The sequence below is a fragment of the Tachyglossus aculeatus genome, chromosome Y4, assembly GCF_015852505.1.
Source record: "Tachyglossus aculeatus isolate mTacAcu1 chromosome Y4, mTacAcu1.pri, whole genome shotgun sequence".
Taxonomy (NCBI): domain Eukaryota; kingdom Metazoa; phylum Chordata; class Mammalia; order Monotremata; family Tachyglossidae; genus Tachyglossus; species Tachyglossus aculeatus.
This window is the reverse complement of record NC_052096.1, coordinates 4,827,182-4,968,078: the sequence shown is the minus strand read 5'-3', so window position 1 is coordinate 4,968,078 and position 140,897 is coordinate 4,827,182. Positions and strand designations below refer to the sequence as shown.

Here is a 140,897-nt window from a genome sequence, read left to right as displayed (position 1 = left end):
GATGGGTGAGAATGAGGTAACACACACTCACACACATACACTCTCTCTCTCTCTCTTTCTCTCTCTCTCTCTTTCTCTCTCTCTCTCTCTCTCTCTCTCTCTCTCTCTCTCTCTCTCTCTCTCTCTCCCCCACCCCGTGTCTCTTTCTGTCTCTGCCCCACTGCTCTCCCCTACCTTCATTCATTCATTCATTCATTCAGTCGTATTTATTGAGCGCTTACTGTGTGCAGAGCACTGGACTAAGCACTTGGGAAGTACAACTTGGCAACCTGTAGAGACGGTCCCTACCCAACCACGGGCTCACAGTCTAGAAGGGGGAGACGGACAACAAAACCAAACATGTGGACAGGTGTCAAGTCGTCAGAATAAATAGAAGTAAAGCTAGACGCACATCATTGACAAAATAGAGTAGGGAATATGTACAAGTAGAATAAACAGAGTAATAAATCTGTACAAACATATATACAGGTGCTGTGGGGAGGGGAAGGAGGTAGGGCGGGGGGGGTGGGGAGGGGGAGAGGAAAAGGGGGGCTCAGTGTGGGAAGGCCTCCTGGAGGAGGTGAGCTCTCAGTAGGGCTTTGAGGGGAGGAAGAGAGCTAGCTTGGTGGATGTGTGGAGGGAGGGCATTCCGGGCCAGGGGAGGGATGTCGGCCACAGGTCGACGGCGGGATGGGTGAGAACGAGGTAACACACTCACACACATACACTCTCTCTCTCTCTCTCTCTCTCTCTATCTCTCCCCACCCCGTGTCTCTTTCTGTCTCTGCCCCACTGCTCTCCCCCACCTTCATTCATTCATTCATTCTATCCTATTTATTGAGCGCTTACTGTGTGCAGAGCACTGGAAGTACAAGTTGGCAACCTGTAGAGACGGTCCCTACCCACCAACGGGCTCACAGTCTAGAAGGGGGAGACGGACAACAAAACCAAACATGTGGACAGGTGTCAAGTCATCAGAATAAATAGAAGGAAAGCTAGATGCACATCATTGACAAAATAGAGTAGTAAATATGTACAAGTAAAACAAATACAGTAATAAATCTGTACAAACATATATAAATATTACTCTATTTATTTTACTTATACCGATCTATTCTATTTATTTTATTTTGTTAATATGTTTGGTTTTGTTCTCTGTCTCCACCTTCTAGACTGTGAGCCCACTGTTGGGTAGGGACTGTCTCTATATGTTGCCAACTTGTACTTCCCAAGTGCTTAGTACAGTGCTCTGCACACAGTAAGCGCTCAATAAATACGATTGATTGATTGATTGATTGAGGGGAAGGAGGTAGGGTGGGGGGGTGGGGAGGGGAAGAGGAAAAAGGGGGCTCAGTGTGGGAAGGCCTCCTGGAGGAGGTGGGCTCTCAGTAGGGCTTTGAGGGGAGGAAGAGAGCTAGCTTGGCGGATGTGCGGAGGGAGGGCATTCCGGGCCAGGGGGAGGACGTGGGCCGGGGGTCGACAGTGGGACGGGCGAGAATGAGGCACAGTGAGGAGGTTAGCAGCGGCAGAGGAGTGGAGGGTGCGGGCTGGGCTGGAGAAGGAGAGAAAGGAGGTGAGGTAGGAGGGGGCGAGGGGATGGGCAGCCTGGAAGCCGAGAGTGAGGCTTCATCATTCTTCATGCTTCATTCTAACCCTCACCCCTCTGACCACCCCACAGGGTCTCCTTGAGGCAGAGTGGAGGCTATTCTCTGAGACCCAAACAGTAATAATAAATGCGGTACTATACTAAGCACTGGAGTGGCTACAAGCAAATCAGGTGGGACCCAGCCCATCCCACATGGGGCTCACAGTCTCAATCTCCATTTTACAGATGAGGGAACTGAGGCCCAGAGAAGTGAAGTGACTTGCCCAAAGTCACACAGCTGACAAATGGCAGAGCAGGGATTAGAACCCATGACATCTGACTCCCAAGCCCGTGACCTTTCCACTGAGCTAAGCCCGTGCTCTATCCGCTAGACCACACTGCTTCCCACTCTAACAGAGGCCCTGCCTCCCCCAGCCCCCTCAAACCGCCTATGTCCTTTGTCCGACTTGGGAGGAAGTCGGGGTGAAGCTATAGAAAATTCTATCGCGGCCTAGTCCCCGACTTTGGCGTGTCACACTGATTAGCTGGCGAATGACTACCGGTCTCCTCCCCTGAGCTGGCATTCGTGACAAAATCAGGGCCACCACCTTGGGGGTCAAAGGTTGGGAATCTCAGGGTCAGTTCCAATAGTGGGAGGGAATGACCGTGCGTCAGAGGCATCAGTGAGTGACTGGGAGTCAGTCAGTCAGTCGTATTTATTGAATGCTTCCTGTCTGCAGAGCACCATACTAGGTGCTTGGGAGAGTACAATATAACAATATAACTGACGCATTCCCTGCCAACAGCAAACTTACAGTTTAGAGGGGGAGACAGACATTAATAGAAACAAATAAATGACAGGTAGGGACGTAAGTGCTGTGGGGCTGGGAGGGGGAATGAAGAAAGGGAGCAAGTCAAGGCCATGCCGAAGGGAGAGGGAGAAGAGGAAAGGAGGGCTTAGTCAGGGAAGGCTTCTTCCCTGCCAACTTGTACTTCCCAAGCGCTTAGTACAGTGCTCTGCACACAGTAAGCGCTTAATAAATACGATTGATTGATTGATTGATTGATTCCGGGCCAGGGGGAGGACGTGGGCCGGGGGTCGATAGTGGGCAGGCGAGAATGAGGCACAGTGAGGAGGTTAGCGGCAGCGGAGCGGAGGGTGCGGGCTGGACTGGAGAAGGAGAGAGAGGGAGGAGGAGATGGGCCTTCAGTAAGGCTTTGAAGGCAGGGAGAGTGACTGTCCGTGAGATATAAGGAGGGAGGGCATTCCAGGCCAGAGGCAGGACACGGGTGAGAGGTTGGCGGTGAGATAGATGAGATGGAGGGACAACGAGAAGGGTGGCATTAGAGGGGCGAAGCATGCGGGCTGGCTTGGAGTAGGAGAGTAGAGAAGAACGGTAAGAGGGGACAAGGGGATTGATGGCCATGGGAACCCAGACCGCCCTTCCTTCCGTCACCCCCGGCCCCCTCCCTCTGGTCAGTCCCGGGACCCAGGGCCTCTCCTAGAGTGTAAAACATCCCATCCCTCACCCCACCTCCCCACAACCCAGCTTGGCACCTCCTGAGATACCCCACCCGCAGACCAAGGTCCCCGATGCCCTCGTTGACTTCCGCCCCCACCCTGGCCCCTGAGAGCTGGGTGCCAGAGCCCCGGGGTTCAGGTCAGGTCTGGGTGGGGTGTCTCTGGAGGTTGTCACATCAAGGGAGGGGTGCTCTGAACAGAGGGGGAGGGAAATCTTTCCTAGAGGCTGTGATGTGTTGGAGGTGGGGGTGCTCATAAACGGGCCCTTTGAGCCCTGGGTGGATGAGAGGAGACCGAGGGGGAGGCCAAAGGGTAGAGTGAGAGGATTTAAAAATGCTCACCGGGTTGCCCTCCGCCTCTCCGATCGCATCTGGCCAGGGGCCTCCAAGAAGCGCTCTCCCTCTCCAGCCCCCCCGTCCCTCATGGCTGCCCCAGCCTGGGCTTTGACCCTGCAGTTGCTGCTACTGGGGGCTGCTGAGGGCCAGGGATATCAGCCCGCTCCTCTCCGGTGAGCTTGTGGGAGGGTGAGGAGGAAGAGGAGGAGGCCGGGAGAGGCTCAGCGAGGAGGGGGCCGAGGGCTGGGGGTGGGCAGGCTAAGTTGGAGATGGATGGACAGGGTCCGGTGGGGAGGGGCTGGACAGCGGGTGGACTGAGTTGGGGATGACTGGAATTCCTCGGGAGATTTATTGAATTTATTTATTTCTATTGACATCTGTCTCCTGCCTCTAGATCGTAAGCTCACTGTGGACAGGGGATGTGTCTGTTTTATTGTCTTCTCCGGAGCACTTAGTACAGTGCTTTGCACACAGTAAGCGCTCGATAAATATGCCAATGAATGAATGAAATGATCGGCGTTCAGGACCCTCGAGAAAGGGCTGGGGGTAGAAAGACCCCCCCACCCTCACCTCCAGCCCTGTGGACACAAGGAGTGCACGGGATTCCAGACGCTGTCCTGGATAATAATAATAATAATGGTATTTGTTAAGCACTTACTATGTGCCAAGCACTGGTCTGAGCTCTGGGGTATTCATTCATTCATTCATTCAATCGTATTTATTGAGCGCTTACTGTGTGCAGAGCACTGGACTAAGCGCTTGGGAAGTACAATTTGGCAACATATAGAGACGGTCCCTACCCAACAGTGGGCTCACAGTCTAGAAGGGGGAGACAGAGAACAAAACAAAACATATTAACAGAATAAGATAAATAGAATAAATATGTACAAGTAAAATAAATAAGTAAATAGAGTAATAAATACGTACAAACATATATATATGTACTGTGGGGAAGGGAAGGAGGTAAGGACAGGGGGAGGAGGGGGAGAGATACAGGGGTAGATACAAGGTAATCAGGTTGCCCCACGTAGGGCTCACAGTCTTAATTCCCTTTTTACAGATGAGGGAACTGAGGCCCAGAGAAGTGAAGTGGCTTGTCCAAGGCCACACAGCAGATAAGTGGCGGAGCCGGGATTAGAACCCACAACCTCTGACTCCCAAGCCTGTGCTCTTTCCACTGAGCCACACGGCTTCTCACACCACGATGATGCTTCTCATCATCCCTGGCTCGGAGGGAGCAGTCTATACCCAAACCAGCCAACCCCGAAGGAAGGGCATCCCAAGCTTCTGCTGCCCCAGCCCCGTTCCCAAGGCCATCAGCCCCCCTTCTCTTCTGAGGGGACAGCCCTCGCACCAGAGAGCAGGATGGCCTAGGGGAAAGAGCCCGTGCTTGGGAGCTTGGCGACCTGGGTTCGAATCCCCACTCTGCCGCTTGCCCCGTATATAATAATAACAATAATAATGGCATTTATTAAGCACTTACTATGTACAAAGCACTGTTCTAAGTGCTGGAGAGTTTACAAGGTGATCGGGTTGTCCCACGTGGGGCTCACAGTCTTAATCCCCATTTTACAGATGAGGGAACTGAGGCACAGAGAAGTTAAGTGACCTGCCCAAAGTCACACAGCTGACAAGTGGCAGAGGTGGGATTTGAACCGATGACCTCTGACTCCAAAGCCGGTGCTCTTTCCACTGAGCCACACAGCTTATCCTAAAAAGCACTGTTCTAAGTGCTGGGGGGGATACTAGGTGATCAGGTTGTCCCACGTGGGGCTCACAGTCTTAATCCCCATTTTAGAGATGAGGGAACTGCTTGTACATATTTATTACTCTATTTATTTATTTTATTTTACTTGTACATATCTATTCTATTTATTTTATTTTGTTAGTATATTTGGTTTTGTTCTCTGTCTCCCCCTTTTAGACTGTGAGCCCACTGTTGGGTAGGGACTGTCTCTATATGTTGCCAACTTGTACTTCCCAAGCGCTTAGTACAGTGCTCTGCACACAGTAAGCGCTCAATAAATACGATTGATGATGATGATGATGAAGTGACTTGCCCAAGGTCACACAGCTGACAAGTGGCGGAGCTGGGATTCGAACCCATGACCTCTGGCTCCCAAGCCCGGGCTCTTTCCACTGAGCCACGCTGCTTCCCTGTATGTATGGCCTTGGTCAAATCATTTCACTTTTCTGTCCCTGTATCCTCATTCGTAAAATCGGGGTTCAATTCCTGTTGTCCCTCCCACTCAGACTGTAAGCCTCTGTGGAATATGGATTGGGTCCAAACGGCTTATATTGTAGCTACCCTTGTGCTTGATCTTGAGAAGCTGCTGTGGCTCAGTGGAGTCAGAGGTCATGGGTTCAAATCCCATCTCTGCCAACTGTCAGCTCTGTGACTTTGGGTAAGTCACTTAACTTCTCTGTGCCTCAGTTACCTCATCTGTAAAATGGGGATTAAAATTGTGAGCCCCCCGTGGGACAACCTGATCACCTTGTAACCTCCCCAGCGCTTAGAACAGTGCTTTGCACATAGTAAGCGCTTAACAAATACCAACATTATTATTATCTATAATAAGCATTTAACAAGTTCTTCTTCTCCTTTCTCTTCTTCCACCTTCTTCCTCTTTTCTTCTTCCTCCTTTCTCCTACTTCCTCTTTTTCCTTTCTCCTCCTCCTCTTTCTTTTTCTTTTTCTTCTTCTTCTACTTCTGAATAGAAGTAGCGTGGCTCCGGGGAAAGAGCCCAGGCTTGGGAGTCAGAGGTCATGGGTTCTAAACCCAGCTCCGCTGCTTGTCAGCTGGGTGACTTTGGGCAAGTCACTTCACTTCTCTGTACCTCAGTTCCCTCATCTGTAAAATGGGGATTGAGACTGTGAGCCCCACGTGGGACAACCTGATCACCTTGTATCCCCCCCAGCGCTTAGAACAGTGCTTCGCACATAGTAAGCGCTTAACAAATGTCATCATTATTTATTATTATTAAAGGAGAAACCAGATCTTCTCTCCTCCCGGTTACGTTTCTCAACTCGTGGCAACGTGAGGAACAGTCAGCAAAATCGGGGGGAAGTGTTTCTGGAGGGCCAGTAGGTTGTCAGGTCCTTGAGGGCTAATTCCATTGTACTCTCCCAAGCGCTTAGTACAGTGCACTACACCCAGAAGGTGGAGCTCAATAAATACCACTGCACTGATTCGGAAGGGGGTGTGCCTAGCTGTGGTCTGAGCCCTTGATAATCCTGACTTCTCTCCCAACTTCCGATCTTAATCCCCACAGGGGAGAGAAGCCCCCGGACGGGAACTTCGGAACTCACTACTCGGTGGGCAGATGTAAGTTAAACCAGGGGCCGTCTTCCCCGATTCCACCCCCGTGACCCCCAGAGCCCCTCAATCTGCTCCTCTCCCAGCCCCACAGCACTTATGTCCAGATCTGTCTTATATTTATTTCTATTAATGTCTGTCTTCCCCTTTAGGCTGTAAGATCGCTGTGGGCAGGGAATTATTGTTCTATTGGACTCTCCCAAGCTCTCAGTACCATGTTCTGCACACAACAAGTGCTCAGTAAATACTGTTGCCTGACTGACTGACGGACTGACTGACTCTCCTCTGCTCCCCCCGACCCAACACCCAACTCCTGGCTCTCCCCACCATCCCTACTCCAGTCGGAGGACCTAATTATCCTGCAGTTCCGCATTGAGACTTCTCTCCCTCCACCCTCTCCCGGAGCCAGATTTCCCCGCTCCCCCATCCGTGACGGTGGCTCTCACCCCCAGCCCCTGTTCGGCTCTGGACCTGTTGGCCCCCTTGGCCCAACCGAGAGCTGAAGGAGGAAGCTGAGAGGCTGCCATTTTGGCTTTAGGTCCCACTGGGGGAAATGAGACCAATTTGGGTCACTCTAGTTCCGAAGGCCTCCGGGGGTTGGGAGTCCAGGTCAATTGGGACCCCTCCGTTCAGGCCCCGGCTGTTTCCGGCCTTCAGACTCCACCGGAACCGTGACACGGCCCTCTGAGGGGAATGCAGATTTGTCTAGCCCCCCACTTGCCCACACCTAGGTCTGACCCTTGGATCTGATGACTTTGGGGGCAAAAACCCCGCAGGCCACAGGCACAGGGAGGGAACTGGTCATCCCACAGTTTATCCGTTCACCCGGTCCACCTTGCCGGACAATGTCCTCACCCCTATCCCCCTGCCCCGCTTTCTTTGCTCTTTGACCCTTCGCCACCCCGCTAATCCTTTATCATCTTTGTTCCCCTCCCCAGCCACGCTTGCGAAGTGCGATTTTGAGGATGACGTCGACCCCCTCTGTGGCTGGACCCAAATGCCCGGAGACAATGGGAATTGGAGTCGGGCAAGCGGTCACACCCCTACTGAGAGCACCGGTCCCCCTGGGGGCTACCCCGATGGAGGTGAGGGACCCAGAGGGCTGGGAAGTCTGGGTCCGGGGAGCGGGGCCGGAGGATCAGGGTACTGTGGGAAGGATACTGGGGTTTTGGATGGGGATTAGGGAAGCAGTGGGCTGGGAGGTGTCCGTTGTGTCGTCCTATTGTACTCTCCCAAATGCTGAGAATAGTGTGCATCAGAAGAGTGCAATAAATACCACTGATTGATTGACTTAGTCTGGGCTCTAGGACAGGAATTGAGTTGGGAGGAGAAGAGCCCAGAGGAGAGGGAGGGAGGGAAAATGATGTGGTGTCTCGGTGACTCTGCCCACTCTCTGCAATTTATTTTAACGTCCGCCTCACCCACTAGATTCTAAGCTCTAGGAGGGCAGAGCTCATGTTTTCCTACTCTTTTGGAGTCTCCCGAGAGGTTGGGACAGTGCTCTGCACACAGTAAGCACTCGGCAAATACCAGACATTCAATGGCTACTATGAGCAGGGTCCTGCCCTAAACATTTGGGAGAGGACGATTGATAGATTAATTGCTTGACCTCCCACCCTTTCAATATCTTATTGAAGGCCCATCTCCTCCGAGAGGCCTTCCCTGACTAAGCCCCCCTTTCCTCTTCTCCCACTCCTCCTGCATCACCCCGACTCGCTCCCTGTATTCGTCCCCCCTCCCTACCCCACAGCATTTATGTCCGTAGCCGTCATTTATTTATTTCTGTTGCCGTCCGTCTCCACCTCTAGACTTTAAACTCGTTGCGGGCAGGTGACTTTTATATGGTTATATTGTCCTCTCCCAAGCGCTTAGTATGTGCTCTGCACACAATAAGCGTTCAATAAATATGATTGATTTATTGACTGGATGCCGTGAGTTTTCACTCTGCCATCATGCTGGCCCCCGGAGCTAACGTCAGAAAGGCAAAATGTCCTCAATCCCTTGTTTTCTCTCTCTCTCTCTCCATTCCCACCCTAGAGGGATACTACTTGTACATGGAAGGCGGTGAGTTCTCCAAAGGAGGGGTGACTCGACTGCTAAGTCCCCCGCTCTCGGAGTCCGGCCCAGTGTGCGTGGAGTTTGCTTACCACATGTTTGGACTGCTTCATTCGTCCCCGGGCTACCAGCTCAACCTTCTCCTGAAGGGGTCCGGCAGCGGCCCCCCGACTCTTCTGTGGAACCGTACGGCCTCCCAGAGCCCTTCCTGGCTCCGGGCTGCCGTCACGGTCACCCCTGCGTACCCCCGTCCTTTGGAGGTGAGATGCCTGGGCGTCCACGGATTCCTGTCCGGATGCCTGTGGGAATGGGGGGGCAACTTGTCATCGGAGCTCGGAGGAGAGCGGAGGCAGGGGAATGGGTGGGACTGCTTGGGCCTCCGAAGGGAGAGGTAGGCGGAGGGGAGATTGGAGATTTGGAGAGGGCAGGATGACTGACCTCTCCAACCCCTTCCTTCTTTCTAGCTGATTTTTGAGGCGGTGAGAGGAAATACCCCCTATTTGGATATCGCCCTGGACTCTGTATCCATCCGTTCCGGATCCTGTGAGGGTAAATAATATTCCCCGACCTTTTTTTTCCTATCCTTCTCCCGACCCCCCGATTCCCCGGGATCCACTCATTCGGCTAGTAATCACAATTGTGATATTTGTTTAACGCTTACTATGGGCTGAGCCCAGCAGAGGTGAATGGACTAGGATGCTTCGGTTTACACCTTTCCATTCTGGGTCCCGGTGTGGCATGGCTCTAAGCTTCATCGGCGCACGCAAACTCTCCTGGCACGATAAGGTGTCGATTCATAGATTACGCACACCAGAACGACTTTATGACAGAAGACAGGACGTTCTGAAGGGGGTGTGTCCATGGAGTAGCATGGGTCGGAAATGACTCGACGGCATTTGAAGAAGAATGTGCTGAGCCCTGGGATAGATACGAGACGATCGGATGAGTCACAGTTCCTAACCCACATGGGACTCCCAACCTCAGCGGAAGGGAACTGTATTCCCAAGAGTCCCTGCTTTATTATTAGTATTAATAACAATTACAAAATATGATTATATATCACTTAATGCATAATTTAATTATATATTATATGATATTATTATATAAAATAATAATAAGAAGAAAAATAGTACTTATTAAGTGCTTTTTGTGTGTCCTGGCTTGGGAGTCAGAGGTCATGGGTTCCAATCCTGGCTCCGCCACTTGTCAGCTGTGTGACTTTGGGCAAGTCACTTCACTTCCTGGGCCTCAGTTCTCTCATCTGTAAAAGGGGGATTAAAACTGGGAGCCCCACGTGGGACAACCTGATCACCTTGTAACCCCCCCCCCCAGCACTTAGAGCAGTGCTTTGTACATAGTAAGCGCTTAACAAATACCATCATTATTATTGTGTGTCAAGAACTGTTCTAAGCACTGGGTAGATACAAGATAATTGGGTTGGACACAGTCCCTGTCCCATGGGGGCTCACAGTCCTATTCCTCATTTTACAGATAATAATAATAGTAATAATGGCATTTATTAAGCACTTACTATGTGCAAAGCACTGTTCTAAGTGCTGGGAAGGTTAAGAGGTGATCAGGTTGTCCCAAGGGGGGCTCACAATCTTCATCCCCATTTTCCAGATGATGGAACTGAGGCCCAGAAAAGTGAAGTGCCTTGCCCAAAGTCACACAGCTGACAATTGGAGGAGCCGGGATTTGAACCCATGACCTCTGACTTGAAGTAACTGAGGCCAGAGAAATGAAGTGACTTGCCCAAGGTCACCCAGCAGGCATGTGGCAGAGCCAGGATTAGAAAACAGAACCTCCGACTCTCTGGCCTGTGTTCTTTCCTCGATGCCACGCTGCTTCTCACAGTTTCAATCTCAACTAATGCGTCTTCTTGTTCCTCCCAGACGACCCCAAATCGGCAAACCCCCTGAGGTTGGGGGACTCCGATTTATCACCGCGGGTCCGACCGAGCCCCTTCCGCAGTGCCAATAAGATCGCAGGGGCCGAAAGATCAGCCAGATGGATGAAATCAGAGGGGTGATGCAGTCTAAGGGGGGCAGCCCAGGAACTAATCATCATCATCATCATCAATCGTATTTATTGAGCGTTTACTGTGTGCAGAGCACTGTACTAAGCGCTTGGGAAGTACAATTTGGCAACATATAGAGACAGTCCCTACCTAATAGTGGGCTCACAGTCTAAAAGGGGGAGACAGAGAACAAAACCAAACATACTAACAAAATAAAATAAATAGAATAGATATGTACAAGTAAAATAAATAGATAAATAGAGTAATAAATATGTACAAACATATATACATATATATAACTAATGAGCTTATTCCTTCCCTCAGCCTGTTCTTTCAGCTCCTGTGACTTCGACTCCCAGGGCGATCTGTGTGGCTGGAGCCGAATTGCCGAATTCCCGGGCCCCAACTGGAAACAGCGGACAGGATCGGTGGCAGGGGGGCCTGCAGACGATTTCTCCAAACCCGGCAGTGAGTGACGCTCTCCACCCCCACTCGTGTCAATACTCACACCCACCGTTTCGTTCGCCTTTCTTTTTTCCTTTTGCTTCCTATTAGTGACTTTACCTGTCTCCATTCATCCATTCATTCAACCATGTTTATTGAGTGCTCACTGTGTGCGGAGCACTGTACTGAGTGCTTGGAAGAGTACAATGCAACAATAAACAGACACATTGCCTGCCCATAACGAGCTTACGGTCTCCTTTCCCCCTTTAGATGGTAAGCACTTTGGGGCAAGGACAGGGTCTGTGCCTCCTTTTCTCGGCCACCACAACCCTACGCTGAGAAGCAGCGTGGCATAATGGCTAGATCATGGGCCCGGGAGTCAGAAAGTCATGGGTTCTAATCCCGGCTCCGCCCCTTGTGTGCTGTGTGGCCTTGGGCTAGTCACTTTGCTTCTCTGTTCCTCAGTTCCCTCATCTGTAAAATGGGGATGAAGACTGGGAGCCCCCCGTGGGACAACCTGATCACCTTGTAACCTCCCCAGTGCTTAGAACAGTGCTTTGCACATAGTAAGCACTTAATAAATGCCATCATTATTATTAGTAGTAGTCACTTCACTTCTGAATGCCATCATCACTACTATTATTATTAGTCACTTCACTTCTCTGTTCCTCAGTTACCTCATCCGTAAAATGGGGATTAAGACCGTGAGCCCCATGAGGGACAGGGTCTGTGTCCGATCCAAATTGCTTGGATCCACTCCAGCGCTTAGTACAGTGCCCGGCACATAGTAAGCACTCAACAAATACCACAATTATTATTATTATTACTATTATTATTGCTGAGCTGCAGCAACCCACAAGCCTAATAGGGGGAGGGACTAAATCTTCCAACGGCAACTGCTCTTCGTTCCCTTCTCCATCATCATCATCATCATCAATCGTATTTATTGAGCGCTTACTATGTGCAGAGCACTGTACTAAGCGCTTGGGAAGTACAAATTGGCAACACATAGAGACAGTCCCTACCCAACAGCGGGCTCACAGTCTAAAAGGGGGAGACGGAGAACAAAACCAAACATACCAACAAAATAAAATAAATAGGATAGATATGTACAAGTAAAATAAATAAATAAATAAATAGAGTAATAAATATGTACAACCGTAAGAAAAGAAAAGGTCATTTCTCCTGTCTTTTGGGGTCTTGATACCCGTGGCCATTTCTCTCCTGGGTTAGTTTCGTCTTTCCCGTCTTCCGAACTGTCACCATTCCCACCTGCTCTCGTCATCTCTATTTTCTTGCCACCACTCTCTTTTCTTTCACTCTATCCCCTTTCCCACTCCAAACAATCAAAGGTTTGTACTGAGCGCTTACACATAATAAACACTTCACAAATTATTATTAGTAGCAATAATAATAACGTCAGACACAGTCTCTGTCCCACGTGGGCTTCACCTGCCACTCCGTTTCCCTTTGTCTCTTACAGACGGCTACTACATGCTCCTAGACCCTGAGAATGCATCACCTGGAGCACAGGCCTACCTAATGAGCCCCCTGACCCAGACTGGCAACTGTCTGACCCTCTCCTTCCACTACTTCCTCCACGACTCCTCCCCTGGTGCCGCCCTGCACGTCTACGCCATAGCCCCAGGTAAGTCTTATCTCGGGGTGTTATGTTCACTTAATAATAATAATGATAACGAAGATGACGGTTTTTGTTAAGCGCTTACTATGTGCCAGGCACCGTACTATGTATACAAGTAAATTGGGTTGGAGAAAGCCCCTGTCCCACAAGGGGCTCACAGTCTCAATCCCCATTTTACAGATGAGGGAACTGAGGCACAATGAAGTGAAGTGACTTGCCCAAGGTCACACACCAGACAAGTGGCCCGGCCCACCCCAAGGCCAGAAATCCGGAGCGGTCTTAGATCTCATCTATTTTGCCGCCAACCTCTTGCCCGCATCCTCCCTCTGGCCAGCCACTCCCTCCCATTTCATATCCAAAAGTCTACCGCTTTCCCCACTTTCAAAAAATTGCATCCTAAAATTGCCTCACACTGGGGAGCAGTGTGGCCCAGTGGAAAGAGCAAGGGCCTGGGGATCAGAGGTCACGGGTTCAAATGCCGGCTCCGCCAATTGTCAGCTGTGTGACTTTGGGCAAGTCACTTCACTTCTCTGGGCCTCAGTCACCTCATCTGTAAAATGAGGATGAAGACTGTGAGCCCCCCGTGGGACAACCTGATAACCTTGTAACCTCCCCAGCGCTTAGAACAGTGCTTTGCACATAGTAAGCACTTAATAAATGCCATCATTATTATTATTATATAATCCCTCGTTCTGACTGTATCCTCCTTGTCCTCCATTGCAGGGGACTTCTCTGGACCAGTGCTCTTCTCGGGGCAGCAGGGTTCTCGCTGGCAGCCTGCCAACGTCAATTACACGGGCAATGGAGATGTCCAGGTATGAGGGGAGTGAAATTGTGGGGGGGCTGGAAGGGCAGCACCTTTGGTTACCAGGGGATATTCAATTAATCGTATTTTCTGAGCGCTTACAGTGTGCAGAGCACTGGACTACGTGCTTGGAAAGTACAATTCAGCAACAGATAGAAACAATCCCTACCCAACAACGGGCTCATAGTCTAGAAGGGGATATCTGTAGGTCCAAACAGGATAGGGGGTAGAGCCCGGGCCTGGACCCGGGTTCTCATCCTGGCTCCCCACTTTGCTGTGTGACCTTGGACAAGTCACTTCACTTCACTGGGCCTCAGTTACCTCGTCTGTAAAATGGAGATTCACACTGTGAGCCCCATGTGGGGCAGGGACTGTGTCTAACCTGACTGTATCTACCCCTGGCTCATAGTAAACGCTTAATAAATACCGTTAAAAAAAAAAAAAGAATAGAAAAGGAGTGCAAATAGAACACGGACCAGGGTTCGAATCCCATGCCGCCACTTTCCTGCTGGGAGACCTTGGGCAAGTCACTTACCTCCTTTGTGCCTCAGGCACCCCATCTGGAAAATTAAGATGAAATACCCGGTCCCCCTCCTTCTGTGACTGTGAGCCCCATGTAGGGCCGGACCGTGTTTGACCTGCTCATCTTGTGTCTATCCTACTGCTTAAAACAGTGGTTGTCGCACAGTAAGCGCTTAACCAATACCAAAATTAGTATTATTATTATTATTTTGAGAGGAGAGGAACAGGACTTTGGGACGGGAATGGTACTGCTGAGGGTTTGGGTCTGGGGAGATATTTCTTTGAGAAGAATAAGGAATCCATTCTCATCCCGCTTCCCCAATTTCTGTTTCTCAGTTTGTCCTACAAGGTGTGTTTGGCGAGACCCCTGGGCCAGCTGTGGCTGTGGACGCTGTGCGCGTCACCCCCTGTGGAGGTGAGCCCAAGGTTCCCCTACTTGAGGATCGATCCGTCAATCGGTGGCATTTATTGAGCGCTTACTGTGTGCAGAGCACTGTACTAAGTGCTTGGGAAAGGACGATACAATAGAGTTGGTCGATGTGATTCCTGCCCACAAGCGTGGCTCAATGGCTCAACGGAAAGAGCACGTGCTTGGGAGTCAGAAGTCACGGGTTCAAATCCCATCTCTGCCAATTGCCAGCTGCGTGACCTAGGGCAAGTCACTTCCCTTCTCTGTGCCTCAGTTCCCTCATCTGTAAAGTGGGGATTAAGACTGTGAGCCCCACATGGGACAACCTGATCACCTTGTATCCTCCCCAGCGCTTAGAACAGTGCTCTGCACATAGTAAGTGCTTAACAAATGCCATCATTATTATTATTATAAGGAGCCTACAGTCTAGTATTAATTGGTATTAATGGTATTTGCTAAGCGCTTACTATGTGGCAGGCGCTGTACTACGTGCTTGGGTGGATACAAGCAAATCGGGTTGGACACAGTCCCTGTCCCACATGGGGCTCAGAATCTCCAACCCCGTTTTACAAATGAGGCAACTGAGACACAGAGAAGTTAAGTGACTTGCCCAAAGTCACACAGTAGACAAGTGGCGAAGCCGGGATCAGAAGGACCTGAGTTTTAATCCCGGCTCTGCCACTTGCTTGCTGTATGACCTTTGGGCAAACCTCTTCACTTCTCTGGGCCTCAGTTCCCTCATCTGTAAAATGGGGATGAAGACTGTGAGCCCCAAGTGGGGCGGGGACTATGTCTAACCCGATTATCTCATATCTATCCCAGTCCTTAGAGCAGCACCTGACCCATAGTAAGCACTAACAAATACCACCATTATTCACTCATTCAATCCTATTTATTGAGCGCTTGCTGTGTGCAGAGCGCTGTACTAATCGCTTGGAAAGCACCATTTGGCGACAGAGACAATCCCTACCGAACAAGGGGCTCACAGTCTAGAGGGAATAATAATATATTAATAACAACCATAACAATAACAATAACAATAATTTCCCCCTTTTAGACTGTGAGCCCACTGTTGGGTAGGGACTGTCTCTATATGCTGCCAACTTGTACTTCCCAAGCGCTTAGTCCAGTACTCTGCACACAGTAAGCGCTCAATAAATATGATTGATTGATAACAACAATATATCATTGTATAGTATAATAATTATTATTAATAATAACAAATACTATTATTAGTAGTGGTAGTAATTACAGTGCTCGGTTCACCCTAAGCGCTTAATCAATCCCACTGATTGATTGATTGGTCCTGCTCAGGTCTTCCCTCAGAAATCTACCAGCATTGTGACTTTGAGGACAACACTCGGCCTTTCTGCGACTGGTCCCAGTCTTCGGGAGATAACGGAGACTGGATCCGGACCAGCGGACCCACCGCGTCTGCGGGCACCGGCCCGGAGGGAGGCTATCCCGACGGAGGTGAGACGGGTCCCCGGACCACGGATGATCCGGGATGTCGACGAGGTCCCCGAGCCCAGCTTTCCGTTACCAGGTTCTCTGAGGCACCTCTTCTTGCTGCCATGTTGGGTCTTCCTCCTTATTTTGAGGGAGGAATATTCAATCAATCTAATTCAATTAGATTAATCTAATCTAATTCAATTAATTCAGTTAATTTGATATTCAATTAATCGTATTTATTGAGCACTCTATTTACTTTACTTGTACATATCTATTCTATTTATTTCATTTTGTGAATATGTTTGGTTTTGTTGTCTGTCTCCCCCTTCTAGACTGTGAGCCCGCTGTTGAGGAGGGACTGTCTCTAGATGTTGCCCACTTGTACTTCCCAAGCGCTTAGTACTGTGCTCTGCACACAGTAAACGCTCAATAAATACGATTGAATGATTGATTCAAAGCCCTACTGAGAGCTCACCTCCTCCAGGAGGCCTTCCCAGACTGACCCATCCCCAGACTTCTCCATCCACCCATCTTACCTCCTTCCCTTCCCCACAGCACCTGTATATATGTTTGTACATACTTATTACTCTATTTATTTATTTATTTTACTTGTACATATCTATTCTATTTATTTTATTTTCTTAGTATGTTTGGTTTTGTTCTCTGTCTCCCCCCTTTTAGACTGTGAGCCCACTGTTGGGTAGGGACTGTCTCTATATGTTGCCCACTTGTACTTTCCAAGCGTTTAGTACAGTGCTCTGCACACAGTAAGCGCTCAATAAATACGATTGATTGATTGATTGATTGGTAGACTGTAAGTTCATCCCTCTAGACGGAAAGCTTGCTGTGGACAGGGAATGTGTCTGTTTATTGTAGTATTGTACTCTCCCAAGCGCTTAGGACAGTGCTCTGCACACAGTAAGCGCTCAGTACGTACGACTGAATGAATCAATGTCCTGGGCTGGCGTTGTTGGTCACGAGGGTAGGCTGAAGGCAGAGGATGTGCCCACTGTGACTGTGAGCCCACTGTTGGGTAGGGACCGTCTCTATATGTTGCCAACTTGTACTTCCCGAGCGCTTAGTACAGTGCTCTGCACACAGTAGGCATTCAATAAATACGATTGATTGATTGATGCGGAAACTGTCAGTGGCCCAAGGTCACACAGCTAACAATGGGTAGAGCGGGGATTAGAACCCAGGTCTTCTTTCATTCATTCATTCATTCAATCATATTTATTGAGCGCTTACTGTGTGCAGAGCACTGTACTAAGTGCTTGGGAAGTACAAGTTGGCAACATATAGAGACGGTCCCTACCCAACAGTGGGCTCACAGTCTAGAAGGGGGAGACAGAGAACAAAACAAAACATATTAACAAAATAAAATAAGTAAAATAAATATGTACAAGTAAAACAAATAAATAGAGTAATAAATACATATAAACATATATACATATATACAGGTGCTGTGGGGAAGGGAAGGAGGTAAGGACAGGGGGAGGAGGGGGTGGGAATTAAACCCTACTCGTGTTCCTCGTGGGGCTCTCACAACCTAAAATTGTGGAGCTCAGTGAGGAGACAGGGAACAGAGTTTGTCGAGGAGAACAGAAGAGGGAAAATGAAGATGATGGTCAAATCAATGTCAGGAACTGGGAGAATATGGACAACTCGGATATCTGCCCCCACAGAAAATCCAGAAATACAGCATTCCCTATTAATAATAATAAGAATAAGAATAATAATTTTGGTATTTGCTAAGTGCTTACAATGTGCCAACACTGTTCTAAGCGCTGGGGGAGATACAAGGAAATCAGATTGTCCCACATGAGGCTCACAGATGAAGTAACTGAGGCACAGAGAAGTTACGTGACTTGTCCAAAGTCACACAGCTGATAAGTGGTGGAGCTGGGATTAAAACCCATGACCTCTGACTCCCAAGCCCGTGCTCTTTCTGCTGAGCCACACTGCTTCTCAGTTGCACGTGACTTAGTGGAAAAAGCCCAGGCTTGGGAGTCAGAGGTCATGGGTTCTAATTCCGGCTCCGCCACTTGTCAGCTGGGTGACTTTGTTCAAGTCACTTCACTTCTCCAGGCCTCGGTTCCCTCATCTGTAAAATGGGGATGAAGCCTGTGAGCCCCAAGTGGGACACCCTGATTACCTTGTATCTACTCCAGTGCTTCGAACAGTGCTTTGCACATAGTAAACACTTTAAAAATGCGATCATTATTATTATTATTATTATTATTATTATTATTAACAACTGTGAGCCCCAAGTGGGACACCCTGATTACCTTGTATCTACTCCAGCGCTTCAAACAGTGCTTTGCACATAGTAAGCACTTTATAAATGCGATCATTATTATTATTATTATTATTAGCAACTGTGAGCCCCAAGTGGGACACCCTGATTACCTTGTATCTACTCCAGCGCTTCGAACAGTGCTTTGCACATAGTAAACACTTTACAAATGCGATCATTATTATTTTTATTATTATTATTATTAGCAACTGTGAGCCCCAAGTGGGACACCCTGATTACCTTGTATCTACTCCAGCGCTTAGAACAGTGCTTTGCACATAGTAAACACTTTACAAATGCGATCATTAATATTATTATTATTATTAGCAACTGTGAGCCCCCTCTGATGTGGGATGGGGACTGTGTCCGACCTGATAATCCTCTATCTACTCTGGTGCATAGCAATAATAATATTATATATAATATAATATATTTTATTCTATTATTACATTATTCTCTCCCCACCTTCAAAGGCTTATTGAAGGCGCCCCTCCTTCAGGAGGGCTTCCTGACTAAGCCCTCATTTGGACTTCTCCCACTCTCTTCTGCGTCACCTTCCCTCTTGGATTTGCTCCCTTTAGTTCACCGCTCCCTCAGCCCCACAGCGCTTATGTCCATATTCGTAATCTATTTATTTATATTAATGTGCCTCGCCCTCTAGTCGTGGGCAGGGAATTCCGTTATATTGTACTCTTCCAAGTGCTTTAGTACAATGCTCTGTACGGAGTCAGTGCTCAATAAATACAACTGATTAATTGGCGGATTGAATAATAATCATAATTGTTTTGAGCTGCGTACAGGGCTCTGGACTGAGCACTTGGGAGAGTACAATATAACATTCATTCATTCATTCAATCGTATTTATTGAATGCTAACTCTGTGTTAAACTTTGGAAGAGTACAATATAATGGAGTTGCTAGACATATTCCCTCCCCACAATCAGTATTATTATTATTATTAATAGAAGCAGCATGGCTCAGAGAAGCAGCGTGGCTCAGTGGAAAGAGCACGGGCTCTGGAGTCAGAGGTCATGGGTTCAAATCCCGGCTTTGCCAATTGTCAGCTGTGTGACTTTGGGCAAGTCACTTCACTTCTCTGGGCCTCAGTTCCCTCATCTGTAAAATGGGGATTAAAACTGTGAGCCCCCGTGGGACAACCTGATCACCTTGTAGCCTCCCCAGCGCTTAGAACAGTGCTTTGCACATAGTAAGCGCATAACAAATACCATCATTATTGTGTGAGCCCACTTTCTAGACTGTGAGCCCACTGTTGGGTAGGGACCGTCTCTGTATGTTGCCAACTTGTACTTCCCAAGTGCTTAGTACAGTGCTCTGCGCACAGTAAGCGCTCAATAAATACGATTGAATGAATTATTAATTACAGTGGTATTTCTTACACGCTTAGTATGTGCTGAGCACTGTACTAAGAGCTGGGATAGATAATCAGGTTGGACCCAAGTCTCTGCCCCTCACAGGGCTTCCAGTCTAAATAGGAGGCGGAAACAGGTAGATAGTAGTCTACTATTATTATTATTATTCCTTTATGGACATCGTAACCATCCCCAGGCATATCTCTGCTCCCTTCCCTCTAGGTATTTTACTGTTATAATTATCATTATTATCATTATTATTCCTTTGTGGGCATCTTAACCATCCCCAGGAATATCTCTGCTCCCTTCCCTCTAGGTACTTTACTGCTATAATTATTATTATTATTATCATTATTATTCCTTTATGGGCATCTTAACCATCCCCAGGAATACCTCTGCTTGCAATTCCTGACATCCATGTTCAATCTCCGGTTTTACCGGAGGAAACGAGAGGGATCAATTTATACATCAGCGGATAGCTGTGTCTCAATCTAAATGATTCCTAGATCAATTGATTCAGCACTTAATGGGAGGAATAGATTCCTGATCGTCCGGGTGAGTTAAGACGACGAGAAATGTGCTTCGGACAGCACTTATGTCCGTATCTTTATTCTCTAATTGCTTCCTCCTTCCTGTAATTTATTTTAGTGTCTTCCTTCTATCCTTGAGGAAAGTATCCTTGAGGGCAGGGATCCTCCTACGCTAGACAGGAGTATCCTTGAGGGCAGGGATCATGGCTAGTAACTCTAGTGTGCTGTTTCAGTTTAACACAGCGTCCTGCACAATCAATCTGGTCGATCGATTGAATGATAAGAGCAGACTCATCTCTTGGCAGCGTCAAGGAGGTGTGTGGTAGAGCAGATAGGAGGAATAAATCTGTCAGAAAAGGCGTAGCAGAAAGAATATAGGCCTGGGTGGTGGGAAAACTGATCTCTAATCCTGGCTCCGCCGCACTCCTGCTGTGTGACCTTGGGCAAGTCACATAACTTCTCTGGGCCTTGGGTTTCTCCTCCTTCAAAAGGGGATGCAGCGTGGCTCAGTGGAAAGAGCATGGGCTTTGGAGTCAGAGGTCATGGGTTCAAATCCCAGCTCCGCCAATTGTCAGCTGTGTGACTTTGGGCAAGTCACTTCACTTCTCTGGGCCTCAGTTCCCTCATTTGTAAAATGGGGATTAAGACTGTGAGCCCCATGTGGGACAACCTGGTCACCTTGTATCCCCCCAGCACTTAGAACAGTTCTATGCATATAGTAAGTGCTTAATAAATGCCATTATTATTGTTATTATTATTATTCTCTGTGCCTCAGTTCCCTCATTTGTAAAATGGGGATTAAGACTGTGAGCCCCATGTGGGACAAGCTGATCACCTTGTATCCCCCCAGTGCTTAGAACAGTGCTTTGCACATAGTAAGCGCTTAATAAATGTCATTATTATTATTATTATTATTCTCTGTGCCTCAGTTCCCTCATCTGTAAAATGGGGATTAAGACTGTGAGCCCCATGTGGGACAACCTGATCACCTTGTATCCCCCCAGTGCTTAGAACAGTGCTTTGCACATAGTAAGTGCTTAATAAATGCCAGTATTATTATTATTATTATTCTCTGTGCCTCAGTTCCCTCATCTGTAAAATGGGGATTAAGACTGTGAGTCCCATGTGGGACAACCTGATCACCTTGTATCCCCCCAGTGCTTAGAACAGTGCTTTGCACATGGTACGGGCTTAATAAATGCCATTATTATTATTATTATTATTATTCTCTGTGCCTCAGTTCCCTCATCCGTAAAATGGGGATTAAGACTGTGAGCCCCACGTGGGACAATCTGATCACCTTGCATCCCCCCAGCGCTTAGAACAGTGCTTTGCACATAGTAAGCGCTTAACAAGTACCATCATTATTATTATTATTCCCCATGGTTCCTCCTGCTTAGACGGGGAGCCCCATTAGGGACCGGGACTGTATTCCCACCCGATGATCTTTTATCTAACCCGGCGCTTAGCACAGTGCTTGGCACATAGTAGAGGCGAAACAAATACCCCCAAAGGGCAGCATAGACAGAGTTGAACATTCATTCCATTGTATTTATTGAGCGCTTACTGTATGCAGAGCACTGTACTAAGCGCTTGGGAGGTACAAGTTGGCAGCATATAGAGCAGGGAGTGACCGTGTGAGGCGGCAAGTTTAGCTGAGCTAATAAAAATAGTTAAGGACAACTGCGCTAGATGTGATGTGCTTTCTGTGTGGCGAACTCTGTCCTACGCTCTGGGGGAGATACAAGATCATCAGTGCTTAGAACAGTGCTCAGCGCTTAGAACAGTGCTTTACACATAGTAAGCGTTTAATAAATGCCATTAAAAAAAAAAAGTCAGGCACAGTCCCTGTCCCACATGGTGCTCCCAGCCTAATGAAGAGGTAGAACAGGTACCTCATCATCATTTTCCAGTTGAGGAAACTGAGGCCCAGAGAAGCGAAGCAACTTTTGCTCAAAGTCGCCTGGCAGGCTGGTGGTGGAGCTGAGAGTAATAATAAGAATAATAATAATAATGGCATTTATTAAGCACTTAGTGTGTGCAAAGCACTGTTCTAAGCGCTGGGGAGGTTCCAAGGTGATCAGGTTGTCCCACGGGGGGCTCACAGTCTTAATCCCCATTTTACAGATGAGGTAACTGAGGCACAGAGAAGTGAAGTGACTTGCCCAAAGTCACACGGCTGACAATTGGCAGAGCTGGGATTCCAACCCATGACCTCTGACTCCAAAGCCCGGGTTCTTTCAACTAATAATGGTCCTTGTTAAGCGCTTAATATGTGCCAAGCACTGTTCTAAGCACTAGGATAGATACAAGTAAATCAGGTTGGACACAGTCCCTGGCCCACATGAGGCTCACATTTTTAATCCCCATTTTACAGATGAGGTAACAGGCCCAGAGACGTGAAGTGACTTGCCCAAAGTCACACAGCAGACATGTGGCAGAGCTGGGATTAGAAGCCAGGCTTCCCGACTCTCAGGCCTGGGCCCCTTTCCTCTCAACCAGCTCGCTTCTCTAGCAAGAAGCCCCCATTCCACAGCATAGTGGATACAGCATGGACCCGGGAATCAGAAGGTCATGGGTTCTAATGCCGCCTCCATCACTTGTCTGCTGTGTGGCCTTGGGCAAGTCACTTCTCTTCGCCTCAGTTACCTCATCTGTAAAATGGGGATTGAGACTGTGAGCCCCGCGTGGGACGGGGATCGGGTCCAACCCAATTTTCTTGTATCCACCCCAGCGCTCAGTACGGTGCCGGGCACATAACAAGCACTTCCCAGATAGCACCATTATTATAATTATTGTTCTCCCTTCTCCCCAGAGGGTCACTACATCTACATGGAAGCAGGCAACTTCTCCAAGGAGGGGCAGCTCGTCCGGCTGGAAAGCCGCCCCATCTGCACGCAGGGGGCCATCTGCGTGGGCTTCGCCTACCACATGTACGGGATTGGCGAGAGAGCCCAGCTCCGTCTCCTGCTGCAGAGCTCAGCCGGGGACCCCCCGACCCCCCTCTGGAACCGCTCCGGCATCCAAAGCACTGCCTGGCTCTATGCCAACATCACCGTCCCCTCTGGATACCCCCAGCCCATGCAGGTATGCAAGTCGGGGGGCACGGGACCTGAGAAGCACATGGGTATCGAGGGTGGGGTGGGAGAGCTGGATCTCTGAGGGGACAGGCACTGGCCGGGCAGGAGGTCTGAGGAGGCACGGAGACCCGGGACAGTGGACCCAGCCCCTAGGGCTGGGTGTGTGACCTTGGCTAAGTCACTTCACTTCTCTGGGCCTCATCTGTAAAATGGGGTTTAAGAGTGATCCCCATGTGGGACAGAGACTGTGTCCATCCTCATCAACTTGGACCTATCCCGGTGCTTAGAACAGTGTTTGGCACATAGTAAGCTCTTAGCAGATACCATTATTATTATTATTATTAGACTGTAAGCTCACTGAGGGCAGGGAATTGTTTATTGTTCTATTGGACTCTATTAAGTGCTTAGTATGGCATTCTACACACTGTCAGTGCTCAATAAACATGAAGGAAGGAAGGAAGGAAGGGAGGGAGGGAGGGAGGGAGGAAGGAAGGAAGGAAGGAAGGAAGGAAGGAAGGAAGGAAGGAAGGAAGGAAGGAAGAGAGAGAGAAAGAGAGAGAGAGAGAGAAAGAAAGAGAAAGAAAGAAATAAATAAATAAAGAAAGAAAGAAATAAAAATAAAGAAAGAAAGAAAGAAAGAAAGGAAGGAAGGAAGGAAGGAAGGAAGAAAGAAAGAAAGAGAAAGAAAGAAAGAAAGAAAGAAAGAAAGAAAGAAAAAGAGAAAGAGAGAAAGAGAGAAAGAGAGAAAGAGAGAAAGAAAGAAGAAGGAAAGAAAGGAAAGAAAGAAAGAAAGAAAGAAAGAAAGAAAGGAAAGAAAGAAAGAAAGAAAGAAAGAAAGAAAGAAAGAAAGAAAGAAAGAAAGAAAGAAAAAAGAAAGAAAGAAAGAAAGAAAGAAAGAAAGAAAGAAAAAGAAAAAGAAAAAGAGAAAGAAAGCAGGACAGCGAAGAACCCGAAGCTTGAGGAACCCAATCCAGGGAGAGTGTCACCCGGCGGGTGGGAGTCATCGTTCATCCCTTCCCTTTCCTCCTCCTAGCTCTTGCTGGAGGGTGTGAGGGGCAGCACCCCGTTGATGGACATCGCTGTGGATTCCATCTCCGTCCAGCCGGGACCCTGCCTAGGTACGCTGGAGTCTGAGCCCCTGGGATGCTCCCGGTGAGGGAGGCCACCCTCTGGGCCCATTGCCTCACGCCACCCACCATCTGTCTCTACTTCTTTTCCTGTCTTTTCCCCCTTCTCTCCCCCTTCTCCCCACTCCTCTCTCCTCTCTCTTCTTCTCTCCCTACTCACCTCTTCTCTCTCCTCTCTCCATCCCCCTTTCTTTTTCTTTCCTTTCTCTCCCCACTCCCCCTTCTTTCCCTTCTCCTTTCTCCCTCCCCCTTTTCTCTCCCTTCTTTCCCCACTCTCTTTTTCTCTCCTCTCCCTACTCCCCCTTCTCTCTCCTCTCTTACTCCCCCTCTCTTTTTCTCATCCTTCTTTCTCCACTCTCCTCTTCTCTTTCCTCTCTCTTTCTCTCCCTTCTTTCCCCACTCCCCTCCTCTCTCTCCCCCCATCTTTTTCTTTCCCTTCACTCCCCACAACACTCTTCTCTTTCCCCTCCTTTCTCCCTCCCCTTTTTCTCTCCCTTCTTTCCCCCCTCTCCTCCTCTCTCCCTTCTCTCCCTACTCCCCTCTTCTCTCTCCCTGCCCCTTCTCTTTTTCTCTCCCTTCTTTCTCCGCTACCTTCTTCTCTCCTCTCTCGCTCCCCACTTTTCCTCTCCCTTTCCCCGCTCTCTTCTTTTCTCTCTTCTCTCGCTCCCCCATCTCTTTTTCTCTCTCTTCTCTTCCCACTCTTCTCTTTCCCCTCTCCTCTCTCCCTCTCCCTCTCTTTTTCTCTCCCTCCTCCCCTCTTCTCTCTCCTCCTCCTCTCTCCTTCCCCCTTCTCCTTTTCTTTCCCTTTTCTCCCCAATCCGCTCCTTGCTCTCCCTCTCCTTTCTCCCTCCCTCTCTTCCCCATCTCTCTCCACTATCTCTCCCCGCTATCTCTGCTTCTCTTCCTTTCTCTGCCCTCTCCCCAATCATCTCCTTGCTCTCCCTCTCCCATCTCCCTTCCTCTCGCCCCTCTCTGCCTCTCCACCAACTCCGTCTCTCTCCTCACTATCTCTGCCTCTCTCCCTTTCTCTCCCCATCTTTTCTCTCCCTTCTCTCCCCAATCACCTCCCCGCTCTCCCTCTCCCGTCTCCACTCCCCTCTCTCTCTCCTCTCCACTTCTTTCCCACCCTCTCCCGGTTTCCGTTCCCCACCACCTCCCACCTTAGAATGCCTTCTGAAGTGTGACTTTGACACCGTGGACGACCTGTGTGGCTGGATCGCCAGCCCCTCACCCAGTGGGGCCGAGTGGATACAGTGGTCCGGACCTACGCAGGAGCCCGGAGTGGGGCCGGAGGATGACTTCTCCAAACCAGGCTGTGAGTGACATCTCCCCTCACCCCCTCCCACCCCCCCCCCATCCCCTCCTATCATTCCAGGACAATCCCACACCCTGCCCATCTAACCCCACAGCCCACAGTTTCTTGGAGGGAATGAATTTTAGGTAGACAATTTGGTGGGCGAGACATTTTATGCCTGGAGGCAAGTTTGACACCCAAACCCGAGGTGCTGTTGGGCTCAACCCGTTCTGCTCCCAGCCCCTCCGGAATGACCAAACCATCCGATTCATGTCCTGGCTTCCTGCAGAGGCCTCAGAAGCGGCTCTGAACTTGCCCTGCAGGGACTTCTCCCTCCCTCCTGCATCACTGTGCCCTTAAGAGTCTGTATAATAATAATAATGATGGCATTAATTAAGCGCTTACTATGTGTGAAACACTGTTCTAAGCTGTATCCCCCTTGAATCCTCACCCCACGACACTTATGAACTTATCCTTCTACTCAAGTGCTTAGTACAGTGCTTTGTGCACAGTAAGCGATCAATAAATACGATCAAATGAATGAATGGACGAACTCTGTAGCTTGCCCCGGACCTGTCTTTTAATGTCTGTCTTCCGGGCTAGATTGTCAGCTCCTCGAGGGCAGCCAGCGTGCCTACCAACTCTAGTGGATCCTCCCAAGCGCTTAGTACAGTGTTCTGCCCACAGGGAGTGCTCAGTAAATACCATCCATGGATTGGTGTGGTTCAAGCATGAGGGCAGTGCTTTGAGCAGTCTGCTATGGCTTCCAAGCTAGGTCCAAAGCAATTTCCTCACAGGCCCCTCTGTAGTTGAACTTCCCGGAGTGTTGATGGGGGCAGGCTGGATTTGATCGCAGTAGATTGGTCGGGGGAGAATGTCGTCCTTAATGGTCTGCTGCAGAGAAGTCTTACCATTCTGTTCTGTATGGTTGCTGCATTATCACCTAATAATAATAAGAATAATTGTGGTATTTGTTAAGCCCTTACTATGTGCCAGGCACTGTACTAAGCTTTGGGGTGGGGAGCCAGGGGGATATAAACAGATCAAGTTGGACACAGTCCCTCTCCCACAATGGGCTCACGGTCTTAATCCCCATTTTACAGATGAGGTAACTGAGGCCCAGAGAAGCAAAGTGACTTGACTAAGGTCACACAGCAGACGAGTGGCAGAACAGGGATTAGAACCCATGACCTTCTGACTCCCATAGCCACTAGGCTATGCTAGCCATCTCCCTCCCCTGGGGCTAATAATAATAATTGGGGTATTTGTTCAGCACTTACTACGTGTCCAGTACTGGGGTAGATGCAAGCTAAGTCCTTGTCCCTCAAGGGGCTTGCCGTCTAAGGGGGAATGAGAACAGGGACTGAATCCCCATTTTACAGATGAGGAACCCAAGGTCCAAAGGAGGGACGCGACTTGCCCAAGGTCATACCAGCTGGCAAGTGGCGGGGCCAGGATTAGAATCCAAGTCCTCTGGCTCTCAAGCCCCCAGGCCCCAGGCTCTTTCAACTAGGCCCCATTGCTGCTGCTCCTCCTAATGCTACCACGTCTGAGCTTCACCCAACCGACTTTTCTCCGGCCTCCCCTCCCATCAGTGGGCTACTTCATGCTCCTGGATACTTTGGATGCCAAACCTGGAGAGAAAGCCACGTTGCTGAGCCCTTCAGTTTCATCTTCCAGTTGCCTGAGCCTCTCTTTCCACTACATCTTCCGTGGCAAGTCACCCGGCTCTGCAATGCATGTCTACGCTGGAGCCTCCGGTAATAATAATAATAATAATAATAATAATAATAATAATAGGATGTGTTAAGCACTGAGGGGAGATCCAAGTTAATCAGATGAGACTCAGTCCCGGTCCCACATGGAACGCACAGTCTGACAGGGAGGGATTTTTAATAATAATAATAATGGGATGTGTTAAGCACTGAGGGAAGATCCAAGTTAATCAGATGAGACTCAGCCCCGGTCCCACATGGAACACACAGTCTGACGGGGAGGGAGAACCGGCGCTGAATCCCCATTTTCCAGATGAGGCAACTGAGGGGCAGAGAAGGGAAGTGACCCGCCCAAGGTCACACAGCAGGAAAGCAGTGGAGCTGGATTAGAACCTGGGTCTCGGGAAGCCCGGGCTCTTGCTCTTTCCCCTTGGCCAAGCTGGGAGACGCAGTGGCAGGTGAGGGGTTAGAAAGCAGTCAGATGGCTCAGCCCACCTTAGAACTGAGGCCTCTATTTTAGTGACACCCCTAATGAGATACGGGCTGGGGGACAGGTCTAGTTGGGGGAGCCTGAGGGTGGAGTACAGTGCTCTGCACACAGTAAGCGCTCAATAAATATGATTGAATGAATGGATGGCATTTAATCAGTCAATCAATCAATCACTACCATTGATTGATTGAAGTTGTTGCTTGAAGAGGGAGAGAAGCAAGGGTGAGAGGTTCTGGGAGGAGAGGAACAGGACTTGGGGGTGATGTGGGGACAGGAAGAGGGACTGGGGGGTACTGGGGATAGGGGAGCAGGGTTTAGGAGTACGGTGGGGAAGGCATCAGAAATACTGGGCAGTGAGAGGGGCCGGAGGAGGGGGTGGAAAGGAGCGATGCGGGCAAGAAGAGGGTCTATTATCCATTTCCCTCCCTGCAGGCGCTGCTCTGGGATCGCCCTTGCTCACCCTGGCTCCCAGCACTCGGGTGGAGTGGACGGCCATCACTGTCAACTATGAGGGCAGCGGGGACATCCAGGTGAGGAGACTGCGGCCTCCTTCCCACTCCCCTAGATGAGAAGGGTCCTGCCCTCAAGTCCTGCCTCTGGCCTGGAATGCCCTCCTTCTTCAAATAATAAAAATGGCATTGATTAAGCGCTTACTATGTGCAAATCTGACAATCACTCTCCCCCCACTTCAAAGCCTTATTGAAGGCCCATCTCCTCCAAGAGGCCTTCCCTGACTAAGCCCTCCTTTCCTCTTCTCCCACTCCTTTCTGCATCACCCCGATTTGCTCCCTTTATTGAACCCCCCCTTCTCAGCCCACACCACTTATGTCCACCTCCGTCATTTATTTATTTCTATTAATGTCTGTCTGCCCCTCTAGACCATAAATTCGTTGTGGGCAGGGAACGTGTCTGTAATAGTGTTATATTGTACTCTCCCAAGTGTTTAGTACAATGCTCTACACTGTAAGCACTCAATAAGTACAATTGACTGACTGAATCCTGGTGGGAATTGGGTGATAAGAATCACGCTAATTGGGGTATCCATTAAGCGCTTACACTGTGCCAAGCACTGTGTGGAGCACTGGGGTTGAGACAAGATCATCAGGTTGGATTCAGTCCCTGTCCCACGTGAGATTCTCAGTCTAATAATAGTAATAATTATTGTGGTATATGTTACGTACTTATTATGCACCAAACACTGTACTAAACACTGGGGTAGAGACAAGATCATCAGGACGGACGTGGGTTCTGTCTCACATGGGATTCCAAGTCTAAGAAATAATAGTAATAATTATCATGGTATTTGTTAAGCGCTCACTTTGTGTCGAACACTGTACTAAGCGCTGGGGTAGAGACAAGATCATCAGGACGGACGTGGGTTCTGTCTCACATGGGATTCCAGTCTAAGAAATAATAGTAATAATTATCATGGTATTTGTTAAGCGCTCACTTTGTGTCGAACACTGTACTAAGCGCTGGGGTAGAGACAAGATCATCAGGACAGACGTGGGTTCTGTCTCACATGGGATTCCAGTCTAAGAAATAATAGTAATAATTATCATGGTATTTGTTAAGCACTCACTTTGTGCCGAACACTGTACTAAGCGCTGGGGTAGAGACAAGATCATCGGGACGGACGTGGGTTCTGCCTCACATGGGATTCCAAGTCTAAGAAATAATAGTAATAATTATCGTGGTTTTTGTTAAGCGCTCACTTTGTGCCAAACACTGTACTAAGCACTGGGGTAGAGACAAGATCATCAGGACGGACATGGGTTCTGTCTCACATGGGATTCCAAGTCTAAGAAATAATAGTAATAATTATCATGGTTTTTGTTAAGCACTCACTTTGTGCCAAACACTGTACTAAGCACTGGGGTAGAGACAAGATCATCAGAACGGACGTGGGTTCTGTCTCACATGGGATTCCAGTCTAAGAAATAATAGTAATAATTATCATAGTATTTGTTAAGCGCTCACTTCGTGCCAAACACTGTACTAAGCGCTGGGGTAGAGACAAGATCATCAGGACAAACATAGTTCCTGTCCCACATGGGACTCCAAGTCTGAGAAATAATAGCAATAATTATCATAGTGTTTGTTAAGTGCTCGCTCTGTGCCAAACACTGTACTAAGCGCTGGGGTAGAGACAGGATCATCAGGAGGGGTAAAGTCCCTGTCCCATTCCCATTCCCATTTCAAGTAGGGGTCCCTCTCTGTGGGATTGGGCATTGTGGGAAGGGAACGGGGATATGGGGGTGGGACAGATTGGGGAAAAAAATCTCTTCTCCTGAGGGGTGACTCTGACATCCCTCTCTCCCTATAGTTTGTCCTGGAAGGGGTGTTTGGGAATCCACCGGAGCCGTCTATAGCTGTCGATCAAGTCTGCGTGATTGGCTGTCAGGGTGAGTCTGAGACTTTATTATTAATAATGATAATTATGCTATTTGTTAAGCGGCCACTACCTGTTGAGTAGCTACTACTTGTCAACCACCGTCCTAAGGGTAGATATGAGTTAATCAGGTCGGACACAATCCCTGTCCCCCATGGGGCTAGCAGTTTATGTAAGAGGGAGAACCGGTATTGAATCCTATTTTACAGCTGAGGAAACGGAGGCACAGAGAGGGAAGTGACTTGCTCAAGATCGCACAGCAGGCGAGCAGCAGAGACAGGATTAGAACCCAGGTCTTCTGATTCCCAGGCCTGGGCTCTTTGCACTTGCTCTCAGGGGGACCCGCTGAAGGGTCAGCCGAGGGCAGACGGGGGAAATGGAAATGCTGTGATTCCCTTTCACTCTCCACTTCCTCCTGCTCCAGATGCTGAAAAATCTCCCTTAATTTCGAGGACTTGGTTGTAGCTCGGGTTCTTCTCCGCAACTGTGCCAACTCATGTCCCAGAGAGGACATGGATTAGTAATAATTGTGGCATTTATTAAGTGCATACTGATCTTCTAGACAGTGAGCCCACTGTTGGGTAGGGACTGTCTCTATATATTGCCAACTTGTACTTCCCAAGCACTTAGTACAGTGCTCTACACACAGTAAGTGCTCAATAAATATGATTGAATGAATGAATACTGGGTGCCAGCCACTATACTGAGTGCTTGGCAGATATACGTAGTCAGGTTGGACACAGTTCCTGTCCTCCATAAGGCTCACGGCTGTGGGAGAAAAAGTTTTTCAACCCCACTGCCTAGTGGAAAGAGCTCGAGTCTGGGAATCAGGGAACCTGGGTTCAAACCTAGGCTTTGTGGCTCATGATGATAAGAGGGAGGGTAAACTGAGGCCTGGAAGGGCAGGATATCGCATCCGGCCTGACCTGGCCTGATTCTTCCCCTGGCCTGGGCCGAAACTGCTTCAGCCTGAGCCGGCCGAGGTGCTGCTGTGAGGTGGTGTTTTGGGGTTTTTTTTTATGCATTTGTTAAGCACTTACTATGTGCAAAGCACTGTTCTAAGCGCTGTTGGAAACTACTCCTTGGAGGTGCCCCCCGTGGATGGCTCGGGGTGCTAAGGAGGGAGGACGAGGGTGCCCTGAGGTTGGCCTGGGTCCAGCTTGGTCCCGCTTTGTGCTAGCCCGACTCCATCCTGAGGCTCAGGATCTACAGCCATAATGGATGCCATGGAGATTTAGCAAGCCGTCCCTGAGGGAATCTGACCTTTGGGGTTTTCTTGGTCTGCAGAAACCGGGCCCGCCACCAAGCCTCCCAGCACCACCGCCCCCACAGCTAAGCCCCCCGGACCCCCGGACCCCTCCAGGCCCCCCGGCCCCACAGACTCTTCAACCAAGCCCACCGGTCCCACGGACCCCTCGGCCAAGCCACCTGGCCCCACGGACCCCACCAGGCCAACCAGGCCCCCTGGCCCCACGGACCCTTCAACCAAGCCCACCGGCCCCACAGACCCCTCAGCCAAGCCCCCCGGCCCCACGGATCCCACGTCCAAGCCCCCCGGCCCAACGGACCCCACCAGGCCAACCAGGCCCCCCGGCCCCACAGACCCTTCAACCAAACCCCCTGGCCCTACGGACCCTTCAACCAAGCCTCCTGGCCCCACGGACCCCACCTCCAGCCCCCCCGGCCCAACGGACCCCACCAGGCCAACTGGGGCCCCTGGCTCCACGGACCCTTCAACCAAGCCCCCCGGCCCTACGAACCCTTCAACCAAGCCTCCCGGCCTGACAGACCTCACGTCCAGGACCCCCGGCCCAACGGACCCCACCAGGCCAACCAGGCCCCCCCGGCCCCACGGACTCTTCAACCAAGCCCCCCGGCCCTACGGACCCCTCGGCCAAGCCCCCCGGCCCCACGGACCCCACGTCCAGGCCCCCCGGCCCAACAGACCCCACGAGGCCAACCGGGCCCCCTGGCCCCACGGACCCTTCAGCCAAGCCCCCCAGCCCCACAGACCCCACATCCAGGCCTCCCGGCCCCACGGACCCCACCAGGCCCACCGCCCCCACAGACCCTTCAACCAAGCCCCCCGGCCCTACGGACACCACAGCCAAGCCTCCCGGCACCAGCACCCCTACAATCAAGCCTCCCGGCCCCACAGACCCCACATCTAGGCCCCCCGGCCCCACGGATCCCACCAGGCCCACGAGCCCTACAGACCCTTCAACCAAACCCCCTGGCCCTACAGACCCCACCAGGCCCACTGCCCCCACAGACCCGTCAACCAAACCTTCTGGCCCCATGGGCCCCACGTCCAGGCCCCCCGGTCCCACGGATCCCACCAGGCCCACCAGCCCCACAGACCCTTCAACCAAGCCCCCTGGCCCTACGGACCCCACCAGGCCCACCGCCCCCACAGACCCGTCAACCAAACCTTCCAGCCCCACGGGCCCCACGTCCAGGCCCCCCGGTCCCACGGATCCCACCAGGCCCACTGGCCCCACAGACCCTTCAACCAAGCCCCCTGGCCCTACGGGCCCCACAGCCAAGCCTCCCGGCATCACCAGCCCCACAACCAAGCCCCCTGGCCCCACAGACCCCACATCCAGGCCGCCCGGCCCCACGGATCCCACCAGGCCCACTGGCCCCACAGACCCTTCAACCAAGCCCCCCGGCCCTACGGACCCCACGTCCAAGCCCACCGGCCCCACAGGCCCCACAGCCAACCCTCCTGGCACCAACACCCCCACAACCAAGCCCCCTGGCCCCACAGATCCCACCAGGCCAACCAGCCCCACGGACCCTTCAACCAAGCCCACCGGCCCCACGGACCCCACAGCCAACCCTCCCGGCATGACCACCTCTACGCCTAAGCCCTCTGGCCCCACGGACCCCACAGCCAAGACCCCCACTCCCACGGACCCCACACCTGGTGCGACGACTTCACAAACTCCCACGGCCAACACCACTACCAGCCCCACCACGCCAGCCCCAGGTATGGGGGCAGAGAGGGGTGGACAGGGGCCGACAGAAGGAGCCTGGGACGAGGCTGAGGGGAAGGAGTGTGGGCAGACTGCCGAGGTGGGTGGGGATGTGGAGGCGAGGAAGGAGTTGAAGTCAGGGGCGAGGGAAGGAATGCCCTTGGAGAGGAACCGAGATGGGGTTGGGAAGAGACGGCGCCCTGACTGCCTTCTGGGGTGGGGATGTCCCAGGATCGTGCCTCCCGAACTCTCACTACGATCTGTGCGTCTCGAGCTGCCCCCCGACGTGTGAGGACCGCAGCCCCAACTGCCAGGTCCCCTGCCAGCCCGGCTGCGCCTGCGACCCCGGCTATGTGGTCAGCGGCTCCCGCTGCGTCAACGTCTCCTCCTGCGGCTGCTCCCACCAAGGACAATACTATAAGGTGACCAACCATGGGGCCTGGGAGGGTGGCAGGGGGAGGGAAGGAACCTGGGTCTTCCGCTGGGCAGAAACGGGCCTGACTGTCGACGTCCCCAGCCTGGGGAGGTGATCTTCTCGGAGAAGTGCGACGAAATGTGCCAGTGCCTGGGAGACAACCGGACCCAGTGTTCCCCCACTGCCTGCCGGCCTGGAGAGGTCTGCGTCAGCCAGAGCACGGGAGTCCAGGGATGCTTCCCTGAAGGTCAGCGGGCCGGACCCTGGGAAGAACGGGAGGTGGGGAGAGGACCTGGCTGGAGGGGAGGTTTGGTCCGGCCAAGCCGGAGTCCAGGGTCCCCGAGCGGGCAGCATGGGGGACGAGGGGGGCAGGAAGAGACAGAGACCAGAGGAGAACTGTTTGTTGTTGAATTGTACACTCCCATGCGCTTAGTACGGTACTCTCCCACACACTTAGTACAGTATTTTGGAGAAGCAGCGTGGCTCAGTGGTAAGAGCACGGGCTTTGGGGCCAGAGGTCATGGGTTTGAAATCCGGCTCCGCCACGTCTGCTGTGTAACCTTGGGCAAGTCACTTAACTTCTCTGAGCCTCAGTTACCTCATCTGTAAAATGGGGATTGACCGTGAGCCCCACGTGGGACAACCTGATCGCCTTGTATCCCCCAGCGCTTAGAACAGTGCTTTGCACATAGTAAGCACTTAACAAATGCCATTATTATTATTATTATTATTTTCCCTAGTGCTTAGTACAGTGCTTTGCAGGCAGTAAGCGCTCAATAAATTTGATTGATGATGAGGATGATGATGATGAAAGCTTGGGGGAGTCCAACAGAGAGTAGACCTGATCCCTGCCTTCAAGAAGCTTATAGTCGGTCAGCCAATCATATTTATTGAGCTCTTACTGTGTGAAGAGCACTGTACTAAGCGCTTGGGAGAGTATAATGTAACAATAAACAGACTCATTCCCTACCCCCAGTGAGCTTATAGTCCAGCAGACAGATGCAGGGGTCCCGGGGTAGGAAGCGGGCACGGAGGAAAAGGAAGCCCTAGTCCTGGCATCTCGAGCCGGACTGGGGGTCCCGATGCCTGGGTCCGTCTTCCCCTGATCCAGAGTCGGGCACCTGCGTGGCCACGGGCGATCCCCACTTCACCACCTTCGACAAGAGGAAGTTCAACTTCATGGGCAACTGTAGCTACGTCCTGGCGGCCACCTGCAACGCCACGGGCCCCGGCCCGGCCTTCCGCGTGGTCGCCGACCTGGAGCATCGTTATGGCAACCAGCGGGTCTCCTACGTCTGCGCGCTGCACGTGGACCTGCTGTCGTTTCGTGTCTCCTTGCTGCGGAACCGGGTGGTCCAGGTGAGGTGGGGGCACTGGGTCTCGGGCCCCAGGACAGAGCAATGATGGGCGAGGGTGGGTGCGTGGGGCAGAGGGGCAGGATTGGGGCACGTGAGGGGGTGGCAGATATGTGCCAGGGTGCTAAGGGATGGGGCGGGGGGACGGTGGTTCTGGGAGTGATGGGGAAGATCCTGGTGGGCAAGGGGCAGAGTGGTCACAGTGAGGTGGCCGGGCACGAGACGGGGGGAATGATGGTCCCCGGGGCGCTGGGATGGGGTCTGGGGCAGAGCCCGGTTACGAATGAGGTGGTCGGACGTGAGAGGCCCCGGCTGTGACTGGTCTTTCCCCGTCCCAGGTGAACAACTCCACAGTGACCCCTCCGAGCAGCCTCGGGTCCGGAGTGACCGTATCCGTGTCCGGCCGCTTCATCGTGGTGGCCTCCGGCTCTGACCTGGAGGTCCGCTACGACGGGGAGCACCACGCCGACGTCCGCGTGGCCCGCAGGTCAGTGAAGAAGTCAGCCAGTCAATCGTATTTATTGAGCACTTACAGTGTGCAGAGCACTGGACTAAGCATTCGGGTGAGCACAACAGAATAAGCAGGCACATTCCCTGCCCACAACGAGCTTGCAGTCTAGAGGGGAAGAGGGTGGATGCCCGTGTGGGTGTTGGGGGGAGCCTGGTGACCGGGCCCGGGGTGGGGGACCCCAAGGTCAATCATGTCACTCTCTCCCCACCTCCTGCCGCCACCCCCGTAGGTACCGCGACCAGACGTGCGGCCTCTGTGGAGACTTCGACGGAGACGGCACCGACGACTTGCAGTTCCCCAACGGGACCCTGGCCCCCGGCCCCGGCCCCTTTGGAGACAGCTGGGCCACTGACAGCAAGTGAGAAATCCCACCCCCGGGACCCCTTCCCTGCAGCGTGGCTTAGTGGATAGAACCCGGGCCTGGGAATCAGAAGGACCTGGGTTCTAATCTCGGCTCCACCACGTGTCTGCTGGGTGACCTTGGGCAAGTGACTTCACTTCTCTGTGCCTGTTCCCTCATCTGTAACATGGGGATTAAGAGTATGAGCTCTTTGTGGGACAGCGACTGTGTCTGATCTGATAACTTGTTTCTATCCCAGCGCGTAGAACAGAGCATGGCATAGTAAGTGCTCAACAAGTACCATAATTATTCATTATTATTGTCTCTCGGCTGTCTTCCATGGAGCCCCCAGGCCTTCCCAGTCCCCACTCTTACCCCTCCTGTCATCTCCTCTGCCAGTCCGGCCCCTGCATTCTTGCCTCTCACTGCCCACGGTCCAGCCCACCTCCCCAGCTCTGTGTGCCAGGTTTCTCTCCCCGGCTGTCGTTTGCTCTTGCTCTGCTCCCCTCCATGCGTGCCTCCAGCGTTCAAGCTCTGCCCTCCCCGGTGGGCCTTGGGGTTCACCGTCCCCCCTCTCTCCCACCAGCTGCAGCTCCCCAGTCTCGCCCCCTGCTCGGCCTTGCCCCGAGGAGGAAGTGGAGAGCTACGAGGGCCCCACGTTCTGTGGCATCTTCACCAGCCCCCAGGGACCCTTCGCCACCTGCCACCCCCGCATCAACCCCACCGTGAGCCGCGGGGACCTCAGCAGCCCTGGAGGACCGGGGAGCCGAGGGGTGGGAGGGATGGAGGGGCCGGGCCTAGGAGGGTGAGCGAGTCAGGGGGTGACCCCAAGGTCACTTACTTCTGAAGGGACAAGAAAACTGATGGGGGGTGGAATTGGAAGGGAAGGGAAAGGGAGGGCAGGAAGGAGACATCGAGGCGAAAGGAAGGAGCACAGGAAGAGGGGACAAAGGGAAGGAAGGAGAGAGAAAAGGGAAAGGACGGAGGGATTGAGGTGGGGAGGAAAGAAGACAGTGCCAGCAATCATGTCTACCACCTACTGTAGTGCACTCTCACAATAATAATAATGGCATTTATTAAGTGCTTGCTATGTGCCAGGCACTGTTCTAAGCACTGGGGAGGTTACAAGGTGATCAGGTTGTCCCCCGTGGGGCTCACAGTCTTAATCCCCATTTGACTGATGAGGCAACTGAGGCCCCGAGAAGTTAAGTGATTTGCCCAAAGTCACACAGCTGACAAGTGGCAGAGCCGAGATTTGAACCCATGACCTCTAATAATAATAATAATAATAATAGTGGCATTTGTTAAGCACTTACTATGTGCAAAGCACTGTTCTTAGCACTGGGGAGGATACAAGGTGATCAGGTTGTCCCACAGGGGGCTTACAGTCTTAATCCCCATTTTACAGATGAGGTAACTGAGGCCCAGAGAAGTGAAGTGACTTGCCCAAAGTCACACAGCTGACAATTGGCAGAGCTGGGATTCGAACCCATAAACTCTGACTCCAAAGCCCGGGCTCTTTCCACTGAGCCACGCTAAGAGTTTAGTATTGTGCTCTGCACACAGTAAGCACTCAATAAAGATCATTGATTGATGGATTGATTAGAGGGGCAAGGGAGGAGGCTGGGAAAAACCCAAGAGACTCCGGCCCAGTCATGGAACGTAGTGGCTGTGGAGAAAATCTATCAGTTGATCGATCGTTATCATTTATTGAACAATGAATGTCTGCAATGCCCTGTATGAGAGCCTGGAGTGCAATAGGATAGTTGGTAGATACGATTCCTGCCCCGGAGGAGCTTATAGTCTGGTGGGGGAGACAGACATTGAAGTACAGGCGGGGGAAGTAAGTCGGAATGGCTACAGCGGAATCAGGGTTGGAGGGAGGACATCACGGGAGGCCAAATCTAGAGAGTGGGAGGGATTTGGGGAGCAGGCCAGGCGGTGAGAAGAACATGAAGGAAGACTGGAGGGAATCCAGGGGATTAGAGATCGGGGAGAAACGGGGCAGGGAGGGACCAGGAGGGGAATCGGGGTCGGGCGGTGGTGCCTCTCGGGAGAGGAGCGAAGCAGGTCCCTGGAGGGGGCCGGGTCTGAGGCCCGGATGGTTCTGAGCCTCCCCAACCTCCTCCCTGCCAGACTTTCGCCAAGGACTGCGTCTATGACCTGTGCGAGACGGACGGAGACCCCGGCCAGCTGTGCCGCTCCCTGGAGGCCTACGCCGCTGCGTGCCAGGCCGCGGGGATCCTCCTCGGGCCCTGGAGGAACCAGACTCGCTGCCGTGAGCGTCCGCTGCCCCCTGCTCCCCGCCCCCCGAGCCTCTCTTCTTGCCCAGCCTCTGTGCAGTCCCAACCCCCGAGCCTCCTGAACCCCAGGCAGATTCATTCCCCTCCACCCCGACGCCGGCCCCATTTCTGGCCCACGATGCCGGCCCTCAGCCCAGCCCCGTTGTCTCACGCCAGTCTGCCGCCTGCATCCCCAAACCTGGTTCTATCTTTCTCTCTCTCTGCACAGCCCTCGTTTGCCCCTTGAACAGTCACTATGAAACCTGTGGTACTCGCTGCCCAGGCTCCTGTGCCACCCACGAGGCCCCATCCTGCCCGGGGGGCTGTGTGGAGGGCTGCCAGTGTGACCCCGGCTTCCTGCTGAGCGGGACAACCTGTGTAACCCAGGCCGAGTGCGGTTGCACTGTTGATGGGAAGTACTACAAAGTGAGTGGGGCAGTGGAGTGGACTCAAGGCTGGGGGCCACCGGGGGTCCTGCAGTGCCCATGAGGGTGGGGCTCCACCCGGGGGACCTCACCGATGGTTGGGATGGTTCAGAAGGGAATGAAGCTGGATGTCGAGGAGGATTTGTTTCTGGGGGTGCAGGGAAAAAAGGGGATCTCCTTCCTTGGATATCTCTCCGGGCTTGGCCACGAAAAGGGCCGGCTGGCCCTCAGGAAGAGTGGGGGATGGGTTGGCACTAGAGGTCCATAACCCATCTGTCCTCCCGCCAGCCCCAGGAAGAGTGGTACGGACCGGGCTGCAAGGAGAAGTGCCACTGCCTGGGTGAGAACCGCACGGAGTGTCAGGAATGGCAGTGTGGGCCGCAGGAAGTCTGCCAGCTCCAGGACGGGCACTATGGCTGCCACGCCAGCGGTAAGGCTGCCGACTCCACCCCTGCCCGCTTCCCATGGTGACGGTCAGCGCAGGGTTGTTCATCTGGCCACTGGCAGATGACAATCCAGGGACAGAGAGCCCGGACCGAGGAGAGGGCCTGAGATCCCCGGCCACAGATGGGGCCTTCCCTCCCCAGCTGGATGCCGGCATTTCTGACCCCCGGCCTGGGGCCGAAGCCCAGGGTGGAGTCTGGAGTCGGGGGTGACCTCCCAATCCCTTCCCGCAGGCTCAGCCTCCTGCTCCATCTCCGGAGACCCCCACTACCTCTCCTTTGATGGCCGACGATTCAGCTACATGGGGACGTGTACCTACACCCTGACTCAGCCCTGCAACGACTCCTCGGGTACAGGGACTGGAGAGTCGGGGGGAGCCGGGTAGCGGCGAGACGGGGGACAGCCATGGAAGGGTCGGGGGCTAGGGCAGGGATGGGGATGATGTGGAACGACCCCAGAATTAGGGCTGGGAGTCAGGGGGTCAGCGGTGGTTGGTCCCAATGGAGGGGAAGGGCAGGGTGATGCCATCTCCGTCTCCCCCGCCTGTCCCGTCGGCCCAGATCCGAAGTTCAGCGTGGCCGCCAAGAACGAGGAGCGGGGCCAGCGGGGCGTCTCCTACCTTAGCCAGGTCTATGTGAGGGTCCCGGGAGCCAACGTGACCCTCCTCAAGAGCCGACGGACCCTGGTGAGGCCCTGCCCTGGGCTCCGGGAAACCCTGTGCCCTCACTGGAGATAGCGGGGGGTTGGGGAGGGCAGCCTCCTCGGGGGGGGGGAAAGGTGTGTGCCAAATCCCTTCTTTTGGGCCCATTCCTCCCTTTGGGCCTGAGAGGCTGCCCTCTCCCCCACCCCCATCTCTGGCTTCCCAGGGATTTGTCTTGCTGTTTCCTTTCCTCCGCATCATGCCCTCCACCCAAAACAGTCTGGCTGGAGATATTTAGTCATTGGTAGTGTGCATTGCACTGTACTAAATACAACCTTCTAGACTGTAAACCCGTTGTTGGGTAGGGACCGTCTCTATATGTTGCCAACTTGTACTTCCCAAGCGCTCAGTACAGTGCTCTCCACACAGTCAGCGCTCAATAAATACAACTGAATGAATTGAATGAATGAACCTCACCTGCCTCCCTGATGGTGACGGCCCTGAGGGCCCTTTAAGGGGCATGTGTCTCTGTCTCCCAGGTGACCGTCCCTGTCTCTGTGTGTCTCTGACAGGTTGATGGGCAGCGGGTGACCCTCCCGTCCGAGCCTGCCAGGGGCGTCTCCGTGGCCCAGAGCGGTCGCTTCGTGGAGCTGCGGACGGCCTTTGGGCTGCGGGTCCGCTGGGACGGGAACCACCAGCTGGACGTGACCGTGCCCAGGTGCGGGACTGGGGCGGCCCCGCCACCTCCGCTCACCCTCTCCTGAACCCTGCGGCCCCCTGCCCCTGGTCCCCCCAGAGCCAAGACCCCCAGATGGTCTGCCCCACCTCTGCTCCGCCGTCCCTCGCTGCCCCCTTTCCCGTCCACCCCCTGCCCCTGCAGGCTCACCTCCCGTTCATTCAGTAGTTGAGTGCTTACAATGTGCAGAGCACTATACTAAGCACTTGAGCACTGTACCAAGCGCTTAACTCTGTACTATTATTTATTCTATTCTATTTTGTTAATGATGCGCATCTAGCTTTACTTCTATTTATTCTGATGACTTGACACCTGTCCACATGTTTTGTTTTGTTGTCCGTCTCTCCCTTCTGGACTGTGAGCCCGTTGTTGGGTAGGGACTGTCTCTATATGTTGCCGACTTGTACTTCCCAAGTGCTTAGTACAGTGCTCTGCACACAGTAAGCGCTCACTAAATGCGATTGAATGAATGAATGAATGAATACTAAGAGCTACCCTCACCTGTCTGGTGACCCCTTGGCGGTCCATTGACCTTTCCCCTCTCCGTGTCTCCCTCCACCTCCCCCATCCACAGCTCCCTCTCAGGCCAGCTGTGCGGACTGTGTGGCGACTACGACGGGGACCGCGACAACGACAACCGGAAGCCGGACGGCAGCGCGGCCGTGGACGAGGACGACTTCGGGGACAGCTGGCAGACCACGGGGGACCAGGATGAGGAGTGAGTGAGAGCGGCCCTGTGGGGATCCAGGAGCCTCTAGCCCTTCTCCCCGGCAGCCTCCTTCTCCCTGGCCCCATCAGGACCCGGGAGACCTGCCTCCCAATCCGATTCTCCTCCGCCCCATCGCCGGCTTTCCCAGGGACCTCTAGCAGGGACAGCAGGCAGCAGAATTCATTCAATCGTATTTATTGAGCGCTTACTGTGTGCAGAGCACTGTACTAAGCGCTTGGGAAGAACAAGTTGGCAACATATAGAGACGGACCCTACCACAGAAGGGCACAGGGGGGTGGAGCGGGCAGAATCCTTCAGAGAGATGACAGTGGGGTAGGTACACAATCTTTTAATTCCAGAGTCCTGGGGCCTTCTAGACTCCCGCTCTGTTTTGGGCAGAACAAATTACTCAACAGTGACCTCGGGCAGCAGTGGGGAGATTCTCTTTCCCCTCCCTGGCTCCGGACCAGGCTGGCTCCAGTGGAGCAGGAAAATGGGAGAGGGTGAGGGGGCAGAATCCCAGCAGAATCCCAGGACTGGTAGCCCTGCGGAGGGTGGGCTTCAAGCCCATCGTGCCTGGTCCCAGCCCTGGGAGGGACCCTATCAGTTGGGGCAGGTCTCTTCCCCTCATCTGCTGCTTCGTGGTCCTGGTCCTCTTATATCTGGAATTCTTCCTACCCCCCGGCACTCTGAGGTCCAAGGAACCGGCCTGAGCCCCCCTGCTTGTCCCGGGGCTCTTGGGCCATCTAGGGACATCAGGAGCCTTCTCACAGGCCTCGGTCTGGCCATCGGGCCTAGGGAATGGCAAGCCGTAGTGGGGTTTGGTCAAGTGGGGGCCTCTGCTCCCGCACCCCGGGCAGGCGGCTTCGGGCGAGCTCATCGTGGGCAGCGAGAAAGGGCGGTGGGCGGGGAGGGTGGAGACACATTCCACCTTGGGTACCGAGCTCCGGACAGGCGGTCAGACCCTCCCTCCCTGCCTCAACCCCAGGTGTCGGCCCAACCAGACGGTGCCCCCGACCTGCGACCCGGCCCTGCAGGAGAGCCTGAAGGGACCAGAGTACTGCGGGCGGCTCACCGACCCCAAAGGAGCCTTCAGGTACCAGTCTTCTGGGTTCTGGGCTTTCCCATGAGTGGAGCCCAATCAATCAATTAATCAATCGTATTTATTGAGCACTTACTGTGTGCACAGCACTGTACTAAGCACTTGGGAAGTACAAGTTGGCAACATATAGAGACAGTCCCTGCCCAGCAGTGGGCTCACAGTCTAGAAGACTAGAAGCCCAGAGACTCCATCCCTCCCTTCAACTCTTAATCCTTCCGGACCACTCGCTCCCTTCTTTCACGCCCCCCGAAGCGGAGCCAGAGGCCCCTCGTGGTGCCCCCCGGCCTCGGATTTCTGAGCCTGTTTCTCCCCGCAGCGCTTGCCTGCCTCACCTCAACGCCTCCTTCTTCTTTGAGAACTGCGTGTTCGACATGTGCAGCTACCAGGGGCTGCACAAGACGCTGTGCGACCACCTGGCCGCCCTGACCGAGGCCTGCCAGGCCGCCGGGCTTCCCGTGGAGCCCTGGAGGGGACCCCAGTTCTGCCGTGAGTGACCCCTCCCCTCGGCTTGCCGCACCCACCCCGGACGGGTAGCACAGCGTTTGACACAGAGTAGGCACCCAATAAATCCTAGGTTTATCGTTGTTGTTGTTAATAATGAGAGACAGGCCTTGTCCCCTATGAACTTGGCCGCTCAGAGAACAGAGAGAGACAGACACAGAGCCGTCTCCAGGCTCGGGGTGTCCATGCTTCTCGAGGAGGAGGAGGAAGGGCAGACAGAGTGTAGGGAGGTAGGACCCACTGACGGACATCGGCCAGAGCAGGAGACCCGTGGTTCCCGGTGATGATAATAATAATAATAATAATGATGATGGCATTTGTTAAGCGCTTACTATGTGCCACGCACTGTTCTAAGCACTGGGGGGATGCAAGCTAATCAGGTTGTCCCTCATGGGGCTCACAGTCTTAATCTCCATTTTACAGATGAGGGAACTGAGGCACAGAGAAGTGAAATGATTTGCCCAAAGTCACACAGCTGACAAGTGGCAGAGCCAGGATTAGAACCCATGACCTCTGACTCCCGAGCCCGGGCTCTTTCCACTGAGCCAGGCTGCTTCTCTAGTGATGTCACCTGCCCCCTACGTAAGGCTCCCTCTATAATAATAATCATAATAATCATAATGGCATTTATTAAGCACTTACTGTGTGCAAAGCATTCATTCATTCAGTCGTATTTATTGAGCGCTTACTGTGTGCAGAGCACTGGACTAAGCGCTTGGGAAGTACAAGTTGGCAACATATAGAGACGGTCCCTACCCAACAGTGGGCTCACAGTCTAGAAGGGGGAGACAGATAACAAAACAAGACATAGTAACAAAATAAAATAAATAGAAAAGCACTGGGGAGGTTACAAGGTGATCAGGTTGTCCCACGGGGGGCTCACAGTCTTAATCCCCTTTTTACAGATGAGGTAACTGAGGCACAGATACACTTGCCCAAAGTCACACAGCTGACAATTGGCAGAGCCAGGAGTTGAACCTATAAACTCTGACTCCAAAGCCTGGGCTCTTTCCACTGAGCCACGCTGCTTCTCTCTCTGCCTCCACTCCCACCCCCATCCCACACTAATCCATGCCCCTCCGCCATCCTCGCCCCCACTCACCATCCCTCTGTCCCACAGCCCTGTCCTGCCCCGCGGGCAGCCACTACGCCCTGTGTGCCGATCCCTGCCCGGCCACGTGCCACCGGGGCTTCTCGCCACCATCCTGCCCCTCCCGCTGCACCGAGGGCTGCGAGTGCGACCCCGGCTTCGTCCTCAGTGGCTCCCGCTGCGTTCCCACTGCTCAGTGTGGCTGCCTGGACCCCTCCGGAGCCTACCACGAGGTAAGGCGGGGAGGTCTGAGGAACCCAAGGGGACATGGGGACATGGGGATGGGGGATCTAGGGGAGATCCGGGCTGAGCGGGAGGTGGGAAGAGACCCGGGGCAGGTGGGTGAACGGAGCCCGGGGCAGCCCAGAATTGGCCAGGTTGGGGTCGGTGGCCAAAGGGGCAGGTGAGGGAATGGATGGGGTCTGGGGGTTGGAGAAGGGTTTGGGACAGAGAAAAGAGTCTGAGGGAGCATAGAAAGGTCCAGGAGATGGAGAAGGGTCTGGGGAATGAAGAAGGGTCCAGAGAAATGGGGAATGGTCCAGAAGAAAAGATGAAGGTGAGGGGAGCGGAGGTGCGATGATTTCTGGCTCTCAGAACCTCCAGTCAGGGGTGAGCATGCTCCCCATGGGCCTTGGTCCCCAACCGGTCCCGCTTTACCGACACCCTCCGGGCCCCCCCAGGCCGGAGAGCAGTGGTTTGGACCGGACTGCCGGGAGCGGTGCGTCTGCGAGGGGCTGGACAACATCCGCTGTGAGCCCGGAGGCTGCGGGGCCCAGGAGAGCTGCGGCCTGCAGGACGGCGTGCTCGGTTGCCACCCGCAGGGTGAGCCGGGGCCGGGGGCTCCCATCCACTTTCATTCATTCATTCAATCGTGTTTATTGAGCGCTTACTGTGTGCAGAGCACTGGACTAAGCGCTTGGGAAGTACAAGTTGGCTACATATAGAGGCGGTTCCTATGAGAGGGCTCACGGTCTAGAAGGGGGAGACAGACCACAAAACGCTTAAGCGCTTAGTACAGTGCTCTGCACATAGTAAGCGCTCAATAAATACGATTGATGAAAACAAAACGTATTGACCAAATAAGATAAATAGAATAAATGTGGACAAGTAAAATAAATAGAGTAATAAATATGTACAAACGTATATACATATATACAGGTGCTGTGGGGAGGGGAAGGAGGTAAGGCTGGGGGGATGGGGATCCACATCCCGGGGCATTTCCCCCTGAGCCAGTGGCCACGGAGTCAGGGGAGCACAGGCAGTCGATCACCAAACACGGGGGAAGGGGCCCAGTGTGACACCCTGGGATGGCAGCGAGGGCAGTAGGACTAGGCCCTGCTGACCTCCAGCTCCTCCGCCCCCCAGGCTCGGCCATCTGCAGCGCCTCGGGTGACCCCCACTACCTGACATTTGATCAAGCCCTGCACCACTTCATGGGCACGTGTACCTACACGCTGGTCCAGCCCTGCGGTGGCCCCGATGGGCGCGAGAACTTCACGGTCACCGCGTCTAACGAGCGGCGCGGCGGCAACGCCCGCGTCTCCTACGTCCGGGCCGTCCACGTCCACGTCTTCGGCCTCAGCGTCTCCCTGCTCAAGAGCCGCCGGGTCACGGTGAGTGCCTCTCCTCAACGGAACCCCAAAACTCGTGGGCCCCTCCAACCCTCGGGCCTTCTTCCTCCCAACCCCACCTCCGGCATTCCCACTCCCAGCCCCTGCTCTCTCATCCCTTGGCCTTCCCCCGACCCACGTCGCTCCTCTCTGTTTCTGCCAGCCCAGTTGGGTCCCCTTGGCTCCTGGTTCTGTCCCTCTCCCAACATCCAAACTCCCCCCACATTCCGAGGCCACTCACGTCTCCCCCCGCCTCCATCCTCCAGCTGGACGGGCTCCGGGTGGAACTGCCGCTGTCGGCTGCAGAGGGCCGGCTGTCCGTGGGGCTCAGCGGCTCCTTCGTCCTCCTGCGCACCGACTTCGGGCTGCGGGTCCGCTACGACGGGACCCACTTTGTGGACGTCAAGGTGCCCTCCTCCTACTCCGGCCAGCTATGCGGCCTGTGCGGTGAGTGACCGTCCCCATCGGACCCGCCACAGCATCTCTGCCTCACCCGCTGTCCCCAAAGGCCACCAAGGGTCCCTCTCCCCATATCCCGCTCCCCCCATCCTCCGGGCCTACTCGGGATGGATAAGCATCGCTGGACAGTTGTCCCAGTGCCCAGTTGTCAGAGTGGCCCTGCATGCGGGCAGGTTACCGGGGCAGGGTTGGCGTGGAGTCTGGGGCTACTCCCATGGTGGGGAAGAATGTTGCAGGAGAGGTATCCGGCCGCCCCGCTCTGACCTTCCGGTGTCCCCCTCCTCGCAGGCAACTACAACAGCAACAGCTCTGATGACAACCTGCTCCCAGACGGGACCCCCGCCGACAACTCCACCCAACTTGGGGAGGGCTGGTTGGTGCCCGACCCCAGCGATCCTCAGTACGTCATGGCTCGATCTGTCCCTCCTCTGACCTCCTCGCCCCTCGGATGATGCCCCAGCCCCTGTTGGGCCTCGTACTGGCAAGATGCCTCCCGGAAAGGGGACTTCCTAGCCTCCTCTGTGTCCTCCTTGTTGTTGAGCACTACCCTGGGCTTCAGCTGCCCTGGGGGGCTTGGGGCTGTGAGGGGAGAGAGAGAAAAAAGTGAAAGGGAGGCTGAAGCCAGGCCCGGATCCCCTTCCCCTTCATCCCTGCACAGATGCTCCCCGAGCGGTGGCGAACCCCCCAACTGTCCTGATGACGACCAGGCCGACCGGTGGAAGGCCAACTGTGCCATCCTGAAGGACCCCAACGGTGAGCGTGTGTGTACACACGCACCCACAAAGCCCCTTCCCATCCTCCCCTATGGCCCCATCATTCCCCGCCCCCAAGCCGGGCCATGGGGTGGGGGCCGGGAAATGAGTCCCCCTTGCCTGGCCCTCAAACTCGCCGCTCATCTTGATAATAATAATAGTAATAATGGCATTTATTAAGCGCCTACTATGTGCAAAGCACTGTTCTAAGTGCTGGGGAGGTTACCAGATGATCAAGTTGTCCCACATGGGGCTCACAGTCTTCATCCCCATTTTACAGATGAGGTCACTGAGGCCCGGAGAAGTGAAGTGACTTGCCCAAAGTCACACAGCTGACAATTGGCAGAGCCGGGATTCGAACCCATGACCTCTGACTCCAAAGCCCGGGCTCTTTCCACCGAGCCACGCTGCTTCTCTTGATCGTGACTCTGCCCTCCGTTTCCCCACAGGCCCCTTCGCCAATTGCCACGGACTGGTCCCCGTGAACGGCAGCCTGACCAGCTGCGTGTACGACCAGTGCGGGACGAAGGGAGACACCCCCACACTCTGCCAATCCCTGCAGGCCTACGCCGCGCTCTGTGCCCAGGCCGGGGTGCCCCTTGCCTGGAGGAACCAGACTTTCTGCCGTGAGTGGACCCTCTGTGCCCGCTGATCCCGCCAGAGCTTCGGCCTTGTCCTGCACACCTTTCCCCAGCCTTTCCTTGCCCTGCCGTGCCCTCCTTCCACATGGGGCCTCCCGTCCTCCTCCTAAGCTCGGCTCTACTCGTCCTCAGTCTGCTCTCCGTCTCCTTGCCCGCGCTCACTCGCTCTCAGGCCATCTTTGGCCCCCCATCTCCCTGTTCCCGGAGCTGGCATCTTTCCGCCCACGCCTGCTCTCCCCACTCGGCCCAGCACCCAAATCCCCCTCTAACCACTGCCCAGCTCCCATCCGCTGCCCACGCCACATGTCCTTCCCACCACCCTCGCTTCCACCACCTCACGGCATCTCCGTCCGCAGCTCTGAACTGCCCGTCCGGCAGCCGCTACAGCCACTGCACCAGCCCCTGCCCGGCCAGCTGCCCCGGCCTGACGTCCCCCGGGGACTGCCCCTCCGGCCTGCCCTGCTCCGAGGGCTGTGAGTGCGAACCGGACCACGTGCTGAGCGGTGATGCCTGCGTCCCCCTGAGTCGCTGTGGCTGTTCCGACCCTGACGGCGGCTACCATGCAGTGAGCGCGGGGCCGGATGCTGGGGGTTCATTCATCCATTCAATCGTTCAATCATATTTATTGAGCGCTTACAGTGTGCAGAGCACTGTACTAAGCGCTTGGGAAGTACAAGTCGGCAACGGATAGAGACAATCCCTACCCAACAATGGGCTCACAGTCTAGAAGGGGGAGACAGAGAACAAAACAAAACAAGTAGACAGGCATCACTAGCATCCAAATGGTCAGTCAGAGATGGGAATTTCGGCCTCTACTTTGGATTCTTCAAACAAACACAAAGGACCACTGCAAACACCAACTCCAGCTCCTTTCCTTGACAGCCTTCTCAAGTGGTGTGCCCAAAGAGTTTCCAGTTAATGATAATAACAGCATTTATTAAGCAGTTACTATGTGCAAAGCACTGTTCTAAGCGCTGGGGAGGTTACAAGGTGATCAGGTTGTCCCACAGGGGGCTCACAGTCTTTATCCCCGTTTTGCAGATGAGGGAACTGAGGCCCGGAGAAGTGAAGTGACTTGTCCAAAGTCACACAGCTGGCAATTGGCAGAGCTGGGATTTGAACCCATGACCTCTGACTCCAAAGCCCGGGCTCTTTCCACTGAGCCACGCTGCTTCTCTAGTTTCCAGCCATTCAAAACTTCTTCCACTTTTGAAATAAACCGTTCCCACTTGGAGGTGGGTCGGGCTGGAGGGGGAGGCTCTTACACTCCGAGCACCCCTATGGGTGTCCCGGGGATTGGGTGGTGTGGGTGGGTGGCTCTCCGTCATGGGGGCGAGTGGGCCAAGGATGTGAGGGAGAGGAGTCCATCACCGGCACCCTGCCCCGCGGTCCCTGCAGGTGGGCGACAGTTGGTATACAAACAGCAACTGCTCCGAGCTCTGCTCCTGCTCCGGTCCCAACGCCGTGACCTGCTGGGCCTCCAGCTGCAGCCCAACCCAGGTCTGCCGGCCTCAGGACGGGCTCGTCGGCTGCCACGACAGTGGTAAGAGTCTCCCTAGGGTGCCCCGACCCTCCCCAGTCCGGCCCACCTCCCCCTAATCCAGGCACCGGGACCTCAGTTATCATCATCAATCGTATTTATTGAGCGCTTACTGTGTGCAGAGCACTGTACTAAGCGCTTGGGAAGTACAAATTGGCAACATACAGAGACAGTCCCTACCCAACAGTGGGCTCACAGTCTAAAAGGGGGAGACAGAGAACAAAACCAAACATACTAACAAAATAAAATAAATAGAATAGATATGTACAAGTAAAATAAATAAATAAATAAATAGAGTAATAAATATGTACAAACATATATACATATATACAGGTGCTGTGGGGAAAATATGTAAAAACATATGCATATCATCATCATCATCATCAATTGTATTTATTGAGCGCTTACTATGTGCAGAGCACTGTACTAAGCACTTGGGAAGTACAAATTGGCAACATATAGAGAGTCCCTACCCAACAGTGGGCTCACAGTCTAAAAGGGGGAGACAGAGAACAAAACCAAACATACTAACAAAATAAAATAAATAGAATAGATATGTACAAGTAAAATAAATAAATAAATAAATAGAGTAATTAATATGTAAAAACATATGTACATATGTACAGGTGCTGTGGGGAAGGGAAGGAGGTAGGATGGGGGGGATGGAGAGGGGGACGAGGGGGAGAGGAAGGAAGGGACTCAGTCTGGGAAGGCCTCCTGGAGGAGGTGAGCTCTCAGTAGGGCCTTGCCTCGCCCCCTCCTACCTCACCTCCCTTCTCTCCTTCTACAGCCCAGCCTGATATTATTATCTCAGACACAGTCCCTGTCCCCCCCTGGAGCTCTGAGTCTACAGGAAAGGGAGAGCGCTTGTCTGCTGTGTGGCCCCGGGCAAGTCATTTAACTTCTCTGTGCCTCAGTTGTCTCATCTGTAAAATAATAATAATAATGATGGCATTTATTAAGCACTTACTATGTGTTCTAAGCACTGGGGAGGTTACAAGGTGATCGGGTTGTCCCACGGGGGGGCTCCCAGTCTTCATCCCCACTTTACAGACGAGGTAATTGAGGCCCAGAGAAGTGAAGTGACTTGCCCAAAGTCACAAAGCTGACAAGTGGCGGAGCCGGGATTTGAACCCATGACCTCTGACTTCAAAGCCCGTGCTGTTTCCACTGAGCCACACTGCTTCTTCGATGGATTTTCAGACTGTGGAATAGGGACTGGGTTCAGCCCGGTTATCTTGTATCCATCCCAGTGCTTAGTGCAGTGCCTGGCACATAGCACTTAAGAAATACCATAATAATACAGTTTGAATCCCACTTTACAGATGAGGAAAACGAGACCCAGAGAAGTGAAATAACTTATCTGAGGCCACACAGTGGGTGAGTGACAGAGCTGGGATGAGAACCCAGGTCCCGTGTGAGTCCTAGGCCCCAGGGTCTTTTAATAATAGCATTTATTAAGCACTTACTATGTGCAAAGCGCTGTTCTAAGTGCTGAGGAGGTTACAAGCTGATCAGGTTGTCCCACGTGGGGCTCACAGCCTGAATCCCCATTTTCCAGATGAGGGAACTGAGGCCCAGAGAAGTGAAGTGAGTTGCCCAAAGTCACACAGCTAACAAGTGGATTTGAACCCATGACCTCTGACTCCAAAGGCCGAGCCCTTTCCACTGAGCCACACCCTTCTGTGTCTCTTCCCTCACCCCTGCCCCATCTTCCCCTTCCCATTGGGCCCATACTCACTCAGTCCTCTCTCCCCCAACTAGGCATCGCCATGTGCCACGTCTCCGGGGATCCCCACTACCTGAGCTTCGACGGCACGTACCACACCTTCATGGGCACCTGCACCTACACACTGGTGTCTCTGTGCCAGCCGGGCCCGGGACTGGTGCCCTTCAATGTCTCAGCCAAGAACGAGGAGCGCGGGGGCCAGGCCCAGGCCTCCTACCTCCGAATGGTCTATGTGGACGTCTACGGCGCCCGGATCACCCTGCAGAAGGGCCGGCGGGTCATGGTGAGCACCATGGGTCCGGCTGGGAGGGTCTCCTCTCAGGCCTCCCCCTTTTCCAGTCTAAGCTTCACTCCCCGACCCAGATCATTTTTCCAAAGAAGCATTCTGCCCTCAGCTCCTCGCTCCTCAGAAATCTCTGGTGGTTGCCCGTCCGCCTCCATATTCATTCATTCAATCGTATTTATTGAGCGCTTACTGTGTGCAGAGCACTGTATAAGCGCTCGGGAAGTACAAGTTTGCAACATATTGAGACGGTCCCTACCCAACAGCGGGCTCACAGTCTAGAATCAAACAGAAACCCCTTGCCGTCAGCTTCGAGATACTCAATCAGGTCTTCCCCTCCTAATTTACCTTGCTGATCTCCTATTACAACCCATCTGCATGGGCTGCCCGTCTAAATAATAATAATGATAATAATAATGGCATTTGTTAAGCGCTTACTATGTGCAGAGCACTGTTCTAAGTGCTGGGGAGGTTACAACGTGATCAGGTTGTCCCACGTGGGGCTCACAGTCTTAATCCCCATTTTACAGATGAGGGAACTGAACGGCTCACTGAACATCGATTTTGTTTATATCGGTGCTGACGCCATGCCCACGCCCTCCCTGTGACGGGGAACTCCCTACCCCTCCAAATCCATCAGACCACCCCTCTCCCCATCTTCAAAGCTTTACTCAAATCACATCTCCTCCAGGAAGTCTTCCTTGACTAACCTCGCCTCTCCCCTCCCTCCCTCTGAGTCTGCTATGCACTTGAACCCCCTTCACCCTTTGACATTCACCCCACTCCAGCCCCACATCACTTACGTCCTTTCCACTTGGCCGCCTCCCCTCCCTTTATTTATTTTACTAGGGGCTTTCTGTCTGTTAGATTATAAACTCCTCAAGGGCAGGGATCACATCCCCCAACTCTATTCAGTCAGCCAGTCAGTCAACCGTATTTATCAAGCACTTTATCGTGTGCAGGGCACTGTACTAAGCGCTTCAGAGTGTCCACTATAACAATATAACAGACACATTCCCTGCCCACAATGAGCTTACAGTCCAGAGGGCAGGGTAGATATTAATAATAATAATGACATTTATTAAGCCCTTACTATATGCAAAGCACTGTTCTAAGCGCTGGGGAGGTTACAAGGTAATCAGGTTGTCCCACAGGGGGCTCACAGTCTTAATCCCCATTTTACAGATGAGGCAACTGAGGCACAGAGAAGTGAAGTGACTTGCCCCAAGTCACACAGCTGACAATTGGCGGAGCCGGGATTTGAACCCATGAACTCTGACTCCAAAGCCCGGGCTCTTTCCACTGAGCCACGCTGATAACCAGACTCCACCAGCTGGGAGGGGGCCAGGTGCCTCAGGGGGCGGTGCTCGATTGTATGGCGGTCGCTTAGTACAGTGTTCTGTCTCCAGTAAGCGCTCAGTAAACACCATCGATGGATCGAGCAGCGTGGCAGGGTTGTTGCGGACAGGACTTGTCGCTCTTTATTGCCGCATGTACTTAGGTGTCAGGATGGCCGAGTGGTCTAAGGCGCCAGACTCAAGTTAATACTTCCCTTAGTTGGGGCTTCTGGTCTCCGAATGGAGCGGTGGGTTCGAATCCCACTTCTGACACTTCCCAGCGCTTAGAACAGTGCTTTGCACATAGTAAGCGCTTAATAAATGCCATCATTATTATTATTATCATTATTACTTTCCCACGCGCTTAGTACAGTGCTCTGCACGCAGTAAGTGCTTAGTAAGCCCGCTGTTGGGTAGGGACCGTCTCTACATGTTGCCAACTTGTACTTCCCAAGCGCTTAGTCCAGTGCTCTGCACACAGTAAGCGCTCAATAAATACAATTGAATGAATGAATCCAATTGAATGGATAAAACAGAGGTGGGAAGAGAAGGCTTTGCCATCTGTTAAGGTGGGGGTGGAATTGGAAGGAGATCAGGAGATGATGGGTCTCTTCCCCTTCTTCCGCCTCCCCCGACTCTCCCCTGCCCACCCACCCCCCCAAGATCAATGAGGAGCAGGTGCGTCCGCCACTGGTCGACCCCGTGCCGGGCGTCACCATCACCACCGGTGGCATCTACGTGGTGCTCGCCACCGACTTTGGGCTCCTCGTCAAGTTCGACGGGAACCACCACCTGGAGATTCAGATCCCCGGAGGTTACTTCAACAGGGCAAGTGGCGGCGGAATTGGGCTACCGGGGGTGGGGGCTGCGGGGGTGGCGGGCAAATGGGGCTGATGGGGAGAGGAATCTCACCCTGAGGAGGAAGAGGAGGAGCATTCCCCAGGAGCTGAGCCCTCCTGAGTCCCTTTCCTGCCCCCTCTGCATCCAGGTCTGCGGCATGTGCGGGAACTTCAACAACCGGACAGACGACGAGCTGATGACGCCCCAGGGGACCCAGGCCCGGAACGACACGGAATTTGGAAACAGCTGGATGGCGGAAGGAGATTCGGATCCGGGGTAACCGGCCCACTGAGCCGGGGATGGGGTTCTGACTGCCTTTCGAGCCCGGGCGGGAAATAGGGGTGGGGGTGAGCTCTGAGGGACCAGGAGGTCGAAGGGGGTAGGGACAGGTCAGTGAGGCCTAATAATAATTATTCAATCGTATTTGTTGACGATGACGGCATTTGTTAAGCGCTTACTATGTGCAAAGCACTGTTCTAAGCACTGGGGGGATACGAGGTGATTAAGTTGTCCCATGTGGGGCTCACAGTCTCAATCCCCGTTTTACAGATGAGGTCACTGAGGCTCGGAGAAGTTAAGTGACTTGCCCAAGGTCACACAACAGACATGTGGCAGAGCCGGGATTCGAACCCATGACCCCTGACTCCAAAGCCCGTGTTCTTTCCACTGAGCCACGCTGCCTCTCTTTGTGGAGCGCTTACTGTGTGCAGAGCACTGTGCTAAGCGCTTGGGAAGTACAAGTCGGCAACATGTAAAGATGGCCCCCACCCAACAACGGGCTCACGGTCTAGAAGGGGGAGACAGACGACAAAACAAAACATGGAGACAGGTGTCAAAGTCGTCAAAACAAATAGAATTTAATCTATATTTAATCGCTTACTATGTGTCAACTATTGTTCTAAGCACTGGGGTAGACAGAACATAATCAGGTCAGACAAATATGTGGCCCAGTAGATAGAGCCTAAGCTTGGGAGTCAGAAGGACCTGGGTTCTAATCCTGACTCCGCCACGTCTGCTGTTCATTCAATCGTATTTATTGAGCGCTTGCTGTGTGCAGAGCACTGTACTAAGCGCTTGGGAAGTACAAGTTGGCAACATATAGAGACGGTCCCTACCCAACAGCGGGCTCACAGACCTTGGGCAAGTCACTTAATTTCTCTGTGCCTCAGTTCCCTCATCTGTAAAATGGGGATGACGACTGTGAGCCCCCTGTGGGATAGGGACTGTATCCAACCTGATTAACTTGTTTCTACCCCAGTGCATAGAACAGTGCTTGGCACATAGTAAGCACTTAACAAATACAATAATAATACCCAGGGTGCCAGGGCGGCCCAGGGACAGGGTAGATCGTCATCAATCGTATTTATTGAGCGCTTACTGTGTGCAGAGCACTGTACTAAGCGCTTGGGAAGTAGATCTGTAACTGGTCCTCCCTGGGGGCCAGGTGGTGGAGGGGGGCGAGAGGGGCCTCTGGCCCGACCCCAGGCCCTGGAGGGGAGTCTGGCAGAGCTGGGGGGCCGGGCCCCGGGGGGGTTCCCCATTTCTTAGAAGGCTAGGGTGTGGTTTCCGTCGATTGAGGATCTCCTTCTAGACCGCAGCCTCGTTGTGGAGAGGGAATGTGTCTGTCCATTGTTGTGTTGCCCTCTCCCAAGTTTGAGAAGCAGTGTGGCTCAGTGGAAAGAGCACAGGCTTTGGAGTCAGAGGTCATGGGTTCGAATCCCGGCTCCGCCAATTGTCAGCTGTGTGACTTCGGGCAAGTCACTTCTCTGCGCCTCAGTTACCTCATCTGTAAAATGGGGATTAAGACTGGGAGCCTCACGTGGGACAACCTGATCTCCTGTAACCTCCCCAGTGCTTAGAACAGTGCTTTGCACATAGTAAGCACTTAATAAACTCCATCATTTTCTTTTAGACTGTGAGCCCGCTGTTGGGTAGGGACTGTCTCTATATGTGGCCAGCTTGTACTTCCTAAGCACTTAGTACAGTGCTCTGCACACAGTAAGCGCTCAATAAATACGATTGATTGACTGGTTTAGCCCAGTGCTCTGCACACAGTAAGCGCTCAATAAATACAATGGAATGAACGAATCTCCCCTCCTCTGCCCACAGGTGCCAGCCAGATACTCGAGAGGACTTGAACGGGAGCTGCGGAGCAGCGGAGAAGGCGGAGGCGGCGGCTCGGTGCCAGGCGGCCCTTGGGGGCCCCGCTTTCTCGGCCTGCGCGGGCCTGGTGCCCGTGGAGCCCTTCCTCCGCGGCTGCGCCTTCGACCTGTGCGAGTTCGGGGGCTTGGGCAGCCTGCTGTGCGACACCCTCCAGGCCTACGCCGCGGCCTGTACGAGCCAGGGCCTGCGCCCACCCCTCTCCTGGAGGAACGAGACCTTCTGCCGTGAGTCGCCCCGTCCCCTCTTCCCCTGGCTCGGCCGCCCCAGCCTGGCCCCGGGACCCGGGGACCCCCTTCCCTGCCCCCCCAAAACCTCGAACTGGCACTACAAGGGCCCGTGCCCGGCCCTGCCCCAGCTTGGTGAAACAACTCACATCTCACCCGACCTCCTCCCCCATCCCGGGCACCCCCCGGGCTCAGCCGCCCCCTCAGCCACTGTGCAGGACGGGCATTCGAGGAGGCCTGATCCCACTGCCCAATTAACCCCTCCCTCAGACACGCGGCCCTTTTGAGCCCTGGGCCCCCTCCAGTACGCGACTGGTTTCCCCCCACTCCCTGGAAATCGACCAGTCAGGCAGTCGATCATACATTCATTCACTGAATCGTATCTATTGAGCGCTTACCGTTTTCAGAGCAATGTAATAATAATGGTATTTGTTAAGCCCTTACTATGTGCCAAGCACTGAGGTAGATGCAAGGGTCATCAGGTTGTCCCACATGGGGCTCGCAGCTTTAATCCCCATTTTACAGATGAGGTAACCGAGGCCCAGAGAAGTGATTTGCCAAGGTCCCACAGTAGACGAGTGGCAGAGCCGGGATTAGAACCCACATCCTCTGACTCCCAAGCCTGTGCTCTACTAAGCACTTGGGAGAGTACGATATAATAATAAACAGACACATTCCCTGCCCACAATGATCTTACAGTCTAGAGTCTCCCCCTTTTAGACTGTGAGCCCACTGTAGGGTAAGGGCTGTCTCTATATGTTGCCAATTTGTACTTCCCAAGCGCTTAGTACAGTGCTCTGCACGCAGTAAGCGCTCAATAAATACGATTGATGATGATGATGATAGAGTCAGCGTGGCATAGCAGCTAAAACCCGGGCCTGGGACTCAGAAGGTCATGGGTTCTAATCCCGGCTCCGCCACTTATCAGTTGTATGACTTTGGGCCAGTCACTTCATTTCTCGGGGCCTCAGTTCCCTCATCTGGAAAATGGGGATTGAGATTGTGGGCCTTCATTCATTCAATTGTATTTATTGAGCGCTTACTGTTTGCAGAGCACTGTACTAAGTGCTTGGGAAGTACAAGTTGGCAACATATAGAGATGGTCCCTACCCAACAGTGGGCTCACAGTCTAGAAGGGGCCTGTGTCCAACCTGATCGGCTTGTATCCTCCCCAGCACTTAGTACAGTGCCTGGCAAGCAGCGTGGCTCAGTGCAAAGAGCCCAGGCTTTGGAGTCAGAGACCACGGGTTCAAATCTAGGCTCTGCCAACTGTCAGCTGTGTGACTTTGGGCAAGTCACTTGACTTCTCTGGGCCTCAGTTACCTCATCTGTAAAATGGGGATTAAGATTGTGAGCCCCCCATGGGACAACCTGATCACCCTGTAACCTCCCCAGCGCTTAGAACAGTGCTTTGCACATAGTAAGCGCTTAATAAATGCCATTATTATTATTATTCTCTGGGCCTCTGTTCCCTTATCTGTAAAATGGGGATTAAGATTGTGAGGCCCCCATGGGACAACCTGATCACCCTGTAACCTCCCCAGCGCTTAGAACAGTGCTTTGCATATAGTAAGCGCTTAATAAATGCCATTATTATTATTATTCTCTGGGCCTCAGTTCCCTTATCTGTAAAATGGGGATTAGGATTGTGAGCCCCCCATGGGACAACCTGATCACCCTGGAACCTCCCCAGCGCTTAGAACAGTGCTTTGCACATAGTAAGAGCTTAATAAATGCCATTATTATTATTATTCTCTGGACCTCAGTTCCCTTATCTGTAAAATGGGGATTAAGACTGTGAGCCCCCCATGGGACAACCTGATCACCCTGGAACCTCTCCAGCGCTTAGAACAGTGCTTTGCACATAGTAAGAGCTTAATAAATGCCATTATTATTATTATTCTCTGGACCTCAGTTCCCTTATCTGTAAAATGGGGATTAAGACTGTGAGCCCCCCATGGGACAACCTGATCACCCTGGAACCTCTCCAGCGCTTAGAACAGTGCTTTGCACATAGTAAGCGCTTAATAAATGCCATTATTATTATTATTATTCTCTGGGCCTCAGTTCCCTTATCTGTAAAATGGGGATTAAGACTGTGAGCCCCCCATGGGACAACCTGATCACCCTGTAACCTCCCCAGCGCTTAGAACAGTGCTTTGCATATAGTAAGCGCTTAATAAATGCCATTATTATTATTATACTCTGGGCCTCAGTTCCCTTATCTGTAAAATGGGGATTAAGATTGTGAGCCCCCCATGGGACAACCTGATCACCCTGTAACCTCCCCAGCGCTTCGAACAGTGCTTTGCACATAGTAAGCGCTTAATAAACGCCATTATTATTATTATTATTCTCTGGGCCTCAGTTCCCTTATCTGTAAAATGGGGATTAAGACTGCGAGCCTGCCATGGGACAACCTGATCACCCTGTAACCTCCCCAGTGCTTAGAACAGTGCTTTGCACATAGTAAGTGCTTAATAAATGCCATTATTATCATTATTCTCTGGGCCTCAGTTCCCTTATCTGTAAAATGGGGATTAAGATTGTGAGCCCCCCCATGGGACAACCTGATCACCCTGGAACCTCCCCAGCGCTTAGAACAGTGCTTTGCACATAGTAAGCGCTTAATAAACGCCATTATTATTATTATTCTCTGGGCCTCAGTACCCTTATCTGTAAAATGGGGATTAAGATTGTGAGCCCCCCATGGGACAACCTGATCACCCTGGAACCTCCCCAGCACTTAGAACAGCGCTTTGCACATAGTAAGCACTTAATAAATGCCATTATTATTATTATTCTCTGGGCCTCAGTACCCTTATCTGTAAAATGGGGATTAAGATTGTGAGCCCCCCATGGGACAACCTGATCACCCTGGAACCTCCCCAGCGCTTAGAACAGCGCTTTGCACATAGTAAGCGCTTAATAAATGCCATCATTATTATTATTATTCTCTGGGCCTCAGTTCCCTTATCTGTAAAATGGGGATTAAGATTGTGAGCCCCCCATGGGACAACCTGATCACCCTGTAACCTCCCCAGCGCTTAGAACAGTGCTTTGCACATAGTAAGCGCTTAATAAATGCCATTATTATTATTATTCTCTGGGCCTCAGTTCCCTTATCTGTAAAATGGGGATTAAGACTGTGAGCCCCCCATGGGACAACCTGATCACCCTGGAACCTCCCCAGCGCTTAGAACAGTGCTTTGCACATAGTAAGCGCTTAATAAATGCCATTATTATTATTATTCTCTGGGCCTCAGTTCCCTTATCTGTAAAATGGGGGTTAAGATTGTGAGCCCCCCATGGGACAACCTGATCACCCTGTAACCTCCCCAGCGCTTCGAACAGCGCTTTGCACATAGTAAGCGCTTAATAAATGCCATTATTATTATTATTCACTGGGCCTCAGTTCCCTTATCTGTCAAATGGGGATGAAGATTGTGAGCCCCCCATGGGACAACCTGATCACCCTGTAACCTCCCCAGCACTTAGAACAGTGCTTTGCACATAGTAAGCGCTTAATAAATGCCATTATTATTATTATTCTCTGGGCCTCAGTTCCCTTATCTGACAAATGGGGATGAAGATGGTGAGCCCCCCTCCGTAGAACCACCTGATCTTTGTAACCTCTCCAGTGCTTAGAGTGGTGCTTTGCATATAGTAAGCGCTTACTAAATGCTATTTTTTACGCTATTATCATTATGATTAGAGTCAGTCAGTCCGTCTCACTGTTCCCCTCCCCTCTCTGCTCTGCAGCGCTGCTCTGCCCGGCCAACAGCAGCTACACGCCCTGTGCCCCCACCTGCCCCCCAACCTGCCTGGACCTGGGGGGCTCCTGCGGGGGAAGCAGGGTGGGCTCGCTGGCCTCCTGCTCCGAGGGCTGCGTCTGCGACCCGGGCTTCGTGCTCAGCGAGGACCAGTGCGTGCCCATGACCCAGTGTGGCTGTGTTGATGCCCAGGGCAGATACCATGGGGTGAGGCTTCTGGACTGGGGGGAGTCGGGCCGACGCTCAGCTCCCTGAGCATCCCTCAGCTCCCTTACTATGTGCAAAGCACTGTTCTAAGCGCTGGGGAGGGGGTCACCCCGACTCGATAAGGCCAGCCGGTGTGGGGCCGCGGTGTGGCTCAGCGGAAAGAGCCCGGGCTTTGGAGTCAGAGGTCACGCGTTCAAATCCCGGCTCCTCCACTTGTCAGCCGTGTGACTTTGGGCAAGTCGCTTAACTTCCCTGGGCCTCAGTTTCCTCATCTGTCAAATGGGGATGAAGACTGTGAGCCCTCCCCGGTGGGACAACCTGATCACCTTGTAACCTCCCCAGCGCTTAGAACAGTGCTTTGCACATAGTAAGCGCTTAATAAATGCCATCATTATTATTATTACCTCGCATCCTCCCCAGCACTTACAGCAGTGCTTTGCACATAGTAAGTGCTTAATAAATGCCATCATTATTATTATTACCTCGCATCCTCCCCAGCTCTTAGAGCAGTGCTTTGCACATCGTAAGCGCTTAATAAATGCCATCATTATTATTATTACCTTGTATCTCCCCCAGCGCTTAGAACAGTGCTTGGCTCTTAGTAAGCGCTTAACAAATACCATCATTATGGTTACTTATTATTATTACCCACTAACCTGAGGGGAGGATGGCCAGCTCGGGTGCGGCCCGCTGTGCCAACGTCAGGCCTATCCTGGGGGAACAGAGTGATCTTCTCGACTGTGAGCCCACTCTTCTAGACTGTGAGCCCACTGTTGGGTTGCCAGCTTGTATTTCCCAAGCGCTTAGTACAGTGCTCTGCACACAGGAAGCGCTCAATAAATACGATTGATTGATTGATTGATCTTGGGGGGCTCTGGAAGCCTGTGAGTGGGTGGGAGACGGGGCAGTCCGGATGGGCCTTGGAGCGGCAGGGGTTGGGGGTCTCCGGGACCCGTCCAGGGCACCTCTGCCGCCATCCTCGTACCCACTCGTCTCCTTTCCTTCCCACTTCTTGCAGGAGGGGGACTGGTGGCTACTGGGTGGCTGCCAACAGCTCTGCACCTGCACGAGCGGCTCCGTGAGCTGCCAGCCTCTCAGCTGCCCCTCCGGGTCCCAGTGCCAACTGGGCCCGAGCGGCCCCGTCTGCAGGCCCGTCTGTGAGTCGTGGGCGACGGGCAGGGATCACGGGAACGGGGGGATGGCGTTGGTGGCCGGAGTCTGGGCCGTTGGGGACCGAGATCGGGTGGCGGGGCCGGGGCGCAAGAAGGAGGAAGGAGACAGAGATTGGAGGGGCGGGGGAGGAATCAATCAGTCAGTGGTGTTTATTAAGTAATAATAATAATAATAATATTAATAATAGTAGAAGTAATAATAGTAGTAGTAGTAATAATAATAGTAGTAGTAATTATAATAATACTACTAATAATTTTAGACTGTGAGCCCACTTGTTAGACTGTGAGCCCACTGTTGGGTAAGGACTGTCTCTATATGTTAGAGAAGCAGCGTGGCTCAGTGGAAAGAGCCCGGGCTTTGGAGTCAGAGGTCATGGGTTTGAATCCCGGCTCCACCACAAGTCTGCTGTGTGACCCTGGGCAAGTCACTTCACTTCTCTGAGCCTCAGTGCCCTCATCTGTAAAAATGGGGATTAAGGCTGGGAGCCCCACATGGGACAACTTGATCACATTGTATCCCCCCCAGCGCTTAGAACAGTGCTTTGCACATAGTAAGCGCTTAACAAATGCCACAATTATTATTATTATATGTTGCCAACTTGTACTTCCCAAGCGCTTAGTGCAGTGCTCTGCACACAGTAAGCGCTCAATAAAGACGATTGATGATGATAATGATAATAATTATGGTATCGGTTAAGCACTTACAATGAGAAGAGAAACAGCGTGGCTCAGTGGAAAGAGCGTGGGCTTTGGAGTCACTTGTACTTCCCAAGCGCTACTTGTACTTCCCAAGCGCTTAGTACAGTGTTCTGCACGCAGTAAGCGCTCAATAAATATGATTGATTGATTGATTGATTGAGTCAGAAGTCACGGGTTCAAATCCCGGCTCCGCCACTTGTCAGCTGTGTGACTTTGGGCAAGTCACTTCATCATCATCATCAAGCGTATTTATTGAGCGCTTACTATGTGCAGAGCACTGTACTAAGCGCTTGGGAAGTACAAATTGACAACATATAGAGACAGTCCCTACCCAACAGTGGGCTCGCAGTCTAAAAGGGGGAGACAGAGAACAAAACCAAACATACTAACAAAATAAAATAAATAGAATAGATATGTACAAGTAAAATAAAAAATAAATAGAGCACTTCTCTGGGCCTCAGTTCCCTCATCTGTTAAATGGGGATGAAGACTGGGAGCCCCCCATGGGACCCCCTGATCACCTTGTAACCTCCCCAGCGCTTAGAACAGTGCTTTGCACTTAGTAAGCACTTAATAAATGCCATCATCATCATTATTATTATTAAAAGAGGTACTCACGAGGCGCCATCTCTCTCCCCCCACTCCCAACCGCCCCCCGCCATTTTGGACCCCAGCCACCGACCGGTGCTCCATCTCCGGAGACCCCCACTACCGCACCTTCGACGGCTTCAGCCACCACTTCCAGGGCCGCCAGACGTACACGCTGACGCAGACGGTGGACGGCCTGCCCCGCGGGCTGGAACCGCTCGTCGTCGAAGGCCGCAACAAGAGGCGCCTGGCCTGGAATCGCGTCTCCTTCCTCCACGAGCTGGCCGTGGCCGTCCACGGCTACAGCATCCAGCTCCTGCCTGGACGCAAGCTTGTGGTCAGTGTCCTCGGGCCGGGTGGAGGTGGGAGGTGAGGGGGGACCCCTGATTATTGTCCTACTGTCGTCATTCATTCGTTCATTCAATAGCATTTATTGAGCGCTTACTGTGTGCAGAGCACTGGACTAAGCGCTTGGGAAGTACAAGTTGGCAACATACAGAGACAGCCCCTACCCAACAGCGGGCTCACAGTCTAGAATAGGGAGACAGAGAACAAAACAAAACATATTAACAAAATAAAATGAGGTTCGTTGTGGGCAGGGAACGTGACTGATTATTGTTCTATTATACTCTCCCAAGTGCTTAATACAGTGCTCTGCACTGTGTGTAAGCGCTCAATAAATACCACTGAATGAATGAAGGAGAGACCCCTCCCTGAGAGGTCAGCCGGTCCTCTCCTAAGCGCTTAATACAGTGCTCTGCACACACTAAGCGTTCAGTAAATACCACTGAATAAATGAAGAAGAGACCCCTCCCTGAGAGATCAGCTGGTCCTCTCCCAAGCGCTTAATACAGTGCTCTGCACACATTAAGCGCTCAGTAAATACCACTGAATAAATGAAGGAGAGACCCCTCCCAGAGAGGTCAGCTGGTCCTCTCCCAAGTGCTTAATACAGTGCTCTGCACACACTAAGCACTCAGTAAATACCACTGAATGAATGAAGGAGAGACCCCTCCATGAGAGCTCAGCTGGTCCTCTCCCAAGCGCTTAATACAGTGCTCTGCACACATTAAGCACTCAGTAAATACCACTGAATAAATGAAGGAGAGACCCCTCCCAGAGAGGTCAGCTGGTCCTCTCCCAAGTGCTTAATACAGTGCTCTGCACACACTAAGCGCTCAGTAAATACCACTGAATGAATGAAGGAGAGACCCCTTCCTGAGAGGTCAGCTGGTCCTCTCCCAAGCGCTTAATACAGTGCACACACACTAAGAGCTCAGTAAATACCACTGAATGAATGAAGGAGAGACCCCTCCCTGAGAGGTCAGCTGGTCCTCTCCCAAGCGCTTAATACAGTGCTCTGCACTCACTAAGCGCTCAGTAAATACTGCTGAATAAATGAAGGAGAGACCCCTCCCTGAGAGGTCAGCTGGTCCTCTCCCAAGATCTTAATACAGTGCTCTGCACACACTAAGCGCTCAGTAAATACCACTAAATAAATGAAGGAGAGACCCCTCCCTGAGAGGTCAGCTGGTCCTCTCCCAAGATCTTAATACAGTGCTCTGCACACACTAAGCGCTCAGTAAATACCACTAAATAAATGAAGGAGAGACCCCTCCCTGAGAGGTCAGCTGGTCCTCTCCCAAGATCTTAATACAGTGCTCTGCACACACTAAGCGCTCAGTAAATACCACTAAATAAATGAAGGAGAGACCCCTCCCTGAGAGGTCAGCTGGTCCTCTCCCAAGTGCTTAATACAGTGCACACACACTAAGCGCTCAGTAAATACCACTGAATGAATGAAGGAGAGACCCCTTCCTGAGAGGTCAGCTGGTCCTCTCCCAAGTGCTTAATACAGTGCACACACACTAAGCGCTCAGTAAATACCACTGAATGAATGGAGAGACCCCTCCCTGAGAGGTCAGCTGGTCCTCTCCTAAGCGCTTAATACAGTGCTCTGCACACACTAAGCGCTCAGTAAGTACCACTGAATGAATGGAGAGACCCCTCCCTGAGAGGTCAACTTGTCCAGCTTCCTGTCTCCGGGCCTGTCTCCCCTTCCCCGCCTCCCACCCCCAGGTGAACGGGGAGAAGGTGACACCCCCATTCCGGCCTCACGACCACCTGCACATCTACCTGCGAGCCCGGCGCCTCTACTTAGAGACCGACTTCGGGCTGGCGGTCAGCTTCGACGGCCAGGACAGCGCAGGTGCCGTCCGGAGCAGGAGGGACGGGGCGGGGGGCAGGGGCGGCCAGGGCGAGCGGGGTGGCGGGGTCGTCAGGGGACCGAAGGGAGAGAGCTAGAGAGGGTGGAGGAGGCTATACTGTGCTCTCCCAAGCGAGGAGAAGCAGTGTGGCTCAGTGAAAAGCGCCTGGGCTTTGGAGTTAGAGGTCATGGGTTCAAATCCCAGCCCTGCCAACCGTCAGCTGTGTGACTTTAGGCAAGTCACTTCACGTCTCTGGGCCTCAGTTACCTCATCTGTAAAATGAGGATTAAAACTGTGAGCACCCCCCAACCCCCCGGGTCAACCTGATCACCTTGTAACCTCCCCAGCAGTGCTTTGCACATAGTAAGCGCTTAACAAATACCATCATTATTATTATTACGGTGCTCAGCACTCAATAAATATGACTGACATTAAAGGACACTGGGGAGAAGAAGAGGCAGGAATCGTCTGGGGCCTCGGTGGGGGTGGATTTCCCAGGAGCTCTGGGCTGAAGGATCCAGAGATCCTGGAGTCACTGACCTTCCGCCCCTCCCCACCCCTCGGTCTTCCCCTGCCGCCCTTCCCAGTGATCACCCTGCCCAGCACCTATCGCTCCCTGGTCCGCGGCCTGTGTGGGAATTTCGACGGGGACCGGAAAAATGAGTATATGCTGCCCAGCGGCTCACTGACCCGTTCCCTCAACACCTTTGGCAACAGCTGGGAGGTCAAGGACAACAAGGCGGCCCTCACCTCCTCCCGGGCTGGGGCTCGGCGGCAGCCCAGGTGAGGCAGACGTGGAAATGAGTCAGGGGGTGGACTGGGGGCCGTGGGGCCTGAAGCTTGGGGCTCCTTGGGCTTTTGGTGTCAGAGAGCTGGGGAGAGGAAGAACCAGAGACTTCTCTCTACCTCCTACCTCCTAGCTGGCTGCAGGGCTCTGGCCCCCTTAGACTGACAACTACCTGAGGGCAGGGCCTGCTTCGCCTTCCTCTGTCATCTACCATACTGCCACCGACAGCTGCAGGCTGATTCTCTTTCCTTCCGTCTTTTCCTCTTTCCATCCTTCTCTTTCCTCCTCTTTTCCTCTTTCCATCCTCTTTCCCTCTCTCTTTTCCTCTTTCTATCCTCTTTCCCTCTCTCTTTTCCTCTTTCTATCCTCTTCCCCCTTATCCTCTTTCCATCCTCTTTCCCTCTCTCCTTTCCTCTTTCTATCCCTCTCTTCCTCCTCTTTTCCTCTTTCCATCCTCTTTCCCTCTCTTTTCCTCTTTCTATCCTTCTCTTCCCCTTTATCCTCTTTCCATCCTCTTTCCCTCTCTCTTTTCCTCTTTCTACACTTCTCTTCCCCCTTATCCTCTTTCCCTCCTCTTTCCCTCTCTTTTCTTCTTTCTATCCTTCTCTTCCCCCTCTTTTCCTCTTTCCATCCTTTTTCCCTCTCTTTACCTTTCTATCCTTCTCTTCCCCCTCTTTTCCTCTTTCCATCCTCTTTCCCTCTTTTCCTCTTTCTATCCTTCTCTTTTCCCCTCTTTTCCTCTTTCCATCCTTCTCTTTCCCTCTCTCTTCCTTTTTCCAACCTTCTCTTTCTCTCTCTTTTCCTCTTTCTACCCTTCTCTCTCCCTCTCCCTTTTCCTCTCTTTCTCCCCTTTCTCTTTCCCTCCCTCCTGTCCTCTAGCCATCCTTTCCCTTTCTCTTCTTCTCTTTTCCTGTCTCTTCCTTCCTCTTTTCCTCTTCCTCTCCCTCTTTTCTCCTCTCTCTCTCTCTCGCTCTCTTCTTCCCCTCACACCTATTTCTGCTGCCTCTCACCAACCCCATTAAGTCGCTACGGGAGGGCCAGCCAGTGTCCAGTTTAAAGCAAATCCCCCCCTCCCCGTGGCTGACAGGCAGATGGGGCCCCCCCCCCTCGCCTCCCCCACCCTCTGACCTCTGCCTCTGTGCCCCCTCCTCACCTGGGTCTCTCCCTCCACTTTCCCACCCCCAGGGCCGCATCCGAGGAGGAGGACGGAGAGAGCGACTCTGGCTTCGACTTGTCCGGGTGTACGGAGGAGCAGCTGCGGGTCATCAACGGCAGCCAGCACTGTGGGGCCATTTCCGACCCCCACGGCCCCTTCACCCCCTGTCACAGCCTGGTCGACCCCCAATCCTTCCAGAAGTATGAGCAGGCACTAAGGGGGAGTGAGGGTGGAGCGGGGACGGCGGTGGGGGTCTCCTCCCAGAACTCTTTCCAGCCCACCAGCTTGATTGCATCATGACCATCATGGGTTCTGATCCCAGCTCCTCCACTTGTCTGCTTTGTGGACTTGGGCAAGAAACTTAATTTCTCTGTGCCTCAGTTGCCTCATCTGTAAAATGGGGATTAAGAGACTGTGAGCCCCATGTGGGCCAGGGATTGTGTCCAACCCTATTTTCTTGTAACCACCCCAGCACTTAGAATGGTATGTGGCAGGTAGTAAGCGCTGAAGAAATGCCACAGTTATTATTTTTATCATAACTGTACCAATAATAACTGTGGTATATGTTAAGCCCAGATTAGGTGCCCAGCCCTATGCTAAACACTGGGGGAGGTCCAGGATACTCAAGCCGACATGAAGCTCACAGTCTATAGGGGAGGAGTACAGGTATTGAAAGCCCATTGAAAGCCCATTAGAGAAGCAGCGTGGATCAGTGGAAAAGAGCCTGGGCTTTGGAGTCAGAGGTCACGGGTTCAAATCCTGGCTCCTCCAGTTGTCAGCTGGGTGACTTAGGGCAAGTCACTTCACTTCTCTGTGCCTCAGTTCCCTCATCTGTAAAATGGGGATGAAGACTGTGAGCCCCCCGTGGGACAACCTGATCACCTTGTAACCTCCCCAGTGCTTAGAACGGTGCTTTGCACATAGTAAGCACTTAATAAGTGCCATTATTATTATTAATTTGACAGAAGAGGAAACTGAGGCCCAGAGAAGTGAAGCGGCTTGCCCAGGGTTCCACATCAGGCAGGTGGTGGAGCCAGAGCTAGAACCCAGGTCTTCTGACACCCAGCCTTTTTTTTTTTACAGTATTTATTAAGCATTTACTATGTTCCAGGCACTGTACTAAGCGTTGGGGTAGATACACTCTAAGCATGTGGGACACAGTCCATGTGCCCCATGGGTCTCAGAGTCTTCATCCCCTTCCTTTCCTTCATTCATTCAATCGTATTTACTGAGTGCTTACTGTGTGCAGAGCACTGTACCAAGCGCTTGGGAAGTCCAAGTTGGCAACATATAGAGACGGTCCCTACCCAACAGTGGGCTCAGATGAGGTAACTGAGGCCCAGAGAGATGAAGCAGCTTTCCCAAGTTCGCCCAGCACTGGAATTAGAACCCAGGTCCTCCTACCTCGCAGGCCCCCGGGTCCTCCTGATTTTCTCTCTCTGTCTCTCCCTCACCCCGATCCCTCCTGCTGCAGTGACTGTCTGTTTGACCTCTGTGCGATCCAGAGTCAGACCGAGGCCCCAGAGCTGCGTTGTCAGAGCTTCACCGTCTACGTAGCCGCCTGCCAAGAGCAGGGAGTCCCACTTCTGGGCTGGAGACGGAGCCTGAACTGCGGTGAGACCCCGGCCACTCTCCCTCGCTCCCCCGGACCACCCCCGGACTGCCCCAAACATCCTCCGATCAATCCATCCATCCATCCGTTCAATCCATCCATCCATCCCTCCGTCATCTCTACTGAGCGCTTACCATACGCAGGATAAACCCATCAGTGATATTTATTGAGAGCTTACTATGTGCAGAGCACTGGCTGTTGATGATGATGATGATGATGGTATTTGTTAAACGCTTACTATGTGTCAAGCACTGTTCTAAGCGCTGGGTATTCATTCAATCAATCAATCAATCAATCAATCATATTTATTGAGCGCTTACTGTGTGTAGAGCATTGTACTAAGCGCTTGGGAAGTACAAGTTGGCAACGTCTAGAGACAGTCCCTACCCAACAGTGGGCTCACAGTCTAGAAGGGGGAGACAGAGAACAAAACCAAACATATTAACAAAATAAAATAAATACATTCATTCAGTTGTATTTACTGAGTGCTAACTGTGTGCAGAGCACTGGACTAAGCGCTTGATGATGATGATGATGGTGTTTGTTATGCGCTTACGATGTATCAAGCACTGTTCTAAGCCCTGGGTATTCATTCAGTCATTCAGTTGTATTTACTGAGCGCTAACTGTGTGCAGAGCACTGGACTAAGCGCTTGATGATGATGGTGGTGTTTGTTATGCGCTTACCATGTGTCAAGCACTGTTCTAAGCGCTGGGTATTCATTCATTCATTCAGTTGTATTTACTGAGCACTAACTGTGTGCAGAGCACTGGCTGTTGATGATGATGATGATATTTGTTAAGCACTTACTATGTGTCAAGCACTGTTCTAAGCGCTGGGTATTCATTCATTCAGTCCACCAATGGGCTCACAGTCTAGAAGGGGGAGACAGAGAACAAAACAAAATATATTAACAAAATAAAATAAATAGAACGTGGGGCTCAGGGTCTAAGGGGGAGGGAGGACAGGTATTGAAGTCCCAATTTCCAGGTGAGGAAAGTGAGGCACGGAGCAGTTAAGTGACTTGTCCAAGGCCTCACCACCTCAATTCTGTCCCCCTGCCTCTAACCGTGTACATCACTGTCGGCAGGGAAAGTGTCTTTTCTATTCTGTATTCTATTTATATTCTAATAGAGAAGCAGCGTGGTGAAGTGGATACAGCACAGGCTTGGGAGTCGGAAGGTCATGGGTTCTAATCCCACCTCTGTCACGTGTCTGCTCTGTGGCCTTGAGCAAGTCACTTGACTTCTCTGGGCCTCAGTTACCTCACCTGTAAAATGGGGACTGAGCCCGTGAGCCCCACATGAGACAGGGACGGTATCCGACCCGATTTGCTACTATCCACCCCAGCGCTTAGTACAGTGCCTGGCACATAGTAGGCGCTTAACAAATACCACAATTATTATCGTTCTATAGTACTCTCCCAAGCATTTAGTACAGTGCTCTGCACGCAGTAAGCACTCAGTAAATACAATTGACTGACTGACTGTGAGTGTGTGTGTATGTGTGGGTGGGTGGGTGACTTTGACTTTAATAATAATAATAATAATGGCATTTATTAAGCACTTACTATGTGCAAAGCACTGTTCTAAGCGCTGGGAACAGTGCCCGCCCTGTCCCCTCCACTCGCCTTTTCTGGTTATTGTCTGTCTCCCCCTTCTAGACTGTGAGCCCACTGTTGGGTAGGGACCGTCTCTACATGTTTCCAACTTGTACTTCCCAAGCGCTTAGTACAGTGCTCTGCACACAGTAAGCGCTCAATAAATATGACTGAAAGAACTGCCTGATGTGGAAGGAGTAGACAATCACATCTTGTTTTAGTCACATTTCCACCCCTCCAGGACAACCTTAGTGTGGGTCTTCATAATAATAATAATAATAATGTTGGTATTTGTTAAGTGCCTACTATGTGCCAAGCACTGTTCTAAGCACTGGGGTAGATACAAGGTAATCAGGTTGTCCCACGAGGGGCTCACAGTCTTCATCCCCATTTTACTGATGAGGGGACTGAGGCACAGAGAAGTGAAGTGACTTGCCCAAAGTCACACAGCTGACAATTGGCGGAGCTGGGATTTGAACCCATGACTTCTGACTCCAAAGCCCGGGCTCTTTCCGCTGAGCCACGCTGCTTCCCTGTGATGATTCTTCTTCACGATTTGGTCAAACCCTCTCTTGCATCCTCCTTTCAGGCTCCTCTGCCTGGAGGCATTTTGACCCTTGTTCCGCCCTGCCCTACAGGACCCAGGGTGGCAGAATATGCTGGAAAGGATTATCTTTCAGGTGTGAATCCGAGTGCCCAAAGTCACACAGCTGACAATTGGCGGAGCCGGGATTTGAACCCATGGCCTCTGATTCCAAAGCCCGGGCTCTTCCCACTGAGCCACGCTGCTTCTCTAAGGCTTCTCTTGGCTGGTCCACCCCACAGAAATGTCCTGCCCAGCTAACACCGTGTACCAGGGCTGCATGACCCCGTGTTCGTCCAGCTGCGCGGAGCTGGCGGCCCCCGTGGAGTGCGCGGGGCCCTGCGAGGAGGGCTGCGCCAGCCTCCCGGGCCACGTCTACAGCGGCCTGGACAGCCTGCCCCTGCGGAGCTGCGGCTGCACACGTGGCGCCCGCTACTATGAGGTGAGGCCGGGGTGGGCCGGGAGCCCCGAGGTTGGGGGGGACCCCAAGGCGTCGAGGCCCTGACCCCTTCCTTGCATCCTCCTAGCTGGGGGAGACCTCCGTGAGCCAGGACTGCTCCGAGCGCTGCAGCTGCATCGGCTCCGGCACCCTGCACTGTCAGCCCATGAGCTGCGAGCCCGGGAAGATCTGCGCCCTGGCCAACCACACCTGGGGATGCTTCCAAAGTGAGCCTTATCTCCTTCCCCTCCCCACAGCATCTGTATATATACATATATACAGATGCATATATACAGATACAGATACATACATATATATATACATATATATGCTCATATATACATATATACATGTATGTATATATACATACATATATGCATATGTATACATATATACTTGTATACATATATACTTTCCCACCCTGGGGTGGAGGTGGACACAAGCAGCATGAGCTGGGAGGCTCCATTAGCCTCAGGACCGACGGAGACTACAATTTCCATGATCCTCTGGAATCTGTTGCTATATATACAAGTATATATATATTTGTACGTGTTTAGTACTCTATTTTATTTGTACATATTTATTCTGTTTATTTTATTCTGTTATAATATGCTTTGTTTCGCTGCCCAGATTGTCTTTGTCCAGAAACGCTCTGGGCATGTTACTCCCCTCCTCAAAAATCTCTAGTGGCTACCAATCAGTCTGCACATCAGGCAGAAACTCTTCACCCTGGGCTTCAAGGCTGTCCATCCCCTCGCCCCCTCCTACCTCACCTCCCTTCTCTCCTTCTCCAACCCAGCCCGCACCCTCTGCTCCTCCGCCGCTAATCTCCTCACCGTTAGGCCTCGTTCTCGCCTGTCCCGCCATCGACCCCCGGCCCCCGTCCTCCCCGGGGCCTGGAATGGCCTCCCTCTGCCCATCCGCCAAGCTAGCTCTCTTCCTCCCTTCAAGGCCCTACTGAGAGCTCATCTCCTCCAGGAGGCCATCCCAGATTGAGCCCCTCTCTTCCTCTCCCCCTCGTCCCCCTCTCCATCCCCCATCTTACCTCCTTCCCTTCCCCACAGCACCTGTATATATGTATATATGTTTGTACATATTTATTACTCTATTTATTTATTTATTTATTTTGCTTGTACCTATCTATTCTATTTATTTTATTTTGTTAGTATGTTTGGTTTTGTTCTCTGTCTCCCCCTTCTAGACTGTGAGCCCACTGTTGGGTAGGGACTGTCTCTATATGTTGCCAGCTTGTACTTCCCAAGCGCTTAGTACAGTGCTCTGTACACAGTAAGAGCTCAATAAATACGATTGATTGATTGATTGATTGTCTGTCTCCCCCTTCTAGACTGTGAGCCCACTGTTGGGTAGGGACCATCTCTATATGTTGCCAACTTGTATTTCCCAAGCGCTTAGCACGGTGCTCTGCACACAGTAAGCGCTCAATAAATACGATTGAATGAATGAATGAATGAATTAGCTGGCTGGCCCACTCTCCGCCAACCCCTCAGGAGACAGGACTACCCCCTCCACCAGCCCCCGACTCAGCAGTCGCACCCCCCACTGGCCCCCGAATCAGTGGCGTCCAAGCCAGTAGGCCCACCCCTCTACCCCCGCCACAGTGCCACAGTGGCGTCCCGGCCCCCCAACACCGACCCACCATCAGGGAGAGAGAGGCCCAGACTGGTCCAACTCCAGCCACCGGTAGACTGGGAGAAACAGAGTCTCAGAGGATGCCTCCTTTTCTCCCTGAGCTCTCCCTCCACGCCAGCTCTACACCTCAGGTAGAAGCAGCCAACTTGTTGCCAACTTGTACTTCCCAAGCGCTTAAAACAGTGCTCTGCACACAGTAAGCGCTCAATAAATACGATCGATGATGATGATGATGAAGCAGCTTGGCTCAGGGAAAAGAGCCCGGGCTTTGGAGTCAGAAGTCATGGGTTCAAAGCCCGACTCTGCCAGTTGTCAGCTGGGTGACTTTGGGCAAGTCATTTCACTTCTCTGAGCCTCAGTTACCTCATCTGTAAACTGTGAGCCCCCCATGGCACAACCTGTTCACTTTGTAACCTCCCCAGCGCTTAGAACTGTGCTTTGCATATAGTAAGCGCTTAATAAATGCCATCATTATTATTATTATTAAGGCCGCAGTGAGCTCCCGCCCCAGGGAACCTCCTTCCAGGGACCCTCGGCCACCGACTGAGGTCGGCCCCCTGGTTGCCCTCCGTCGGCCCTCTGCTCAGGCCCCCTCTTCTCCACAGAGGGCCCCTGCCTCCAGAACCCGTGTCGGAACGATGGGCAATGCCAGGAGAAAGGTGGTGACAACTTCATCTGCGAATGCGAGCCCGGCTACGGTGGGCCCCTCTGCAGTGAGCTTCGCGATGACCCCAGCTCCACCGAATCTGGTAAGAGAAAGCTCCCGTCCTCCCATAACCCCCTCCACCCCTTCTTCCTAGTGCCCCCTCCCAGATGAACCACATCCCCCATGAGCTCTTAGGGTGAGGGAGCAACAGATTCCAGAGGATCATGGAAATTGTAGTCTCGATCGGTCCTGAGGCTAATGGAGCCTCCCAGCTCATGCTGCTTGTGTCCACCTCCACCCCAGGGTGGGAAAGAGGAGAAGAGGAAACCTTCTTTTATATCCTCTCGTTGCTCTGGTCTTCTCACAAACCGCTGAGCCAATTCTGCCTCCATCAGGACGGGCAGCCATCCCTGAAGCCGATGTTCTCTCTAAGCAGGGAAGGAGCTTGGGGGCAGCTGGGGTGGGATGGAAGGGACAGGGAATTCCCGCTCAAGGCTTGTCTCCGCTCTCCCTTCCAGAAGAAGAGAACCACCTCCTGGCCATCCTGTTAGGCGTTCTGATCCCCGTGGCCGTGATTGTGCTCATCGTGAGCGGAGTCTTGATCTACCGGAGGCGGAAGAAGTGAGAGCGGGCTTGGGGCGGAGGGTCGGGGGAAGGTGGGAATTTCTGGATGGGGCAGGGGACAGGGACGGCGGTGGGAGGCTGCAGTCGGGGCCAGGGGAAGAGGACGGCTGGAAGTCTGGGACCGCGTCGGAGACCGGAGAGGGGGAGAGGGGATGGGATGCGGAGAAGGGGGTGGGCGTGGGAGGTCAGTGAGAGATCTTGGGGAGGCAGGGGAATGGGGATTTGGGGAACGGAGGAGAAGCCCAGATAGAGGCACCCTTGAACTTCTCCATGTGTTCTCCTCCCCGCAGCCTGGGAAAACATAGGGTGAACGAAGAAATTATCCTGCCAAGTGAAGGTGAGGAGCAGGAGGAGTCAAATGCATGGGTCCCCGGGGGTTGGGGGGTGTAGGGGGCTGAGGACTAGGGTCCTCAGGGGTGCGGGGGCCCGAAAGCCAGGAACGGGGAATAGGGCCCCCATGTTCTGAGAGCCACCTCTCACTCCCCCACCTCCATTCCACTCTCCCATCAGATTTAATCCACGAGGGCACCGTGAAGATCACCAAGTTCTAAATTGGCTCCCAATGAACCGGGAGGCCCGGCTCCTCCCATCCTTCAGACATCACTTGCCCCTCCACCATCCCCATCTCCACAGCCACGGTCCCCTCCAAGGGACCGAGGTAGTCCTCATCCTGCTGAATGTCCCCTGTTGTCCTCTCTGCACACAGTAAGCAGTCAATAAATGCCACTGATTGATTAAATGAAGGCTGGGCCTCAGCTGGACACTTGCGTCCCCGAGGTGGGAAAGAGCGAGTCGAAATGCTTTGGATGTTGTGCCCTGGGGAACCCTGCTCGGTGGGCTAGGAGCGAGTGGGGATCTGGGGTGGGGAGGCCGGATTGTGGCAAGGGGGCCGGTGGGATTTGGGGGGAAGCCACCGGTGCTAAGCATCCCCCGGAGACGGAGCCTCAGTCCGGCCCACCCGCTTCACCCCACTGATGCCAGCCTACTCACTGTGTCCCCTCTATCTGTCAACTCTTCATTCATACCCTCCCTCCCCTTTAATACCCAACAGACCCCTCAGGCCTCCCCCCTTTTATAGCCCTCCTCAAGAATGGCATAGCAGACAGAGCCCAGGCCTCGGAGTCAGAAGGTCATGAGTTCTAATCCCGGCTCCGCCACCTGTCTGCTGTGTGACCTCGGCAAGTCACTTCACTTCTCCGAAGCCTCAGTTACCTCATCTGTAAAACGGGGATTGAGATTGTGAGCCCCACATGGGACAGGGACTGGGTCCAAATTGATTTGCTTCTATCCACCCCAGCGCTTAGTTCAGTGCTACCACAGTAAACGCTTAACCAATACCACAATTAATATTATTGTTATTATTAAAATCCCATCTCCTCCAAGAAACCTTCCCTGGCTAACCTCTCATCTCCCCTCCCTATTCTTCCCCGCATCGTGTCACATATACCCTTGGATTCACACCCCCTAAAACACTTTTTAAATCCTCTCTCCAGCCTCACAGTCCTTACATCCAAGTCCTTATATTCTGTTACTTCCCCTCCCTGTAATAATGCAGTGCTCTGCACAGTAAGCGCTCAATAAATACGATTGAATGAATTTATTTTATGTCTGCCTCCCCAACTAAATTGTAAGCTTGTAGGCAAGGATTTGTCTGCTTACTTTCCTGCAGTCTCCCAAGCACTTACTACAGACAACTGGCAGAAGGGCAGTGTCACCAACTGTATTGTCCTCTCCCAAGCGCTTAGTACAGTGCTCTGCACACCATCAGTGCTCAATAGATACCATTAATTGACCGACTTGGGGAACAGAACGGAGCCGTGGTGAGGGCCGAGGCCTAAAGAGAAGCAGCGTGGCTCGATGGAAAGAGCACAGGCTTGGGAGTCGGAGGTCGTGGATTCATATCCCGGCTCTGCCAATTGTCAGCTGTGTGACCTTGGGCAAGTCACTTAGCTTCTCCGTGCCTCAGTTCCCTCATCTGCAAAAGGGGAATGAAGACTGTGAGCCCCCCGTGGGACAACCTAATGACCTTGTATCCTCCCCAGCGCTTAGAGCAGTGCTTTGCACATAGTAAGCGCTTAACAAATGCCATCGTTATTATTATTATTACAGTACTCTGCCCGCTGACTGAGATTCTTCCACATCTCTGAGGAACTCCCCAAATTCAGACCTGTAACTGGAGGTGGGGAGGGGAAGGAGGAAGAAAAGGGACCCCAGGGCCTAGGCTGGTGTTATCTCCCCTGCTCCCACCCCTCCTCATCTGGTCGTCTCTGACGTCTCATCTTCAGCCCAAACAATCTCTGACAGAGTTGACCCGCCTCCTCATCCCCATCACTTCACACGGCAAGAGACAAACAGGAGACAAAGATGATTAGAAGCAGCGGGGCCTAGTGGAAAGAGCACGGCCTTGGGAGTCAGAAGACCTGGGTTCTAATCCAGCCTCAGGCTCTGTCAATTGCTTGTGTGTGATCTCGGGCAAGGCATTTCTCTGGACCTCAGTTGCTTCGACTGTAAAATGGGGATTCAATGACTGTCCTCACTCCTGTTCAGACTGTGAGCCCCGTGGGGGACGGGGACCTTGTCCAAACTGATTAACTTGTATCTATCCCAGCACTTAGAACAGTGCTTGACACATAGTAAGCACTTAACAAATACCTTAATAACAATAATACTGATAATGAGAGACAATTAGAAGCAGGTAAGAGAGAGAGAGGCTGAGAGACAATGAACTGAGTCTCTTACTTGGGGAGATACAATTTGGATTTCCTCTCACTGCAATGCTTCCTCTTCCCCTATAATAATAATAATAATTGTGACATTCATTAAGTGCTGACTATGTGCCAGGCACTGTACTAAGCACAGGGGTAGGTGTTAGCTTTGTGACCTTGGGCAAGTCACTTCACTTCTCTGTGCCTCAGTTACCTCATCTGTAAAATGGCGATTAAGACTGTGAGCCCCACGTGGGACAACCTGATTACCTTGTATCCCCCCCCCAGTGCTTAGAACAGTGCTTTGCACATAGTAAGTGCTTAACAAATGCCATCAAAGCAGCGTGGCTCAGTGGAAAAGCCCGGGCTTTGGAGTCGGAGGTCATGGGTTCAAATCCCGGCTCCACCACTTGTCAGCTGTGTGACTTTGGGCAAGTCGCTTCACTTCTCTGGGCCTCAGTTCCCTCATCTGTAAAATGGGGATTAAGACTGTGAGCCCCCCGTGGGACAACCTGATCACCTTGTATCCCCCCAGCGCTTAGAACAGTAAGCACTTAATAAATGCCATCAATATTATTATTATTATTATTATCACCAAAGTCACACAGCTGACAAGTGGCAGAGCCGGGATTAGAACCCATGACCTCTGGCTCCCAAGCCCGTACTCTTTCCACCAAGCCACGCTTAGTATGTGCCAGCAGTGTGGGGATAGATACAAGCACATCAGGTTGGACACAGCCCCTGTCCCACGTGGGACTCAAAATCCCCATTGTCCAACTGAGGGACCTGAGGCCCAGAGAAGTGACGCGACTTCCCCCAGGTCACACAGCAGACAAGTGGCGGAGCCGGGATTAGAACCCACATCCTTCCGACCTCCAGGCCCGGGCTCCATCCACTAGGCCTCTGGACTGTGACGCCCTTGTGGGACAGGGACCGTCTAACCCGATCTTCTTACATCTGCCCCGGCGCTTAGCACGGCGCTTAGTACAGGGAGCTGGGGGAAGGAGGGTGGGGGTTCTTGGGTGCAGAAAGGGGTCTCACAGGGCAGGAGGGAACCGAAAATTTGGGGTGTCCGCAAAGATGTTGATGTGCCACCAGGAGACGTCCCGAGGGAGGAGCTGGGTGGCGGGGCCCAGAGTTTCCAATTCCATGCCAGGATCTCAAAACCCTCCCCTCCAAGCCCCCCGCCCCCCAACAAGGCTCCTCCCTGACTTTTCTGAGGAGGGTGGAGAGGCAGACACCCAGATGGACTCCTGCCCCCTCCTCCCACCCCCCAATCTCCCCAGGGGCTGGGAGAACCGGCCTGGGCGGCCTCCTCAATGGGGAATTGTCCTCCCAGCCCAGTGCCACACGTGGGGGAAGAGGAGGGGGAGCCCCCAGCCTGCCACCCTTCCCCCACAGCCAGGCCAGACCCCCATCCTGGCCCCCAGCTCCCCCTTGGCTGTCAACATCTGGAGCACATCTGTCTCCCCTTTACTGACCCACCCCCTGCCTTCCCAACTCCCTCTCCAGCCCTGGCCGCCCCCCTCCCAAACCAGGTCTGCAGGGAGAGGGGGAGGGGGACGGGAAAGATGGGGTGAGGCGGGAGAGGGGAGGGGGGCAGGGAGAAGGGCGGCCCCACCCCGGAGATGCCTTGGGCTGTTGGCAGCGCCAGCCGGAGCCGTTAGGAACAGAACAGCTGCCTCCACATGACTCATCCCTATCCCCCTCTTCTCTCCCTCTTCCCCCCCATCACACCCCGAGGGAACCAGGAACACCCACCCCCTTCCCCTGAGCACCCCCCGAATCCCCTGGGGACTCAGGTGTCCTCTTCCCCAGTTCCTCCTCTCTCACCAGCCAGGCTTCCAGTCTGTTTCTTCTGGCTTTTTATTTATACAAAAACAAATTCTTTATAACTTAAGGACCTTTCCCCCCACCGACCCACAGGGCTGGGCTGGGCTGGGCTGGGGTCCTCACTCCCTGGATCTCCCCCCAGCCCTAAAATCAAAGCTGGGGGGGGGGGGGTTTCCATGGCTGGGGGTGGTCCCCAACTGGGGGTCGGGGGGAGATGAACAGGCCTGTGGCAGATGGGTTTCGAAGGGTCCAGGTAGCCCGGATCCCTCCAGTTTCAACGGTATTAGGGGGTCATGGGGAGTGTGTTCCCCCTGACCCGGGAGAGACCCAAGCGAGAGGCAGAAGAAGACATTTTTAAAAAAGCAAAAAAAAAGCCTTCAATATGAAGGTGGCAGATACCAAGGAAAAAGGAAGTCAGAAGGGGTGGAGGGAGGGGGAACGTGGCTGGGTACACACAGTGACAACAATGTTGCTTCCCGGGAGCTTGTGACATCATTTCTTCCCCGTGTGACACCATGTTTGGTTCCCCATAACCTCTCAGGGCAGTGACCACAAAGAGCACCCTCCCCAAACACACCTGCACCCCTTTGTGATTTCTTTGGTTTGTGACCCCAAGGAGAGGGAGGAGAGGGAAAAAGTGGGGGGGTAGCAGGGTGAGAGGGGACCCCAAGAAAGAGGCCCAGCCCCGCTCCCCGCCCTCAAGGGTGGGTAGGGGGCCTTTTCCCGGTCCCTTGGTCTTCCCCAAACCCCCACCCCAATCCTCCATGTCCCCCCAAAGCTGAGGGAAGGTAGGAGTCTACCCACAGTCTCCCCCAACTGGGGTTCTTCCCCCAGACCCCCACGGTTCCATGAGTTCAAAGTGCAATCCCGCGCTTGGGTCCTCCCCAGCCCCTCCTCCGGGCAGGGTCCTGGGCTGACAGGAGGGGCGAGGCTGGGGGGCGACGGGTCAGTACTGCGGAGCCGGGGTCCCCGGCCCGGACGCCGACCCTCCGGGCTTGGCCTGTGTCTTCATGTGCTGGACGCTCGTCAGAATCTTCTTCTGGTGTCCAGCCAGGGTCACCCCGATCCGGAGCAGGTCCCTGAGAGGGGAAGGAGAAGGAGGTAATAATAATAATAATAATAATAATGGCATTTATTAAACACTTACTATGCGCCAAGCACTGTTCTAAGCTCTGGGGAGGTTACAAGGTGATCTATTTATTTTATTTTGTTAATATGTTTGGTTTTGTTCTCTGTCTCCCCCTTCTAGACTGTGAGCCCACTGTTGGGTAGGGACGGTCTCTATATGTTGCCAACTTGGACTTCCCAAGCGCTTAGTACAGTGCTCTGCACACAGTAAGCAATTCAATAAATACGATTGATTGATTGATCAGGTTGTCCCACGGGGGTCTCACAGTCTTCCTCCCCATTTTACAGATGAGGTGACTGAGGCCCAGAGAAGTGAAGTAACTTGCCCAAAGTCACACAGGTGACAGTTGGCGGAGCCGGGATTTGAACCATGACCTCTGACTCCAGAGCCCGGGCTCTTACCACTGAGTACAGAAAGGGGGTCAGCCCCTTGCCCCGGCCACAAACTCTTGCCCTCTCCCTGTCTCTGTCTCTCTTTGTCTCTAACAAGTGGCTCAGCCTCTTTTTATGGTTTTCACAAAGGGGTCTCCCCACATTCTGGTTACGGCTCTCAAACTCTTTCCCTGTGCCCCTTTCCCACTTGGGGCCACCAGCCAATCAACCAGCACCGGGCTCATCGATTTCACTAATCGTCGAGTAAATCTCCACTCGGCTGGTCAGAGGAGCTGGGGGCAGCGCCAGTCGCGGAGGGACCAGAGGAAGATGAGGAGCGTGGAGATGGGGGTGTCAAGCCTTGCCCCTCGGGCTCACCAGGAGACATAGATGGTGAGAGAAACGGACCCAAGGTGAGACAGAGGCAGAGAGCCTTCAAGGGAGTAGGAAACAAGAGGCAGAGACACAGAATCTGAAGGGAAAGAGAGATGCCCAGAGAGAGACTGAGGGGGAAGGAGACATAAGGAGACAGAGAGACCAAGAGAAACTCTGAGGGGAAAGGGGGAGAGGAGAAAGAGAGACATAAAGAGACAGAGAGATTAAGAGAGACTCTGAAGGAAAAGAGAGAAAATGAGAGAAAGAGAATCTGAGGGAGACTGAAGGGGGAATAGAGACATAAAGAGACAGAGAGGCCAAGAAAGACTGAGGGAAAAGAGAAACAAAGAGATCGAGCCTGAGGGGAAAGAGACAGAGACCCAAAGAGAGACTGAAGGTGGGAAATAGAGACATAGAGAGAGACCCAGGGAGACTCTGAGGGGAGAGAGACTGGGGGGAAAAGAGGCAGAGAGATGCAGAGAGAGTCCGAGGAGAAGGATTCAGAGACCCAGACCCACTGAAGGTGGGAAATGGAGACATAAAAAGACAGAGAGACCCAAGGAGACTCTGAGGGGAGAGAGACCGGGGGGAAAAGAGGCAGAGAGATGCAGAGAGAGTCTGAGAGAAGGATTCAGAGACCCAGACCCACTGAAGGTGGGAAATAGAGACATATAGAGACAGAGAGACCCAGGGAGACTCTGAGGGGAGAGAGACTGGGGGGAAATGAGACAGATAGATGCAGAAAGAGTCTGAGGAGAAGGATTCAGAGACTCAGAGAGAAACTTGTTGTGAGGGTGGGGGGGGTGGGGGGAGAAGGGGGTTCAGACTTGAAGAGACAGAGACCTAGAGAGATGCTTAGGAGAAAGAGACAGAGACACAAAGGGATTGGAGGATAGAGATATAGTCAGAGACGCAGAGACTCAGTGAAGGTATGGGGGCAAGATAGGTAAACAGCGAGGAAAAAAAAATGAACCAGAGCAGAATCAAGATAGAGAGGAATAAATAGCTACAGCCAGGCCGAGAGGAGGAAGTGGGAAGAATGATTGTGGAAAGGGCATAAAGGCAGGAGAGGAAGTGAAAGAAAGGAAAAAAGAGGAAAGGGAAATGGGGGCAGGAAGGGGAATGAGTGTGGAGAGTCAGGAAGAGAAGTGATTACGGAGAAGAGGGCGGGGTGGGGAGTCAGGGAAACAGGGGGGTGGCGGGGTGGGGGTGGGGGGGGGGAGGGAAGTAAGGACCAGGCAGGGGAGAGAAAGAGAAAAGGCTGGGGAAAGCAGAGAGAAGAGAGGGAGGAAAAAGAGTCTGTGGAAAAGGAGGATGAGAAAAGTGAGGAAAAGAGAGAAGAGGGAGAAAGAGAGGGAAAGGCAATGCCATTGTACAAGTCTGGGCACATAATGTTTTAGGTATTGGTGCTAAATTTCTTCCAAAGAGCACGGTAAATATTAGTGGGCAAGGGAAGGGACTTGCCGAGAGGGGGAAAGGGAATGGAGAAAGACAGGAAGCAGGAGAGAAGGAAAATGGGAAAAAGATGATTTGTGGGTCAGAGATCCAGAGATGGGTGGGAACTATGGCCCGTGTAGCCCGAGCCCCCGACCACAACTCCAGGGGTATAATTTATTTATTTCTACTAATGTTTGTCTCCTGCTCTAGACTGTAAACTCGTGGGCGGTGAATGTGTCTGTTCATTGTTCTACTGTGCTCTCCCAAATACTTAGTACAGTAATAATAATAATAATAATGGCATTTGTTAAGCGCTTACTATGTGCAGAGCACTGTTCTAAGCACTGGGGAGGTTACAAGTGATCAGGTTGTCCCACGTGGGGCTCAGAGTCTTAATCCCCATTTTACAGATGAGGGAACTGAGGCACAGAGAAGTTAAGTGACAGTACTCTGCACACAGTAAGTGCTCAATAAATACAATTGGCAGACTGACTGACTAGACTATAAGCTCATTGTGGGCAGGAAATGTGTCTGTTAACTGTTCTATTGTTCTCCCCCAAGCGCTTAATACGGTGATGATGACGATGATAATGATGGTATTTGTTATGCGCTTACTCTGTGCCCAGCACTGTTCTAAGAGCTGGGGTAGATACAAGGTGATCAGGTTGTCCCACGTGGGGCTCACAGTCTCAATCCTCAATCAATCGTACTTATTGAGCGCTTACTGTGTGCAGAGCACTGTACTAAGCGCTTAAATCCTCATTTTACAGATGAGATTACTGAGGCGCAGAGAAGTGAAGCGACTCACCCAAAGTCACACAGCTGATAAGTGGCGAAGCCGGGATTAGAACCCACGACCTGTGGTTCTTTCCACTACGCCACTCTGGTCCCACAGTGCTCTGCACACAGTGAGTGCTCAATAAATACAATTGACTGACTAGACTGTAAGCTCGTTGTGGGCAGGGAGTGTGTCTGTTTACTGTTCTATTGTCCTCTCCCAAGGGCTTAGGACAGTGCTTTGCACCCAGTAAGCGCTCAATAAATACGATTGCATGAATGAGTGAGTGAAGGCCCTACTGAGAGCTCAAGGCCCTACTGAGAGCTCACCTCCTCCAGGAGGCCTTCCCAGACTGAGCCCCTTCCTTCCTCTCCCCCTCGCCCCCTCTCCATCCCCCCCATCTTACCTCCTTCCCTTCCCCACAGCACCTGTATATATGTATATATGTTTGTACATATTTGTTACTCTATTTATTTATTTTACTTGTACATATCTATTCTATTTATTTTATTTTGTTATTATGTTTGTTTTTGTTCTCTGTCTCCCCCTTTTAGACTGTGAGCCCACTGTTTGGTAGGGACTGTCTCTATATGTTGCCAACTTGTACTTCCCAAGCGCTTAGTACAGTGCTCTGCACACAGTAAGCGCTCAATAAATACGATTGATGATGATGATGATGAATGAATGAATGAGCATTGAGGGTGCAGGTCAGCGGGGTTCAGTCTGGGTTCCCCCCCAACCCTCAGCGTAGGGTTGGCCGGGTCTCCCGCAGCTCCAGTTTCCCTCCCGAGTCCGTCGCCTCCTCTCCGGTCTCCCCCGTCCGCTCCCGGCCCCGGGACTCACTCGGCCGAGATCTGGCTGACCAGCTCGAAGGAGTTGAAGCCGGCCGCCGTGAAGCTGTCCTCGTATCTGCCCATCTTGATGGCCCGCAGCCATTCTCCCACCGAGCCGAAGGCCGAGAAGTGGGGGAACCGCTGGTCCAGGAGCGGGTGGGAGGCCCTGGGGAGGGGAAAAAGTTTTGGGGGGCACGGTCCTGAGCATTCACTTAGAACCTTAATGCTTAGTTCAGTGCTCAAGCGCTTCCAGTGCTTAGTACAGTGCCTCCAATATAGTAAGTACTTCACAAATACCATAATTATTGATAGTAGTAGTCAATGTTCATTCATTCCATCGTATATATTGAGCACTTACTGCGTGCAAAGCGCTTACTAAGGGCTTGGGAGAGTACAATATAACAATAATCATAATGATGGCATTTGTTAAGCGCTTACTATGTGTAAAGCACTGTTTTAAGCGCTGGGGGGATACAAGGTGATCAGGTTGTCCCACGTGGGGCTCACAGTCTTAATTGCCATTTTACAGCTGAGGTAACTGAGGCTCGGAGAAGTGAAGTGACTTGCCCAAGGTCACACAGCAGACATGCGGTGGAGCCGGGATTCGAACCCATGACCTCGGACTCCAGAGCCCGGGCTCTTTCCACTGAGCCACGCTGCTTCTCTATGGTACTTGTTAAGCACTTACTCTGTGCCAGACACTGTTCGAAGCGCCGGGGTGGATAATAATAATAGTAATAATGATGGCATTTATTAAGCGCTTACTATGTGCAAAGCACTGTTTGAAGTGCTGGGGAGGTTACAAGGTGATCAGGTTGTCCCACGGCGGGCTCACAGTCTTAATCCCCATTTTACAGATGAGGTTACTGGATCCAAGCAGATCCAAGCGCTTAGTACAGTGCTCTGCGCACAGTAACTGCTCAGTAAACACGACTGAATGAATGAATGGGTTGGACACAGTCCCCGTCCCCACTCACAGTCTCAATCCCTATTTTACAGATGAGGGACCTGAGGTGCAGAGAAGTGAAGTGACTTGACCAAGGTCACCCAAGAGATGAGTGGCGAAGCCGGGATTAGAACCCATGACCTTCTGATGCCCAGGCCCGGGCTCTAGCCACTCCACCATGCTGCTTCCAGGCTGGGAGTCAGGGCCCCTGGATTCTAACCCCACTTGCCAGAGGGATGACCTGGGACGAGTCACTTCCCTTCTCTGGGCCTCAGTTTCCTCATCTGTAAAATGGGGATTCAGTATAGCAATTCCCCGCCTCAGGCTGTGAGCCCCACGCGGAACAGAAGCTGAGTCCAATCTGACTGTCTTATCTACCCCAGTGCTTGGTACGTAGTAACCGCTGAACAAATACCACAGTTATTATCGTTATCTGCGTATCTGTATGCCCAATCATTTATTGATCGAGTTAGTTCATTCCGGGTATTTGGGCTACTACCTGATATAGTCGATTTTCCCTCCTCCTCCCCCCGAAACCGGTAAATTTAGGTCTCCCTGCCTCTCCCCAGCTGACTGGAAGCCCTTTTATGACCCCCTCTCCATCCCCCCGTCTTACCTCCTTCCCTTCCCCAGAGCACCTGTATATATGTATATATGTTTGTACATATGTATTACTCTATTTATTTATTCATTTATTTTACTTGTACATATCTATTCTATTTTGTTTTGTTAATATGTTTGGTTTTGTTCTCTGCCTCCCCCTTCTAGACTGTGAGCCCACTGTTGGGTAGATACTGTCTCTATATGTTGCCAACTTATACTTCCCAAGTGCTTAGTACAGTGCTCTGCACACAGTAAGCGCTCAATAAATACGATTGATTGATTATGGTACTTGTCAAGTGCTTTCACTCATTCATTCGATCGTATTTATTGAGCGCTTACTAGGATACTGCACTAAGTTACAGTGCAATGCTCTGCACTGTACTAATCACTTGGGAGAGTACAATAGAACAATAAACAGACACATTCCCTACCCACAGTGAGCTTACAGTCTAGAGGGGGAGACAGGCATTAATAGAAATAAATAAATTATAGATACGTACTGTGCCAAGCACTGGGGTAGATATGAGTTATACAGGTTGGACACAGTTTCTTCCTCTGCCCCATCTCCCTGACTCTCTCCCTTTGATCTACCCCACTCCTCGCCCCACAGCACTTGTGTATATATGTACTTATTTATGTTGCCAACTTGTACTTCCCAAGCGCTTAGTACAGTGCTCTGCCCACAGTAAGCGCTCAATAAATATGATTGAATGAATGAATGAATGAATTTATAATTATAATTCTATTTATTTTTATTAATGATGTGTATATATCTAGAATTCTTCTTATTTATAATAATGCCTGTTCACTTGTTTTGAAGTCTGCCTCCCCTTTATAGACTGTGATCCCGTTGAGGGCAGGAATTGTCACTATTTGTTGCTGAATTGTACTTCCCAAGCGCTTAGTACAGTGCTCTGCACCCAGTAAGCGCTCAATAAATATGACTGAATGAATGAATGAACATGGGACTCACAGCCTAAGTACGAGGAAGTAATGGACTGGTGAAATATCACTGATTGATGGATTGCTTAAATACCATTAGCTGATGGATTATTAAATACTATTAATTGATGGATGCATTAAACACCATTGATGGACGGATAGATTAAATATTGGCCGAGGGATTCATTAAATACCATGGGCTGATGGACTGATTACAAAGCATTGATTGGCAGACTGATTAAATACCATTTACTGATGGATTGATTAAAGAGCACTGACGGACGGATTGGTTAACTAGCATTGATGGGCTACAGAAGCAGCTGAGCCTAGATGATAGAGCCCGGGCCTGGGAATCAGAAGGACCTGGGTTCTAATCCTGGCTCCGCCACTTGTCTGCTTTGTGACTTGGGCAAGTCTCGTCACTCCTCTGGGCCTCAGTTTCCTCATCTGTACAATAGGGATTAAGACTGTGAGCCCCATGTGGGACAGGGACTGTGTCCAACCAGTGTGGCTCAGTGGAAAGAGCTCGGGCTTTGGAGTCAGAGGTGATGGGTTCGAATCCCGGCTCCCCCACATGTTTGCTGTGTGACCTTGGGCAAGTCACTTAACTTCTCTAAATCTCATCTGTAAAATGGGGATTAAGACTGTGAGCCCCACGTGGGACAAACTGATCACCTTGTATCCCCCCCGCGCTTAGAAGGAGCGGCGTGGCTCAGTGGAGAAGAGCACGGGCTTTGGAGTCAGGGGTCATGGGTTCGAATCCTAGCTCTGCCACATGTCTGCTGTGTGACCTTGGGCAAGTCACTTAACTTCTCTGAGCCTCAGTTACCTCATCTGTAAAATGGGGATTAAGATTGTGAGCCCCATGTGGGACAACTTGATCACCTTGTATCCAGCGCGTAGAACAGTGCTCTGCACATAGTAAGCGCTTAACAAATGCCATCATTATTATTATTATTAGAACTGTGCTTTGCACACAGTAAGCACTTAACAAATGCCATTATTATTATTATTATTATCTTGTATCTACCCCAGCGCTTGGAACAGTGCTTGGCATATTGTAGGCACTTAACAAATACCATTATTAGTAGTAGTGGTAATAATAACAATAATAATAATAATCTTGACCATGGCCCGTTCTGGCAGAGGCGGGTCCTCGAAGGATGGTGTCTTCTGGGGGCAGGGTCCCGGTCTCCCCTTGCCCCAGCAGCTGGGGCGTTGGGAGGATGGTTGAGGGAATGGAGGGCCCTCCCCCCATCTCCCGCCCCCCACCCCGTCCCTCACCCGCCATTGTCTCGAGCCACAATCTTGAGGCTGGCCGGGTTCCGGATGAGCTTGTCCAGGGCGCTGACCACTTGCGGAAACCGAGGCCGGGCGTTCCGGTCCTTCTGCCAGCAGTCCAACATGAGTTGGTGCAGAGCCGTCGGACATTCCGGGGGCGGGGGCAGTCGATAGTCCTGCTCGATGGCGTTGATCACCTGCGGGGTGGGGGTGAGGGGGGCCGGGGTCAGGGGATGGCTGACTCTGGGGGGCCGTGACCCCTGCCTCCTCCTCTAGACTCTCAGCTCGTTGTGGGCAGGGAATGTGTCTCTTTTCTTGCTCTAGCATCCTCTCCTAAGCACTTAGTACAGCGCTCTGCCCATAGTAAGCGCTCAATACATACAACCGAATGAATGAATCTCACCCCCGCCCCACCCCGGGGGCAGCTACGAATCACAAGCTCCCGTGATAGTGGGTCCTGAGTTGGAGCGAGTAACGGTCCGCAGCCTTCTGACAGCAGGGAAGCAGCGTGGCTCAGCGGAAAGACCACGGGCTCGGGAGTCAGAGGTCATGGGTTCTAATCCCAGCTCCGCCACACGTCTGCTGTGTGACCTTGGGCAAGTCACTTCACTTCTCTGAGCCTCAGTTCCCTCATCTGTAAAATGGGGATTAGGACTGTGAGCCCCATGTGGGACAACCTGATCACCTTGTATCTCCTCCAGCGCTTTGAACAGTGATTCGCACATAGTAAGCGCTTAACAAATGCCATTATTATTATTATTATTATTATTATTCTGCTCCCCACTGAGAGGCAGCTGGCTGAGAGTTGGTGTGAGGATGCCAGCCACCAACAGCACCCCACTATCCCGGAGAGCTTCGGCGCGTCCTGCTCTGGGGTGGAGATGGGGGGGTGGCCAGGGTGGATTCGAGGGGGACGCGGATGGGGGGAGCACATACATCCTGGTTGCTCATGTCCCAGTAGGGCCGCTCTCCGAATGACATGACCTCCCACATGACGATTCCGTAGCTCCAGGCGTCGCTGGCCGACGTGAACTTGCGGAAGGCGATGGCCTCGGGGGCCGTCCAGCGGATGGGGATTTTCCCGCCCTGCAAGGAGAGATTGGGGTATGGGAGGAGAATCCTCACCCCCCCCACCCCGTCTGGACCAGCTTCTCCCTCCCAATGCCCGATCCTCCCCCTACTCTTCGAGAAACAGGGTGGGATCGTGGACAGAGCCCGGGCAGAAAATCAGGAGACTGGTTCTCTTTTTCATTATTATTATTGTTAATATTATTTTAATATGTTATATATTTTATATACATATGGATATGCTGCATAATACAATGTTAATATTGTATATTTGATGCGATGTATATTATAATTGTGATATATAACATATTAACATATTTTACTTATACGATATATTAATATATTATAGCTGTGTTGTATTAATATAATTACATCTCATGATATTGCTACTGTATGGTGTTATACATTATAATGCATATTCTATTATGATTATAATCATAATCCAGGAGGCCTTCCCAGACTGAGCCCCTTCCTTCCTCTCCCCCTCGTCCCCCTCTCCATCCCCCCATCTTACCTCCTTCCCTTCCCCACAGCACCTGTATATATGTATATATGTTTGTACATATTTATTACTCTATTTATTTATTTATTTTATTTGTACATATCTATTCTATTTATTTTATTTTGTTAGTATGTTTGGTTTTGTTCTCTGTCTCCCCTTTTTAGACTGTGAGCCCACTGTTGGGTAGGGACTGTCTCTATGTGTTGCCAATTTGTACTTCCCAAGCGCTTAGTACAGTGCTCTGCACATAGTAAGCGCTCAATAAATATGATTGATGATGATGATGATGATGATTATGTACTGTGTTATATTGTTATTAATATAATTACATCTCATGATATTGCTATTGTATCGTGTTACATATTATAATGTATATTCTATTACGATTATATACTGTGTTATACTGGCATGTTAATGTATTATATTATAGTACATTATATTACTATGTTCGTATATGCTAATATGCTATTACATTATTATAAAATAATGATGATAATAATAATCATCCCAGCTCCACCACCTGCCTGTTGGGTGGCCTCGGGCAAGTCACTTACCTTCTCTGGGCCTCAGTTTCCTCATCAGCAAAATAAAATACCTGTTCTCCCTCCCCCTTAGGCTGTGAGCTTTGTGTGGGACAGGATCATTCATTCAGTCATATATATTGAGCACTTTCTGTGTGCGAAGCACTGTACTGAGCACTTGGGAGAGTGCAATAGAACAATAAACAGACACATTCCCTGCCCACGATGAGATTACAGTCTGCGGGGGGAGACAGACATCAAGAGAAATAAAGAAATGACGGATATGGACATAAGTGCTGTGGGGCTGGGAGGGGGGAAGATGAACGGGAATGAGTCAGGGAGACGCAGAGGGGAGTGTCCGGTATGATTATCCTCTGTCCTATCCCAGCGTTTAGCACAGTACAAAAGTGCTAGACTGTACAGTGCTAGACTGTAAGCTTGGTTTAGGCAGGACATGTGTCTGTTCTATTGTACTCTCCCAAGGCTGATCACCTTGTATCCTCCCCAGTGCTTGGAACAGTGCTTTGCTCATAGTAAGTGCTTAATAAATGCCATTATTATTATTATTATTACTGTATATGTTTATTATTCTATTTTACTTGTACATATTTATTCTATTTCTTTTATTTTGTTAATATGTTTTGTTTAGTTGTCTGTCCCCCCACTTCTAGACTGTGAGCCCGCTGTTGGGTAGGGACCGTCTCTATATGTTGCCAACTTGTACTTCCCAAGCGCTTAGTACAGTGCTCTGCACACAGTAAGCGCTCAATAAATACGATGGAATGAATGAATGTTTATATGTTTGTATATATTTATTACTCTATTTTACTTGTACATATTCTATTTATTTTATTTTGTTAATATGTTTTGTTTTGTTGTCTGTCCCCCCCTTCTAGACTGTGAGCCTGCTGTTGGGTAGGGACCATCTCTATATGTTGCCAACTTTTACTTCCCAAGCACTTAGTACAGTGCTCTGCACACAGTAAGCGCTCAATAAATACGATTGAATGAATGAATGAATGAAAGGTGTTTACTAAACACTGTAGTTAGTACTCTTCCCAGAGTCCCTGATCCCCATACCAATCAATCAATGGTATTTATTGACTGCTTACTAGGTGCAGGGCACTGTACTAAGCGCTTGAGGGAGTTGGCAGGTATGTTCCCTGCTTAACCCCAGTTTCTCAGAGGTTGACGAGAATTTCTATCTTCCCAGTGCAACAGAGGAAATAAACTAGAACGTGTCCGTTTATTGCTGTATCGTCCTCTCCCAGGAGCTCCATAAATACGACTGAACGCTTGAACTTTCATTCATTCATTCATTCAATCGGATTTATTGAGCGCTTACTGTGTGCAGAGCACTGTACTGAGCGCTTGGGAAGTAAAAGTTGAGAGGCAGCGTGGCTCAGTGGAAAGAGCCTGGGCTTTGGAGTCAGAGGTCATGGGTTCAAATCCCGGCTCTGCCACTTGTCAGCTGTGTGACTTTGGGCAAGTCACTTCACTTCTCTGTGCCTCAGTTCCCTCATCTGTAAAATGAGGATTAAGACTTTCTCTGTGCCTCAGTTCCCTCATCTGTAAAATGAGGATGAAGACTGTGAGCCCCCCGTGGGACAACCTGATCACCTTGTATCTCCTCTAGTGCTTAGAACAGTACATAGTAAGCGCTTAATAAATGCCATTAAAAAAAAAAAAAAACATATAGAGACGGTCCCTTCCCAACAACGGGCTCACAGTCTAGAAGGGGGAGGCAGACAACAAAACAAAATACGTTAACAAAATAAAATAAATAGAATAGTAAATATGTACAAGTAAAATAAATAGAGTGATCAATCCGGTGCTGTGGGGAGGGGAAGGAGGTAGGGCAGGGGGGATGGGGAGAGGGTTTGAACGAGCCGACCATCCCCCTAACAACACGGGCATCGTGGTTCCGTTCGGATTCACCCTTCCAGGGAAAAAAACGCCAATGTCCTACCAGGGAGCTAGTGTAGGTGGGGTCGGACGAGTTCTCCTCCAGAAAGCGGGAAAGACCAAAGTCGGACACCTTGCACACCAAGTTGCTGTTGACCAGGATGTTCCGGGCGGCCAGGTCGCGGTGGACGTAGCTCATCTCGGCCAGGTAGCGCATGCCCGAGGCGATGCCCCTCAGCACGCCCACCAGCTGGATGGGCGTGAACTGGCCATCATTCAGCTGATCGCCGCCGCCGCAGGGAGAAGGAGAGGAGACGGAGAGTCAGAGAGGGGGGCAGCGGGAGGGGTGGAGGCCGGCTCTGGGGAGGGAAGCCCGGCCCTCAAAAATCCTCAAAATTCCTCAAAAATCTCCAGTGGCTACCAATCAATCTGCGCATCAGGCAGAAACTCCTCACCCTGGGCTTCAAGGCTGTCCATCCCCTCGCCCCCTCCTACCTCACCTCCCTTCTCTCCTTCTCCAGCCCAGCCCGCACCCTCCGCTCCTCTGCCACCGCTAATCTCCTCACCGTACCTCGTTCTCGCCTGTCCCGCCATTGACCCCCGGCCCACGTCATCCCCCGGGCCTGGAATGTCCTCCCTCTGCCCATCCGCCAAGCTAGCTCTCTTCCTCCCTTCAAGGCCCTACTGAGAGCTCACCTCCTCCAGGAGGCCTCCCAGACTGAGCCCCTTCCTTCCTCTCCCCCTCATTCCCCTCTCCATCCCCCCCATCTTACCTCCTTCCCTTCCCCACAGCACCTGTATATATGTATATATGTTTGTATATATTTATTACTCTATTTATTTATTTTACTTGTACATATCTATTCTATTTATTTTATTTTGTTAGTATGTTTGGTTTTGTTCTCTGTCTCCCCCTTTTAGACTGTGAGCCCACTGTTGGGTAGGGACTGTCTCTATATGTTGCCAATTTGTACTTCCCAAGTGCTCAGTACAGTGCTCTGCACATAGTAAGCGCTCAATAAATATGATTGATGATGATATGATGATGACGGGGAGTCCAGCCGGCCACGAAGCAGGAGCCCGTCGGAAGCTTCACACGGGGTGGCAGGGATTGGCCGAGAGAGTGGTTCGTTCGATTGAATTTATGGAGCGCTTACTGTGTGCAGAGCACTGGACTAAGCTCTCAGGGGAGGAGCGTCCCAGCTGGGGACAGCCCGGGGGGGCGGCTGAGGCTGGGGAGGAGCCTCCGGAGAAGCAGCGGGGCCTGGTGGGGAGAGCCCGGGCTTGGGAGTCAGAAGGAACTGGGTTCTAATCCCGGCTCCGCCACATGTCCAACCCGATACCCTCTCTAGACTGTGAGCACATTGTGGGCCGGAAAGTGTCTGTTTGGGGTTTTTTTATGGCATTTATTAAGTGCTTACTATGTGTAAAGGACTGTTCTAAGCGCTGGGAAGGTTACAAGGAGATCAGGTTGTCCCACGTGGGGCTCACAGTCTTAATCCCCATTTTACAGATGAGGTAACTGAGGCCCAGAGAAGTGAAGTGACTTGCCCAAAGTCACACAGCTGACAAGTGGCGGAGCCGGGATTTGAACCCATGACCTCTGACTCCAAAGCCCGGGCTCTTTCCACTGAGCCACACTGCTTCTCTGTTCTTATAGTGTACCCTTCCAAGCACTTAGTACAGTGCTTTACACACAGTAAGTGCTCAATAAATACGATTGAATGAATGAATGAATGAATGAATGAATGAATGAATGAAAGTGTCTGCTGTGTGACCTTGGGCAAGTCACTTCACTTCTCTGGGCCTCAGTTCCTTTATCTGGAAAATGGGGATTGAGATGGTGAGCCCTGTATGGGACAGGGATTATGTCCCACCCAATTATCTTGTATGTACCCCAGCGCTTAGTACGTTCCCTGGCCCATAGTAAGCGCTTAGCAAATACTATTATTATTATTATTATTATTTGCTGCATACTACTTGAAAGACCAGCTACAGCTGGGGAAGAGCATTTCAATTGGGTACAGCCCAGAAAGACTACTGAGGCTGGGGAGGAGCCTCTCGGCAGCATAAAACCCAGAGGACCAGCTGTAGCTGGGAAAGAGCATCTCAGCTGGGTACATTCATTCATATTTATTGAGTACTTACTGTGTGCAGAGCACTGTACTGAGCACTTGGAAAGTACAATTCAGCAGTAAAAAGAGACAATCCCTGCCCACACTGGGTTTACAGTCTAAAGGGGGGGCGGGGGGGGTCCAGAGAAGCAGCATGGCATAGTGGATAGACCCCGGGCCTGGGAATCAGAAGGTCATGGGTTCTAATCCCGGCTCTGCCACTTGTCTGCTGTGCGACCTTGGGTAAGTCACTTCACTTCTCTGGGCCTCAGTGACCTCAACTGGAAAATGGGGATTGAGACTGTGAGCCCCACGTGGGACAGGGACTGTGTTCAACTGGATTTGCTTGTATCCACTCTAGCGCTTAGTACAGTGCCTGGCACATAGCAAGCGCTTCACAAATACCATAATTATTATAATTATTATTACTATTACAGCCCAGAGGGACGGCTACAGCTGGGAAAGAGCGGCTCGGTTGGGGACAGCCCAGGGGGACGGCTGAGGTTGGGGAGGAACGTCCCGGCCACGTATAATCCGGAGGACCGACCGAGGCCGCCCGGCCTCCTCGGGCAGACCACGCCGCCACGGGAAGGAGAGGGTGGGACGATCCCGGACGGTGAGGGCGGCTCACCCGCAGGAAGGAATCGAGGGCCCCGTTCTCCATGAACTCGGTGAGGATCATAACCGGGACGCTGTTGGTCACGACCCCCTCCAGCCGGATGATGTTGGGGTGCTCGAACTGGCCCATGATGGAGGCCTCGCTGAGGAACTCGCGCCTCTGACGCTCCGTGTAGCCTCCCTTGAGGGTCTTGATGGCCACGTAGCTCTCCTTCTTCCCCGGCGCCTTCAGCCGGCCCCGGCACACCTCCCCGAACTCCCCTGCCGGCGGAAATGGACCCCCGGGGGGGAGGGAGAGTGGGCTGACTCTCCCCCCCAACCCAGCCGCCTCACCCCCCGGGGTGGCCCCTCGCCCACTCCGGGGACGCCACGTGCCTGGGAGCCACCTCAGCGTCTCCTCTCTACCTCAGTGCTTAACACAGCGCTTGGCACCTCGGGAACTGCGCTGCGGTGGCGAGAAAAGCAGCGGGGCCTACTAGTGGCTAGAACCAGGGTCTGGGTTCTAATCCCAACTCTGCCACTTGTCTGCTGTATGACCTTGGACAAGTCACTTCACTTCTCTGTGTCTCGGTTACCTCAGCTGTACAATGGGGATTAAGACTGTGAGTCCCACGTGGGACAGGGACTGTGTCCAACCTGATCGACTTGTATCTATCCCAGCGCTTGGTACAGTGCCCGGCACATATTAAGCGCTTTTCTACTCCCAACTCTGCCACTTGTCTGCTGCATGTTCTTGGACAAGTCACTTCACTTCTCTGTGTCTCGGTTCCCTCAGCTGTAAAATGGGGATTAAGACTGTGAGTCCCACGTGGGACAGGGACTGTGTCCAACCTGCTCGACTTGTACCTATCCCAGCGCTTAGTACAGTGCCCGGCACATAGTAAGCGCTTTTCTAATCCCAACTCTGCCACTTATCTGCTGTATGACCTTGGACAAGTCACTTCACTTCTCTGTGTCTCGGTTACCTCAGCTGTAAAAGGGGGATTAAGACTGTGAGTCCCACGTGGGACAGGGACCGTGTCCAACCTGATCGACTTGTATCTATCCCAGAGCTTAGTACAGTGCCCGGCACATAGTAAGTGCTTTTCTAATCCCAACTCTGCCACTTGTCTGCTGTAAAACCTTGGACAAGTCACTTCACTTCTCTGTGTCCCGGTTACCTCAGCTGTAAAATGGGGGTTAAGACTGTGAGTCCCACGTGGGACAGGGACTGTGTCCAACCTGATCGACTTGTATCTATCCCAGCGCTTAGTACAGTGCCAGGCACCTAGTAAGTGCTTTACAAATGCCAGTAATTATTAAAATACCACTAATTATTATTATTTTTCACTGCCCTCACAAGGAGCTTAAAATCCCAGTCCTTGGAGTACGGCGCCCCAGGCCCAGTTCCTGGTTTCTGGAATACTGCCAGTCAACCAACCCACAAATATAATTTATTGAACACTTACTGTGCGCAGAGCACTGGTCTAAACGCTCGGGAGAGTACAATGGAGTTGGTAGATGTGATTTTTGCCCTCCGGGAATTTACAATCTACTGTGCAAAGCACTGTCCTAAGCATTTGGGCGAGTACAGTAGGATTGGTAGATACCAGACGCATAGATAGAGAAGCAGGATGGGCTTAGTGGAAAGAGCGAGGGCCTGGGAGCCAAAGGACCTGGGTTCTAATCCCAGCTCTGCCAAATGACCTGGGCAAGGCACTTCAATTCTCTGTGCCTCAGTTACCCCATCTGTAAAGTGGGAATTAAGAATAATAATAACGATGATGGTATTTATTAAGCACTTACTATGTGCAAAGCACCGTTCTAAGCGCTGGGGGGATACAGGGTGATCAGGTTGTCCCACGTGGGGCTCACAGTCCCCATTTTACAGATGAGGTCACTGAGGCCCAGAGAATTTAAGTGACTTGCCCAAAGTCACACAGCTGACAAGTGGCAGAACCGGGATCTGAACCCGTGACCTCTGACTCCAAAGCCCGGGCTCTTTCCACTGAGCCACGCTGCTTCTCTAATTAAATCCTACTCCCTCCTATTTAGACTGTGAACCCCATGTGTAACGGGGACTGTGTCCAACCTGATGACCTTATATCTACCCCAGCGCTTAGAACAGAGCGTGGCACAGACTCAACGCTTAATGATAATTCTTCTTCTTCTAATTATTACTGATCCCTGCCCTCAAGGACCTGACAATCTAGCAGGGGGAGACAGACACTGATATAAATCTGTTTCACGGTTTACTTGCTTAGTATTTTATCACACTCTCCCAAGCACTTCGTACAGTGCTCTGCACATAGTAAGTGCTCAGTAAATTCCATTGACTGACTGATTGCCCCCAAGATTCTCCCGCTCTTTCCTCAAGCCCCAGCCCCACCGCCCCCCGACCATCTCCCTCCATTCCGGGGTCCTCACCTGCTCCGATCACCTCCTCGATCTTGACGTACGAGACGTCAATCTCCTTGGCAAATTCCCTCACCGCCTCATTGGGGTCTTCGTAGGTGAAGGGGTCGATGTAAACCTTAGTGCCTGGGGTGGGAGGGACCGCGGGGGTCCGTGAGCCGAGGGGTTTTCCATCCCCGCGCCCCCCACACTCCCGCAGTGTCCCCAGACTCCGCCCCCGGCCCTGGTGGTCCCGCATACCCACCGTGCCCGATGAGGTACTGCCCGGGTTTGTCCGAGTACTCGGGGTCCCGGCTGCTGCTCTGCTTCCTGCGGGAGGGGAGGGGTCAAATAGGGTCCAGAGCCCCCCCTCAAGGAGCAGGGGGGAGGCAGGAGTGACCCCCACCCTCCCCACAATGCCGGGCCGGGTCACCCCAGCTTGCTACGGACAGGGAATGTGTCTGTTTATTGATCTACTTTCCCAAGCGCTTAGTTCAGTGCTCTGCACAGTCAGCCCTCAATCGATACGACTGGATGAATGAATGAATGGTGATCTACTGTCCTCTCCCAAGCGCTTAGTCCAGTGCTCTGCGCACAGTCAGCCCTCAATCGATGCGACTGACTGAATGAATGAACGGGAGGGCCGGGGCCGGGGGCGCTGGGGCCATCACCTGAGGCAGAGGACGGCCACCACAACAACCACGAGGACCAGGACCACTCCCACGACCGCTGTGCCCGCAATCAGCGCCAGCTGCTCCCTCCAGCTCTCGTTCTCTGTCAGGGAGGAGTTGGGGGGAGACCGGGGGTCAGGGGTCTGTGGGGGAGAGGGGAAGCCCGGTGGGGAGGGGGCCCAGGTTCTGGGGTCCAGAGGAGTGGGGGGGATGTGGTGGTGGGAGGAGGGAGTAGGGGATGGGGGGAAAAGCAGAGGGGATGGGGGCAGAGTTGGTGGGCCTAGTTATCTGGGAAGAGAGAGATCCCCCCTCCCTCCTGCCCCCTCCCAGGGGGGGTCTCACCGTCCAGCTGGGTCTGGGAGTGATGCTCGCGGCCGAAGGGTCCGTAGCCGGCCTCGGAGCGGGCCCGAACCTGGACCAGGTATGTGGCCCCCCGCTTCAGCCCCTTCAACTCCACTCGATTCTCCGACGTCTTCAGGAAGCGGACTCCGCTGGGGCCCTCCGCACCCTGTGTGCGAGCCGGAAAGGGGGCTCAGCTTCTCTCACCCCCTTCCGGGAACCCAGGAATCCTGTTCCTAGGCTCCACCCCCTTCCTGGGGTCCAGGGGTCCTGCTTCCAATCCCCCGGAGCCCACCAGCCCCACGCGGGACCCAAGCCTCCCCAAGTCTTCTGTGCCCCATCTCCCGGACTCCAGAGCTCCAGAGTCAGTCCTCCCCCGACCCCACTCACCTTCTCATAGTACTTGACCTCGTAGTCGAGCACGGCCCCGCTTGGTGCGTGGGGGACACCCCAGCTCAGCCTCAAACTGCTCGGGGACCTCCCTGTCACCGTGACGTCGGACACAGCAGGAGGCACTGAGCGGACCCCGGGGATGATGACGATGATGATGATTTGGTGGGGGTGGGGGGGAGAAGGAGGAGTAGAAGAAGAAAGAAGGAAGATGAAAAAGGAAGAAGAAGAAAGAAGGATGGCATTTGTTAAGCCTTTACTATGAGGAGCAGCGTGGCTCAGTGGACAGAGCCCGGGCTTTGGAGGCAGAGGTCATGGGTTCAAATCCCAGCTCTGCCAAGTGTCAGCTGTGTGACTTCGGGCAAGCCACTTCACGTCTCTGTGCCTCAGTTACCTCATCTGTAAAATGGGGATTAAGACTGTGAACCCCCGGTGGGACAACCTGATGATCTTGTATCCCCCCAGCGCTTAGAACAGTGCTTTGCACATAGTAAGCGCTTAATAAATGTCATCATTATTATTACGTGTCAAGAACTGTTCTAAGCGCTGGGCTAAATATAAGGTAATTGAGTTGGACACGGTCCCTGTTCCACATGGGGCTCACGGTCTTCATCTCCATTTTCCAGATGAGGTAACTGAGGCCTAGAGAAGTCAAGTGACTTGCCCTAGGTTGCACAGTAAACGAATGGTGGAGGTGGGATTAGAACTCAGGTCCTTCTGACTCCTGGGCCCGGGCTCTATCCATGGGAGCAGGTTGTGTCTCTCCGGCCCGCGCCCCGGCCCGGCCCTCACCTTCGCGGTCGGTGGTGACGTTGACGGCCTCGGCCGGGGGTGGCCCGGGGGCTTGGGGGGACACCCCGTTGGAGGCGGTGACCTCGAAGGCGTAGGTGACGTCGGGGCGCAGGCCCTGCACCCCGACCCAGGGCTCGGCCAGGCCGCGGGGGCCGGGGTCGAAGGCGATGCCCCCGCCGCAGGGGGTACACGAGCCCCCCGGGCGGCACTCCCGGCAGCGCAGGCCGTAGGTCAGGTCCTCGCGGCCCCCGGTCTCCAACGGGGCGCTCCACTCCAGCCGCAAGGACGACCCGTTGAGGCGGGCCACCACGCTCCGGGGGGCCGACGGGGGTGCTGGGGGCGATGCCATCAGACGCGCAGGGGGCGACGGAGTCGGGGAGGGAGGAGAGAAGTAGAGACGGGGGGCACCCGAGTCAGTTGGCCTGTGGCGCCTCTGGAACCCTGTGCCCACGTTGGCGATGGCGGCTTCTCCGGGGCTGGGAGGGAGGTACCGGGGCATGGGGGGGGCCCGGGGGAGGTTAGGGGGAGTCCACATGTTTTGTTTCGTTGTCTGTCTCCCCCTTCTAGGCTGTGACCCCATTGTTGGGTAGGGACCGTCTCTAGATGTTGCCAACTTGTACTTCGTACAGTGCTCTGCACACAGTAAATGCTCAATAAGTACGATTGAATGAAATGAATGAATGATTCGGGACTCCGAACTGGAGAGAGGGGCGGGAGTCAACCGCCCTGAGGCTTCAAAGGAAGGAGGAATCAGGGAGGCAGGAGGAGGGAGGAGGAGGCAGGGAGGCCCTAGGGAAGTGGCCATGGAGAGAGAGGGGATGGAGAGTCAGTCAACTGTATTTATTGAGCGCTCACTCTATGCAGAGTGCTGGGGGGAATACAATACGACAAAAAAAGACACATTCCCCGCCCTCAACGAGCTTAGGGTCTAGAGGAAAAGTAGATGGGTGTGGAGGGAAACGGGCCGGGGTGGGGGTCCGGTTCTCAGTCGGAGTCACTCACTGGTGCAGGGGGAGCCGGGAGAATCCGTCGGGGCCCGGAAGTAGCCGACGCGACACGGACAGAGGACGGAGCCGGGTGGGTTGGGGGCACTGTTCTGGGGGCACGGCTGACACGACCCCTCTCCCGCCAGCGGTTTGAAGAAACCGGGAGCACAGGCTGCAGGAGAGAAGGAGGACATGAGAACTCTTCCCCAGGACCCGAGCTCAGAAGGGCTGGGGGGCTCGGAAGGAAGGCGGCGGGAGGAGGGTCCGCAGATGCTGGAGGGGTGAGATGAGCGAGGCCCCCAAGGAGGTCGGGGGGAAACCCGCTGAAACTGAGAACGGGATCGAAGGAAAAGAAGCCAGGGGTCAGAGGGGACCCCGGCACGGCCAAGGTGCAACCACGTCCTTTGGTCCTTTTAGACTGTGAGCCCACTGTTGGGTAGGGACTGTCTCTATATGTTTCCAACTTGTACTTCCCAAGCGCTTAGTACAGTGCTCTGCACACAGTAAGTGCTCAATAAATACGATTGATTGATTGATTTGGCTACAAGTAGGACCCAGGTCTGGAGCTGCAGGGGACCCCGCTGAGTTCCAGTCCAAGGAGAAGTAAATTGGTCAAGTGGAAAGAGCACGTGCCCAGGAGTCAAAGGACCTGGGTTCTAACCCCAGCTCTGCCGGTTGCTTGCTGGGTGACCTTGGGTAAGTCGCTTCACTTCTCTGGGCCTCCGTTTCCTGCACTGTAAAACGGGCATTCAATCCCCGTTCTCCCTCCTGTTAAGACGGTGAGCCCCATGGGGGACAGGGACCGCATCTGAAGTAATTAACTTGTACCTACCCCAGCGCTTAGAGCAGTGTTTGACATGTAGTAAGCGCATAATACCGTAAAAAAAAAAAAGGAAAGGCAGAGCGCTCTCAAGGGAGGGGCCTGGCCGGGACTCTGGGAAGAGGGAGCGAGCAGGAACCTCGCTTCCTGACAGGGAAGGGCGGAGGAGCCTGGAAACCGGAAACGTAGAGCCGCAAGAGAAGCAGCGTGGCAATCCCGGCTGCCTCCCTTGTCTGCTGGGTGGGTGACCTTGGGCAAATCACTTCCCTTCTTTGGGCCTCAGTGACCTCATCTGGAAAATGGGGATTGAGAGGTGAGCCCCACGTGGAAGAGGGACTGTGTCCAACCTGATGGGCTTGGCTCCACCCCAGTGCTTAGTACAGCATCCGGTACATAGTGAGTGCTTAACGTAATCCTATCATTAGGGGCACACGGGGGATGGACCCCCCACCCTCATCCCGCCCCCTCCCCGCCCCTGTTTACCTCGGCAGCGGGTGTGCTCCTCAGCGGCCTCGTAACCGGGGGCACAGACGCAGCCGGTGACCGGCTGTTCGGCCCACTGCCCATCCTCCCGGCAGTAGAGGCTGGGGCCGGGCCCAAGGGCCGGGGCGGTGCCCGCCACGCAGCTCCCAGCCACGGGCACCACCAACTCCCGGGGCACAGTCTCGGGGAAGCGGGTGAGGTTGACGGTCAGCTCCGGGCACTTCTTGTAGAAGAGGTGGAGGGAGAGGAGAGCCATGCAGGCCCCTTGGTCCTGGAAGGCCAGGTAGAAGCCGGCCTTGGACAGGGGGCCCAGCCTCAGCGTCTTCACGTTCACCTTCCCCGTCGCCTCCGCCCCGGGGCGTTTCCGCGTCAGGTGTTCCGCCGCCACCGTGTCCACCTGGAACGGGACGGGACGGGGGTCACCGAGGGGCAACGTGGCCTTGTGGACAGAGCCCGGGACTGGGAGGCAGAAGGCCCTGGGTTCGCTGTGTGACTTTGGGCAAGTCACCTCACTTCTCTGGGCCACAGTTCCCTCATCTGGAAAATGGCGATTAAGACAGCATGGCCTACTGGGTAGAGCGTGGGCCTGGAAGTAAGGAGCACATGGGTTCTAATCCTGGCTCTGCCACTTGTCTGCTGTGTGACCTTGGACAAGTCACTTCACTTTTCTGGTCCTGGAATGCCCTCCCTCTACCCATCCGCCAAGCTAGCTCTCTTCCTCCCTTCAAGGCCCTGCTGAGAGCTCACCTCCTCCAGGAGGCCTTCCCAGACTGAGCCCCTTCCTTCCTCTCCCCCTCGTCCCCCTCTCCATCCCCCCCATCTTACCTCCTTCCCTTCCCCACAGCACCTGTATATATGTTTGTACATATTTATTACTCTATTTATTTATTTATTTTATTTGTACATATCTATTCTATTTATTTCATTTTGTTAGTATGTTTGGTTTTGTTCTCTGTCTCCCCCTTTTAGACTGTGAGCCCACTGTTGGGTAGGGACTGTTTCTATCTGTTGCCAAGTTGTACTTCCCAAGCGCTTACTACAGTGCTCTGCACATAGTAAGCACTCAATAAATACGATTGATGATGATGATGGTGATGGGCCTCAGTTACCTCATCTGTACAAAGGGGATGAAGACTGTGGGACTGGGACTGCATCTAACCTGATTTGCTTGTATCCAACCCAGCGCTTAGTGCAGTGCCTGGCACATAGTAAGCACTTTGTTCTCTGTCTCCCCCTTCTAGACTGTGAGCCCACTGTTGGGTAGGGACCGTCTCTATATGTTGCCAACTTGTAACTCCCAAGCGCTTAGTCCAGTGCCCTGCACACAGTAAGTGATCAATAAATACGGTTGAATGAATGAACTTAACGAACACCACAGGTATGATTATTACTATTACTGGAGCCCCATGTGGGACAGGGACTGTGTCCAACCTGATTAACTAAGATCTACCCCAGCCCTCGGAACAGTGCTTGGCACACAGTCAGCGCTTAACACGTACCGTAATCATCACCAATCAACAGGACTGACTGAGCGCCCTTTGAGCACTGGGCTAAGTGCTCGGGGGAGCAGGCTGTGACGCCCCTGCCCTCAAGGAACTGATTTTCTATCCGGAGCAGATAAGCACACTCTGTAAGCGGAGAGTGTGGGATGGATGGAAAGCAACCAGGTCCCAGGCTCTCCCCTTGTTCCCGTCGCCTTCGGTCTGACCCCACTCTCCCCTCCCAGAAACCCAGGTGTTCTGCTCTCCAGCTCGGGGTGGGCTTCCCCTCCTGACTCCAGGCACCCTATCCCATTCCCCCCAACCCAGAAACTCTGTCCCCTCAGGACCCAGGCGCACCGTCTCCCTGGATCCAGGAACTCCGATGATGATGGTATTTGTGAAGCGCTTACTATGTGTCAAGGGCTGCTCTAAGCTCTGGGGTAGGTACAAGCTCATCAGGTTGGACAAAGAGTCCCTGTGCCACATGGCAATCACAGTCTTAATCCCCATTTGACAGATGTGGTAACTGAGGCCCAGAGAAGTGAAGCGACTTGCCCGGGGACACACAGCCGACAAGTGGCAGGGCCAGGAGTAGAACCCAGCTCCTTCTGACTCTCGGGCCTGCGCCCTATCCGTTCAGCCATGCTAATTCCCCGGCCCCGGGACTCTGTCATCATCATCATCAATTGTATTTATTGAGCGCTTACTAGGTGCAGAGCACTGTACTAAGCGCTTGGGAAGTACAAATTGGCAACATCTAGAGACAGTCCCTACCCAGCAGTGGGCTCACAGTCTAAAAGGGGGAGACAGAGAACAAAACCAAACATACTAACAAAATAAAATAAATAGAATAGCTATGTACAAGTAAAATAAATAGAGTAATAAATATGTACAAACATATACACATATATACAGGTGCTGTGGGGAAGGGAAGGAGGTAAGAAGGGGGGGATCATCATCATCATCATCAATCGTATTTATTGAGCGCTTACTATGTGCAGAGCACTGTACTAAGCGCTTGGGAAGTACAAATTGGCAACATATAGAGACAGTCCCTACCCAACAGCGGGCTCACAGTCTAAAAGGGGGAGACAGGGAACAAAACCGAACGTACTAACAAAATAAAATAAATAGAATGGCAATGTACAAGTAAAATAAATAAATAGAGTAATAAATATGTACAAACATATATACATATATCCAACCCAGGAATTCTGTCTCCCCTGAGCCAGGAATTCTGTCTCCCCTGAGCCAGGAATTCTATCCCCTCTGACCCAGCCGCCCCCACCCAGAGATCTTGTCCCCCCAGGACCCAGGCAACCTGTTCCCTCCACCCAGGTGCCCAGTCCCCCCCCCGTCCCTCCCTCGGGCCACCCCCCGGGGCCCAGGCACCTTGACATAGGGGTTCTCCATCCAGGAGGGACTGAGGGCAGTGGCGGTGTCGGCGTCGCTCTCATAATAGAAGACGGTGAAGGTCTCCTTGCAGGCCCGGCCGGCGCGGGCCAGGGACAGGCACTCGAGCATGGTGAAGCGCAGGGTGGCATAGACGGTGGATGCCCCCCGCCGGGGCACCCAGCCCGTACGGAGCCAGTGGGGACGACCCGCCGGCCTCTGCACGTCGCACACCTCGTACGTCCGCACGGTGTTCTGCTCCTCGTCCAGCCCGCTCAGTTCCTCCCACTGCATCCCCGCCCGCCCCACCAGAGACCACCGGTCAGCGGGCGGCCTGAGGGGTGGCGGCGGGAGAGGGACCGAGGGCCGGGGAGGGGGCAAGTCGAGCGGGAGAGGCAGGGGTCAAAGGGCAGGCACCCGGGACAGAGGTTAGGGAAATGGAGGAATTGAGGGGTGGAGGGGGTCAGAGGTCGGGGAATCCGACGACTGGGGCACGGGGTCAGAGGTGGAGGCTGTGGGTAGGGGGGCGGCGGTGACAATTAGGGATCAGGTGGCCAACCAGCAGAGATCGGGGAACTCGATGTCCGGGGGCAGAGGCCGAATCGGCGGGGACCACCCCCTTGCCCAGCTCACTCGGGGGGTGTGGGGACCCACTCCTCCCTTCCCTGCCCCCTACCCCATCCCAATTCTCACCTGCCCATCCACCTGGGGGTGAGACACCCATTTCAGGTCCGCCGTCTCCAGCTTGGTGTTCAGGAGCGTCTCTGAGACAACCAACGGACAAGGTCGGGGCGGGGGCTTGGAGGGGGCTGGGGGCAGTGGGGTGGGGGGCTGAATGAAGGGGCTGGACGGATGGACTGAGGAGGGCTTTGATGGGGGCAGGACCAGAGCCTCAAGAGAATTCAACCTAGGGGAATGGAAGAGGGGGTGTCTGGGGGAGTAGAAGGGGAGGTCCTGGAAACTGATCTGGAGAAAGAATGGGGGCCTAGAGACTGATCTCTGGTTCGGCGGGGGGTGGTTAGGTGACTGTCAGGGGGAACAGAAAGGGGGTGCCTGGTAATTGATCCGGGGGAAAATCCTTTGAGCACTGAAATTTCCCAACCCCTCCAGCTTTTCTATACGTAGATTATATTCTCTCTTACTCCCCCATCTGTAATTTATTTAAGTGCTTGTCTCCTTCACAAGACTGTAAGCTCCTGGAGGGCAGGGATCATGCCCACTGCACTCTCCCAAGAACTTAAGTCTCACACTCTGCATCCAGGAGGGGCTCAGTAAATAATAACTGTGGCATCTGTTAACTTCTTACTATAGGCGTATATATGTTTGTACGTATTTATTACTCTATTTTACTTGTACATATTTACTCTATTTATTTTATTTTGTTAATATGTTTTGTTTTGTTGTCTGTCTCCCCCTTCTAGACTGGGAGCCCGCTGTTGGGTAGGGACTGTCTCTAGATGTTGCCAACTTGGACTTCCCAAGCGCTTGGTACAGTGCTCTGCACACAGTAAGCGCTCAATAAATACGATTGAATGAATGAATGCGTGAGCTAAGCACTGTACTAAGCACCGATGGATCAGGAAGCAGCGTGGCCTAGAGGAAAGAGCCTGGGCCTGAGAGTCGGAGGACTTGGATTGTAATCCCAGCTCGCTGGGTGAACTTGGACAAGTCACTTCACTTCTCTGGGCCTCAGTTTCCTCATCTGTAAAATGGGCACTAGGACTGGAAGCTCCACGTGGGACAGGGACTGTGTCCGATCTGATTATCTTGTATCTACCCCAGCGCTTAGAATAGTGCTCGACATATAGTAAGTGCTGAACAAATACCATTATTATTATTATTAGTAGTAGTAATAATATAATAATATTAGGGAAGACGAGGTGTACAGGCTGCTGGAGTGATGGAAATGAGGAAGATAAATTCAATCTAATCTGACACATGGGAACGAAGCTCCCAGGTCCTCTCTTGGAAGTTTTGGTCTCTTCTCTTTTTATGGTATTTGTTAAGCACTTACTAGGTGCCAGGCACTGTAGTAAACGCCGGGGGAAGATACGAGCTAACCAAGTTGGATACAGTCCCTGTCCCCCGTGGGGCTCACAGTCCTAGTCCCCATTTTACAGATGAGGAAACTGAGGCACAGAGAAATCGAGTGTCTACACAGCAGACAAGTGGCAGAGCCAGGATTAGAACCCAGGTCCTTTTGGCTCCCAGGCCCGGGCTCTAGCTGCTAGTATGGGGGGAACAGGGGAGGCGGAGGGGGAAAGGACATGGGGACAGAGGAGACAGAGTTTCAACAGGGTGGCGAGCTTAGCACAGTGCTCTGCACACAGTAAGCACTCAATAAATACGATTAATAAATTGATTGTTTGAGAGGGAAAGGCAAAGGACTAACCCTCCCCATAGTCCCTCCACCAGCTGGTGGTTGCCCGACTCCCTCCATCCATCTCCCCTTACTGTACTCTGCACCCCACAAAAAAGCAGCGTAGCCTAGTGACTAGAGCACCAGCCTGGAAGTCATTCATTCATTCATTCATTCATTCAACTGTATATATTGAGTGCTTACTGTGTGCAGAGCACTGTACTAAGCGCTTGGGAAGTCCAAGTTGGCAACGTCTAGAGACGGTCCCTACCCAACAGTGGGCTCACAGTCTAGAAGGGGGAGACAGAGAACAAAACAAAACCTATTAACAAAATAAAATACATAGAATAAATTTGTACAAATAAAATAAATAAATAAATAGAGTAATAAATCCGTACAAACATATATACATATATACAGGTGCTGTGGGGAGGGGAAGGAGGTAAGGCAGGGGTGGGTGGGGAGGGGGAGGAAGGGAAACGAAGGACGGGGCTCAGTCTGGGAAGGCAGAGAGACCTGGGTTCTTATCCTGGCTCCACCACTTGTCTGCTGTGTGACCTTGGGCAAGTCACTTCTCTGTGCCTCAGTTACCCAATCTGTAACGTGGGGATTAAGTCAGTCAGTCAATCAATCGTACATATTGAGCACTTATTGGGTGCAGAGCACTGTACTAAACCCTTGGGAGAGTCGGTAGAACCGAACAGACACGTTCGCTGCCCACAGCGAGTTTACGGTCTAGAAAGGGAGAGAGACATTAATAGAAATAAATGAATTAAACCTATGAACATAAGTGCTGAGAGCCCCATGAGGGACAGAGACTATTTCCAACCTGATTATCTTGCATCTATCAGTGCTTAGAACTGTGCCTGGCATCCTCTAGACTGTCAGCTCGTTGTGGGCAGGGAAGGTGTCTATTGTTATATTGTACTTGCCCATATTTAAGTGCTCAATAAATATAATTGACTGACTTAGCAAACCCTTAATAATAATAATAATAATGACGGCATTTATTAAGCGCTCAATAAATATAATTGACTGACTTGGCAAACCCTTAATAATAATAATAATGACGGCATTTATTAAGCGCTCAATCAATATAATTGACTGACTTAGCAAACCCTTAACAATAATAATGATGGCATTTATTAAGCGCTTACTATGTGCAAAGCATTCATTCATTCATTCAATCGTATTTATTGAGCGCTTACTGTGTGCAGAGCACTGTACTAAGCGCTTGGGAAGTACAAGTTGGCAACATATAGAGACAGTCCCTACCCAACAATGGGCTCACAGTCTAGAAGCACTGTTCTAAGCGCTGGGGAGGTTACAAGGTGATCAGGTTGTTCCACGTGGGGCTCAGTCTTAATCCCCATTTTACAGATGAGGTCACTGAGGCCCAGAGAAGTTAAGTGACTTGCCCGAAGTCACCCAGCTGACAAGTGGCGGAGCCGGGATTTGAACCCATGACTCTGACTCCAAAGCCCGGGCTCTTTCCACCGAGCCACGCTGCTTCTCTAGACGTCCCCCACGTTGGGCGAGGGGAGCCGGCCGGGGGGCATCATCCACGTGGACGGGGACGACCTTAACAAATACCCTCCCCTGGGGCTCCCAGTGACACCAAAGTCCTCTAGCATTAGACCTCCCTTTCTTTCACTCATTCAATTGTATTTATTGAGCGCTTACTGTGTGCAGAGCACTATACTAAGCTCTTGGGAAAGTCTAATAGAACAATATAACATTCCCTGCCCACAATGAGCTTAGAATCTAGAGGCAGGGAGACAGACATCAATGCAAATAAATAAAATGGATATATACATAAGTGCTGTGGGGCTGGGAGGGAGGAAGAGCAAAGGGAGCAAGTCAGGGCGACACAGAAGGGCGTGGGAGATGAGGAAAAGTGGGGCCCAGCCAGGGAAGGCCTCCGGGAGGAGATGGGCCTTCAGTAAGGCTTTGGGGGGGAGGTAGAGTCACTGTCTGTCGGATTTGAGGAGGGAGGGCATTCCAGGGCGGGACAGATCAAGGGGCTCACAGTCTAGAACACTTGGGTCCCTAGAATAGTTGGGTGGAGGAAGTGGAGGAAGTGGCTGCCCTTCAGAGGCGAAGCATTCCAAAGTGACAGTAATCATCACTCTGCCACAAGATAAGCGCTTACTATGCGTCAAGCCCTGGGGGAGATATAATAATAATGATAATAGCGCTTACTATGTGCAAAGCACTGTTCTAAGCGCTGGGGAGGTTACAAGGTGATCAGGTTGTCCCACGGGGGGCTCACGGTCTTAATCCCCATTTTACAGATGAGGGAACTGAGGCCCAGAGAAGTGAAGTGACTTGCCCAAAGTCACACAGCTGACAGTTGGCGGAGCCAGGATTTGAACCCATAACCTTTTGGACTGTGAGCCCACTGTTGGGTAGGGACTGTCTCTATATGTTGCCAATTTGTACTTCCCAGAGCTTAGCTCTGCACATAGTAAGCGCTCAATAAATACGATTGATGATGATGATGATAACCTCTGACTCCAAAGCCCGTGCTCTTTCCCCTGAGCCACGCTGCTTCTCAAGATGTAAGATATAAGATCACCAAGGACTCCTTATTACTCTATTTATTTTACTTGTACATATCTATTATTTTATTTTGTTAGTATGGTTTTGTTCTCTGTCTCCCCCTTTTAGACTGTGAGCCCACTGTTGGGTAGGGACCATCTCTATATGTTGCCAACTTGTACTTCCCAAGCGCTTAGTACAGTGCTCAGCACACAGTAAGCGCTCAATAAATACGACTGATTGATTGATTGATTGACTCCTTCCTACCTGATTGTCTTGTATCCACCCCGGCGCTTAGCACAGAGCCTGGCACGTAGTAAGAGCTTCACAAACACCATAAAGAACTATTAATAATAATTGTGTATTTGTTAAGTGCTTACTAGGTGCCGGGCACTGCATTAAGCGCTGGGGTAGATACAAGCAGATCAGGTTGGACTCAATGCCTGTCCCTCACGGTTTTAATCCCCAATTTACAGATGAGGGAACTGAGGCACAAAGTGACTTTCCCAAAGTCACGCAGCAGGCAAGTGGCAGAGCTTGGATTAAAACACAGGCCCTTCGGACTCCCAGGCTTCCCAGGCCAGGGCTCTATCCATTGGGCCACGCTGAATTTCAATTATTTTCCCCCGCTATAAAGCCTTATTGAAGCCACAACTTGCCCAATAAACCGACTACGCCCACTTTTCCTCTTCTCCCACTCCTTTCTGCGTCACCCTTGTGCTTGGATTTGCTCCCTTTATTCACCCCTCCCTCAGCCCCACAGCCTTTATGTCTATACCCATTATTTATTTACATTACCCCTCTAGACTGTAAACTCTTTGTGGGCACGGAACGTGTCTACCAATTCTGTTGTATTTTAATATTGTACTCGCCCAACCGCTTAGCAGAGTGCTCTGCACATTGTCATAATGATAATAATGATGGAATTTGTTAAGGGCTTACTACATGCCAAGCACTGTTCTAAGCGCGGGGGTAGATACAAGGTGATCAGGTTGTCCCACGTGGGGCTCATAGTCTTAATCTCCATTTTACAGATAATAACGATGGCATTTGTTAAGCGCTTACTATGTGCAAAGCACTGTTCTAAGCGCTGGTAACTGAGGCACGGAGCAGTTAAGTGACTTGCCAACAAGTGGCGGAGCCGGGATTAGAACCCACGATCTCTGACTCCCAAGCCCGGGCTCTTTCCACTGAGCCACGCTAAGTGCTCAGTAAATTCATTCATTCATTCAATCGTATTTATTGAGCGCTCACTGTGTGCAGAGCATTCATTCATGCATTCATTCATTCCATCACATTTATTGAGCGCTTACTGTGTGCAGAGCACTGTACTAAGCGCTTGGGAAGTACAAGTTGGCAACGTATAGAGACGGTCCCTACCCAACAGTGGGCTCCCAGTCTAAAAGAGTCTAGAGCACTGTACTAGTATGTTTGGTTTTGTTCTCTGTCTCCCCCTTTTAGACTGTGAGCCCACTGTTGGGTAGGGACTGTCTCTAGATGTTGCCAACTAGTACTTCCCAAGCACTTAGTACAGTACTCTGCACACAGTAAGCGCTCAATAAGTACGACTGATTGATTGATTGATTGATTGTACTAAGCGCTTGGGAAGTACAAGTTGGCAACATATAGAGACGCTCCCTACCCAACAGCGGGTTCACAGTCTAGAAGGGGGGGACAGACAACAAAACAAAACATATTAACAAAATAAAATAGATGGAATAAATATGTACAAGTAAATTAGAGTAATAAATATGTACAAACACATATACAGGTAGTCCTAGGCCTAGTCTTTAGGGTCTCCCTGTTCAGGGGGACCCCAGCCCCCGGGGGTTCGGCCTCTCCGCGAGCCAACGTACCCTCTGAGGGGCTACCCAGCGAGAAGACCCCCGGGGCAAGAGGGCGGATCTGTCCCAATCCGGCCCTGGTGCGCGCCCAGGCCCGCCTGTTCGGCTAAGCAAGGCCCACTCTAGAGGGATGCTAAGAATTCACAGAGAAGGTAGGTGACTCGCCCAAAGTCACACAGCTGACAACTGGCTGAGCCGGGATTTGACAGTCACAGTCTAATCTAGAAGTCATCCATTCCTTCATTTGACCATATTTCATTCATTCATTCAATCGTATTTATTGAGCGCTTACTGTGTGCAGAGCACTGGACTGAGCGCTTGGGAGGTACAAGTTGGCAACACGTGGAGACGGTGCCTACCCAACAGTGGGCTCATTTGACCGTATTTATTGAGCGCTTACTGAAATAATCCCCTCCTTCCTCTCCCCCTCCCCCTCGCCTTACCTCCTTCCCCTCCCCACAGCACATGTATATAATAAGTATATATGCTTGTATGGATTTTTTACTCTATTTGTTGATTGATTTTATTTGTACATATTTATTCTAATTATTTTATTCTGTTAATCTGTTTTGTTTCGTTGTCCGTCTCCCCCTTCTAGACTGTGAGCCCGCTGTCGGGTAGGGACCGTCTCTATATGTTGCCAACTTGTACTTCCCAAGCGCTTAGTACAGTGCTCTGCACACAGTAAGCTCTCAATAAATATGACTGAATGAATGGACTGAGGCTCACCTGTGCCCCTGTGCTCCTGTGCCCCCAAGGCATTTCATTTAATTTCATTTCTATTTGTTCTGACGACTTGACACCTGTCCACATGTTTTGTTTTGCTGTCTGTCTCCCCCTTCTAGCCTGTGAGCCCGTTGTCAGGTAGGGACCGTCCCTCTATGTTGCCAACTTGTACTTCCCAAGCGCTTAGTACAGTGCTCTGTACACAGTAAGCGCTCAATAAATACGATTGAATGAATGAATAAGAATGGATTGATTGATTGGTCATTAAGCCGGACACTGTCCCTGGCCCTCGCCGGGGCTCCCATCTAAATTGGAAGGGAGACAGGGACTGAGTCCCCATTTGACGGATGGGGAAACGGAGGCCCAGAGAAGTGAGGCGACTTGCCCAGGTTCATTCATTCATTCAATCGTATTTATTGAGTGCTTACTGTGTGCAGAGCACTGGACTAAGCGCTTGGGAAGTACAAGTCGGCAACATATAGAGACGGTCCCTACCCAACAGCGGGCTCACAGTCTAGAAAGACCAGACTGGCAGGCAAGCCCCCTCCTTCCCCCCTCCTGCCCCCTCCCCATCCCCCCTGCCTTACCTCCTTCCCCTCCCCACAGCACCTGGATATATGTATATATGTTTGGACGTATTGATTACTCTAGTTATTTATTTATTTTATTTGTACATATTTATTCTATTTATTTTATTTTGTTAATATGTTTTATTTTGTTCTCTGTCACCCCCTTCTAGACTGTGAGCCCGCTGTTGGTAGGGACCGTCTCTAGATGTTGCCAACTTGTACTTCCCGAGCGCTTAGTCCAGTGCTCTGCACACTGTAAGCGCTCAATAAATACGACTGAATGAATGAATGAATGAAAGCTGAAGAACAGGGATTAGAACCCGGGTCTTCAGACTAGGCTGGGCTCTCCAGGCTAGGCCGCGCTGCTTCTCCGTAGTTGGGGAAGGGGTTAAAAGCAGCACCACCGTTAGCCCTGACCCTACCCTGACCCATCAGACAATGACCTGCGGTGGCCAAAAGCCCAGTTGGGAGCCCACCCCCATCTCCCTCTTCCAGCTCCCAGGACCCAGGAGTCCATTTCCACTCCCCCCCGCCGCTCCCCAGCTACAATCCGGACTCAATGTGAACCCACTGTTGGGTAGGGACCGTCTCTATATGTTGCCAACTTGGACTTCCCAAGCGCTTAGTACAGTGCTCTGCACACAGTAAGCGCTCAATAAAGACGATTGAATGAATGAATGAATAGTTCCAACAGAGGAGGGGGCAGATGCCTGGGTCATTCATTCATTCATTCATTCAACTGTATTTATTGAGCGCTTACTGTGTGCAGAGCACTGTACTAAGCGCTTGGGAAGTACAAGTTGGCAATATATATAATAATAATAATAATGATGGTATTTGTTAAGCGCTTACTATGTTGAAAGCACTGTTCTAAGCGCTGGGGAGGTTACAAGGTGATCAGGTTGTCCCATGGGGGGCTCACCGTTTTAATCCCCATTTTTCAGATGAGGTAACCGAGGCCCAGAGAAGTGAAGTGACTTGCCCAAAGTCACACAGCTGACAGAGCCGGAATTTGAACCCATGACCTCTGACTCCAAATCGCGGGCTCTTTCCACTGAGCCACGCTGCTTCCCTACCTATAGAGACGGTCCCTACCCAACAACGGGCTCACAGTCTAGAAGGGGGAGACAGACAACAAAACGAAACCAAACCGAGCTTAATAAATACTACAACTATGATTATGATAGCTCTTTTCTCCTTGGCCACCTCGCGCCCCACAGAATTCATCTTCACCAGTGGTAGCTGACTACCTTCTGAGTGCGGGGCACTGTAGTATGCGCTTGAGAGACACGCAATTCAATTCCTCGTGGAAAAGGTGTATCTTCCCAGTCCTTCTGAGGAAATCTCTGGATTATTTTCCCCTGTGTAGGCCTCACATCTGGATCCAGTTATGGGGAGGAGCGGGCGGAGGGGGGGGATGGAAAGCGGGGGGCTGGGGGGCAGGGAAACACACCTGGCTTTGCTTCTGCGGGAGTGGGGGAAGGGGGAAATTAGGAGAAAAGGCAGAAGAACCAGGGGAAACCCCCGTCGAGGCGTGCCAGGGCAACGGGCAACGCCGGGGGGCTGGAAGCTGGAGGCCTGGGTCCCTGGAGCAGAGAGAGGGAGCCCGGGTGGGAATGGGGGTGGAGGGCTGGGAACCAGGACACCTGGGATGGGAACAAGGAGCAGCATGGCTTAGTGGATATTCTATTTATTTTATTTTGTTAATGTTTGGTTTTGTTCTCCGTCTCCCCCTTCTAGACTGTGAGCCCACTGTTGGGTAGGGACCGTCTCTACGTGTTGCCAACTTGGACTTCCCAAGCGCTTAGTACAGTGCTCTGCACACAGTAAGCGCTCAAAAATAATAATAATAATAATGATGGCATTTATTAAGCGCTTACTATGTGCAAAGCACTGTTCTAAGCGCCGGGGAATTGACAAGGTGATCAGGTTGTCCCACGTGGGGTTCACAGTCTTAATCCCCACTTTTACAGAGGAGGTAACTGAGGCTCAGAGAAGTGAAGTGACTTGCCTAAAGTCACACAGCTGACAAGTGGCAGAGCCGGAATTTGAACCGATGACCTCTGACTTCAAAGCCCGGGCTCTTTCCCCTGAGCCACGCTGCTTCCCTACTTCCCAAGTGCTTAGTACAGTGCTCTGCACACAGTAAGCGCTCAATAAACATGATTGAATGAATGAATGAATGAATGAATGAATATGGGAGTGTGGTGCTAATAATAATAATAATAATAATAATGATGATCATTTATTTATTAAGACTGTGAACCCCCCGTCGGACAACCTGATCACCTTGTAACCTCCCCAGCACTTAGAACAGTGCTTTGCACATAGTAAGCGCTTAATACATGCTATTATTATTATTATTATTATTATTATTATTAGGAGATTAGAAGCAGCGTGGCTCAGTGGAAAGAGCATGGGCTTTGGAGTCAGAGGCTGTGGGTTCAAATCCCGGCTCCACCACTTGTCAGCTGTGTGACTTTGGGCAAGTCACTTCACTTCTCTGGGCCTCAGTTCCCTCATCTGTAGAATGGGGATAAAGACTGAGAGCCCCACGTGCGACAACCTGATCACCGCGTAACCTCCCCAGCGCTTGGAACAGTGCTTTGCACATAGTAAGCGCTTAATAAATGCTATTATCATTATTATTATTATTCTCTGGGCCTCAGTTCCCTCATCTGTAAAATGGGGATAAAGACTGAGAGCCCCACGTGGGACAACCTGATCACCTTGTAACCTCCCCAGCGCTTAGAACAGTGCTTTGCACATAGTAATCGCTTAATAATAATGGCATGTGTTAAGCACTTACTATGTGCAAGGCACTGTTCTAAGCGCTGGGGGGGAGACAAGGTGATCAGGTTGTCCCGCATGGGGCTCACAGTTATCACCCCCATTTTACAGATGAGGTAACTGAGGCTCCGAGAAGTTAAGTGACTTGCCCAAGGCCCCACAGCAGACACGTGGTGGAGACGGGGTTCCAACCCATGATCTCTGACTCCAAAGCCCGTGCTCTTTCCACTGCGCCCCGCTGCTTCTCTAAATGCCCTTATTATCATTTGAGCGCTTATTGAGTGCCAAGCACTGTACTAAGCGCTGGGGAAGGGAGACTGTAAACGGGCCCTTTCCCACTTGGAGCTTCCAGACTAAGGGGTAATGCCACAGTCCACGGGATCTCAGGGTAAGGATGAAACAGGGGGTGGGGGGAAAAGGGGGTGAGGCCTCGTCTCCCCAAAATGTGCAGAAAAAATGAGAGTGTGCTAACTACCTCCCTTCTGCGCCAGCCCAGGGCGGTCTCTGGGGTGCGGGGAGGAGGGGGGTCCCCCATTCCCCGCCGCCTTCCTGCAGCCTCTCTGGGCTCAGGGGGACAGGCAGGACGCCTGGGTCCCGGAGGGGACTGGGGGAGGTCGAGGAAGGTTGAGGCCCTCCCCCCACCCTCCATTGTTCCAGCCCTAACCGAGTTTTCCTGTCTCTCCTTTACGAGATGTCTCTTCCTCCCTGTCTCTCTGTTTCGATCCCTCCGTCTCTGTGTCTCTGCCTGGAGAGCTGTGGGAGCGACCTGCTCCTCTTTGTTTTCTGTCTATCTGTATCCTCTCCCTCTCTCCCTTTCTAGTATGCTCTCCCAAGCGCTCAGTACAGTGAAAGTGCTCAAGAAATACTCTGGATTGGTTGATTTTTTCCGCCCCCCCCCCCCGCAATCCCTTTCGCTGGGTTTCTGTGGGTGTGGGTCTGTGACTCTGTTTCTCCCTCCTTCCCCCCCACCCCAGTTTCTTCCCTCCAATTTCTCAGAGGTGGGTTCCTGACCTCTCGCTCCTCCCCACCACTACTCCCCTTTGATGGGGGGCTGTTTGGGGAAGGGGGTGGGAGGGGATTCTCTTGATGGACTTTGATTAGCCCCCCTCAAAAAAACCGTCCCCCCAACCCCCTGTTTTCAGAGGATCCCTTTGATTTGAGCTCACAGGGTGGGGATGGGGTTTGGGAGGCCTGTAGGATTGGGGTGGGGGGGTTACCTTGGTTTTAACTCTACCTTTCAGGGTCTCTGGGCTATGGGGGTCTTCCTCATGGTGGTGAAGGGAGTGGGAGATGGGGAGGGGGGCAGAAACAGAGAGACACCGAGGGATGGAGAGATGGGGTGCGGGGGCCAGTGAATTGGGGTGGCCAGGGGACCGGGGGTCCCCCCCCCCATCTAAAGGCATGAAAACTGGGGGAGGGGGTGTTTGTGGGGGCTTGGGGGAGGGAGGGTACGGATTTGAGCTGCTTGGGGAGGGGAAGGGAGGGAATATTTGGGTCCAGGGGGGTTTTGGGGGGGGAGTTTTGTCCTGGAAAGGGAGTTGATAAAGTTGTCCGGAGTCTGTGGCCTGTGGTTTTTGCTCGAATCTGGGGAGACTTTTAGGAAACGGGGGGATGAGCAGAGTTGGGGGGGGTGAGCAGAATTTGAGGGGGGGATGAGCAGAGTGTGGGGGGAGGATGGGCCGAGTTTGGGGTGAACTGGGGGAGGGGGAGTCGGGGTTTGGGCGCTAAGAGAAAGTTGAGGAATGGGAAGGCAGAGTTGGGGAGGAGAAGTCCCAGGGAGGGAAGAAAAGTTTGAGGGGGAGAGAGTTGGGGGGGTGTTGGGGGGGGTCTCCAGTTGGAGAGTCGGGGATCAGATAGTGGGGCTGGGGTCCGAGGAGCTGGTCCCGGATGGAGGCGGGGGGCGCGGAGAGGAGAGGTTAAAGGGGGGGGGGGTCCCCTCTCTTTCCCAAACAAAAGAAATCTCGGCTCCCGGTCCGGGCTGTCCGCGTCCCGTCCGCGGGAGGGCCCGGCTCCTCAGCTCCGGGGGGAAACTTGGGTCGGGGGGGAGGGGGAGAGGGTTGGGGTCCCCCCCCCCCCCCCCCCCCGACGATCACCCACCTTCTAGCGCGGTGGCCAGCGCCGCCCAGCACAGCAGCAGTCGAAGGTCCATGGCGCCGGGCCGGGCCGGGCCCGGGGGGGGCCCAGTTATTGGGGGGGGCGGGGAGGGGGGCTCCGGCCGTCCCCCTCCCCCGCTGGCCAGCCCCTCTCAAAGGGCGGCCATAAGGGGGGCGTCCTAGCCCGGAGGGCGAGCGGGGTGGCCCCCCGGGCGACTTCGTGGTCAGCTGGGGGGGGCGGGGTCGCCCGCGCCTTGTGCCCGTCGCCAGGACCGGCAGGAGGATGGACCGACTGACGGATGGATGGATGGACGGACCGACGGACGGACGGGAGCTAGCCAAACTGGGCAACCTAGCCACACTGGGGGGAGGGCCCGGCCGGGAGGGAGTGGGGGAGACGCCCCCCCCCCCCCCCCCCCCCAGGGAGAGAACAGCCCCGGCTTCGACGATTGGACGGCCGCCTGCCGAATCACGCAGGAGGGCAGGGGCCTGGGAAGGCCGGGAAGTTGGGAAAAGTTGGGAGGAGGGACGGACAGAGACGGGGGAGGGGGACAGAGATAAAGAGACGGGGGACGGAGAGACAAAACGGGGCCGGAGGAGCGGGGCTTAGTGACGAGAGCAAGGGCTCGGGAGTCCGAGGACCTGAGTTCTAATCCTCCGCCACATTTATTCATGCATTCAGTCGTACTTATTGTGTGCAGAGCACTCTGCTCAGCGCTGATTCATTCGTTCCGTGTGGAGCACCTACGTTCTGTGTGCAGAGCACTAGCCTAAGCGCTTGGGACTGAGCCCCCCTCCTTCCTCTCCCCCTCCTCCCCCTCTCCATCCCCCCCGCCTTACCTCCTTCCCTTCCCCACAGCACATGTATATATGTTTGTTGGGTAGGGACTGTCTCTATGTGATGCCAATTTGTACTTCCCAAGCGCTTAGTACAGTGCTCTGCACATAGTAAGCGCTCAATAAATACGATTGATTGATTGATTGTACAGATTTATTACTCTATTTATTTTACTTGTACATATCTATTCTATTTATTTTATTTTGTTAATATGTTTGGTTTTGTTCTCTGTCTCCCCCTTCTAGACTGTGAGCCCACTGTTGGGTAGGGACCGTCCCTATATGTTGCCAACTTGGACTTCCCAAGCGCCTAGTACAGTGCTCTGCACACAGTAAGCGCTCAATAAATACGATTGATTGATTGATAATAGCAAGGGCTTGGGAGTCGGAGGACCTGGGGTCTAATCCCGCCTCCGCCACATTCATTCAATCGTACTTATTGAGCGCTTACTGTGTGCAGAGCACTCTACTCAGCGCTGATTCATTCGTTCCGTCGTATTTGTGGAGCGCCTACTGTGTGCTGAGCACTGGACTAAGCGCTTGGGAAGTACAAGAAGCAGCGTGGCTCAGTGGAAAGAGCCCGGGCTTTGGAGTCAGAGGTCGTGGGTTCAAATCCCGGCTCCGCCAATCGTCAGCTGGGTGACTTTGGGCAAGGCACTTCACTCCTCTGGGCCTCAGTTCCCTCACACAGGGAACTGTCACACAGTCACAGTTTCTGTGACAGTTTCACAGTCACAGAAAGTCACGCAGTTTCTCATCTGTAAAATGAGGATGAAGACTGTGAGCGCCCAGTGGGACAACCTGATCACCTTGTAACCTCTCTATCGCTTAGAACGGTGCTTTGCACATAGTAAGCGCTCAATAAATGCCATTATTATTATTATTATTATTACAAATGGGCAACATGGAGAGACGGTCCCCACCCAACAACGGACTAATAATAATGATGGTATTTGTTAAGCGCTTACTGTGTGCCAAGCACTGTTCACTTTTCAGCACTTAGAACAGCGCTTTGTACATAGTAAGCGCTTAGCAAATACCATCATTACTATTATTATTTGATTCAATCGTATTTATTGAGCGCTTACTGTGTGCAGAGCACTGGACTAAGTGCTTGGGAAGTACAAGTCGGCAACATATAGAGACGGTCCCTACCCAACAACGGGCTCACAGTCTAGAAGAAAATTATTATTATTACAAGCCAGCAACATATAGAGACGGTCCCTACCCAACAACGGGCTGCTCACTATGTGCCAAGCACTGTTCTAAGCGCTGGGGAGGTTACAAGGTGATCAGATTGTCCCATGGGGGGCTCACAGTCTTCATCCCCATTTTACAGATGAGGGAACTGAGAGCCAGAGAAGTGAAATGACTTGCCCAAAGTCACACAGCTGACAAGTGGCGGAGTCAGAATTTGAACTTGTGACCTCTGACTCCCAAGCCCGGGCTCTTTCCAATGAGCCACACTGCTTCTCTGTTCACTTGTCTGTCATTTGTCCTCGGGCAAGCCACTTCACTTCATGGTGCCTCGGTTCCCTCATCTGTAGAATGGGGATAAAAACTGTGAGCCCTACGTGGGGCCACTCATTTACCTTGTATATACCCCGGCGCTTGGCACAGTGCTTGGCACATAGTAAGCGCTTAACAAACACTATAATTATTATTGCCTCTTTACTTTTCTTGATGTCTGTCTTCCCCCTTCTAGACTGTGAGCCCCTTTGCTGGGCAGGGATTGTCTCTGTTGCTGAATTATACTTTCCAAGCGCTTAGTACAGTGCTCTGCATACAGTGAGCACTCAATAAATACGATTGATTGAATGAATGAATGAATGGAGGAGTGAGGGGGAGAGGGAGCCACAGGACACGGAAATCCCAGCTCCGCCAATTGTCAGCTGTGTGACCTTGGGCAAGTCACTTCACTTCTCTGGGCCTCAGTTCCCTCATCTGTAAAATGGGGATTAAGACTGTGAGCCCCACGTGGGACAACCTGATCACCTGGTAACCTTCCCAGTGCTTGGAACAGTGCTTTGCACATAGTAAGCGCTTAATAAATGCCATCATCATCATACAGACACACAACACGCGTAAAGAAGAGCACTTGGGAGACAAGAACACATAATAATAATGCTGGTGCTTGTTGTGCGCTTACTTTGTGCCAAGCACCGCACCCACACATACACACTCCTACGGGAAGCAGTCCTGTAAATACCCACCCGGCAACGCATGTAGTAATGATAATAATGGTATTTGTTAAGTGCTTACTGTGTGCCAGGCACCCTTCTAAGAGCTGGGGTAGATACAGGGTAATCAGGTTGTCCCACGTGGGGCTCACAGTATTCATCCCCATTTTCCAGATGAGGTCACTGAGGCACATAGAAGTGAAGTGACCCGCCCAAAGTCACACAGCCTGATAAGTGGCCGAGGCAGGATTAGAACCCACGACCTCTGACTCCCAAACCCGTGCTCTTTCCACTAAACCGTGGCTTTACTATGTGCCGGGCACTGTACTAAGCGCTAATCGTTCCACTCAGGTACAAAGATGACAAGATAGACAGGTGGAGACACAGACACACACACACACACACACACACCCCACACAGAGGATTAGCACAGCACAACACACAGCCCACACCACAGTATTTATGTCCACATCCGTAATTTATTTATTTATACTGATGTCTGTCCGTCCCCCCGCCAGACTGTCGTCTTGTTGTGGGCAGGGACCATGTCAACCAACTCTGTTTTATTGTACCATATTTATTAGAAAAGCAGCATGGCTTAGTGGAAAGATTGTGATCTTGGGAGCCACAGGATGTGGGTTCTAATCCCGGCTCCGCCTTTGACTGCTGTGTGACCTTGGGCCAGTCACTTAACTTCTCTGTGCCTTCTTTTATCTCTAAAATGTAGATTGAGACTGCGAGCCCCAAGTGGGACAAACTAATCACCTTGTGATTAGCGATTAGAACAGTGCTGGGCACATAGTAAGCGCTTAACAAATGCCATAATTATTAATACTCTCTCAAGCGCTGCAACACAATAAGCGCTCAATAAATACCACCTGTCTGACAAAACTCTCGTCACCTTTAGGGTCACAAACATCTCGGGTCTCAGCTCCTCATTTCCACTCATCTCTTTTTCTCCAGACTCCCAGACTATTAGTCAATTCGTGGCATTTATTGAAATGTCTGCTGAGTGCAGAGCACTGCGCTACACACTAGGGAGAATATACCAGAGGTGAGACATATGGTGAGCGCCTTGTGGGCAGGGAACATGTCTGCTAATTCTGCTCTATTGTCCTTTCCCGAGCGCTTAGTATAGTGCTCTGCACGCGATAAGCTCACAATAAATAACATCACTTGATTGACATGTTCTAACAGGACAGATAAAGTATTTATAAACAGTAGGAGAAGGAGGGAGAATAAGTGGCTGATAAGGGGAGGAAAGTAGGAGGAATGGCAGACTAAATACCTGAATATACAGAAAAATATACATCTGTACAGGGTTAAAATAGCTTCCTTCCTCTCCCCCTCGTCCCCCTCTCCATCCCCCCCATCTTACCTCCTTCCCCTCCCCACAGCACCTGTATATATGTATATATGTTTGTACATATTTATTACTCTATTTATTTATTTATTTATTTTATTTGTACATATCTATTCTATTTATTTTATTTGGTTAGTACGTTTGGTTTTGTTCTCTGTCTCCCCCTTTTAGACTGTGAGCCCACTGTTGAGTAGGGACTGTCTCTATATGTTGCCAGTTTGTACTTCCCAAGCGCTTAGTACAGTGCTCTGCACATAGTAAGCACTCAATAAATGCGATTGATGATGATGATGATGATGATGATGATAAATAACATCGCTTGATTGACATGTTCTAGCGGGACAGATAAAGTATTTATAAACAGTAGGAGAAGGAGGGAGAATAAATGGCTGATAAGGGGAGGAAAGTAGGAGGAATGGCAGACTAAATACCTGAATATACAGAAAAATATACATCCGTACAGGGTTAAAATAGCTAAGTAATTTATCGAGAGAAGATTTTTGGGGGTAGAGGAAGGGGGAGGCTGGGACAGAATCTGGCTTGTCATCAAATCAATCAATGATTTTTATTGCGCTCTTACTATAATAATGATGGTGTTTGTTAAGCGCTTACTATGTGCAAAGCACTGTTCTAAACGCTGGGGAATTTACAGGGTGATCAGGTTGTCCCACGTGGGGCTCACAGTCTTAATCCCCATTTTCCAGAGGAGGGAACTGAGGCCCAGAGAAGTGAAGTGACTCGCCCAAGGTCACACAGCTGACAAGTGGCGGAGGCGGGATTACGTGCAGACCACTGTACTAAGCGCTTGGGAGAATCCAATTGAACGAATAGACACGATCCCCTTACGGCGCTTAGCGCAGTGCTGGCACGTAGTAAGCGCTTAACAAATGCCCTCATCATTATTTATCGAAAGGTAATTGTGTGCGGAGGGCTGTACTAAGCGCTCGGGAGAGTCCACTACAAGCGGACACGCTCCCGGCCCACGACGAGCTGATGGTTTAGAAGGTGTGATGGAGTGATGGTGTGAAGGTGGGCTGGAGGAACGGATTCGGGGACCCCCCGCCCAGCCCCCGGGGCGTCCCTAATCCTATGATTCCCCTGTAGTGGGGACCCCCGCCCCCCTCCCCCTTTCTCCAGACCCCCGGGGGCGTCTCCTAAGCGGCTGCCTCTGTCCTTCCTGAGGTTGTTTCCTGCTTGGGAGGGGTTCTTCCTTTCTCTCCCCTCCTCCAAGCCCCCTCCCCCCAATCCACCCTGCCTGCTAGGGGGAGGGGCCTGGAGGGGAGAGGGTGACCCCCCCAAAACACTCTGCCTGCCTGGGGGAGGGGGCCTGGAGAGGAGAGGGTGATCCCCCAGTCCACTCTTCCTGCTAGGGGGAGGGGCCTGGAGAGGAGAAGGTGACACCCCCCCAATCCACCATGCCTGCTGGGGGGGGGGGGCCTGGAGAGGAGAGGATGACCCCCCAATCCACCCTGCCTGCTGGGGGGGCCTGGAGAGGAGAGGGTGAACCCCCCCCAAATCCACCCTACCATCTAGGGGGAGGGGGCCTGGAGAAGAGAGGTGACCCCCCCCAATCCACCCTGCCTGCTGGGGGGGCCTGGAGAGGAGAGGGTGAACCCCCCCAAACCCACCCTACCTGCTAGGGGGAGGGGGCCTGGAGAGGAGAGGTGACCCCCCCCCCCCATCCGCCCTGCCTTCTAGGGGCAGGAGGCCTGGAGAGGACAGGGTGACCCCCCCCAATCCGCCCTGCCTGCTAGAGGGAGGGGCCTGGGGAGGAGAGGGTGACCCCCCCCCAATCTACCCTTCCTGCTAGAGAGAGGGGCCTGGAGAGGAGAGGGTAACCCCCCAATCCACCCTGCCTACTGGGGGGGGGGGCCTGGAGAGGAGAGAGTGACCCCCCAATCCATCCTACCTGCTAGGGGGAGAGGGCCTGGGGAGGAGAGGGTGAGCCCCCCCCCCAATACACCCCCTGCCTGCTAGGGGGAAGGACCTGGAGAAGAGAGGGTGACCCCCCCACATCCACCCTGCCTGCCTAGGGGAGGGGGCCTGGAGAGGAGAGGGTGATCCCCCCAATCCACTCTTCCTGCTGGGGGGAGGGGTCTGGAGAGGAGAAGGTGACCCCCCCCAAATCCACCCTGCCTGCTGGGGGGGAGCCTGGAAAGGAGAGGCTGACCCCCCAATCCACCCTGCCTGCTGGGGGGGGGCCTGGAGAGGAGAGGGTGACCCCCCCCCAATCCACCCTACCTGCTAGGGGGAGGGGGCCTGGAGAGGAGAGGTGACCCCCCCCCAATCCACCCTGCCTGCTAGGGGGAGGGGGCCTGGAGAGGACAGGGTGACCCCCCCAATCCGCCCTGCCTGCTAGAGGGAGGGGCCTGGGGAGGAGAAGGTGACCCCCCCCCAATCTACCCTTCCTGCTAGAGGGAGGGGCCTGGAGAGGAGAGGGTGACCCCCCCAATCCACCCTGCCTTCTGGGGGGGTGCCTGGAGAGGAGAGGGTGACCCCCCCCAATCCACCCTACCTGCTGGAGGGAGGGGCCTGGGGAGGAGAGGGTGACCCCCCCAATCTACCCTTCCTGCTAGAGGGAGGGGCCTGGAGAGGAGAGGGTAACCCCCTAATCCACCCTGACTGCTGGCGGGGGGGGGCCTGGAGAGGAGAAGGTGACCCCCCCAATCCACCCTGCCTGCTAGGGGCAAGGGGGTACCCCCTCCCCTCCCTGGGGGTGGGGGCAGGAGATTGTGAGCCCCTCTGTGTCCAACCCGATTTGCTTGTACCCACCCCAGCGCTTAGTACAGTGCCTGGCAGATAGTCAACGCTTAACAAATACCATCATCATCATTATCATTATTAGGGAAGAGTGAGCAGGGGGATGGGTAAGGGAAGACCAAGAGGAAGAATGAGGGGGCCACAGTAAGCGCTCAATAAATACGATTGATTGATTGATTGGGGGCAGAGCCATGAAGGGGATGAGGGGTGGGGGGTGGATGGGTGGGAGGGGGCCGAGCGGGCCCGAGGGCGCTGGGGTGACAAGGTGGGGCTGGGGAGGGTATTTGAGAAACGCTCCGGGCTCGGACTTCTCCCCCAGAGAGGGGCCCGGGGCCGGGAGAAGCAGCGTGGCTTAATGGCTAAGGAGGCAGAGGGACCTGAGTTCAAATTCCGCCTCCGCCGCATGTATGCCGGGTGACCTGGTGCAAGTGGCTTCATTTAATCATAATGGTGGCATTTGTTAAGCGCTTAATATGGGCCAAGCATTGTTCTAAGCGCTTGCGGGGGATACAAGGTGATACAAGGTTGTCCCACGTGGGGCTCACAGTCTTAGTCCCCATTTTACGTGCTTAGCACTTAGTACAGTGCTCTGTACACAGTAAGCACTCAATAAATACGATTGAATGAGTGAATTTTACAGATGCAGGAACTGAGGCCCAGAGAAGTTAAGTAACTTGCCCAAGGTCACACAGCTGACAAGTGGCGGAGCCGGGGTTCGAATCCATGACCTCTGACTCCCAAACCTGTGCTCTTTCCACTCAGCCACACTACCTTTCTGGGCTTCATCTGTAGTATGGGGATTAAGAGTGTGAGCCCCATGTGGGAGGGGGACTGCGTCCAGCCTGATTAACTTGTACGTACTCCTGTGCTTAGAACAGTGCTCGGCACATAATAAGCGCTTAATATCACAATTATTATTATTATTATTATAGCCCTCAGACTCATCCCCGGGATTCAGCCCTGCCCAGCCCCCTGCCCCTGCCCAAGCCTGTCCTGTGGCCAAAAGGGCAGAAAGTAGCCAGCTCCGTTGGAGTCCGTGAGAGCTTGGGTTCCTTGCATCAAACAGAAACTACTCACCGTCGGATTTAAAGCCCTCAATCAATCAATCAATTAATCAATCGTATTTATTGAGCGCTTACTATGTGCAGAGCACTGTACTAAGCGCTCGGGAAGTACAAGTTGGCAACATATGGAGACGGTCCCTACCCAACAGTGGGCTCACAGTCTAGAAGGGAGAGACAGAGAACAAAACAACACATATTAATAAAATAAAATAAATATTTTGCCCTCACCCCCGTCCCCCATTCCCTGCCTGCAGCCGAGGAGCAGCGTAGGCCTAGTGGAGTGAGCCTGGAGCCTGGGAGTCCGAAGACCTGGGTTCTAATCCCAGCTCTGCCACTTATCCGCTGGGTGAATTTGGACAAGTCACTTCACGGCTCTGGACCTCGGCTACCTCATCTGTAAAATGAGGATTGATGTGAGCCCCACCTGGGACGTGGACTGTGTCCAACCTGATTAGTTTTTATCTAACCCAGCGCTTAGTTGAGTGCCTGACATATAGAAAGTGTTTAACAAACGTCATTAAAAAGAGACCTCTGTCTTTCCCCTATCCTCCAATATCATGCATTCCCTCACTCGAGGATTAATTTGGGATCATCAGTCTTTCGCTTTTTACCTGTAATAAGGGTCACTTCTGAATAGATCCCGGGCCTGGAGTCAGAAAGATCTGGGTTCCCATCCCGGCTCTGCCACTTGTCTGCTGTGTGACCTTGGGCAAGTCACCTCACTTCTCTGGGTCTCAGTTCCCTCGTCTGTAAAATGGGGATGAAGACTGTGAGCCCCACATGGGACAGCCTTGATTACCTTGTATCCCCCCCACCAGTGCTTAGAACAATGCTTGGCACATAGTAAGTGCTTAACAAATACCAACATTATTATTATTTATTATTCTCTGGGTCTCAGTTCCCTCATCTGTAAAATGGGGATTGAGACTGTGAGCTCCATGTGGGACAGGGACTGTGTCCCACCCGATTTGCTTGAATCCACCCCAGTGCTTAGTACAGTGCCTGGTGCATAATAAGCGTTTTACAAATGCCACAATTATTATCATTTCCTCCCTCAGCTCCCTTCCAGGGTCAGGGAGGAGTCTCACTGTATTTCCCCCGTCCCTCCGCTTCAACCACCCCAGTGCTTAGTTCAGTGCCTGGTGCATAATAAGCATCAAGTGCTTAGTACAGTGCTCTGCACACAGTAAGCGCTCAATAAATACGATTGATGATGATTTAACAAATACCGCAATTATTATCATTTCCCCCTCAGCTCCCTTCCAGGGTCAGAGAGGAGTCTCACTGTATTCCCCCCCTCCCTCCGCTTCCCTAGTAATAGGTACTGTGGTACTCCTTAGGTGCCTACTATGTACTAAGCTTTGGGAGTAGATACAAAATAATCCAGTCTGGCACAGTCCTGGTGGAGCTAACAGTCTCAAAGGGGAAGGAGAACAGGTATTTTAATTCCCTTTTCACGGGTGAGGAGACTGGCACAGAGACGACTTGCTCAAGGTCACACAGCAGGAAAGTGGCACTGGAGTTAGAAAGAAGCCAGGTGCTTGGCTCCTGGGCACCCTTTTTTATGGTATTTGTTAAGCGCTTACTATGTGCCAGACACTGTACTAAGCATGGGGGCCTAGACAAGCTAATAATAATGATAATAATGGCATTTATTAAGCACTTACTATGTGCAAAGCACTGTTCTAAGCGCTGGGGCGGTTACAAGGTGATCAGGTTGTCCCACGGGGGCTCACAGTCTTAATCCCCATTTTCCAGATGAGGTAACTGAGGCCCAGAGAAGTGAAGTGACTTGCCCAAAGTCACCCAGCCGACAATTGGCGGAGGTGGAATCTGAACCCATGACCTCTGACTCCAAAGCCCATGCTCTTTCCACTGAGCCACCCTGCTTCCCAAGAAGAAACATGGCCTCGCCTGTCTTTTTACTTCCTTTTTCCTTCTCCTCTCCCCCCTTCCCTCAAAATGAAAAGTTGTCACCCCTGCTCAGTAAAGTGCTCTGTTTAGGCGCTCAGTAAATACTAATGCTTTATTCATTCACTTATTTAGTTGTGTTTATTGAGTGCTTACTGTGTGCAGAGCACTGGACTAAGCGCTTGGGAAGTACAAGTTGGCAACAAATAGAGACCGTCCCAAACCAACAATGGGCTCCCAGTTGAGAAGCAGCGTGGCTCAGTGGAAAGAGCCCGGGCTTTAGAGTCAGAGGTCATGGGTTCAAATCCCGGCTCCGCCAACTGTCAGCTGTGTGACTTTGGGCAAGTCACTTAACTTCTCTGTGCCTCAGTTACCTCATCTGTAAAATGGGGATTAAAACTGTGAGCCCCCCGTGGGACAACCTGATCACCTTGTAACTTCCCCAGCGCTTAGAACAGTGCTTTGCACATAGTAAGCGCTTAACATACCATCATTATTATTATTATTATTAGAAGGGGGAGACAGACAACAAAACAAAACATGTGGACAGGTGTCAAGTCATGGGTATCATCCCCCCCAGCAAAATCATGCTATCTTCCAAATTGAAGGAGGAACGGCGTCCAGGTAAATAATCAGGTTGGACACATTCCATGCTCCACGTGGGCCTCACAGTCTTAATCCCCATTATACAGAAGAGATAACTGAGGCCCTGAGAAGTGAAGTCACTTGCCCAAGGTCACCCGGCAGATGAGAACTCAGGTCCTCTACCTCCCAGGCCTATGGGAAGCAGCATGGCTCAGTGGAAAGAGCCCGGGCTTTGGAGTCAGAGGTCATGGGTTCAAATCCCAACTCTGCCAATTGTCAGCTGGGTGACTTTGGGCAAGTCACTTAACTTCTCCGTGCCTCAGTTACCTCATCTGGAAGGTAGGGATTAAGACTGTGAGCCCCCCGTGGGACAACCTGATCACCTTGTAACCTCTCCAGCGCTTAGAACAGTGCTTTGCACAGAGTAAGTGCTTAATAAATGCCATTATTATTATTATTATTATTATGGGTTCAAATCCCGACTCCGCCAATTGTCAGCTGGGTGACTTTGGGCAAGTCACTTAACTTCTCTGTACCTCAGTTACCTCACCTGTAAAATGGGGATTAAGACTGTGAGCCCATCGTGGGACAACCTGATCACCTTGTAACCTCTCCAGCGCTTAGAACAGTGCTTTGCACATAGTAAGCGCTTAATAAATGCCATTATTATTATTATTATCATTACCCACTGAGCCACGCCTGTAAACTGCAGGAAGGGAGTTCGGGGACTCTGTGAAGTAACTGAGGCTCGCGTTTGGAGGCCACTGGGGCTGGGGAGGAGCCCCAAGGCCGATGGCAACAGAGGCTCCTCTCTAGACTGTCAGCTCCTTGTGGGCCAGGAATGTGTCTGGTTGTTGTTCTAGTGTCCTCTCCCAAGTGCTTAGTCCAGCGCTCTGCACATAGTAAGCATTCAATAAATGTGATGGACTGAATGAATAATAATAATAATGGCACTTATTAAGCACTTACTATGTGCAAAGTACTGTTCTAAGTGCTGGGAAGGTTACAAGGCAACCAGGTTGTCCCACGGGGCTCACCGTCTTAATCCCCATTTTCCAGATGAGGTAACTGAGGCCCAGAGAAGTGAAGTGACTTGCCCAAAGCCACCCAGCTGACAAGGGGCAGAGCCTGGATTTGAACCCATGACCTCTGACTCCAAAGCCCGGGCTCTTTCCACTGAGCCACGCTGCTTCTCGTAGAAGGAGGTTGCTTCTCGAAGAAGGCGGGGGAGAGGGAGAGCCGGTGGGTGGGGGGCATCAGGGGTGGGGGGGGGGAGGTCCAGGTGAGAGGAGGGGCTTGGAGAGGAGCGGGGTGGGGACTGGGAATGTTGGATGGGCCTCTATTGTCCAGCCGGGGAGGGCCCTTTGTTTCTCCTCTTCCCCTGCTAGCCGGACAGGATGCATGTGCTGTGCTCCCCCAGCCCCCAACACACACACACAACACACACACACACACACACACACACACACACACTCACCCCCCCCCCCCCTTCCCTGCCATTGTGTCCTTGGCAGCAGTGGAGGATGGAAAGAGGGAGCTAGGAACCCCCGGGGGGAAGGGCAGGAAAATGCCTGGAGAGAGCATCAGGTTTGGAAGAGCTGGGCCCAGCTGGGCCTCGATTTCCCCCTCTCGACTGTGAGCTCACTGTGGGCAGGGCCTGTCTCATTTTATTCCTGGATTGTACTTTCCCGAGCGCTTAGTCCAGGGCTGACATTTGTTAAGCGCTTACTATGTGCCAAGCACTGTTCTAAGCGCTGGGGGAGAGACAAGGTCATCAGGGGGTCTCAAGTAGGGCTCACAGGCTTCATCCCCATTTGACAGACGAGGGAACTGAGACCCGGAGAAGGGAAGTAACTTGCCCAAGGTCACCCAGCAGGCAAGCGGCAGAAGCGGGATTAGAACCCACGACCACTGACTCCCAAGCCGGGCTCTGGCCACTGAGCCCCGCTGCTTCTCCAGAGGGCTCCGGCAATAGGATGGAATGAATGAACGGGGAGAGGGCTGGAGCCGGGCGGGCTCCGACCTCCTGGGAGGGGAGCGGAGGGGAGGGGAGGCTGGAGGCTAGGACGCCGGGCTTCTGGCCCGGCCGGCTCAGCTCTGCGGGCCAGTTCTTCTTCTTCTTCTCCTCCTCCTCTTCCTCCTCCTCCTTCTCCTTCTCCTCCTCCTCTTCTCCTCCTCCTCTGTCTCCTCTTCTCCTCCTTCTCGTGTTCTCCTCTTCCTCCTCCTCCTTCTCCTCTTCTCCTCCTCCTCCTCCTCTCCTCCTCCTCCTCCTCCTCCTGCTCCTCCTCCTCTCTTCCTCCTCCTCCTTCTCCTCTTCTTCTCCTCCTCCTGTTCTCCTCTCCCTCCTCCTCTTCTTCCTCCTGCTCCTCCTCCTCCTTCTCCTCCTCCTCCTCTTCTCCTCCTCTCTTCCTCCTCCTCCTTCTCCTCCTTCTCCTCCTCCTCTCTTCTTCCTCCTCCTTCTCCTCCTCCTTCTCTTCCTCCTCCTCCTTCTCCTCCTCCTTCTCTTCCTCCTCCTCCTTCTCCTCCTCCTTCTCTTCCTCCTCCTCCTTCTCCTCGTCCTTCTCCTCCTCCTCTTCTCCTCCTCCTCCTTCTCCTCCTCCTTCTCCTCCTCCTCCTCCTCCTCCTCTTCTCCTCCTCCTCTCTTCCTCCTCTTCTCTTCCTCCTCCTCTCTTCCTCCTCCTCCTTCTCCTCCTCCTTCTCCTCCTCCTCTCTTCCTCCTCCTCCTTCTCCGCCTCTCCTCCTCCTTCCTCCTCCTCCTGCTCCCTCTCCTCTTCTCCTCCTTCTCCTGTTCTCCTCCTCTCCCTCCTGCTCCTCCTCCTCCTCCCTTCCTCCTCCTCCCTTCCTCCTCCTCTCTTCCTCCTCCTCCCTTCCTCCTCCTCTCTTCCTCCTCCTCCTCCTCTCTTCCTCCTCCTCTCTTCCTCCTCCTCCTTCTCCTCCTCCCCTTCTCCTCCTCCTCTTCCTCCTCCTCCTGCTCCCTCTCCTCTTCTCCTCCTCCTCCTGCTCCTCCTCTCCCTCCTCCTCCTGCTCCTCCTCCTCTCTTCCTCCTCCTCCCTCTCCTCTCTCCCCCCTCCCAGCCCCCCCTCCCCCCCGCTGCGGGCCCCGGGCGGCGGGCAGGAAGCGCCGGCTGGGTGGAGACCGGCGGGAGAGGGCACCGGGTCGGGGCCGGAGCGCATGACGCAGTGTCCTTGGCCGCCGGGCCGGGAGCCCCGGGCTCGGGGAGCGCTCTCCTCAACCCCGACATTCCCGGGAGCTTCGGGCTCCCCACTCCCCGGGGGCCTGGGGCTCCCTTCCCCCCACTCTCCAGGGTCCTGGGGTTCCCATCCCCCCACTCTCCGGGGTCCTGGGATTCCCCCCGCCCACCAGGCTCAATGGAAAGAGCACGAGCTTGGGAATAAGAGGACGTGAGTTCAAATCCCGGCTCGGCCAATGGTCAGCTGTGTGACCTTGGGCAAGTCACTTAACTCTCTGGGCCTCAGTTGCCTCATCTGTAAAATGGGGATGAAGACTGCGAGGCCCATGTGGGACAACCTGATCCCCTGGTATCCGCCCCAGAGCTTAGAATGGTGCTTTGCACATAGTAAGCGCTTAACAAATGCCATCATCATCCCATCCTCCCAGTCTCCAGGGTCCCGGGGTTCCCCCCCACCCCACCCCACCCCGCTATCGGTCAATCAGGGGTTCCCGTCGAGGGATTTTTATGTTCCGAGCACTGCACTAAGCGCTTGGGAGAGAACGCCCCAGCAGATCCTGGGGCTCCCTCTTCCCCGCCCTTCCCCACCCATGGGGGGGACCCAGGCGTCCCGGGCTCTCCGGCCCTGGATCGCTGGGTCAGCGGTTCTGGGAGGAAAGGCGGCCCGGCCTGGCCTAGCCCGGCCCGTCCCCTTTGTTCCCCTTGGCAGCAGGAAGAGGCCGGGCCCGGCGGGCAGGGGACTCAGCTGACCCTGGGGCCCGGGGACTCTGGGGTCCCAGGGATGATGATGATGGCATTTATTAAGCACTTACTATGTGCAAAGCACTGTTCAAAGCGCTGGGGAGGTTACAAGGTGATGAGGTTGTCCCACGGCGGGCTCACAGTCTTCATCCCCATTTTCCAGATGAGGGAACTGAGGCCCAGAGAAGTGAAGCGACTTGCCCAAGGTCACACAGCTGACACCTGGCGGAGCCGGGATTTGAACCCGTGACCTCTGACTCCAAAGCCCGGGCTCTTTCTACTGAGCCACGCTGCTTCACTCAGGATAATAATAATAATAATAATAATAATGATGGCATTTATTAAGCGCTTACTATGTGCAAAGCACTGTTCTAAGCGCTGGGGGGATACAAGGTGATCAGGTTGTCCCACGTGGGGCTCACAGTCTTCATCCCCATTTTCCAGATGAGGGAACTGAGGCCCAGAGAAGTGAAGCGACTTGCCCAAGGTCACACAGCTGACAACTGGCGGAGCCAGGATTTGAACCCGTGACCTCTGACTCCAAAGCCTGGGCTCTTTCCACTGAGCCACGCTGCTTCACTCAGGATGGCCAGCCTGAGTCCCCAGGGGGCAGGGGAAACCCAGGGGCCGGAGGGCAGCGGGGCGGGACCGGCCCACCCTGTCGAAGGGGAATAACGGATGCCCAACCCCGGGGGGCCGGGCACCCCGCCAAGTCGTTCTTTCAGTCGTATTTATTGAGCACGTACTGTGTGCAGAGCACTGGACTAAGCATTTGGCAAGTACAATGCAGCCACAAAGTGAGACCATCCCTGCCCACAACAGGCTTACAGTCTAGAAGGGGGGAGACAGGCATCTAAACAAGTAATAATAATAATAATAATGGCATCTTCTAGACTGTGAGCCCACTGTTGGGTAGGGACCGTCTCTATATGTTGCCAATTTGTACTTCCCAAGTGCTTAGTACAGTGCTGTGCACACACTAAGTGCTCAATAAATATGATTGATTGATGGATTGATTGATTAAGTGCTTACTATGTGCAAAGCACAAAGAGAGACCATCCCTGCCCACAACGGGCTTACAGTCTAGAACGGGGGGAGACAGGCATCTAAACAAGTAATAATAATAATAATAATGGAATCTTCTAGACTGCGAGCCCACTGTTGGGTAGGGACCGTCCCTATATGTTACCAACTTGTACTTCCCAAGCGCTTAGTCCAGTGCTCTGCACACAGTAAGCGCTCAATAAATATGATTAATTGATTGATTGATTGACTGATTAAGTTCTTACTATGTGCGAAGCACAAAGAGAGACCATCCCTGCCCACAACGGGCTTACAGTCTAGAAGGGGGGGAGACAGGCATCTAAACAAGTAATAATAACAATAATAATGACATTTATTAAGTTCTTACTATGTGCAAAGCACTGGGGATGTTACAAGGTGAACAGGTTATCCCACGGGGGGCTCACAGTCTTAATCCCCATTTTACAGATGAGGGAACTGAGGCCCAGAGAAGTGAAGTGAGTTGCCCAAAGTCACACAGCTGACAATTCACGGGGCTGGGATTTGAACCCATGACCTCTGACTCCAAAGCCCATGCTCTTTCCACTGATCCATGCTGCTTCTCAGGAAACTGGCATCTATATAAATAAACAGAATGAGAGATACATACACAGCAAAACAAGTAAACAGGCATCAGTATAAATAGAATTATAGGTGTGAACTATATAATAATAATGGTTAAAGCACTTACTATGTGCCAAGCACTGTTCTAAAGCAATGGGGTAGATACAAGGTAATCTGGTTGTCCCATGTGGGCTCAACTGTCTTGATCCCCATTTTACAAAGGAGGGAACTGAGGCCCAGAGAAGTGCAGTGACTTGTTCAAGGTCACACAGCAGGCGAGGGGCGGAGTCGGGATTAGAACCCACGATTTCTGACTCCCAAGCCTGGGTTCTTAATAATAATTATGGCATTTATTAAGCGCTTACTATGTGCAAAGCACTGTTCTACGCGCTGGGGAGGTTACAAGGTGATCAGGTTGTCCCACGGGGGGCTCACAGTCTTCATCCCCATTTGACAGATGAGGTAACTGAGGCCCAGAGAAGTTCTTGCCAGTAAAGCATGCTGCTATATACACAACTGCTGTGGGGCAAACGGGGCGAGTCAGGGCAATGGGGAGGGGAGCTGAGGATAAATAATAATAATAAAGATGGCATTTGTTAAGCGCTTACTATGTGCCAAGCACTACTCTAAGTGCTGGGGGTACGAGGTAATCAGATTGTCCAACATGGGACTCACACTTTTAATCCCCATTTTACAGATGAGGTCCCTGAGGCACAGAGACTAGTAATAATAATGACGGTATTTGTTAAACGCTTACTATGAGCAATGCACTGTTCCAAGCGCTGGGGATACAAGGTGATCAGGTTGTCCCATGTGGGGCTCACAGTCTTAATCCCCATTTTACAGATGAGGTAACTGAGGCCCAGAGAAGTGAAGTGACTTGCCCAAAGTCACACAGCTGACAACTAGCGGAGCTGGGATTCGAACCCATGACTTCTGACTCTCAAGCCCGGGCTCTTCTCACTGATGGGGCTCAGTCTGGGAAGGCCTTCTGGAGGAGGTGCACCTTCATTAGGGCTTTGAAGGGGGGAGGTGTAATTGTTCGGAGAAGCATCGTGGCTTAGTGGAAAAAGCCCAGGCTTGGGAGCCAGAGGCCGTGGGTTCTAATCCCTGCCCCGTCACTTGTCAACTGTGTGACCTTGGGCAAGTCACTTCACTTCTCTGGGCCTCAGTTCCCTCATCTGGAAAATGGGGATGAAGACTGTGATTCCCCCCCGTGGGACAACCTGTATATATGTTTGTATGTATTTACTATTCTATTTATTTATTTTATTTGTACATATTGATTCTATTTATTTTATTCTGTTAATATGTTTTGTTTTGTTCTCTGTCTCCCCCTTCTAGACTGCGAGCCCACTGTTGGGTAGGGACCGTCTATCTATGTTGCCAACTTGGACTTCCCAAGCGCTTAGTACAGTGCTCTGCACACAGTAAGCACTCAATAAATACGATTGATTGTACTTCCCAAGCGCTTAGTACAGTGCTCTGCACACAGTAAGCGCTCAATAAATACGATTGAATGAATGAATGAATGACAACCTGATCACCTTGTAACCTTCCCAGCGCTTAGAACAGTGCTTTGCACATAGTAAGCGCTTAATAAATGCCATCATTATTAATAGGGGAGGGAGGGCCTTCGAGGCGGGTGCCACGTCCTCCCAGCGGCCGCCCGTGGCTTCCCAGCGTGCTCCGCGCGACAGAGAGCGACGCTCTAGCCAACCCGCCCGCCCGTCTCGTTGGCAGAGGCCGACCCACGTGCCGTCATCTTCCCGTCGCCGGGGACCTGCCACGTGACGAGGGAAAAAAAACCCAGAGGAAACGCGCATGCGCGAGCGACGGCGCTCCAGCTTATCCGTGCGTGTGGCTCTCTTCCCCTCCGCTCCTGATGGGGGCGCTGGAGAGCACTCATTCATTCATTCATTCAATCGTATTTATTGAGCGGTTACTGCGTGCAGAGCACTGGACTAAGCGCTTGGGAAGTCGAAGTTGTCAACCTATGGAGACGATCCCTACCCCACAGCGGGCTCACAGTCTAGAAGGGGGAGACAGACAACAAAACAAAACATATTAGCAAAATAAAATCAATAGAATAAGTATGTACAAGTAAAATAAATAGAATAATAAATATGTACAAACATATATACATATATATAGGAGAAAGGCCCACCCTGGAGGGGGCCTGGAATGCCTTCCCTCTGCCCACCCGCCAAGCTAGTTAGCTCTCTTCCTCCCTCCAAGGCCTTACTAAGAGCTCACCTCCTCCAGGAGGCCTTCCCAGACTGAGCCCCTTCCTTCCTCTCCCCCTCGTCCCCCTCTCCATCGCCACGTCTTACCTCCTTCCCTTCCCCACAGCCCCTGTATATATGTATATATGTTTGTACATATTTATTACTCTATTTATTTATTTATTTATCTTACTTGTACATATCTATTCTATTTATTTTATTTTGTTAATATGTTTGGTTTTGTTCTCTGTCTCCCCCTTCTAGACTGTGAGCCCGCTGTTGGGTAGGGACCGTCTCTATGTGTTGCCGACTTGTACTTCCCAAGCGCTTAGTCCAGTGCTCTGCACACAGTAAGCTCTCAATAAATACGATTGATTGATTGATTGATTGATTGATTGATGAGCCAAAAATCAGGTCAAGCGAGAGTTGGCCACTTTCATCTCAGACGGCATCCTCCTTATCGGTGGTAGTAATTCATTCAATAATAATAATAATAATAATGATGGCATTTACTAAGCGCTTACTATGTGCAAAACACTGTTCTAAGCGCCAGGGAGGTTACAAGGTGATCAGGTTGTCCCACAGGGGGCTCACAGTCTTAATTCCCATTTTACAAATGAGGTAACTGAGGCCCGGAGAAATGAAGTGATTTGCCCAAAGTCACCCAGCTGACAATTGGCGGAGTAGGGATTAGAACCCATAACCACTGACTCCCAAGCCCGCGCTCTTTCCACTGAGCCACGCTGCTTCTCTAATTGTATTTATTGAGCGATTATTGCACTGTACTAAACACTTATAATAATGATGATATTTGTTAAGCGCTTACTATGTGCCAGGCACTGTTCTAAGCGCTGGGGTAGATACAAGGTCATCGGGTTGGACACAGGCCCTGTCCCGCATAGGGCTCACTTTCTTAATGAAGCAGCATGGCTCAGTGGAAAGAGTGAGGGCTTGGGAGTCAGAAGTCATGGGTTCGAATCCCGACTGCCAATTGTCAGCTGTGTGACTTTGGGCAAGTCACTTCACTTCTCTGTGCCTTAGTTACCTCATCTGTAAAATGGGGACTAAGACTGTGAGCCCCCCCCACGTGGGACAACCTGATCACCTTGTAACCTCCCCAGCTCTTAGAGCAGTGCTTTGCACATAGTAAGCGCTTAATAAATGCCATTATTATTATTATTATAATGATGGTATTTGTTAAGCGTTTACTACGTGCCAGGCACTGTTCTAAGCGCTGGGGTAGATACAAGGTCATCAGGTCGGACACAGGCCCTGTCCCACATAGGGCTCACTTTCTTAATGCCCATTTTCCAGATGAGGTCACTGAGGCCCAGGGAAGTGAAGTGACTTGCCCAAAACTCACACAGCTGATAAGTGGCGGGGCTGGGATTTAGTTACTGAGCACTGTGTAGGGGGCTGTACTAAGCGCCTGGTAGGGTACAACGGAGTTGGCAGATCACATTCCCTGCCCACAAAGAGCTTACTGTCTTGATGAGAAGCAGAGTGACTTGGTGGCTAGAGCCCGGGCCTGGGTTCCAATCCCGGCTCCGCCACGTGCCTGCTGGGTGATTCGGTTCTCTGGCCCTCAGTTACCTCATCAGTAAAATGGGGATTAAGAGTGTGAGCCCCTTGTGAGGCAGGGACTGTGTACAACTGATTGCCTCGTATCTCCGCCTGCGCTTAGAACGTGTATATGTTTGTATATATTTATTACTCTATTTATTTATTTATTTATTTTACTTGTACATATCTATTCTATTTATTTTACTTTGTTAGTATGTTTGGTTTTGTTCTCTGTCTCCCCCTTTTAGACTGTGAGCCCACTGTTGGGTAGGGACTGTCTCTATATGTTGCCAACTTGTACTTCCCAAGCACTTAGTACAGTGCTCTGCACACAGTAAGCGCTCAATAAATACGACTGATGATGATGATGATGTTTGCCACATAGTCAGCACCCAACAAGTACCATTATTGTTAATATTACGGTCCAGAGAGGGACGTCATCCTCATCGGTGGTATTGCCAGAAGCAGCCTGGCTCAGTGGAAAGAGCCCGGGCTTGGGAGTCAGAGGTCATGGGTTCCAATCCCGGCTCTGCCACTTGTCAGCTGGGTGACTTTGGGAAGTCACTTCACTTCTCTATGCCTCAGTTACCTCATCTGTAAAATGGGGATTAGACTCTGAGCCCCACGTGGGACAACTTGATCACCTTGGATCCTCCCCAGAGCTTAGAACAGTGCTTTGTATCTAGTAAGCACTTAACAAATGCCATTATTATTATTATATATAATATTAACATATAATATATAATAATAACGAAGCAGCATGGCTCAGTGGAAAGAGCCCGGGCTTTGGAGTTAGAGGTCATGGGTTCAAATCCCGACTCTGCCACTTATCAGCTGTGTAACCTGGGGCAAGTCGCTTCACTTTTCTAGGCCTCGGTTACCTTATCTGTAAAATGGGATGAAGACTGTGAGCCCCATGTGGGACAACCTGATCACCTTGTGACCTCCCCAGCGCTTAGAACAGTGCCTTGCACCCAGTAAGTGCTTAATAAATGCTATTATTATTTATGATATATTTATTTATCTGTAAAATGGGGATTAGACTCTGAGCCCCACGTGGGACAAACTGATCACCTTGGATCCTCCCCAGCACTTAGAACAGTGCTTTGTACCTAGTAAGCACTCAACGAATGCCATTATTATTATTATTATTGAGCGCTTCTTGGGTGCCGAGCACTGTACTAAGCGCTTGGGAGAGGACACTGTAACAAAGTCGGTGGACACGTTCCCTGCCCACAACGAGCAGCAGCTGCCGCCCAGCACCTGGCACTTCTCCCTTGTTTGTCACCTCTCCTCCAATGCGATCCCGCTCGGGAACCCAGGCGTCCTGCTTCCCCAGTCCCCAGTCCCAGCACAGGGCCTCGCTTTTCCCAATCCCTGGGATCCCCTGGGATCCCCTGGGATTGGGGGAACAACAAAACCTGTTTTGTTTTGTTCTCTGTCTCCCCCTTCTAAACTGGGAGCCCATTGTTGCATAGGGACCGTCTCTATATGTGGCCGACTTCTACTTCCCAAGCGCCTAGTACAGTGCTCTGCATCATCATCATCAATCACCTGTATATATGTTTGTACATATTTATTACTCTATTTATTTATTTATTTATTTTACTTGTACATATCTATCCTATTTATTTTATTTTGTTAGTATGTTTGGTTTTGTTCTCTGTCTCCCCCTTCTAGACTGTGAGCCCACTGTTGGGTAGGGACTGTCTCTACATGTTGCCAATTTGTACTTCCCAAGCGCTTAGTACAGTGTTCTGCACACAGTATGCGCTCAATAAATACGATTGATGATGATGATGATGATGGAGCGCTTACTATGTGCAGAGCACTGTACTAAGCGCTTGGGAAGTACAAATTGGCAACATATAGAGACAGTGCCTACCCAACAGTGGGCTCACAGTCTAAAAAACAGTAAGCGCTCAATAAGGGACCCATCCGGGGTCAAAACTGGCCGCCGTTCCCGCTTCTTCACAGACAACAGCACCTGTATATATGTATATATGTTTGTATGTATTTATTACTCTATTTATTTATTTTATTTGTACATAGTCTATTTTATTTTGTTAATATGTTTTGTTCTCTGTCTCCCCCTTCCAGACTGTGAGCCCACTGTTGGGTAGGGACAGGCTCTATATGTTGTCGACTTGTACTTCCCAAGCGCTTAGTACAGTGCTGTGCACACAGTAAGCGCTCAATAAATACGATTGAATGAATGAATGAATAAATACAATCGAATGAATGAATGAATGAATCGGCCCGCACCGCCCCCTGGCGGTCATGTTCGGTATTGCCGAGTCCCCCGCGGCCATTGGCCAACAGCGACACCTTGTGTCCAAAGTCAAGACGGGGGGGGCGTAGTAATAATAATAATAATGATAATAATAATAATAATGGTATTTGTTAAGCGCTTACTAATGTGCAAAACACTGTTCTAAGCGCTGGGGGGATACAAGGTGATCAGGGTGTCCCACGTGGGGCTCACAGTCTCACCTCCTCCAGGAGGTCTTCCCAGACTGAGCCCCTTCCTTCCTCTCCCCCTCTCCATCCCCCCATCTTACCACCTTCCCTTCCCCACAGCACCTGTATATCTGTATATATGTTTGTACATATTTATTACTCTATTTATTTATTTATTTTACTTGTACATATCTATTCTATTTATTTTATTTTGTTAGTACGTTTTGTTTTGTTCTCTGTCTCCCCCTTCTAGACTGTGAGCCCACTGTTGGGTAGGGACCGCTTCCATATGTTGCCAGCTTGTACTTTCCAAGCGCTTAGTACAGTGCTCTGCACACAGTAAGCGCTCAATAAATACTATTGATTGATTCATTGATTCATCCCCATTTTACAGATGAGGGAACTGAGGCCCAGAGAAGTTAAGTGACTTGCCCAAAGTCACACAGCTGACAATTGGCAGAGCTGCGATTTAAATCCATGACCTCTGACTCCAAAGCCCGGGCTCTTTTCCACTGAGCCACGCTTCTTCTCCTCGTATGTTTGTACAGATTTATAACTCTATTTATTTTACTTGTACATATTTACTATTCTATTTATTTTGTTAATGATGTGCCAGTAGCTTTATTTCTATTTATTCTGACGACTTGACACCTGTCCACATGTTTTGTTTTGCTGTCTGCCTCCCCCTTCTAGACTGTAAGCCCGTTGGTGGGTAGGGACCGTCTCTATATGTTGCCAACTTGTACTTCCCAAGCGCTTAGTACAGTGCTCTGCACACCGTAAGTGCTCAATAAATAGGATTGAATGAATGAATTTTGTTAATGATGCACCAATAGCTTTATTTCTATTTATTCTGACGACTTGACACCCGTCCACATGTTTTGTTTTGTTTTAGAGAAGCAGCGTGACTCAGTGGAAAGAGCCCGGGCTTTGGAGTCAAAGGTCATGGGTTCAAATCCCCGCTCCGCCACCTGTCAGCTGTGTGACTTTGGGCAAGTCACTTCACTTCTCTGTGCCTCAGTTCCCTCATCTGTAAAATGGGGATGAAGACTCTGAGCCCCCCGTGGGACAACCTGATCACCTTGTAACCTCCCCAGCACTTAGAAAACTGCTTTACACATAGTAAGCGCTTAACAAATACCATCATTATTATCTTCTAGACTGTGAGAGCCACTGTTGGGTAGGGACCGTCTCTATATGTTGCCAACTTGTACTTCCCAAGAGCTTAGTACAGTGCTGTGCACACAGTAAGTGCTCAATAAATACGATTGATTGATTGATTAGGTTGTCCCATGGTGGGCTCACAGTCTTCATCCCCATTTTCCAGGTGAGGGAACTGAGGCCCAGAGAAGTGAAGTGACTTGCCCAAAGTCACCCAGCTGACAATGGGTAGAGCCGGAATTTGAACCCACGACCTCCGACTCCAAAGCCCGGGCTTTTTCCACTTAGCCACGCTGCTTCCCACTTAGTAACCTCCCCAGTGCTTAGAACAGTGCTTTGCACATAGTAAGCGCTTAACAAATACCATCACTAATAATAATAATGGCATTTATTAAGCACTTACTGTGTGCAAAGCACTGTTCTAAGCGCTGGGGAGGTTACAAGGTGATCAGGTTGTCCCACAGGGGGCTCACAGTCTTCACCCCCATTTTCCAGATGAGGGAACTGAGGCCCAGAGAAGTGAAGCGACTTGCCTAAAGTCACACAGCTGACAATGGGCAGAGCCAGGATTTGAACCCATGACCTCTGACTCCAAAGCCCGGGCTTTTTCCACTGAGCCACGCTGCCTCCCACCTAGTAACCTCCCCAGCGCTTAGGAACAGTGCTTTGCACATAGTAAGCGCTTAACAAATACCATCATTATCAATAATAATAATGGCATTTATTAAGCACTTACTATGTGCAAAGCACAGTTCTAAGCGCTGGGGAGGTTACAAGGTGATCAGGTTGTCCCACAGGGGGCTCACAGTCTTCACCCCCATTTTCCAGATGAGGGAACTGAGGCCCAGAGAAGTGAAACGACTTGCCCAAAGTCACCCAGCTGACAAGCGGTGGAGCCGGCATTTGAACCCACGACCTCCGACTCCAAAGCCCGGGCTTTTCCCACTGAGCCACGCTGCTTCCCACCTAGTAACCTCCCCAGCGCTTAGAACAGTGCTTTGCACATAGTAAGCGCTTAACAAATACCATCATTAATAATAATAATAATGGCATTTATTAAGCACTTACTATGTGCAAAGCATTGTTCTAAGCGCTGGGGAGGTTACAAGGTGATCGGGTTGTCCCACAGGGGGCTCCCAGGCTTCATCCCCATTTTCCAGATGAGGCAACTGAGGCCCAGAGAAGTGAAGCGACTTGCCCAAAGTCACCCAGCTGACATTTGGTGGAGCCGGGATTTGAACCCATGACCTCCCACTTTTTAGACCGTGAGCCCACTGTTGGGTAGGGACTGTCTCTATATGTTGCCAATCTGTACTTCCCAAGCGCTTAGTACAGTGCTCTGCACACAGTAAGCGCTCAATAAATACGATTGATGATGATGACTTCAAAGCCC

At 52.2% G+C, this 140,897-nt stretch overlaps 2 protein-coding genes and 1 non-coding gene across 3 annotated transcripts; 2 read left to right on the top strand and 1 right to left on the bottom strand.

The window, feature by feature from the left end:
* The first annotated feature begins 32,677 nt into the window (after positions 1-32,677).
* Positions 32,678-73,967, top strand: ZAN (zonadhesin). Its single transcript, XM_038768242.1, has 42 exons — positions 32,678-33,371; positions 33,589-33,779; positions 33,875-34,019; positions 34,884-35,131; positions 35,466-35,614; positions 35,868-35,996; positions 36,565-36,751; positions 38,115-38,256; positions 38,490-38,686; positions 38,974-39,115; positions 39,363-39,479; positions 39,690-39,814; positions 40,342-40,487; positions 41,080-41,223; positions 42,203-42,310; positions 42,633-42,802; positions 43,938-44,140; positions 44,588-44,729; positions 45,273-45,520; positions 45,784-45,964; positions 46,265-46,376; positions 46,635-46,729; positions 47,178-47,354; positions 47,726-47,934; positions 48,768-48,912; positions 50,674-50,921; positions 52,922-53,086; positions 53,247-53,374; positions 55,208-55,485; positions 59,248-59,465; positions 60,484-60,622; positions 62,011-62,261; positions 64,004-64,133; positions 64,719-64,914; positions 66,104-66,274; positions 67,549-67,688; positions 70,112-70,311; positions 70,397-70,535; positions 72,564-72,707; positions 73,126-73,225; positions 73,519-73,565; positions 73,739-73,967. Exons 1-42 carry the CDS (start codon positions 32,678-32,680, stop codon positions 73,777-73,779), a joined length of 7,281 nt encoding a protein of 2,426 aa, XP_038624170.1. The 3' UTR covers positions 73,780-73,967.
* Positions 52,425-52,531, top strand: TRNAL-CAA. The gene is made up of 2 exons: positions 52,425-52,462; positions 52,486-52,531. It is a non-coding gene; the product is annotated as a tRNA-Leu (tRNA).
* Positions 73,968-77,797: 3,830 nt separating the features above from the next.
* Positions 77,798-115,917, bottom strand: EPHB4 (EPH receptor B4). The gene is made up of 17 exons (XM_038768595.1): positions 115,843-115,917; positions 103,610-103,680; positions 102,917-103,204; positions 100,044-100,440; positions 98,757-98,912; positions 97,755-98,087; positions 96,963-97,087; positions 96,576-96,741; positions 96,234-96,336; positions 95,828-95,892; positions 95,596-95,709; positions 93,203-93,450; positions 90,522-90,737; positions 87,398-87,547; positions 86,465-86,658; positions 82,700-82,855; positions 77,798-78,845 (listed from the first exon to the last, which is right to left on the bottom strand). The coding sequence occupies exons 1-17, from the start codon at positions 115,892-115,894 to the stop codon at positions 78,713-78,715; spliced, it is 2,967 nt and encodes a 988-aa protein (XP_038624523.1). The 5' UTR covers positions 115,895-115,917; the 3' UTR covers positions 77,798-78,712.
* Between the last annotated feature and the right edge of the window lie 24,980 nt (positions 115,918-140,897).

Bases quoted from the DNA above. Each gene is read 5' to 3' on its own strand.
- EPHB4 (XM_038768595.1), bottom strand. From the start codon at position 115,894: ATGGACCTTCGACTGCTGCTGTGCTGGGCGGCGCTGGCCACCGCGCTA. The intron at 95,710-95,827 runs GTGGGTATGCGG...CTCCCACCCCAG, and splicing joins GCAGTACCTCATCGGGCACG to GCACTAAGGTTTACATCGAC. The intron at 82,856-86,464 runs GTGAGGGACGGG...TCCCCTCCCCAG, and splicing joins GTGGCTCGAGACAATGGCGG to GGCCTCCCACCCGCTCCTGG.
- ZAN (XM_038768242.1), top strand. From the start codon at position 32,678: ATGGGCCCCACGTCCAGGCCCCCCGGTCCCACGGATCCCACCAGGCCC. The intron at 36,752-38,114 runs GTGGGAGGGATG...CCTCCCTGCCAG, and splicing joins GAGGACCGGGGAGCCGAGGG to ACTTTCGCCAAGGACTGCGT. The intron at 41,224-42,202 runs GTGAGTGAGAGC...CCTCAACCCCAG, and splicing joins ACGGGGGACCAGGATGAGGA to GTGTCGGCCCAACCAGACGG.